General features: G+C 50.2%; 2 protein-coding genes across 8 annotated transcripts; one reads left to right on the forward strand and one right to left on the reverse strand.

The window, feature by feature from the left end:
• The first annotated feature begins 1548 nt into the window (after positions 1 to 1548).
• TFF3 (trefoil factor 3) lies at positions 1549 to 4266 on the forward strand. The gene is made up of 3 exons (XM_036351514.1): positions 1549 to 1630; positions 2834 to 2980; positions 4128 to 4266. Exons 1-3 carry the CDS (start codon positions 1549 to 1551, stop codon positions 4139 to 4141), a joined length of 243 nt encoding a protein of 80 aa, XP_036207407.1. The 3' UTR covers positions 4142 to 4266.
• Positions 4267 to 15988: 11722 nt separating this feature from the next.
• ABCG1 (ATP binding cassette subfamily G member 1) lies at positions 15989 to 82072 on the reverse strand. 7 transcript variants are annotated; one of them, XM_036351426.1, is made up of 17 exons: positions 81965 to 82072; positions 81199 to 81257; positions 55635 to 55878; positions 55378 to 55461; positions 34993 to 35110; positions 34069 to 34201; positions 31435 to 31485; positions 25517 to 25662; positions 25113 to 25236; positions 23495 to 23609; positions 21804 to 21955; positions 21532 to 21633; positions 20464 to 20632; positions 19557 to 19657; positions 19284 to 19442; positions 18400 to 18518; positions 15989 to 17003 (listed from the first exon to the last, which is right to left on the reverse strand). In XM_036351426.1, exons 1-17 carry the CDS (start codon positions 82017 to 82019, stop codon positions 16775 to 16777), a joined length of 2160 nt encoding a protein of 719 aa, XP_036207319.1. In that variant the 5' UTR covers positions 82020 to 82072; the 3' UTR covers positions 15989 to 16774. The 7 variants fall into 7 exon arrangements, with proteins under 7 accessions (XP_036207319.1, XP_036207318.1, XP_036207323.1 ...); XM_036351425.1 differs by having other exon boundaries at positions 21768 to 21955; XM_036351430.1 differs by lacking the exon at positions 55378 to 55461 and having other exon boundaries at positions 81965 to 82070.
• Positions 82073 to 113146: the final 31074 nt, after the last annotated feature.

Genomic DNA, 113146 nt, shown 5'->3' on the forward strand with positions numbered 1-113146 from the left:
GAGTTCACGTGTCACCTCTGACACGTGTGTCATAGGTTCGCCATCACGGGGCTAGGGAGTCACAAGGTGGGACAAGGCCATTGTCGCCCACTCGTGCACAGTCTGTCCCCATTGGCTACGTGGTGAAGGACAACTCCGTGGACAAACCCTCTGGTAGTCAGTTTCCCCCAACACGTCCCCCAAACCCAGGGGCTTCTGGGATGATACGCCAAACCCACCCGAGGTTCCTGGAAGGTCGCTGGGTAACGTTGGTGCTGAACAGATAGGTAAGAATTCTGCGGGCAGAAAAGAGAGAGGGCTCACAGCAATAAGAGGACCCACACTCTCCTGCCTCACCCGGCATCGCCTGCACAGGAGGGGCTGCGACGGACAGCTGAGCCCTCAGAGTCCCACGGAGGTGGTTGAACCTCAGCTCCACGGGGTCCACTAGAGTCACCTTGGACAGCCCCCTTAATTTCTGAGTCTTATTTTCCTCCTCTGGAAAATGGGTAGACATATTCCCAGTTCACTTAGATGTGCTGTTACAGAGCACTTTCCCAGATACAGCCTTCACTGAAAGAAAATGCAAGCTGGGCAAACGCATCTAGTAAGCTCCCGTTTGTGTTAAGTGTGCTTAGATCGAGAGAACATTTCTGGAAAAACACCTAAGAAAGTATTAAACATGAACACTGCTAAACAGGAGGGGGCTTTTGCACTGTCTGATTTTAAAAACCAACTGCATGTATTATATTTTTATGAAAATATATTGAATAGCCCTAGCCAGTTTGGCTCAGTGCGTAGAGCCTTGGCCCGAGGACAGAAGGGTCCTGGGTTCGATTCCGGTCAAAAGCATGTACCTTGGTTGCAGGCTAAATCCCCAGTAAGGGTACAGGGAGGAGGCAACCAATTGGTGTCTGTCTCTCACATGGATATTTCTTTCTCTGTGTCTCCCCCTCCCTTCCACTCTTTCTAAAAATCAATGGGAAAAAAATATCCTCGGGTGAGGATTAACAACAACAAAAATGTATCAAATAACTTTACTTAATACATTTATTTAAATGTAATTAATAATAAATATATTTCTTTGCTGGAAAAATGCCAAAAAGGAAGGAAAGGAATTTGTACCTTGCAGGAGCCGCCAGAGAGAAATGAACTCACAGGCACGAATCACCTGAGTGGGGTTTGCATCTTCTCATGACCCAGGGCCGACCTGGGACTAAGTGGCCCAGGGACTCATCATTGCAGAGGGAACCTTCCGGCCTCTTCCAGGCTGGGCTCTTGATACCAAAGATCAGCCCCATCTTCTCTCCTCCTGGCCAGGCTGCCGTGGGGAGGCACAGCCCTGACCCCTGAGGGAGGAGTGTGAACCCCCACACACCACAGTGGGGTCGCACCACCCTCTCTGCTCAGGGAGCCAGGTCTCCGGGGCTGTACCGTCAGGTGCCGGGAAAAGCGGGCGTGGCCAGCTGCAGGGAAGGGCCATCCCCAAACAGAGACCAGAAGCCTGTGCAAACACAGGGGTATAAATGAGGGCTCTGAGCGGCCGGGTCCCCAGAGCCTGCCGTGACCATGGAGGCCAGAGTGCTCTGGCTGCTGGCGGTGGTCCTGGCCTTGGGGATCTCCAGCTCGTCTGCGCAGTACGTGGGCCTGTGTGAGTACCACAGCAGGAATGGGGGCCTGGGGGCAGGGGGGACCCGGGACGCGGGGACGGGACACAGAAGATCCAGGCTCGGGGGCTTTCTGGGGACCTGAGGAAGGTGACCAGGCCCCCACATGCATTGAATAATTGCTGTTTACCAGCGACACACCTTTTCTCTCAATAGCCCTATAAACCGGCTCTTGCTGTCCCCATTTTAGACAAGGAAACTGAGGCTCAGGACGTTCATAACAGACCTAAGGCAACCCTGCCCATCAGGGTCAGACCCCAGGGCCGGCCGGCCACAGCCAGTGCCTAGCCCCACTGTCCCAAACAAAAAGTGAGACATATGACAAGGGTGACTTCCAGAACGATTCCGCAGTCGTTCCGCCCTTGCCGTGCACCTCCGGGTGGGGGTGTGTGTGTGTGTGGCTTGAAGAAATGAGGGTGCGGCTTTTACCAAGCTGTGTCAAAGTCAGCAGTTCCCAAACTGGGTGTCCATTAGACTCATCGGAGCCCAGGATGCGCCGATTCTGTCTGAATGTCTCTGGGGTGGGGTGGAGCCCCAGGGGTGTTTCAAGACCCCCGGCTGATTCCAATGTTTGGGAACCGGGAGTAAGGAATTACGGACTGGCTGGCAGCCGTAGAGGGGACTGAGGAGGTTCTGTGTGCTTTCCGTCTTCCTAAGCAGACGTAGTTAGGTGCTGAGGCCCAGTGGACTTCTCACCTTGGACATAGGCTTGGAGACCCCAGGACGCACAGGGAAGGTTGACCAGCTGTCCCATCTGGGGAGAGGCAGGTGTAGGAAGGAAGCAAAAAGCTCTGTGTGCACTGTGACTCACTCTACTGAATGTATACACCTGTCATGCTTTTCATTTAAGTGGGGAGGGGTTCTTGTAGGTAAACAAAGGGAATTTGGTTTCCGGGTTCAGGGACCCTGATTCCCTGGGCCGCTGCCAGCCTGCGGGAGCACGGGCCCACGGTGACTTCCGACAAGGCGCAGGAAGCGCGCAGGCAGGAGGCCAGATCACCTACGGAACGTTTCTTTTTAAATATTTACACAGAAAGAGGGTTCACCTCAAGCAAATGTTGGGGAGGGAGTCATACCCTTTGAACTCAGGAGGGGAGAGGGAAGAGGGTGAGACTTGCCAAACGGAGCCAAGAGACCAATGCCAAGCCGGCAGGGCGTTGGCAGCTGACTGGGCTTTGTCTGGGCAGCGGAGAGCCAGTGTGCCATCCCGGCCAAGGACAGGGTGGACTGCGGTTACCCCGAGGTCACCCCCGAGCAGTGCAACAACCGGGGCTGCTGCTTCGACTCCAGCATCCCCGAGGTGCCCTGGTGCTTCAAGCCTCTGCAGGAGACAGGTGAGCCGGCCCCCCGGGCACCAGGTCCTTTCTGGGCACGTGCTGGAGCCTCCAGGTGCCCAGGAAGCCACACACCCCTAGGCCCTAGGCAGGACACCCAGTGCCATGGCTATTCCTTGGCAGAGGCCTCAGTCAGCGGCTTCATGCCAGGGCGGCCAGCCACCAGTTCCCTGCTGTCCTGTTGCCAAGTGGTTTGTGCAAAAATACAAAAGCAATTGTTTCAAAAAGGTGTCAAAGTCAAGGCATTATATAGAGCAGTGGTTCTCAACCTTCTGGCCATCTAAATACAGTTCCTCATGTTGTGACCCAACCATAAAATTATTTTTGTTGCTACTTCATAACTGTAATGTTGCTACTGTTATGAATCGTAATGTAAATATCTGATATGCAGGATGGTCTTAGGCGACCCCTGTGAAAGGGTCGTTCGACCGCTAAAGGGGTCGCGACCCACAGGTTGAGAACCGCTGATATAGAGGAACTAATTTAAACTCTATCCTGGAGGGAAACGGACACTGCGTGGGTTTGGAAAGCTGGGCCGATCAGCAAACAAACCACCAGCATTGGTGACATGCAGGCAGGTGGCAGCACTGGGCGTGGAGCCCTGGTGTCTCCACACCCCATCACAAGTGCATCCCCTCCCTGCCCCCTCCCTCGGTAGTGCAGTGGGGTGCAAGATAACCACCCAGGAACCCCCTGTCAGCAACAGCTGGCATGCACATGGGTGGTTGCTATCCTGGTTCCATTGGCCCCACCTCACACATCCTGGGTGCAGAGGTCACTGTAAGCCATCTGGCAGCCAAGTGCCAGCTTACCTCTAAGGAGGACACCTGCCTGGAGGCAGCACCCAAAGGGCCACTCTTGCCCTTTGTCCCACGATAATTCGGAGGGGGCTGCATCCCTTCCTGGGCACTGGGTGGCCCTGCAGAGCCCCCCCTCATTGATCATCTGCCCTCCCCTAGCCCAGGGCCCAGTGGGGCATGTGGCTGATCTCCCACGAGGTGCGGGACTCAGCACTTCCCCGGTGACTTGGGGGAGAATGCAGCATAAGGCGTTGACCTTGGAGCCTGTCTTGACCTTGAGAAGCTGGGCAGCTGGGGGGTGGGGAGGAGACCTGCTCCCGGTGACGTATGCTGTGCTTTGTTTCCAGAATGTACATTTTGAAGCCACGCCCACTGTCCTGCACACCATGGGAGGTGAATTTCCACACTCCTCCGACGTCCTGCCTGCTCATCTCTGCTTTTCTAGCCCCTGCTCCCTGCCAGGCTCTGGCTGAAAGCTGGCGCCTGGGGCCCCATGTTTTAAAGAATAAAGATCCACGCTCAGCATGAGGACAGGTCTCTATTCCTGAGATTTTGTGTTTTGTGCTTTATTTCTGCGGAGTCGCTCGCATGCTCTTGTCAGCGTGTCACACACAGATGAGGGACGGCGGGGGGTGTCGTAGCATCTCGGAGCAGAGGGTCTGCCCCAGCCCGGGGAGCGGGAACAGAAAAGCACCCCTAAGCTGCTGCACGGCCTGTGGGTTTGTTGCAGACCCCAGACCCAGAGCAGACGAGATAGGGAGGGCGAGCCCCCTTCCAGAGGTCACTGCCTCTGCAGGCTGAGCTAAGACACTTCAAATGTAAGTTTCAAAAAAAAGAAATTAGTAATGTCTTTCCCCGTGGAGAGAAAGCCAATAAAAGCATATTGCAAAGTGGCACATTTTGCATTTATTTGCAAGTCAAGTTTAACATGTGTTTCACCTTGGGTGGCCACCTCTTGCTTGCTTTCTTCTGAAAATAGACCCGGCTATACGAATAAATGAAGTAGGGTCCCCGGGAAGATTCCATTAAGTTCCCAAGAAGTTATAACAACCCCTCAACGGAGAGCTGTTCCCTGGGACACCCAGTTCCACGGAGAGCAGGGGCTCCTGGGCGGGCAGCTCAGCGAGCCCAGACGGGTTTGCACACTCGCTCAGGCTGGGCGTCCCCTGCCGTTCCTGGCGATGGGACTCTCTTAAAGACACGAGGACAATCTACCGCCCCCTCGTCATGCTGCGCCGTGGCCACGCGGCAGTGCTGTCCACGGGCCGCAGGGTGAGGGGTCTTGATCTGGGCCACCCTTCCCGCTGGAAAAGAGGCACCTGCTCCCTCAAAATGGCAGCCTTGTTTCTGAGCTCGCACCTGGGACCAGGCCCCTGGAGACAGTTCTCCGCTTGTCGTGCAGAGAAGGAACCTGTCCAAGAGTCCCTGCCAGGAGGCCCAGGTCTTTAAATCCTAAGCCCTGTGTCCTTTCTAGCACCTTCAGGCCTTGGGGGTGAGTCCTTCCAGGGACAACTCAGACCAAGGAGCACAGACAGAAGCCCACTGTGCAATAATGTCCAACCCACCCAGCGCCCTCTGCTGGCTGACAGGAGTGATGGTGATTTCCTGCCCTCACAGCTGGTTTCTTGCCTCCCCTCCTAGATGGGGTATTAAGATACCCAAGACCCACCTGCCCTCACCTCCTGACGCATCCAATCCTGATTAAGCCCGATTTCCTTGAACCTCCCCCAAATCACATCACACAAGCCCAAATCCTACACTAAGTCCTTCCTAACATCTTCTGTTGAGATGCCCCACATGTGCGGTGCGCCTTGTTGCCACGTGTCCTTCAACCCAGCTTGAAGGGGGTGGGTGGGGGTGGGGCAAAGGCCTGGTGTGAGTGTTGGGGGCCCCGGGGACACATAGTCTCCATGGGGCTGCACTGCCATAGGGGATGGTTGAGAATCTGTGGGCTCCCTGTTGTTCTCCTGAGACCCTCCCAGTGCACCCTGAACCCCTAGGCAGCCCAGCCTGCCGTGTGGCTGACTGATACTCAGAGTGATTGGTAAATAGGACCAAAGGTGGTATTGACAGCACCTGGCATGTGTCAGACGCCAATCAATCACTTGAGATTTGCTAACGCATTGAATGCCCCTAACAAGCCCACCAGGTGCGGGGTGTCCCTGTCATTGCCTCCATCCCATTTCCAGAGGAGGAAGCAGAGAGGGGCCAGGCAGTAACTTGCTCAGGGATTTGCAGCTGGGTGGCCAGCCGAGCTGGATACGCTACGGCAGGAGCCTTTTAGAATATGGTTGAGTTACAGCACCTCCCAGTCATTCCCATCTAATTCATGTTACAAGCAGCAATAGATACTCGGTAAAGGAACTAAGTAGTTAACATGCTTTCAATCTTATTTAAAGGTCCATCATAATTTTTTACGTTTAAAATGAAACGCTGAAATGCTGACAAACTAAACTTGAATAATTAACTTCTAAGGACTGGCTTGCCAGGAGCCAGCACCAAATCCCACCGAGGCCAACGTGGTCCCTGAGTTCTCTGTGACCCACTGAGGTGGCCAAAGGATATGTGCCTGGCCTTCCTTGAGCAATTTAAACAACATTCTTGACTCTGGACAGTTGAGGTTATTTACGTACCCAGTGAGTGCTAATCAATTTTAAAAATGTTGGCTAGGAAATGCTACAGTGTGGACTGGAATACTTGTGTTGTTGTTAATCTTCACCCAAGGATATTTTTTTCCATTGAATTTTAGAGAGAGTGAAAGGGAGGGGGTGGGGGGGGGGAGAGAGAGAGAGAGAGAGAGAGAGAGAGACATCGATGTGAGAGAGGCACATCAATTGGTTGCCTCCAGCATGCACCCTGACTGGAGCTGGGATCCAACCTGCAAACCAGGTATGTGCCCTTGACTGGGAATTGAACCCACGACCCTTCAGTGCATGGGCCAACCCTCTAACCACTGAGAAACACTAACCAGGACAGGAACTTATTTTAAAACTCAAAGTGCAGTGAGTAATCTTGTATTTACTCTTACTTTGCAAATGAGGAAACAGAGAAATTTGTTTTAGAGCACAGCCTTGCTAAGGTTCACACCTGGGACGTGCCGGTAGTCATCATTGGAGGACCTCAGGCACCTGGGCACTTAACTGTCAGTGACTGCCCATGGCCCCAGTGGCCTTTACCCGCCCATCAAACCTCCCTGCCTCCTGCTCAGGTGCCTCTAGACCAGCGGTTCTCAACCTGTGGGTCGTGACCCCTTTGGCGGTCAAATGATCCTTTCAGAGGGGTCGCCTAAGACCATCCTGCATATCAGGTATTTACATTACGATTATAACAGTAGCAACATTACAGTTATGAAGTAGCCACGACAATAATTTTATGGTTGGGCCACAACATGAGGAACTGTATTTAAAGGGCCAGAAGGCTGAGAACCACTGCTCTAGACTTTTCATGTACCGGCAGCTCAGGGTGAAGTCAGATACTGAACCAGGCTCTGCAAGATCCAGGGATCATTTTGGTATCAGATACCTTCCTCGTTGACTTGAACATGTTATACATTTCTAGAGCCTTCCAGGAACGATGAAATGAGAACTTTGACTTGCCCAGGAGAAGCCAGACTCCTTGCTGCTGGTGAAAGGGGAGATAAACAGGAGCCCTCACACACACACACACACACACACACACACACACACACACACACTGTGGCCATTAAAGCTGTTAATTGCTTCCTGTGCCGTGTAGTGCAGTTGGTCACGAAAGGTGTTGCTTCAACACTTACTTGGCAATAGTCCCTTCCGGGCTGGCTGAGTAGCCGGGTATTGTTTCAGAACGTTGGAATTCACTGAAATGCATCATTCTATTCCAGAATTCTTCAACTTGCAATGGCATAGAGAGGCGGGGTTTTGCTGACACCTGGGGACGTTTGTCCATCATCTTACCCGTTAGCCACACGTCTGGGAGGAGTGTCCTCCCGGCCACTTCGGGTGACAAGATGGCCTCTCCTCCTTTGCTCCAGGTCGCTTCCCAGGATGAGGGGTGTGATGAAGGGGTCAGGAGCTACACTATCACCCTCTGAACTCTGCCTCAGGCGAGTTATCTAGTCTCTGAGCCTGAGGTTCCTCATCTGAGAAATGGAGCTGGTGGTGGCTGCCTGGCCCCAAGGATGGTTGTTAAATGAGATAATGTATGAAAAGGCACTTGACCCTTTGCTACCTGCCACCTAGCACCTGGGGGCTGGCGTACCACTGCTGTCACTCTTATTCTTCTCCCCCACTTCGCTGGGACCCATCCTGACACCTGCCGGAGAGACTGCTGCGTTAGAGCGCGGGCAGCGTGAGAAGGAGAAAACCATCCTCGTGCTCGGCCACACCCAGGCTCCCGTCTCCCGCTGTGTGAGGGCTGGTGTCGGTGAAAGCAAGCAAGAGAGAAACGAAATCTGAAAACAACGTTGCTTTATTTGACTTATGTCACATTTTCATAAATGGCATCTAATTTATCAGAAGACAAAGTTCAAGTCTGCAAAAAATGCACGTACAAATCCAAGAAGGTAACTCTACAGAAATACAAAGCAGAGCCGTGGTGTGTAAGGTCTGAGTTAGAGCTCACATCTGGGGTCTGCCCGGGGCTGTGTTCCCATGGAGTGACACGGCCAGGAACAAGTGCCCCAGGGAGCCCAGGTTATTTTAAATATATAGATATAGATATATAGGTACGGATGTATATATGCCGAGTTTACCTACAACAGTGCAAACCTCTCACAGAGCGCAAGCAACTGTATTTCCTAGAGAACATGGCTAAACCAAAGTAAAGTCACCCATACAGTCTTATAAAAAACAGGGCTCCCATAATTCTATATTAGACATACAGATGTGTGCACACGTTTGCACGCTGGTTAAAAAAATGTTACTTGCATTGACTCTTGCTTTGGAAGGAAAAACAAAGGGAAAACATTGAAACAGCTGCTCATCAAAGGCAACGATTCACAACAGATTCAGCCACGGTCGGCCGGGGGCTGCACCCACGCGGCTACACGGGAAGAGCAAACGGGAGGGGCGCCAGGAACACAGGTTAACTTGCTACACATACATGTTCTGTTGGGCAACTCCTCCCGTGCCCCTCCCGCGGGGATCATGACTGTGAAAATGGAGACCTCTTATGTGGGGTTGGTGGTGGATGTGACAAGCAATTTGAATGGCCAGACTTTTCCTACCATTTTTAAATGGCTGAGGACTTGAAAGGGGAGACAGTTAGGATTAAGCCGGGGCAGTCTGTGTCCCCAAGGTCATGGAAAAGGGCCCTGGGGTGCCCCTGACGGAGCTGTAAAGATTGCAAAGGCTGTACAACAAATAGCCCCCACGGTCACTGGATACTCTCAGCGAAACCACGTCCCGGGGTGACCTTCGTTCTGGGCCGGGCTGCAGCCTCCAGGTCCCCGTGGAGACAGGGCTCGGCCTTGAACCTCGAACCTGGGACTTCCTGCCTCCCGTGGGGCCTGATCTGTCCCCCCGCAGGAGAGGTCCCATCGGGGCCCAACAGTGGAGAGGGTTTTGGTAACTCCCCCCGGCAGTGGGTGTGCCTGGCGCTCCAGCAAAGCCCCATGTGGCAAAGGCTGCTTTCTGGAAAGCTCCCCGTGCTGACCCACGGCTGTGCCCGGAGGAAGGGCAGGTGTGGACCAGGCCTCAGGGCAGGCGAAGTGCAAGGACAATAGGTCACTTCAGGTGCTGGCAGCAAGAGCCCCCTGAGATCTCCTTCAAGGGACACTCTTCAGGGAACTTAAGAATGGCCCCAGGCAGGCCAGAAGGGGGGGTCACCCCTCACCGCTCAGATGCTTGTCCCCCTGGCTTCAGCATCTCTCCCAGCTCACCTGGGTCCCCACCACACGTGATGTAATAACAAATCACTCCCATCATAAAAGAACAGCAGGTGGCTTACAAGGTCCCCAGAACCAGATCCCATAACATTGGTGAACATAGGAGATGCCATTTGTATACAGTATCAGGGCCACACTTATTCAGGCGCAAGTATAGGCCGAAGGCACCCACAGGGGATCAGCCGAGTCTCTCTCACGTTTGCTCGGCGCGGACACAGCAAACAGGAAGGTGCCGCTCCACCGAGCCTCCATTGAATGCAATCATTTGGAATCTGGCTGTGTTTTACTCATGTGGGTTGGGCTCAGGCCACTCCCAAGATCTGGGTGAAACCACGAAGCCCAGAGAGAAACACGCGCATGCTGTGGCCACGTCCTCAACTTGGACTACAAGGCGGTGGCCGTGGGGGTCTCCCTGGGACCAGGGAGCAAGCTCAACCCCAGTTGTGGAACCTGCACCCCACAGGCCCTGGGAAGGCCCAGGCCAGTGGGCGCTCCACCCGGGTGGGTGCCATAACAAGGGGGCTTTTGTGCTTCTGTTCCCTTCCCTTCAGCCGTGCAATGGTCGCTGCCTGGTGGGAAAGCGCCACAGTGGGTCCCCGCCCACAACACCCCCCCTCTGGGCAGACCAGGAGGCTGGTGTGTATGGACTGCTTCCTGCTGTTGCCCCAGGGGACTGTTTGATCCAGAGGGAGTGGCACTGGGTCCCTGAGCCCAGCCTGTGCCCACAGAGCAGGTCTCCTCGAGGAGGCCACACGATGTCTGTTGGAGGAAGGTTCCACGTTGGCGTGTTCGGAGAGAACGATAAACATTGAGCAAAGGTTAACCCTCTGCTTCCTCCAAGATGGGAATAGGACGTAGGGGAGGACGCGCCACAGTTCTCAGAAAATCGAGCTACGCCAGCGGGTGGGCATGAGACCCCTCTTCGCACTGCCTTCCTGCCCAGGAGGCATGGGGGTGAGGACAGGCTTGCCGGTGTGGAAATTAGTGGCCAGGGCTGGGGGCGCCCCACTTCTTCCCTGCTTCTGGCCCCAGGGAGGCCCGAGAACTGCCCCAGAGGAATCTCCCAGATGTGAGAAGCCAAGTGCAGTGACCCAGAGGGACTTCAACGTGAGCTGGACCGAGGGAGGGTCTGCAGAGGCAGGGGCCTCGGTCGCAGGCATTGCCCTCACCTGCTTCTCCCTCATCTGCGGTGCTCTCCCCCTGCGCTCACCACCTCTCTTTCCCTGTCACATAGGAGGATGGCAGGGGCCATGGGTTCTGTGACTTCGTATGGCCCTGCTCTCTCTCTGTCCCAGGTGGGAGGGAGTCCAGTGTGACAGCCCAGCCCAGGGCACCGCTGCCTGCAAGCTCCGGCCAAAGAGCAGGACCTGGGAGCTCCCGCAGCTGTGCCTCCAGGCTCCTCTGGGTCCTGCCCAGCTCCACTAGAGCCCATCTCATTGGGGGGTGCTCCCTGGAGCCGCCTCCTACAGAGGCCGCAGCCTGAGATGGGTTCCCCAGACCCCAGAGCAACGAATGAGGCTGCCTCTCTGCCTGGAGCCCATGTCCACAGAGACCATGTCCGCGGAGACCACTGCGAGGCTGAAGGGCTGGAAGGGAAGGCTGGGCAAGCCGCCAGGCTTCTGGGGCGGTGGCACCTTTTGAGGTCATGGCCAACATTAACCAGGTAGACAAGTGGGTGACGGGCCTGGGAGGATGGAGGGAAACCGCAGAACTCTAAGACAGTTCAACATAAAACGTGCACGTTCCCAAGAGAGGAAGGGGATTATCTGCAGTAGGTGTCAGACCGGAACACTAAGTAATAAACCTGGAATCTGTCTAGAAGTGCAGCATGTGCATTCACAATACAACCTCAAGGTCCATCTCACTTGGCCAAATTCAAGCGAATCATTTTGTATTTGAAGCATTTAACAGTGAACAAAAATAAAAAGCTTTATATAAAATATTTTATTAGCAGTCGTCATTTCTCGAAAGTATCTAACTTTATATTCATACACTCTGCATCCCCCCCAAGCTGTTTTACTTTTGTCACATTGTCACTTAGCTGGCAATGGTGACATCCTTCGTGGTTCGGACCCTGCTCTTACCATTGGCGTGGCAGGCGTGAAGTGCGGGAATGTTTTCTCTTCTCCTCGGAGTAAAGGGTGACTGAGGATTCATAGATGAAGGAAACACCACAGAATAACACTGTGACATACAACCTGGCACAAGCCCGCACGTGAGCACGTGTGTGCGCATCTGTGTGTGTATCACACACTGCAGCCCCTCTCTGCCCAAGCTCGCCCCCAGCGAGCTGCGTGAGGAGGCCAAGGCTGTGCCAGGGCAGAGGGAGGCACACTCCACCCAGGCTCGAGTAAGCTCAGCCCCAGCCAGCTTGGGACGCCCCTAGGCAAGGCGACTGGAGGGGAGGGGCACAGGAACCCTCCATCTCAGCTATCCGTTTGGTGACAGGGAGTCCAGAATGAATAGCCCCTACGCTACCATTGAATTTTATGCCTTATAAAGTATTTTCACACACACCTGTACACTTTGAACAGGAGGCAGGGTGGCAAAGAAAGAAAAAAAAATTGAGATTTGGGGGTCAGACTGGGACTCGAATTCTGCTCTTTCCTGGTCCTGGGACCCGGGACCTTCCTGCCCCTCTGACAGCCTTGGTGCCCTGCAGGTCCATGCCTCCCCTCCCACCCCACCCCCCATCCTGCCCCCGCTGCCTGCCTGCCTGCCCTGGAGGCCGCCCATGTTGTCTGCGCGCCCTCCCCTGGCCCAGCGCCTGGGACAGCACCAAGCTCGGGATGGTCTGCCAACACTTGCTGAGTAAACAGATGGGGGGATTCCTAAGCATCAGGGCAGGGCCCGAACACTCGCTAGAGAGAGAGGCTCAATCCACTGGAGCTCGCGTTTTGCTCAGGGAGACAACCGAGGTGATTCCGACCTCACGGACACAGCCCGTCCCTGGCCTCCTGGCTGAGCCTTTTTCAGGGCGGGAGGTGACCTGTCTGTGCACGAGTTTTACCTAAAAGTGCATGTCCCATTTCCTGGGACCTAAGGGTCCTGAAGGCCCCTCCCTCGAGGTGACGTCATCTGATTCCGGCATCTCCCCTGTGAATGTTCATGGAGGGCTTCTTCCCCTTCTGGGGAGAGCTCCCCATATCACCCACGGGGACTTGGGGAGGATGCCGTTCCCTAGCTGATACTCAACAAGCATAAGAGAAAGGGGGGCACAGCATGACCTCAGGGGGGACAGAGGGGAAAGGTACCCAGAATGGGGCGGGTCAGCAGGGACCAGGCCCTGACCAGGTCTCGGAGCCAGAACAGTGGACAGAATCCCAGGTGCCCCCTCCTCTCCTGAGACGTTCCATTTGAAAGTGAAATTCTCCAGCCCGGCTGGTGGCTCGGTGGTTGAGCGTTGACCCATGAACCAAGAGAATGCTGGTTCGATTCCAGGTCAGGGCACAGGCCCCGGTTGCGGGCTCGATCCCCAGTGTGGGGCATGTAGGAGGCAGCCGATCGATGATGTTTCTCTGTCATCTATGTTTCTATCTCTCTATCCCTCTCCCTTCCTCTCTCTTTCTCTCTCTCAAAAAAAAAAAAAAAAAAAATTAACAACATAATAATAAAAAAAGAAAGAAAGAAAGCAAAATTCTCTGAGCTTCTGTTTCTCCTCTGCCAACATTCGGAGAAGCCATGCATCTTTTACCCAAGAATCCATCCTTCTCTACATCAAGAAGCAGTCAGAGTGAAGGGGTGTCGGCGTCACTACATTCAGAAAGCACTTAAAGACTCCGATTTGAGAAGTTGGCCTGGTCTAAATTCCCATGTAGGAAAGTCAGCACATCGCCACCTACCGCTGAACCACAGCTACATAGAAAAATAAATCAGTCCATTGCTTGGATGTTACCTTGGGCCCGTGATCGGCAAACTGCGGCTCACGAGCCACATGCGGCTTTTTGGCCCCTTGAGTGTGGCTCTTCCACAAAATACCACGTGCGGGCGCACGTACAGTGTGATTGAAACTTCGTGGCCCGTACGCAGAAGTCGGTTTTCGGCCTGGGCCAGTCTATTTTGAAGAAGTACTGTTGATATTTGGCTCTGTTGACTAATGAGTTTGCCGGCAGTGGTCGGCAAACTCATTAGTCAACAGAGCCAAATATCAACAGTACAACGATTGAAATTTCTTTTGAGAGCCAAATTTTTTAAACTTAAACTATATAGGTAGGTCCGTTGTTATTACTTAATTAGGGTACTCCTAAGGCTTAGGAAGAGCCACACTCAAGGGGCCAAAGAGCCGCATGTGGCTCGCGAGCCGCAGCTTGCTGACCACGGCCTTAGGCCACTGAAATAAGGTAATTTCTCAAACTCCCCTAAAACAAGAGCAGAAGGCCAGTATCTGGAGATCAGCACAGAACAGCAGCATCTCAGTGAAAGCTGTTAAGGGTTTATAATGGAGGGGGCACTCGCTGAGAGTTGAACTGGGGTGAAGGCAGCAGCATCCTAGGGGTGACCCAAGCTCACTCAATGTGGCTTTAGGTCTTCCAAGGCAAATTATCCTGCTGGCAGTACACCTGTGACACTCCACTTAGCATCCTTTAAAAAATAGCCCTGGTCATTTTGCACGTGGGTTTCCCTTCAGGCACCCAACAGCCCTCAGGTCCCCAAAGATCTGCCTCTGGGTACGGGGGAGACCTTAATCAGTTGCTCATCTGTTAAGAGATAAGCTAACAGTAAAACACTGAAATGCAGGGAGCATGAACGCCTATAGAAATATTCCTTCTGCAGGCTTAGATGTGCTTGGAGATGAGATTGTAAATCTAAAGGAATCTCACAGTTTCCTTCTGAAATGGCTGAGACAGGACACTGCTGGCTCAGTGAATGGGCTCTGTGGATGAGATGGTCGACTCTGAGCGCAGTTCCTGGCATGCATGTCCTTGTAGGGTCACAGAGCTGCAACCCAGGGGCTGACGTGGAGGGGAAGAGGCCTTTAACCACTGACCTCAGCTGATGTAATTCTGGGGTGAGATTGATGACTTTCTCCTCTTCCCAACTCTGTACCGCACTCGGCTGTTCCTATGTGGGTCTTCCTATGTGTGATGCCTTACAGGCAAATCTATCTTGAAATTAAAAGGCTTTTTATAAAAGCTAAGTTTGACCCTGGTTAAATAACATGGCCTGGAAGGCAACGCTGCTCTATTTGTGTGGGACAAGCAGACTTAAAATTACATTTTAATATACCTGGATTGTGGTTATTTACTAAAAAGGATCTAAAGGTGAAAAGGGGGTCTCTAAGCATTTACAAATCCGTGTGCAAGTGAAAACTGAACTCTTTTCATTCTCTGAAGTAGGAAATAAGAGTCGGGGGACAGAACCGAGGAACCTCTGAGCTGAAACGGCCTTGAGGACTAGCTCGGGCCATTATTCACAGAAGAGGACACGGAGGGTCAGAGAGGTTTGTGAGCTTTTTGCCCACAGACATACAACCTTTCGTTAGGGGACCCTGATTCCGGGACAGTGATGGTCTAGAAGGGGAAAGCAATGCCATTTTCCTTCCGACCTTCCTAGGCCAGAGGCACCTCCTACCCTGTAGACACACGCACTGCTCGGGGCTGACAGGCACACAGGAGCTCTGTTAGGAAGTCAGAGGCTGTCGCCCTGCAGATGCCACTGTTCCTGCCCTAGAGAGATTTACTCATGTGATTACGTCCCTGGGAAGATGTCTACACAAACCAATCACTGACAAGGCGGTGCGGCCGAGCTGCCACCAGAACCAGCTCCGGAGATGGACTCACCCCACAGCCTGTTTAAGGAGCTACGAACACCTCGGCCACACTCAGGGTCCGGGGTCCTGCAAGGGCCTTGGATTCTAATGGGGTCTCAGCAGCTTCCATATCAGGCAGTCAGCTCAGCTTTCACGGCTGCACCTGGGATCCCTCAACGCTCACACCTGGATCTCCCTCAGCCCAGCGTTCCCAGGTTCAGTGGAGGTAGTTGATGTGATATATGAGGAAAGGGAAAATGTTTGTAAAAACGCAACAGGGTGGGTCTTCTAGAATATTTTAGGCAAAATTAAGGTGCTCAGCCCCAGCTGGTTTGGCTCAGTGGACAGAGCGTTGGCCCGTGGACTGAAGGGTGCTGGGTTCGATTCTGATCAAGGGCATGTACCTCAGTTGCAGGCTCAATCCCAGGCCCTGGTCGGGACACGTGTGGGAAGCCACCAACCGATGTGTCTCTCTCACATCGATGTTTCTCTCTCTCTGTCTGTCCTCCTCCCTTTCACTCTCTCTAAAAATCAGTGGAAAGATATCCTCGGGTGAGGATTAACAACAACAACTAAAAATTAAAGTGCTCAGAAAGTTAGGAAGAAAGAAACAATATATTTTGCTTAAAATAAGCCTGGGGAAAATAAAAAACTTGGAAAGAGTGGGCCAACTTCGCCTTCCCACTTTCTGTGTAATTTTTTAAAATTTCCGCACGGCTTCGCGCGTACAGTTCCCAAGTCTCTCAACTTGGGCCCCGCACTTGCACCTTTCACAGGTTCTGTCTGTCAGCGAGGCCGGGCCACCCTGAACAACTCTCTCCCACAAGGGCTGCAGAGACACAGCTTCTTCAAATGAATGACATTCACAGGCTTTGGGCTTGGAAAGTGACTTCTCATTGGAAAAAGAGACAAACTGTAGAAATATGAAAACTATGAAAAGCAAGTCATAAAACAGAACCGGTTTCCTCTCCGCCTTTCTCCCCAGGACGCCTAACTGCGCAGTGACCAGGCGAGGGGCTGCTCGCGGCCCCCGCCCGGGACCAGAGCTACCTGGTCACGAGGAAGGGTGCGACCAGGGAAACCTCTTGTCACCAGCTCTGTGGCAGGTTTCAATGCTGCCCCAGTTGTGGGCGGTTTAAATTCTGCACGTGAAAATTACCCCTTCTACATCTTCTTCCTAGTTAAAGCTGGGAAGGGGAATGGGGAGAAGACCCGTCCCTCCGGGGCAGAGCTGTTGAACGCTTGGCACCCACGAGCCAGACGTGGTGGCTAGGGGCTGGGTCCCAGTCGTCCTGTCCTCGGGCACAGGCTGGTGGCCGCGACGCGGCCAGGTGCCCTTGGCGGCAGTGTCTAATGCTCCTGTCTGCCGGCAGTCAGGAGCTCTACCTCTCTGCCCGGATTTTGTACCTCAGGACAAAGTAGGCGATGATGCGCAGCAAGATGAAGAAAATGCCCAGGACGATGAAGTCCAGGTAGAGCTTGGCGTTCTCCACGTCCAGCTCTCTCAGGATGGCCTCCGACTTCTGGAAGTGGCAGGTCTCGTCCACGTCGCAGTGCAGGTCCTCGCGGTCCAGGCCGTAGATGGACAGCATGACCCCCTCAAACCCGTACCTGCGGAGGAAAGCGCCCCGCGTGAGGAGGGCTCTGCCCCGGCGGCCAGACGCCGTCCTCGCCGTCCCTGACTCTGCCTCCGCCTTCTCCGTGGTCCCAGTCGGCTCCTCTCCGCAGGTCTTCCCCCCCCCACCCCCCGAAATACTTCCTAACCTCCCAGCATCCCTGAGACGAACGCACGGGCACCTTCACTACATTTTTCCCGTTTCATTTCCTCCAAATGGAACGAATCGTAGGGATTTATTCAGGGAAATGAACTGAAAACCACTTGGATTACTTCTGGTCGTACCTACTTTCTAAAAGTTTGATATAACAGAATGTCTGATAGCCTTCCAAGCAGCCTGCAGCACCTAACAAAACACAACTTGCCCATCCATTGTTCCCGGCCAGCCCTACACTGTCGGAACAAAAAACGCTAATTCTGGGGAGAAAGACACGGGGTTCGGGTTTCCCCGGCGTTGGCGCGCGCACAGGTTGCTGAAACTCTGGACAAGGGCTTTGTTTCCAGTTTGTTGTCCAGAACAAAACACCTGGGTCTGAACTGGCATCCCAGAAAAGAAAAGCTCGTTCCGACGTGGGATCTGCGTGTCACGAAATCAAAACGCTTCGAAGACAAGCGTGGCCCCCGAGGCCTACGTGCCAGACAGCCCGAGCGCAGAGCATGCCGTTGGACCGAGCGCCCATGTGCCAGAATACTCGGTTCCAAAGATGTTAGGGTCTTTTAATCATGACTCACTTCCCACTGGATTCCTGTTTTTAAAATTTAATATATTTTTATTGATTTCACAGAAGAAGGGAGAGGGAGATAGAAACATCAGTGATGAGAGAAAATCATTGATCAGCTACCTCCCCCCACTGGGGATCGAGCCCGCAATCCGGGCATGTGCCCTGACTGGAAATCAAACTGTGACCTCCTGGTTCATAGGTCAGTGCTCAGCCACGGAGCCACACCGGCTTTTGTTTTTTTAATATTCCACCAGATTTCTTATTAGGGTTTACAATATTCAGGAACATGTCGTAAGCATGTTTACTTCAGAGAGGAATGAAGCGCCTAACAGGTGGAAACGCCCCCCAGAGGCAGGTCTCCAAAGGACCAGACGACGGGCCCATCTGGGCTCCTTCAGGGTACGAGCGGCTAGCACTTGCTTTACCCTTGTTGTGTGTGCGTTGGTGAGGGCGGGACACACTAAACTAGGACAAAAATAAAAGGCACCGATCCTCTGGGACCCTCTGTGATATAGGAACGGTGCCGGCATTTAGCTGACAGCTAAGACGTAGCTTTTGTGAGCATGTGCATGGTAACGGGAGTCCTCTTCCCTCTGTCACTGTAAAGGCCCCAAGTTATACAGGGTCTCCGCAACCATGACCACCACACACACACACACACACACGCTACCTGACGTAGGAGATGTAGGACATCCACTGCAGGTAGGTGGGGATGGTGCCAAGGCTGACGAAAAATCCTGAGAAGAGGAGGATGGGGATCGTCGTCATGGGGCCCACGAAGATTGCCACCTGGGGGGACACAGAGAGAGCTTCCAGTCCCGCCCGACTGCCTCTGCGGGTGGCCCCTGGAGGCCATATTCCTGGACAGTCCCTGGGACCACTGAGAAAGGACCGGTTTTCTGGATGGGTCATCCACGGGCCAGGTTGGCGTGGAGAAGCATCTGGTTTGGGGAGTGAGCAGCCGCCTCTGGGGTGCACGATTTACCCGAGTTCTGGCTTAGCTGTGAAGGAAAGGCCTGGCCTGAGCTCCCTGAAGTCATGGAGGTGCAGAAACGGCAAATGCACGTGGGTTTGTGGGTGGGTGGTACCAGGAGTCTAGAGGGGCGCGTGGAGGGACCCAGATGGGGTGGGAATGTGGGGGTGCAATGGAGGTTGAAGGGATGGGCAAGTGGATCCTCTCAGGCAACAAAACCTAGGCATCCAGAGCTTGAACTCTGAGCCAGCTGTGTGACCCCGACCAAATCGCATTGCCTCTCTGGACCTCAGTGTTCACACCTGTAAGATGGGGCTAGCACAGCACCTAATTCAGGGGTGTGCCGGGGACTAACAGAGCTATTATGTGGAGAGCACTGAGCACAGCACTGGCATACACTACGTGCCGCATCAGGGCACCTGCTGCTGTCGATATGCCAGTAGTGACCAGCCAGGACACTACGCGTCCTGACCCAAAGGCTGACCTGGACAAGCCGATCTAGGAAGTTAGGGCAGAATTAGGAGGAGGCGGGCGGTGCTGAGCCCCCCAGGGCAGCAGGGAGGCGTTTCCTTGGCTGGTACCTGCAGGGATGTGGCAGCAGCTCCAATCAGGAGGCCCAGGGACTGCGCCACCAGCGAGGTCATGGTGCCCAGTGCAGCAAACAGGACAAAGCGCACGGCGTCGGACGGCTGCGACGTCATCCAGTACACGATGCTGCAGTAGGCCACCGGGAACACGATCTGGGAACACAGGGCCCATCAGCCTCCCATGGAAATTGCGATCTCCCACCCCGGTCTACAGGGTGTGAGGACAATGCCTGCTCCTCTTTCAACACACGCCCTTCCCTGACGTACCTGGAAGGGCACGTCGGCCAGGGTCTTGGCCATGTAGTAGGCCTTCAGGCTGTACCAGTAATTCAGGTGTTCCCGGAGAAACACACCCATCTCCAGGGGAACTAGGAGGCAGGACAATGGAGAAGGCATCAAGCAGACATACCTGGCGTGCAAAATACTGGCTCAACAACCTGGCCTGTGCCGAGATGCGGGCCTTTCAACACCCCCGTGCTCAGGGTTTGGATGGAGGAGATAAGGACCGATTCACTAGCTTAGGAGAACCACCACCCATTTTTATAACCTGAGGAGTCATCGAGTGGAGAATATCCGTGCAATAATGAGTGTTATTTTAGCGATTACTATAACATTTATCGCGCAACTTATTCTCATTCAATAACTGTGACAATGTGATTCTTTCCTGCGGACAAGACCTCTTGTGAGGTCTTGGAAATTCCAGGCAATTTAGGGAGGAGCTTTCTGCTGGTGTTCTGCAGAAGCAAGGCTGTCTGCACTGTCAGCCCCACGTGACTCTGCGAACAACCTAGACTTGCGTGGAAATCCACCCAGAATAGCTTCATCCCCTCCCAAACTTGGCCGGACTGGGGCTGTCTTAATAACCAATGGGGTAAGCCATGCCTCTGTGAGGAGCTCCTGACTAGACAACCTTTTAGAAATCTCTCCCATAAGCCTTCATCCCTGTGTGAAAGCCTTCCACCCTTTGGCTTAAACAGGCTCTGTATTTTCTTGTCTAACAGAAAATACAATACCTGCATCTGTCTACAAAGAATATTTTATTTTTTTAAAAAGCCAGACACTGTATGTTCAGAAAACTCCTCTCTTGGCCAAGCCATGACCTCGGTCCCCAGTTCGTGGGTTGGAATGACAGATGAGGAAGGAGAGGAGGGCCTGTGGCCTGTTGGGCACTCACACGTGAGCACAGTGGGCATGAGGGCCGCGAACATGAGGAACAGCATGGAGAAGAAGAGGAAGCCGGAGTTACTCATGACCTTCTTGGCTTCGTTCCCGATCCCCAAGTAGAGCAGGCCGATGAGGAGGCCGATGGCAATGTGCGAGGTGGCCCGCAGGTGCATCAAGACCTGGGGGCAGACCTGGCTGTTACTCACACGCCTGGAAGTGGGGGAGTGAGGCAGTGACGGAACAATAGGTCCAAGGCCTCTGGAGACATGGTCCATGTCACACCTCATGCTTCATGCCGCCCATTTCCTCCAGAAAAACCAACCTCCAACCCTAAACCAACTCACACACATGCACACATGGGCAGCGTTTTATTGCTGTTAAAACAGATTTGCTCAAAACTTGCAAGCAAGGTCTGTCTGCCTTCAGAGGAGAGGACAGTGACAGCGATGGTGGAGAAGGGACCAAGGGTGGGTATATCAGAGGCCACCCTTGAAGAGCTGTGGCATGAGTTGCTACAAGCCCTTCCATCTTTCGAACTAGGTCCCAGAGGCCCACTGAGCACCCGACCCGTCCTGGGCAGGTTGTCCACCTTAAAGGTGGATGCTACTCTGTTCTCAACCATTCAACACCTCCTTCCCAATAAGCCTTCACATAGCCCCAGTGCCCTATGCCTTTGCCATGCTTTCCTGAGGGAGGGGTGCACTCTGTGGTGACATGCTTGGCCATATGACTTTCTTTGGCCAGAGGAATGTGAGCACAAGTGACAAGTTGCCACCAGAAGTTTTACATTTGACTTCTCCCTTGCACTTTCCCTATGTCGCATTCTAGAAAGGAGCTGTCCTTCCATTCTGAGTCCCAGGATGAGAAGAAACAGGGGGCAGAGTCACAATGCTCAGCCACCAACCAATAACACAAATATTTACTGTCAGAGCCTTTGGCATATGAGGGAGTGTTTGTCACAGCAGCATTGCAGAGTGAATGCTGACTGATGCAAATGGAGGAAAAACAGTCAGGACAGATACACCTGAAGATGCCGGCAGCTTCCTTTGCCACAAGAGGCGACTGTAGACACACTTACCGCGTCCCTCACGGTACTCAATAAGGCCCTCCTGAAGAGGATGAAGAACTGGGCGAGGCAGCTGGCGGAGGCGCTGTGGCAGCTTTCCGTGGAAGCGGAGTTCTGAGGACACACCGAGAAGGGAGAGAAGGTGAGACCCCCGACCCCACGACCCAGTTCCTCGAGGCTAAGAAAGGGCACCGTGCCGCAGGGGGCAACATGCAGTGAGGGCTCCCCCAGGCCGGGGGAGGAATTACCTTCTTCCGCCCCTTCCATCCTTTGGACTGCTTTACCTCTTCCGAGGGCTGGTGCTGGAGGAAGGGGTTCACCTCGCCATCGCCCCCAGGAGGCTCTTTCCTGCAGTCAGAGTCACACAGGCCCTCACCGACGGCTCTCACCAGGCGGCCGTTCTGATCGCCGTACTCACCGGACGCCACCTCCATGACTGCATGAGACACAGGTGCGTGCTGTCAGCCAAAATCCGGGCTAAGAGCCTGAGACCGCCAATGTGAACTGTGGGCCTCTTTCATTTTTGCAACTACAGAGCCATGAATCCGGCGGGAATATTTTTAAGTGATTATATACAAGTGCACGGTCACGATCATACGATCAAATCATTTAGCTACCGATGTTCTTTCAGCTCTAAACCCCCAGCGAGGTCATGTCTCGTGTCAGGAGCCTGGGAATGAAAACAATTAGCTCGTTCTCTATTAACTTAGGCATCCATCCAGGGTTACCGACCGCCTGCTGTGGGCATCCAAGCCTCAGAGCAGAGCTGGAAGACAGCCGGATGGAGCAGGACTTCTGTTTGGAGAGTTCGCATTTTGCACGTGGGATTGGGCATGAGTGATGAGAGCTGTGGCAGTTCAGGGGGACCACGGAAAAAGGGGTGACCAGGGCCTGAGATGTGCTTGGCTCTCTGGGGGCATTGAGGTCTGGGACCATCCGCCCCACCTTTCATAAACCGGACGCAGTGGCCCATTTTCATCAAGGAGGCCACACGGGCTCAGCACTGTCCGCTCTGCTGGTCACTCACAGCCACCCCTCCCCAGCGCCAGTCTCTGTGCACTCCAGTCCTCTCTCCGGGTGACGCGGAGGAGATAGAAGCCACACCCTAACTTTTCTAGAACTTTCCGGAGGTTGCATGGACCCTATTTCTCTTTCTGTCCATCTTTCCTTCTAGGTTCTCACCTCTTTGCAGGCCTTGGACCTCACCACCCTCCCCCGCCCAGCACACCTGTCCCCAACCATGCTTTTCTCTTGTGTCTATAAACCAGACCCGGCCCCACTGCCTGTAAACAAAACTGTCTGTTCCCTTCACGTTCCCATTCCCACACTCTGGCTCAAGTGAGAGAAGTGTTTCCCAGGAACAGGGTCTTGTGGAACATAACTTGGGAGATGATGTTGGAAATATGAAATCCTGGGAGTGTGGCCAGATGTTTGAAAGAAAAGCAACTGAATGAGAAGTGCTGATGACCAGGAGGGTTGTAGTGGGTTGAATAGCACCCCCCAAATATTCACATCCACCTGGAACCGCAGACTATGACATTATTTGACAAATGTGTTTTGCGGAGGTAATTGGTTATGGGTCTTGAGGTGAAACTATCCTGGAGTTAGGATGGGCCCTGAATCCAACAACAGAGACACGCAGAGACAGAGCCATGTGAAGACAGAGATTGGAGTGATGGGTGGGGCCACAAGGTTATTTCTTGTTAGAAATAACTTCCTTTAACCTGGGACTAACACCAGAGGTGTTAGAGAATATTGCTCCTAATAACAGCTGCCTTGTTATTTTATCTGGAGGGGAAAACAACCTCTTTTTCTGTCCTTAAAAGTTCCACCATGGATGGCACTTGAGCCAACTGTGGACTATTCACGTAAGCCCTGGCCGAGGGCCTCTGGTAAAAGTGAAAATCCACCAGGAGTGGCAAACAAACAAACAAACAAACACTTCCTTTTCCTTCCTGGTCAAGGTTATACTTACCAAAATCAGCGGGGTTGTGGTAGGTTGGACAGTTCAGACCTAAATCCCTCAAATATGGTACAAGATTGGAGACTTTCCCCCGGTACACACACTGTCCTTGACTAAGAACATAAAGCTAGAAAAAAGCAAGGAGAGGTAAACATCAACTCTGCCTGCCTCCATGCTCGCAATATCCATCCACCCACCCACCCACCACCTATTCAACCACACCTCCACTCTCCCATCCATCCACCACGCACCCACCCACTCACCAATCCATCCATCAATCCACCACCCACCCATCCATCCATCCATCATCCACCACCTCTTTACCTCCACTCCTACATCCACCTACTACCCATCCATCCATACATACATACATACATCCAATCACTCACCCACCCACCCACCAATCCATCCATCAATCCACCACCCATCCATCCATCCATCCATCCATCATCCACCACCTCCTCACCTCCACGCCTACATCTACCTACTACCCACCCATCCATCCATCCATCCATCCATACATACATACATACATCCAATCACTCACCCACCCACCCATCCATCCATCCACCAACCAAGCCTCCACCAACCTACCCATCCATCTACCCTTTCGTCCTTCCATCCCTCTATCCATATATTCATCTACCCATCTACCCATCTATACCACCCACCCATCCATCCATCTACCCATTCACCCTCCATCCATTCATTCAACTAAATCAATCAATCAATCTATCTATCGATCTATCATATCCATCTATTCTCTCTCTCTCTCTCTCTCTCTCTCTCTCTCTCTCTCTCTCTCTCTCTCTCTCTCATCTTAGGCTCTGTTAAAGTTCACAGGGAAATCCATGGTGAGTCAGGGAAAACTGAGGATATCATGAGGCCCTGAATTGTTTTCTTTTATCGTTTTTGCACACTAACTAACCACCTGCCTGGGAAAGATTCGTGAGCCTACACATTTCAACCCTTGGGATTTTTTTTCCTCTATCATAATATTAAAACCTAAGATTTATAACACATGATATAATACAGTAGGTCCTCGGGTTATGTCAGAGATCTGTTCCTATGGCACGACATAATGCAATTTTCACCATTCTACATAAGCACCTACGCCACTCACATGGAGCACATGCACAGCAGTAATGAAGTGAAACAGTAAAAACAATTTAAAAGAAAGATAACAATTCCTGACCTTTACTTGTGGTAAATAAATAATAAAAAACATAAAGCACATATGTACATATGTCGAAATGACAGAACTTTTTTTTTATAAATAAATGGGAGATGGCAACGTAACCACGAAACGACGAACGTCGAGTCTGATGTAACCCTAGGACTGTCTGTACAAATAAAGTAATCTGTCACTTAATTCAGTAAAACGGGTATTTCCCCATTGCAACATGAAGCCTCAGCAGTGTCTATAGTGACTCACCCAAGTCCCCATGGCCACACAACAGCTCCTAAGAAGACACTGGCCAGCTCTTCTGACCCCCTTCCTTAGTTGCTTATGACTCCAACATCTTATGAAACACTAAGGCCATTCAACAATGAAGAGAACCCCATGGACTAAGGGGAAGCTGAGAACCAGAATTCAGGTTCCCACGGGCTGATCACAGCAGGGATGTACCTGGTCGAACATCTCGAAGAGCTTGGCGCTGGGCTGGTGGATGGTGCAGATGATGGACCGCCCTCCCTGAGCCAGCCCTTTCATCAGGGAGACCACCTGGAAGCAGGAGGAGCTGTCCAGGCCGCTACAAGTCAAGGGGCACCATGAGACGTTTGTGGGGACCACCCCCCCAAACCATGCCCACATTCAAAGCATACTGGGTAGGTCCGTGTGCAAGCCTGAGCCCACGGGTGTCTCCTAGTCTCAGACAGGGAGAGTGGGGCAAGTAAGGCCTCTGCCCTGTGACCCCAAAATAGGGGGAGAACAAGATGGGGCGGGCAGGGCACACACCTCCCCCTTCTGACCCCCCATAAAATCTGCTGGCGCAGAGGTCAGGTGCTTTTCCCCCTGCTGCTCCTGAGTACCTGGTTGGCTCATCGAAGAACATGACAGGAGGGTTGTTCACCAGCTCCAGCCCGATGGCCAGGCGCTTCCGCTGCCCGCCTGAGAGACTTCCGGTCCGAGTGGTGGCACAAGACAGCAAGCCCAGAGCCGTCAGGATCTCCTTGACCTGGAGGGAGGAGCAGAGCCAGAGCAGCCATCAGGGACCTTCCACCACCTGTCACCACCTCCAGCACCACGTGGAAACCTGCTGCCTCCCCCACCCACTCCCACCACACACAGACCCACGCAACACCCATCCCAGGCTGCCTTTTTCCAAGTCCAAGGTCCTGATTTCGGCCCGGGAGGCTGAAGCAGTGGTGAAGCAGGGTCCATATCCTGCCCCCTGTCCTGACCTTCACTTGTAAGCCTGGCTCAGGGCCAGGTCAGGGAAGGTGTTCAGTGAGCATCTGTAGGAGGGTGGATTGGCGGACGCATGGATGGACAGATGACCAGGTGGCACAAAGGGCAGGCCACCAAGTTGGTGAAACGAGATAATGAATGAAAGTGGTTGGCAGGCATGAACATTTAGTTGACGGCAGCTCCTGTAGACACACAACTATCCAGGCCAGGCCTCTCAGAAAGAAGGGATAGAGCCCCTTTTGCCCTTGTCAATAGGAAAACAAGGTCTCTGAAGGGGTAGCAAGATGATAAGACTGCTTGAAGCAGCCAGTCCCTCCACAGCGGTGCCGATGTCCCCCTGAGATGCAGGCCCACTGAGATACAAACAGTGCACTGTGGGCTGAGCCCTCCTGTCTGATGGGATTATTGATCCACTATTGGCTCAGGGAACAGAAGGGTCAGCAGACTTCAGGGCAGACAGCAGTGCCAGTTTCAGCCCAGTGTCTTCTCAGAGGTCAGCTGTCGGCCTCCCGGCCTCCACAACAGGCTCACCTCCCCGGGGTCCCACCTGAATTTGCCCAGCCGTCGTCCCAGCCCTGGGTGACTCCTGGGTCCATCTGGGTGGACCCAGTCTAGCAGCTTCTCTGGGAGATGAGGTCATGCAAAGGAGAAAGAACTCCTTGGATTACTTAAGCACAGTCATCACAAAATTAGGCTTAGGTGACAGAAAGAGGCAGGACATGACAGCTCCATGGGCTGGGAGGCAGTTGGTCCAACAGGCCTGGGTTCAAATCCTGCTCATCCTCTCTTTTGTTGACCCTAAACCCCACTCCATTTCCTCCTCTAAAAGTTGTGCCTTTGAGGGACACCAACCCAGAAATAAGGTCAGCAAGGCCACCGCCTAGAAAAGGCTATTGACGTAGGGCAGGTGGGGTGGCTCTTCCGGGTACACTTCCAACCTGGGCAGACAGAGCCACAGGCCAAAGTCACAGCACGAGGAGTCACACTGGTCATTCCAGGCTCACTTTGGGGCATCAGAGACTTGGCACATGCCCTTTGCCCGTCCACCTGTTTCCTTGAGGGCTCACTACTGTGGCCAAGCGTCCCTCAGCCCCTGTGGAGTGGACACTGGAAGTGAAGGGGATGCTGGAGGTGGAGGGGACACTGGAAGTGAAGGGGATGCTGGAGGTGGAGTGGACACTGGAAGTGGAGCGGATGCTGGAGGTGGAGGGGATGCTGGAAGTGGAGGGGATGCTGGAGGTGGGGGGGATGCTGGAGGTGGAGTGGATGCTGGAGGTGGAGGGGATGGTGGAGGTGGAGGGGATGGTAGAGGTGGGGGGATGCTGGAGGTGGAGGGGATGCTGGAGGTGGAGGGGATGCTGGAAGTGGAGGGGATGGTGGAGGTGGAGGGGATGATGGAGGTGGGGAGGATGCTGGAAGTGGAGGGGATGCTGGAGGTGGAGGGGATGGTGGAGGTGGAGAGGATGGTGGAAGTGGAGGGGATGCTGGAGGTGGAGGGGATGCTGGAAGTGGAGGGGATGCTGGAGGTGGAGGGGAGGTGGAGGGGATGCTGGAAGTGGAGGGGATGCTGGAGGTGGAGGGGAGGTGGAGGGGATGCTGGAAGTGGAGGGGATGCTGGAGGTGGAGGGGATGCTGGAGGTGGAGAGGATGCTGGAAGTGGAGGGGATGCTGGAGGCGGAGAGGACGCTGGAAGCGGAGGGGACGCTGGAGGTGGAGGGGTTGCTGGAGGTGGAGGGGATGCTGGAGGTGGGGGGGATGCTGGAGGTGGAGGGGATGCTGGAGGTGGAGGGGATGGTGGAGGTGGGGGGATGCTGGAAGTGGAGGGGATGCTGGAGGTGGAGGGGATGGTGGAGGTGGAGAGGATGGTGGAAGTGGAGGGGATGCTGGAGGTGGAGGGGATGCTGGAAGTGGAGGGGATGCTGGAGGTGGAGGGGAGGTGGAGGGGATGCTGGAAGTGGAGGGGATGCTGGAGGTGGAGGGGATGCTGGAGGTGGAGGGGATGCTGGAAGTGGAGGGGATGCTGGAGGCGGAGAGGACGCTGGAAGCGGAGGGGACGCTGGAGGTGGAGGGGTCGCTGGAGGTGGAGGGGACGTCCCGCTGGAAGTGGAGGTGATGCTGGAGGTGGAGGGGATGCTGGAGGTGGAGGGGATTCTGGAGGTGGAGAGGATGCTGGAGATGGAGAGGATGCTGGAGGTGGAGAGGATGCTGGAAGCGGAGGGGATGCTGGAGGCGGAGAGGACGCTGGAAGTGGAGGGGATGCTGGAGGCGGAGAGGACGCTGGAAGCGGAGGGGACGCTGGAGGTGGAGGGGTCGCTGGAGGTGGAGGGGACGTCCCGCTGGAAGTGGAGGGGATGCTGGAGGTGGAGGGGATGCTGGAGGTGGAGGGGATGCTGGAGGTGGAGAGGATGCTGGAGGTGGAGAGGATGCTGGAGGTGGAGAGGATGCTGGAGGTGGAGGGGATGCTGGAGGTGGAGAGGATGCTGGAAGCGGAGGGGATGCTGGAGGTGGAGGGGACGCTGGAGGTGGAGGGGATGCTGGAGGTGGAGGGGAGGTGGAGGGGATGCCGGAAGTGGAGGGGATGCTGGTGGTGGAGGGGATGCTGGAGTTGGAGGGGATGGTGGAAGTGGAGAGGATGGTGGAAGTGGAGAGGATAGTGGAGGTGGAGGTGGAGGGGATGCTGGAAGTGGAGATGCAAGTGCTGGTGCCTTCCCTTCACCCGCCCATCCAGCGTGTTTTCTCCAGTGGGCTCCTGAGAGTGACGCTCTGCAGGTTAATTCTGTTTCAAAACTAGTCAGAGAGAACAATGTCTGGCCCTGGGACCTCGCTCCTGAGGAAGACCCCCTCCCTGGAGGCTCTTGAGGGCCAAGCCCGCTTTCTGGTAAACAAGGCCTGACAACACATTCCACTCCGGCCAGAACATTCCCGTCTATTGTCTTTCCAGGCAGGGAGTTGGAGGGAAGTGAGTCAGGGCATGTAATGGGCTTCTTATCCTCAGAACAAACCACACATTCCCCCTGAAGGATCGCCGGGGGAGGTGGGCCTGCACGGGGCTGAGACCAGGAGGATGGGTGGGCGGCCTGGAGACTGCCAGTGAGAACCGTGTGCAGGGCCCCAGCACACCTGTGGCCCTGCAGGGGTGGTTCGCTGCCTTGGTCAATCGGCATCAGACGGATCTGAAGAGAAGTGCGAGGCCCTCACTCCCTGGGGATGATGCAGCCACATGGTCCAGGGGGGACCCGGAGCGAACACATGTAAACGCAGCCGAATGTAAACGTGTGCGTGTCCCAAGCACGAGGCCCTGTTCTGGCCCATGTCTTGGGCCTGGGACATGGAGGACATGAGCTCGGGCCGGCCCCCCCGGAGATCCCTCCATTCCCGACCAAGAAAGCCATATGCGCCTGTGCTTTCTGCCCGAGCAGACAGAGGGGGTTCCGTGGCCTTTCCCCCAAGACCCTACCCAGCTCCCTCAGGCCACTGCCCCCGCGCTCTGGGCTTCCGTCAGTAAGAGGGACAGGGCGGGAAGGCCAGGTCCGCCTGCCTTCGGGGCCGTGTGAGGCTGGCTTGGAGGGTGCCAGCTCCCGGGACGAGGCTAGAAGCTGCCTCTGAAGGTCATGACGTAACGGACAAAGCCGGCGCAGGAAGCAAAAGGGAGGCCGGCTGTGCTCCTCAATATAGAAAGTCAGCTGAGCCGCATGCACTGTGCTCCCAGCCGGTCAGCAAAGGCTGCCTACCCTCCTCAGCCCCTCCTCCCGCGTGGGAAGGCGGGTCCGTGCGGGTCAGGCTGTAGGGACGTGCTCTGCGGCCTACTTACTTATGGGCCACGCCTGTCTGCAGCTCAGACACGCTAAAGCAGTGGTTCTCAACCTTCTGGCCCTTTAAATACAGCTCCTCATGTTGTGACCCAACCATAAAACTATTTTCGTTGCTACTTCATAACTGTAATGTTGCTACTGTTATGAATCGTATTGTAAATATCTGATATGCAGGATGGTCTTAGGCGACCCCCATGAAAGGGTCGTTCGACCGCCAAAGGGGTCGCGACCCACAGGTTGAGAACCGCTGCACTAAAGGCATCATCTCACTCAGCCTCACGCTGCCCAGAGGCCGGTGGGGCCAGGCCTTCCACCCCCACCTTTCAGGGGAAGCCCAGGGCGCTGCAGGCAGTGGCGGAGATTACCCCCTGGGTCCTGGGAAGCCAGGGCTGAAGGGACTGCTGTGTCACAATTGAGTTGTTTGCACCGAATCAAGCTTCCTTCTTCACTGCAACCCAAAGTGAAGGTGTCTGCTGGTGTCCAATTGATACCAACGACCTTTGATGGACAAGGGACAGAAACACGCGTGGTTCCCACATTTCCTACATCTCTATTTCTGGTTCCATTAAACCCACTTATTCCTCTCAACCTCAGAATGGAAGAGTTCCACGTGACACATCTTCGGCTGGGGGTCACAGAAAGGGGCTCTTCACCTACACTGTGCAGCTAGCCCTCCCCTGCCCGATTCAAGGGCTGAACCCTAAGAGCCTGAGGGTGCGGGGGGAAGGGAGGGCAAGGAGAGGAGGGCAGGAAAGGTAAGGGGAAGCCTAAAGATGCCAGCACTTCCTTCCATAACAGGGTGGTTACATTTATGTGACAGCAGCTACCAGGTGGGACAGGAGAGGGACAGACGTAAACAGAATTGCTGCTAGTGTTTCCTTAGCCTGTAGAACTATTCCCTTCGCCATCCAGTTCCCTTCAACACAGGAAGAGTCCCGGTGCACCCCTGGGGCTAATCCCGTGGACCCTACTCCTCCCCCTGCTGGGCTGTGAGGACAACATGGTATTTAATAGGCCGAACTTCACCAAATTCTATACTGAAAATCCCACCGGCACTCAGTGTGGAGTGGAGAGGAGGGAAGCTGAGTTTCCCTTCAATGTGTGTAAATATCAATTAGTTCCTCTCCCCCTTTCCCCCCCAAATGGGGCTTCCGGTGCTCCCCACTGGGTCTGCTTACCCAGCACCCTCGCTGTTCCCGGGGAGTGAAGAGAGCCATGAAAGGGATTAGATGGCCTACTCACCCTGGAAACCTGGTCAATTTATTTTTTTAAAAGGCTGGTTAATAACATGTGAGAATCAAATTTCTTCTTGCAAGTGTGTGTGGGTGGAGGCTGGTTATTTTTAAATGAGTGACTAACCACCTTCATTGTTAATATTTTATAACAACAACTGCGCGTGCAGCATGTTAACTAAGAAAAGCACTGCGCTTGGGCGGACCCGAGGCCGGGCCCTCCGGCCACCTGAGCTCTCAGGCTGGTGTCCCGCTGCACCCTTGCTGGTGTGGCAGCGCCAGGACACGAGAGTCAAGGCTGTGGCTCTTGCAGCACGGTGGCCAGTCCTGGCTGCCCAGCGAGCATGCAGCACACTGCGACGACACCGTCGCCCACACACAGAAGGTAAGGCGACAAACCAACAACGCCAGCACCAAAACGTCCCCGCACATGTGCTTGCCAAATGCAGTTCATGCACTTTCTGGCCCACCTGTGGCCCCAAGGCACACACTTACCATCTCCTTTCTGCCTTCGTCTTTCTCCTTGAGCTTCAGATGCGCGGATACCTGCAGGGGACGAGGGATACAGTGTGGAGTCAGAACAGATGGCCCTCGGCAGGGCAAACCTCACAAGCCACACCACGGGCCAAGAGCCCAGGGGCTGCAGGAAAACCCTCTGAGAAGGCCGTGGCTTCCCACCTCCCTTGGCTCAGCAGAGCGGGGTCTAGGACAGCCGTGCATGTCTGGGGGCTTTCCGTTCTCAGCTGAATTTGCAGCTGTGTCCGTGAGAAAAATTAGATGTGGGCAACTGTGAGATAAGGAACCGAAGGCCTCAGGGCTTGAAGACTAGTGGTGTATATTTAGGACTTTCACAAGCCACCTGGGAGACCATTGGTAGCTTAAAACTATCCATTGCTCATCATGGAGTATTTGAGAATATTTATACCACAGGAATCGGCAAGCGCTACATATCCGGACTCTGGTGGTGTTGTCTTGTTTGTGATCCTGGTTGCCAGCACACCCCTGCCCCCCTGGCCCTGCCGGGGAAAACTCTGACTAGTCATCACCATGCCCAGGTCAGCTTTGGTTCTGTTCTGCCGACTTCTGTGGCTTTAGGAAATGAGCCTGTTTCCTCTTGGACACAATGGTGAGGGTAGAACCTGCCCACCAGTGAGCTGGTGAAGTCGCCATGAGGATTGATGACAGACTGAGACGCAGGGCAGAGTGGAGAAGGGGCCACAGTTGTGGAGTCAGACAGGGCCAGGCCTAGGTCAGCTCGGTCGGGCCAGCTGCTTGCCCGGTGACAGCAAGTGTCACTTCCTGGTTAGTCTCGTGGTTGTGAGGGTCAGAAGCAGCCATGAAGATGCATAACCCACAGCCGGTAGTCAATATTAGCCCTACGTGTGTGACAAGACCTCAGGGAGTAAAAGAGATCATGGCTTCAAGTTAGAATCTCATTGAGTTTCATTGTGAAAATAAATGAATTTCACAGCAGAGACCTGGGGAGGCAGTAAGGGGAAGAGGGAGATGACAACAGGAGTCACTAGTCTTGTTTGCAAAAGAAAGCAGCAACTGAGCCAGAAATCAAAGTAAAGATTCTCTCTGGTCACCTGAGACGAAGTAGCAATGGGATGTGTAAAGCTTCCACTAAATGTCCCATTCTGTTTGCAAGCTCCTCCTAAGGGCCCCGTGCTCTCATCACATAAACAATCAGAGCCACCGGGGCACAGGCCTCCTCGGGGGGCCAGCTGGGGGACAGGTGTCCCCTGCCTTACACAACACTGAGATCCAGGGACGACGAGAGAACAACCCCGTAGGGCCCTCCTCTCTGTCTCCCCACAAAGCAGGTTAAGGAGCAGATCACATAGCTGACACCTTACCCTGCTCCCCTTTGCTAAGAGTTGCCCTTGGGACACAAGGCTGGGCAGTGCCTCTCTCTGGTGCCAGAGGGAGGAAGCTCTGCCCCCTTGCGATGAGGAGCTCGGGCTGGAAAACCGAGGCGAACCCAGCCTCTGACCAGGGCGCAAGGCAAACAGGCTGAGGGTGTTGCGTCACATGCCAGGAGCGGCTCAGAGGCCCTGCCTCTTACAGTGGACGAGGAGGAAGCAGAAAACCAGGCACCTTGCCATGAAACGCACCGTGAGGAGCCAAGGATGCTGATGGGCTTCCCATCTCTTCTCTGTGGGAGACACTCCAGGGGTTCCTGGTGCCCACAGTTGGGTCAGTGTGGCCCCTGATGGTGTGGGCGGGGTCTTTTTAAATCCTGGCCCTGGAAGCCCAGGTCAGGGCACTTGCGGGGTCCTGGTCTGTTCAAAGAGCATGATGGCCAGGCCATTCTGGACCCCAGCGTACAGGGTGCCCTGGCCAACAGCGCCCTCTGGAGGCTGCCTCCCTCCGTGCTTCCGCAGGACTACATGTCTGATGGCCGTGGGCTCTGTGAGTGGAGGGCCCGGGACCCAGCAGGTGGGCAGCACCCGGCAGGCAGGCGAGTCAGAGGACGCCGGTGAGTCCAGCACCAGGCTGACTGGAACTTGGCCCTAAAGCCACAAATGACTGAAGAACAGCTGATGGGAAGAGCAGACCCTCAGCCCAAGGGGCTAGGACCGGGGTCACCTTGGAAGGGGCCACCCATATCGGTCGGGTCAATACCTTTCTCAGGAATTTGACCTTGATTTGGCCACCCAGGGTCTACACGAACCCAGGGTCTAGAGCAGCGGTTCTCAACCTGTGGGTCGCGACCCCTTTGGGGGTCAAACGACCCTTTCACAGGGGTCGCCTAAGACCATCGGAAAACACATAGATAATTACATAGTTTTTGTGATTAATCACTATGCTTTGATTATGTTCAATTTGTAACCATGAAAGTACATCCTGCATATCAGATATTTACATGACGATTCATAACAGTAGCAAAATTACAGCTATGAACTAGCAACAAAAATAATTTTATGGTTGGGGGTCACCACAACATGAGGAGCTGTATTAAAGGGTCGTGGCATTAGGAAGGTTGAGAACCACTGGTCTAGAGGTTTGTTTTCAACGAAGCTGTCCAAACAGGGCTGGTGCCGAGCTCCGCTGGGAGGAGGGGCCTGGCAGGGTCCAGCCCCACAGGGAGCGCTGCCCGCTAGTGGAGGAGAGGGGGCAGCTCACCATCATGGCCTCCTGCACTGTGAGGTGCGGCATCAGCATGTGGTCCTGCATGATGTAACAGGACACCTTCCGGAAGCAGCGCAGGTCCCGGGCTTTGCCGTTGGTGAGGATGGTTCCCTTCATGCCCGTCTCCCTGCAAGGCCAGCAGAGGACTGGTCAGCCTGGCTCCTGCTCCTGCCCCCGCCTCCAGGGCTGGGGAGGGCCTGAGAGAGAGGCGGCCCCTCCCAGCACCTTCCAGGCTGGACCGTGTGCCACAGAGATGTGGGGGCAGGAAGGACGGAGACCTGGGACAGCCTAGTATTCGCAGGAAGGAACTGCAGAGAAAATGCCCAGCACAGCAGGGAAAGGCGGAGGGAGGTCTCTCTGGGACGGCATGTTTGTAGCAAATGCCCATCTACAAGCTGCGATGGGCATGGATGCTCCGACAGGCAGCCACAGCTCAGAGGATTTCTAGTGTTGGCTTCTGAACAGTCCTGTGTGTGTAGCCAAGGTTACAGTGGCTGCCCAAAGGCCAAGACTCTGCAGCCTGGGGTGTGGCTGCTACGCCAGAACCAGTTCCCCAGGGCCTGGGGACACAGGAGGGCCCCGGGGCTCACCTGGCCGAAAGAGGAGGGGGCCTACGCCTTGGACCACTCAGCCGAACGTGTAGTCCTCCCCCGGGCAAGGTACTCATGGTGGACAGAGTGGGCATCCATGTGTACTTTGGAAATGGAAGGGGCACAGCCCCGCCAGCCACACTCCCTCCCTCCCGAACCTTGCCCATCCTTACTGCCTGAGGCCTTCTGGGGCGTGGCCCCAGGCTTCACTGGAGCCTGTGCGGAACCTTCAGGAGGGATGGATGGACTGAGGTGGCTTCCCTGTCCATACTGCTGCCACAGGCCACATATGGCGGGGACCTCATCATCCGGGGCACGGTGTGCTCACCTGTATCCGGCCAGAATGTTCATGAGCGTGGACTTCCCAGCCCCGGAAGGACCCATGATGGCCACCAGCTGCCCACTGTTGAATTTCCCAGAAATTCCTTTCAGCAGGGTCTTGTATCCTGCAGAAAAGCAGATCACACTCACTCTCTATCACAGGACTGGTTGGTTTTAGCCCCGGGGCCATGCAGGTAAGCACACAGTACATTTGACCTTGGATCCAAGGCCAAAGTGAGATTTCTCATGCCTCTGTCTGCCGGGAGCCGGTCCATGCTTGCTGTTTCAAGGGACCTGGCATATATGGCATACTGTTCTTAATATGTTTGCTCACCTTCTTGGCACTATGTGTTTTAACCAAGGTCTCTGAGAAAGGGTGTTTCCCCAGGTAGGGATTTTCCCCTGAAGTTAGGGAGGGAATAAAACCTCTTAACTAAGTGCCAGGTGGGTAATTAATCACTTTAACTATGAACAATCATGCTTAAGCTACATAATCTTTACTCCCTGGAATGGAGATAAGAAACGCCCTAACCTTTGTAATAGAGATTGATAGGATTGAATCAACTGGTATAAATACAGATGTAACAAGACAGCAAGAGTCAGAACTTAGAATACAGAGCTTTACACAGAACTAAGAAGACAGAACCTACATAGAACCTACAGACAGAAGAACTTCGCTGGAGAGAACATGGCAAAAGATCCTGGACTGAACCTGACTACAGAAATTGGCAAGAGAACCTGACTAGAACCTGGTGACTGAACCTGGCTGGAGAACCTGGACAGAACCTGGCTGGAGAACCTAGCGAGGGAACATGGCTACAGAACCTGGCTGGAGAACCTGGAGATCTGAAGCAGAACCTCGCTGGAGATCCTAACCAGAACGTGGCTAGAGAACCTTGCTATGATGATCATCTGAACGCCCTCTCCGTGTCATTCCTTCTTCACTAACTCCGTCCACACCTTTGGGGACCCCTGGACCTGCTGGGGTTGGACTCTGGCATCTGTCCACTTCCTCAATCGCATTTCATGGGTTATGTTAATGACAGTTAGCAGTGTGTGATGCTTTAGACCAGCGGTCGCCAACCTTTCGGACCTCATGGACCACCGGTGGACCGCGGACCACCGGTTGGCGACCGCTGCGTTAGACTGCACAAAGCACTCTCACACATACTATCTAGGGCAGTGATGACAAACCTATGACACGCGTGTCAGAGGTGACACACGAACTCATTTTTTTGGTTGATTTTTCTTGTTAAATGGCATTTAAATATATAAAATAAATATCAAAAATATAAGTCTTTGTTTTACTATGGTTGCAAATATCAAAACATTTCAATATGTGACACGGCACCAGAGTTCAGTTAGGGTTTTTCAAAATGCTGACACGCCAAGCTCAAAAGGTTCGCCTTCGCTAATCTAGGGCATGAGGAGTCCACCATTCTCCTTTCGGAATGAGGAAGCGAGTGTCCGGATGCCCCAGGGACTCGTCCAGGCTCCCACACTGCTTCTGCCCAGGGTCACACCACTGGTCACACTGCTTCTGCCCCCATGATGGTTAAATTATTAATTTATTATTTCATTTGTGACTTTTATTTACAAGTTATACAAATATAAATGATTCATATAGGATTTGTTCATAAATTATTATGCTAACCTATTAATTAACTGATCGTTAAAAGCTTATTATTTGTAACCACACCAAATTGCTTTGGAATTTCTGCCAAGTCTCTTTCCAAGAGCTTTGTTAAAAGACAAAAAAAAAAAAAAAAAAAAAATCTACACATCCCAAACAGAGGCACATGCATTCTTTTTGGGTGAACTGTTCATGTGTGTGATAAATAATAGAACAGAAGAGACTGGATTCGTGTTCAAAGGCTCCTAAGTCAGAAACACTTCTCAGTTCCTGAGAAACGCTTGCAGAACAGGACCGTGCAAATGCAATATTTTAGCTCTCACGCGATGTTTAGGGGGCCAAGTGAGAAAGGGGTGTGGGGCATCCCACCAGATCCTACTCTCCCCCAGCCCGAGGCTGGAGGCTCCCTGGACCCCAAACCTGTATGTTTATTTGAGCCCCAGCCACAGTCTGGAGAGTTCCCATCTCCACAGATAAGACACCTGAACCCCAAACTGTCACCAGGCGCCACCTTGGCTCAGATGGGGAGTCCCCAGGGCCTTGTTTAATCGGGCTGAGAAAAGCGGAAACGAAGGCAGGAAGCGTGTGGCCCTGCGACGCAGCTCATTACGGAGAGTGGCAGTGCCCGGGGAGGGCTGAGACAGTTGTCCCTGTGGGGAAGGGACAGAGGGGCAAATGGAAGGCGTCTGGAAGAGTGGCTCAGAGCTGCAAATGAGGCAGGTGCCTACCACTGGGAGGTCCATGACGCCAGGTCAGCAAACACCAGCCGGCGGGAGCTAAAGGAGACCCATGCGTGGGAGGGGATGGGGACCCCAAAGGACTGCGTCTGCCCCTCAATGGACAGACAGACAGAAGGCCTGGAGGACACCAGAGACCCCTCTTCTACAAGGTCAAGCTCGCCGTGCAGCAGGTTCCAAATCAGGATGGAGCTCTGTTGGGCCAGGGGCTCTGGGACCTGGGCCACAGGGGACCTGCCTGACATCACCAAGGGAGCATGAGATGCTCTGCTCATCAGATGCTCCGCCAGCCGTCTGCTCATTACCGGCCTCCTGTCGGCACAGATCCGGAGCAGGGTCACCTCCGAGCAAACCCTCTTAGAAGCTGTTTCTTCTCAAAGTTCAAGGCTGTTCCCCAGCTGGTTCTCTGTAAACCAGGAGCTGCCTGAGGATGCAGACGCATTGCTGAGATGCCACGGCCACTTGAAGGCCAAGGGCAGTCAGTGTGCACATGGGTCAGGACAGCCCCAAGGCAGCCTTGCTCTGGGACTCAGAGGCTCTGCCCGCAGGGACTGCTCTCCCTCTGACGTCACCTGGTGCTGGCCCTTGGGGTTGGGGTCCTCCCTGGGGCTCAGATAATAACAATCGCTGCAGGAAGGTCACAGGCCGGGATGCCCATGGACAGGAAGCCAGGAACACACACGGGTGTGGTAGCTGGGGGGGCATCCGGCCCTTTCAAGGGAACAGGCGGGCAGAGTGGGGGACAGACTGTGGTCTCCTCCCTTACAGCCACCGGACTGGAGCTGTGGGTCTGACCGAGAGCCCTGGTGCTGAGCAGGTACACTGTTGCGTCAAGTGAGTCACTTGGCCTCACAGGCAGACGACCCATGCCTCGGAGAGGGACACCAGGTCCCAGGAGAGACAGGAGTGCGTGTGTGTGACATGCTGCAGGGTCCTCACCTTGGGACCCATGTGGGGTTTGGTGGTGGAGAAGGTATGAGGCCCAACTTGGGGCTCCCTTCTCTACCATTAGAAATGGTTTTTCTTTAAATATGACAAACATGTATTTGGGATTTAAGACTTAAAAGTGACACTGGAGACAGAAGTCAAGGAGGCATCGATCTCCTGGGCCCACAGAGGCGGCGATGGAGGAGGTGGCGCTCACTCAGAAGTGGGCTCCCGGCACAGGCTGAGCGGCCAGAACACCTGTTAGCACGTGCACGGCCCTATTTCTATGCAACGAAACTGCCCTTCACCTCAGAGCCTTGCACAGTCCCCTCTAACACAGTGAAATGCAGATGGACCGTCCCAACACCCCGGCCGCCCTACTTTCCCGCCGACCAGGCCCACTCAGCTCGTTTTCTTGGCATCATGGCAAGATCACCTGACAGGCTGGGCTGTGGGTATTCATCCGCCCCGCAGGGCACAGGCGTTCCATCCTTCTAACAGCCAGGCCAGAAGCCATAACAAAACCCAGACCAGAGAGAAGAAAGGCGCAGAGAGAAATGGAGACAGACAGACAGAGATGACGGTGCCTGCGCCCCTCTATGGCAGGGAAGGGGACTCTGCTCAGACTCGGAGGCCCGGGGAGAGCGTTCCGGCATCCTCTGAGATGGAAGATGGAAGGGGCACCTTCTGCGGGGAGAGGACAGGGGGCCACAGGCGGGAGGGCTGGGCCCACGCTGGCATCAGGAGCGTGGGGCAAACGGGCTGCTGGGCAGGAGAAAGGCCCAGTGGGAGGGGCAGCTGGAGACTCGGGTACTCGTTTGTCTCGCAGACCCTGATGCTTTCCAAGTGGGACTGGGGAGGGGTCTCCCAGGGAAAGAGGACAAATGTAAAATGTGAAGCTTGGTTCTGGCTGAAACTCAAGCCGGGGCAGCTGAGCAGGAAATGCTGTCAGCTCAGGCACCTCGCCTTCCATCTCAGAGCCTCTGGCCCTGCCTACGCCCCGCAGCGGGCACACTCAGTGCACTGGGTGGACGGAGCAGGCATGAATGGATGTTGGAGAACCTGTGGAGAGAGGCGCTTCTGAACAGCTCAGTGAAAGCTGAAGGGCTTCCTTAGCTGCCCGCAGGATTCACCTCAAAACGTGACAGATTCAGAAAAAGCCTGGCCAGGCTCCTGGATCTCAACGACTGGGTTCCTGAATTCAATAATGGGGAGAACAAAGGGGACATCATAGCAAGACTTCTCCTAGAGGCCAGCCAGCCAGCCAGCCCCAAACCGAGTGCTGACAGGAGCCCAGGCATCTGATACCTGCCCCGCGCACACCTCGTCTCGCCTCCCCACTCTATTCATTATTGCTCCTGGGACCCCAGAAGGTCAGTTCCATGATAATGTGACCAGAACTGCCCCCTAATCACCAGGTGCTGTGTGTAAGATGGTGACTGGCATGCAGTGGTCACATAAAAAGTGTTTATGGAATTAGTGAACAGAAGGTGAACGCTGCATAAGCAACTTCAGGGTCACAGCCACCGTCTTGGGCACCACCATTTAGTAAGAGCTTCTCTCCCACTAAATGCCCCAACAGGACCCCTCTGGGCTTCAGATCAGTATGTGCTGGGTCAGCAAGAAACTCTCAGCAGCCCCTGCAGGTCCCGCTCTTCAGACGGTCCCTGAGGTCAACCCATAGGGGTGAGCATTGCTGTGCAATGCCTTTCAGAGGGGCCGCTGGTGTCTCTGTGTGGATGGCACAAAGTCACCAGTAAGCCCTTATATACCCACAATCAAATGTGCGTGATATTTCCTTCAGAGTAATTACTTTTTGATACAAATTTTCCCGAAGTTTTGCATGCACAGAGAGAAGTGCACAACTCGTGAGTGTCTGCAAAGCTTGACACTCTCCAAACTGAACCTCCTGGGAAACCGGCCCTCAGGTCAGGAATGGGATGGACAGGGCCCTGGGAAGCCCCCTCCCACCACTTCAGTGGGTAATTGCTCTTGAATCTTAAGGAGAACTCCAGGGGGGCTGACGTTGAGACGGAGGGATCTATGTTTCCCAAAGGGAAAAAGTTGTTTTCCTCCCTTGGAAAGGAACGTTTTGCCCGCAGAACATTCCTTAGCCGGGAAATTGTGCCCAATAATCCCATGAGCACCTGCTGCTGCCCTACAACCCTGCCCGGGGATGAGCTGGTTCCTGCCCAGAATGGATGTCCAGAAATCACGGAGAAAGCGAATGACTGACCATTCGCACGTATCTGTCAACACCTACCGGGCTCTGGGGACACACAGCCGCTTACGTTCGGTTGGGTAGGGTACACTTTCTCATTCATAAACATGTGCCCTGAAGGACAGTTCTGGAGAGGAGCCCAGTCCCCCAGCAAGCCCAGCTCTGGACCCGTTCATTTGGGGTAGGGCAGGGTGCCAGCTTTGCTCACATTTTCTCCTTAATGCCTCACAGCAAGCTGAACACCAGGTTCTTCTCCATATTTTACAGATAAGAAAGAAGAGCTCAGAGAGGGTTAACGACCTGCCCAAGGCCACAGAGCCAGCCCAAGGCCACGGAGGAGCCAGCATTCCAACCACTTCTGCCCAATTCCAGAGGTGGCCCTTGTACTGGGCCACCAGCCTCTGCCAGCCTGGGCAGCGCAGTTGAGGGGTCTGGGCAGTCAGCGCCCCCCACCCATCCCCCTTCCCATTAATCGCGATGGTCATCTCAACTCAGAAGTATCATTTAGTCTACTGTTGCACCAATTCTTTAACAGAGGATTGGGAAAAACTACAAAATGAAATCCTTTTGGTCACCGGAGGCCAAGGCTGCCCCCTGGGGGTGGGCAGAGCCGCTCCCAGTGTGGGTGTGGCAAAGTGATCTGACAGCTAAGGCCCAGATGCCCTCCATGCATCCAAAGAGCTCGTAACTCATCCAGTTGCCCTCATCCTTCAATTTCCTTTACTTTCCCTGAAACATTCTCAAATCAAAAAACAAAACAAACAAACACACAAAAAAACCAACTCTTAAACTCTTGCCGGGACATGGCCAGGTCTCATTTAGGGAGGACGCACACCCTGCTCGGTCGGTTCAAGCCCCCCTGCACATGGGTGAGGAAGGGTGCATCCTCCCACTCACACGGCGCTCCCCTGGCTCCTTGTTATTAAACTGCTCCTGCTTCCTGCCTCCACCGGCTGCCCAACAACAGGGATCAGAGCAGCCGCGTTTCAGAGCAGCTCCCAGCACGCCGGGCCCCTTGGGGGCCATTAGCCGCGATCCTGGTGACCTGTGGAAAATAATAAGCTCCCTCCCTCACTCAGGTCTCACTTAACGAGCTGCTCTTTGGAAGGGGCAGCAGTTCCTAAAGTTCCAGGGTCAGGCCATCGCTGGGTTCTGCTTGTGAGCTGCACCCAACAAAGGCTGTTGTCTGGCCGCCGTGGGGGCGGGGCGGGGGCAGGTGGAGTGGGTGCCCCCTGAGAAGCAGGCTCTTTCTGTGCTTGTCCGGATGTCAAATGCCAGGCTGATGGCCGGGTGAGCAGGCTGTTAAGGTCACCGTAGACAATCAGGTCATCGTAGACAAAGGGTCACGATCCTGGCTTTGTCCTTTCACCTGAGAGCTCGCCAAGGTGGCTGGGCCACACCAGATACTCCTCCTCTAGGCCTCATGGAAAAGAGGTGAGTCCCGTCACAGATGAGGGGTGCCCAGGGCGCAGAGAGAGGCCTGGTCCTCAGTAGAGAGATGGTCAGGGGGCTGTCCCAAACCCCCCATGTTCCCTTCTTTTCCTCTTGGGGTCCCTGCACCCATCAGTCAGGGGCTGGAGATGGAGTTTCACATCCTGCCGGTCCATGTCCTCATCGGGACCCCTCCTCTCACAGAGGGGACAGTAAAGCCCAGCATAGCACCCCCAACAGCCCCAGTCCTTTCATTCGGTGGCCAGGACGTCCGTTTCCTACAGAGCCCTGCTAACAACTTTGATTCTAGACTCTGTCCTGCAGGATGGCAAGAGGATAACTTTGTGCTGTTTTAAACCACTGAGTTTGTAGTCATTGATCACAGCAGCCTCGGGAATTAACACACTCCCCCTGACCCTGCACACAGCGGCTCACCCCCATGCCAACTCTCGCCGGCCCCACACCTGCTGAGTCAGACCCTTGGGTGGGCCCGTCCTGGTGCTCACTCAGGTTTGAGACCATCAGCTCCTGTCACTTCAGTCTCTGGAGGGTGACTGAACAAAGCATCACCCATCGGCCACTGCTCTCTCCACCCGCCCCGAGAGGACAGGGGTGGGGAGTGTGAAATAGCACAGGAGCTGGGAAGAGTGAGCCAGCCCCTAAGAGGTCAGCGCTCTCCCGGCGGCTAATTCACCTGACTCATCTCTCAGCATTTATCCCGGCCTTACTTTTACCATTTGGTTCTGGACATCAGCCACCCGCACCCTTAACTGCTACAGCGCCCTCCTCCCTTCATAGTACAGTTTTTTAAAACCCAATGTTCCCTACTAGAAACTCAGAAAGCCAAATACACTGATAAGAACGGCACCTGCTTTGGTAATTTTGCTTAAAATAAAATGCACTAGAATCTACCTTAACACTGGCCTCACGTTTCTTAGAAACATCGCTCACTTTTCTGCACTTTCAGTAACAGGCGTGTTTGTAAAACGAGTAACCAAGTCGCACCGGCATTCTTAATACAATGGAACTTCTTTAGAAACAGCATGAAATTATTAATCCCCTCTGGGTTTTCAGACTCCCTACAGGGACACTTCCAGTGCACGGCGAGCTCACTGTTGCCACCATGAAGGAGGACGTCCACCTCGCACTGGTTTTCATGAAAGCTGGTGGCCCATCGTCCTGAGAGGCAGTCACTTTTGAACGTGGGCAGTATCTTATGAGTCTGTGAACATCAGAATTATCATATTCCCAGAGATCGCCATGCTGCTCAGTGGACGGCAGGTGGCTGGAGTGACCATTCCACCTCCCTGTGCCCCGTATTCCTCTGGCGAACTTGCCCACACCCGCCCTGTGCTGGCAACGTGACCAAGCAGCTGAATTTGCCCCTAACTGCCCCCTCTGCCCTCAGTGACCTGGGTGGCCCTAGTTGGCATGCCTGCTGCTTGTGAGCATGTGCACTGTGCACTTGTCACGGCTGCTCACTCTCCCCGAAGCTAGGCAGTGGGTTTACTCTGAACCACAGCCCTCCACACCGCTCAGCCCTCCACGCTCATCTGATTTCTCTCCCATGACACTGCCTCATTCTCACTGACAGCCAAGCTTTAAGGCACACGTCAGGAGGAAGTAAACATTTTCATGTTTCCAGTTCACTAAAAGTGGCCGTGAACCTGGTGGTCACTGGATCTGTGTCACATGACACAGGGCAGAGAGCAGGAGCATGAGGGTCAGTCAGGCTGCACTTGATCCTGGGAGGCAAGGTGAGTTCCTGGCAGAGAGGTGGCTCCTGCAAAGAACCCACAAATACTGGTTGAACAGACCCCTTTCTTAACAGGCAGTCCACCTGGCTAGCCCCTGGGGAACGGCTGCAGAGAAAAGAGGCTGGGAGACAGGCAGGAGAGGGGTGTCCTTGAACGCTTTCCGCCAGACTCAGCACTTTGAAATTTATGTCATCGAGACATATCCCATTCTAAAACCAAGCACAGAACTGCCCTGGCCAGTGTGGCTCAGTAGGTTGACTGCCATCCAATGAACCAAAAGGTCACCAGTTTGATTGCCAGTCAGGGCACATGCCTGCTGGTGGGCTCAACCCCCAGTAGGTGGTGTGCAGGAGGCAGCCGATCCATGGTTTTCTCTCTTTCCCTTTCCCTACCTCTCTCTCTCAAATCAATAAAAACATATTTATTTATTTTTAATAAAAAGGTTTTTATTGATTTCAGAGAGGAAGGGAGAGGGAGAGAAAGGTAGAAACATCAATGATGACCGAAAATCATTGATTGGCTGCTTCCTATACCGCCCCCACTGGGGATCGAGCCCGAAACCTGAGCATGTGCCCTGACCGGGAACCGAACCATGACCTCTTGGTTCATGGGTTGATGCTCAACCACTGAGCAACACCAGCCCAGCAAAACATATATATATATATATACATATATATATATATATATATATATAGAGAGAGAGAGAGAGAGAGAGAGAGAGAGAGAGAGAGGATGAATTTTAGCACAGAACACTTCTGGGAAGAGGGTAACTGACCAAATTAAAATCACGGCCCTCTTCTCTAAGGCAGATAAAAATCAGGATGAGGAAAGAGCATGGTTTGGCCCAAGACACCACCACACACCACATTTCTGCCAAGGGAAGAATGGCAGGACTAGAAGCATGTGGTTGGAGGCGGCCTGCTCACCATTTAGGACCCGACCATTTTCTAGACAAGCTGATGTGCGGGTCTTTAGAAACAGGAAACTCACACGCTTCCTCTATAATTCTTAACAGGGATTCTGATAAGATGTGAACCTCAACGTCAGGGCTCCCACTTCTCAACCAGACTTTGGTATATAGTATGTTCTTATGCTACTAATGTGCATTGTGATTGTTTATATTAATGGGTCACCTAAGTTATCATAAAAGTGCATTGCCTTCCCTTTGCAAATGTCTTCACTTGCCTCACCAGCAAAACCTCAGAAAAACAGAGTTACCCACCATCACTTGTAATTTCCTGTATTCCACCTTTGGCTCAGAGACTAAAGAACTATAATCTCCACATAGGTTTACAAAAATGTCACCTCTGCCGTCAAAAAATCAAATAAGCAAGTAAAACCCAAGACTATGAGAAAAATCATGAGCCACTGACAACTTGCATGTATTCAAGAACCCAAAAGGTCCAGCAAAGCATACCAATGGTGGTGTTTAACTTCTCATAACACGTGGAAATTAAGCCCAAAGAAACCAGAACTGTCAGGAAGGCCCAGGAGAGACAATGCATGGCACCTCCTATTCCACCCGGGTGATACCAGGCCTTCCAGGTGTTAGAATGCAGCCCAAGTGGCAGAGATCATGTTGATCAATCGGTGGGAGTCACCAAAAAGTGTGCACCAGGTGCCACAGAAAGCACACCTCGCTCACACGCCCAGGATGGAAGCGACTGGGCAGGGAGCAGGGGAGCAGCCACCTTGCAGCGTGACGGCTGGATTCCAGCCAGCTGACTGGATCCCTGCTTCAGATTCCTGAGGGCAATTTCAGGATTCCAAAGCCCACCCTGACCATTTTTAAACACCTGGGAGAAGGACCACAGCTGGTTGCTTCCTGCCCAACCTGCTTAGCCCAACCCAAGAGGCCCTGCCTCTCATCACTTCACCCACATGGTGAACCCAAAACAAAACAAGACAAAACAAAACAAGAATATTTAAAAGGATTCAGATATCAGTTGTCCCGCAGAAAGCGTGTTAGGTTCTGTGGTTAGGTTAGGTTCACGTATGGTTCTACCTGCAGCTTTGAATAGAAGTCTGAAAAACTGTGACACCTCCCCACTCTGATGAAAGCTACAAGAACACAAACACCACCCGGAACGCCAGCCAGCCATTTTCGTTAGCATGGTCCTACGAAGTATCTGCGCGCTATTTCCATTCCAGTGAAGTCTCCCAAAGATGCTTTAGAAGACATCAAAATAATAATAATCGGTTTTTAAAATATCTCCATCCATCAGATCTATTTTAGAGACTTTTCTGGAGTAAAATTAGGCTATGGGAACTTTCAGAGACCAAATGTTCCAAGGACCTGCGGGGGAGCATGGGGTTTGCACCCCTGGGGAGGGGGTCCACAGGTCCCCCGGTCCAGGGGAAGCAGAGACCTCTCCACCCCGGAGGCACCCGGACCCCAGAAACTCTGCATCCTCTCGGCTCCCGCTTAGCAACAGCATCGGCGCGCAGCCAACCACAGCCAGGCTGAGGTTCTCCGCGAGCACTGACCGCGAGTAACCTTGGCGCGGAAGGCGGTGGCCGTCACTGCGCGTGCGCAACAGCGCACACCTGCCCCGCCCGCCCTTGCCCGGCAGGCACCTAGCCCCGCGAGGGGCGGGAGAGTTCTCAGCTCCAACCGAGCAGATTTTAGGGTTCCCTGGGAACAGGAAAGTCCTCCAGACAGCCTCCAGCAGACCCGCAGCCGGTGTGTCCGGCTGCCTGGCGGGGAGAGCGCAAAGGTCACCCTGAGCCCCAGGCCTGCAGAGTCAGCGGGGCACCATACTGGGAAAGGTATGGGGTTTTACACCATATTTAAAGCCCATGGAAGAGCCGCCTGAGCCTCCCCTTCGCTACAGCCTGCTGATGTACCAGGGCCGGAATGAGCTCTATCCCTTGAGACAAGCCAGTCTCAACGCAACGCCCTTGCAAGGACCAGCTGGATGCCAGACAGGGGGCCCTTTAACTCCAACCTGATGGGACTGGGCAAGCAGAGGTACCCAGCTCAGCCCCCAGCCCGGTGTCCCCAGCACAGCCCATGTAGGACATCTGGGACCCCCTCCCCAGGCAGGTGGGAAGACCTCTGCTGTCGCCAGGTTTTGGGGTTGTGTATGTCACGGGCAGAGTACACCTAACAGCTCATTTTAGGAGCCTGAGAAATGACAGGGGGAGAGTTGTCAGTGGAGTCCAGTGAGAGGCAGGTGGTTAAGACTAGAGGTTCAGCCAGAATGTAGCTGCAGATTGCCTCCCTCTAACCTCCCTCCCTCCTGGGTAAGATGTCCATACTGGCATGCCCCTATGGCTTTCCCAGGATGACTTAAGGATACAATATGCTACAGCTAACAGCATTTGCTTAGTAAAAAAAAAAAAAAAAATGTATTTAATTCAAAAATATGCATTCTCCCCAAAAAAGTGGGAGGAGAGAAGTAACAACTGAGAAATCCCATAAAACTCCTGCTAAAAGGTTCACTTTCGAGAGAGGCAGTTGAGATGCCAGGCCAGGGACTTTTTTGTCTGAGCACACAGGCTTGAGGCTGGTCTGAATGACAATAAAAGAAACAGAAAGAGTGATTCAGCTGCTCTTCTATGGCGCCCCACCCTTACCAGTTCACAAACAGCGGAGAAGCTCACTGAGCACATTCCAGCAGAGGCTCCTGCTCACCGCCCTGCCACCGCGGATGTGCACCAGCATGCACACCGATGGGCCACATGCCTCTTTCCTCCTTTCCAGATAGCCCCAGCTCTTGACGCACTTGACTACTATTTTGTACCTGGTCAAGCTTTATCCCTTCTAATCTGTGAGCTCATCTCAAGACCAAGACCGCCCAGTTGAGAGTCAACCCATAAACCAGGAGGTCACTGGTTTGATTCCAGATCAGGACACATGCCTGGGTTGCAGGCTCAATCCCCAGTAGGATTCTCTCTCATCATTAATGATTCTATCTCTCTTTCTCCCTCTCCCTTTCTCTCTCTGAAATCAATAAAGACATGTCTAAAAAAATTTTTTTAAAGACCAAAACCGAGATCTAGTCTGCAGAGTTCCAAAAATCAGAACTTGGGTCAACCAATGAACATTACTGGAATTCAGATTTCAGCTCGACAGACAGGAGCCTTTTCTAAGAATTAGATGGTGCAAACATGGACCTGGCTGCCAGGGGAAGTGTAGACCCTGGCTACTGCTCAGACAGAGGCTGGCCACTACAGTTGGGGACTCCTCCTACTTGGGTGAGAGGTCACACCAAGGGAGCTCTGAGGCCCCTCTGGGATCCAAGATTCGGATTCTAAATATAGGCCTCAGTTGGACGTAATCACAGTCTTGAAGTCACTCTGGCATGTTTTAATGTTGACGCCAAGTGCCACTTACCCTACAAAGCAGAAAGGAGACTAATAACACCTCAGCTGACAAAGTGAGAAGTGAAACTAAAGGCTGGGGTCAGACGGGACCTGCAGGCGCACCAGCCTCCATCCCTGACTCTGCAAACTTCTCTTGCTGCCTTTGCTCACATTTTGGGCAAAAAAATACTTGTGTTTGATGTATTTTATTTGACAGTACACTTTCCTCGAAGGTTCTGGAACTTCATCAGCATGGGTTTGATAGAGAATCACCCCTACTTTGTACGACGGTTCCTTCTTTCTAAACATACTATTTTATCTGACCCATGTAGTACCTTTGTTTCTTAAATAAGCAAATCTGTTGATTCTAGAACTGAACTCAAACAGAGCAGGTGTATGGTTACTAAACATGTTTGTGCCAACTTATAAACAAATTAAATGGTTTCCTGCTCAGTAAAATGTCGCCTTGGCTTATTTTGTGGCTGTGGCAGAGTAGGCTCTGGTTTGCAAGGAGGACTTTGGTTCGAGAAGATACAAGCATATTTGAGGTGTTAAAAGAAGGCAGGGGGGCCCCCACCCAGCAGGTGAAAATACATGTGGCAAGAATGTCCGCAGAAAGTGAAACAGTGACACCAAGTCCCCGCTGAGCAGAGCACAGTCCTGCAAAGTCACACTGAAGAGGCCAGATGGCTCATGAACAGGCGCTCTCTGGGAAAGTGACAGAGTGTGAGCCCAAATAAAGAACTGCCAGGTAACAGGGCTGGCCAGACATTGAAGCAAAGTAGGAAAGGAGACCTCCAGGCCCCTGCTGGCAAAGCCCCCTGAGCCATTTCTCCAGGGGTGTGGAGCCTGACAGTGGCGCATATTTGGACCATGGAAGATGGTTTGGTTTCCGTGCAGCGTGCTCAAAGGGAGCGGGTGTGCTGGCTGGAGAAGGGAAGTGACTAGACTCCTTGGATGTAAAGGTCTCCTGGTAAACTAGCAAACCCTTTGTACAGAGTCACTATACAGCCATCTGTCACGAGTCTGCCGTGAGAGCTAGTCCATGCTCAGCAGTTTTTCAAAGCCTCTCTGAGCCTCTAGGCAGAAGGTCAGAACTGTTCCGGAAGACCCGTCATCAAAGGGCCCTGAGGGGTGTCCTGCCTGCCGGCCCCAGGGAGCCTCCAAGAACTGAGAACCTAAGAACTGGCTCCAGAGGGGAGGAGAGGCTCTCTCCACTTGGTTCCGGTTATAAACAGCCCATCCTCAAGCAAGGAGCCCCTGCAAGCAAGGTTTAGGGTCACCATACTGCACCAGATGAAAGACTAGCTACAGCTTCAAATAAAGACAAAGGCAGAGTATTTCGTTTCCCAAAAGAAAACCCACCTCAGCATGATGGTTCCCAAGAAGCACACCACTAACCCATTCATGCCAGGGGAATAGAAACCCCCTCCGAACCTGAGCAGCCCACCCCCTGAACACCCACTGCTGCCTCAGGGGATTTCGGCAGTCCCCCTGTAACTGGCTGCCTTTCCCATCCCTGCCCAAGTGGGTTGGATCAAGTCACCCAGCACTTGGTTAGACTCCAGTCTTCCCTTAATGGAATTCCTGAAAGGCATTTATTAAAGGCACATTCCACTCATTTTCACCAGCCTGTCCTTACAGGCCTTGGGGATAGCTATGGAAATGGGGAGATGGCCAACTTGAATTTGAGAAAGGTGTTGAAACACATTTTTGTAGCTTAAAAGCAAACCAATACAGATAAGCAGGAGCTGCCCGGATTGTTCCGCTCCTTCCTGGCATTTGGCAAGGAGGAGGTGGGAGGATTGGATTTCCGAGTAGGAGATGCTATTTCATCCCAGTGGAGTGTTATCATGTTGGGACAGCAGCCTGGCTGAGCAATAGTAAAGAGAACTTGCTAAAGCCCCAGCTATGATTACTTTTGTTCTCCATCTGAACTTCATCACCAGGTAATCCCGGGAGGGGTATTTAATTTCTCCGAATCACGGCATCTGTCTATGTGGAGGCAAGCCACACACCTCAGCCTCACCTCCGAGGTGAGGAGACAGGACAGCTGGAGACTGTCCAAAGGACCAGGAGATGCCTTAGGAATGGCAGAGGTGAGTGACATCCAAGCCGGTCAGTTAAAAGGAAAGTCGGTCCGAATTGTCAAGGCAACACTAATAGTTTCGTAAAATGGGGAGAGGCCCATCCATGCTATGGTGGTCCAGTGGTGTGCCCACCCCAAAGCCAGGTGCTGACTGGGCTCCTTGTTGGGTATTAGCCTCAAATCCCACAGATCTGCCATCAAGCCCCACCTCGTGTGCACCTGTGCCCTGGGCTCTGAGCCTCATGTATTCCACGGGTACAGAGGGCAGAACTAGCCCCTGTGCCAAGTGGACCTGCTTGAATGTCACAAATGGAAAAGGCTCTGGCCTCCTCTCGGGGCACGGGCACCAGCACAGTCCAGAGGACCTCGAGTACTCACTCCACTTGTAAAGTGTGACCAGTCACATCCTAATAAAAAAGAGACCCCTGTGTGAATGAGCCCTGAAAGCCAGGAAGTGGTACGTTAGTGTCAGATCTTCTCAGCACCACCCACATCTTCCTCTCAGAAGTTCAGGCTGCAGAGTCTCTTCTCAGCACGGGGTTCTAAATGTTCCCAGTGGCGTGCTACCTACAAGACGCAGAAGCTGCTTTCAAAAGTCAGTCACACTGAGGGCTCAGCAAGAACGACCAACCTGGACTGCTCAGGTGGTCCCCTGACATAACAAAGTCCACATCGTTCCAAACCTTCTGCCCCATCAACTTCTGCCATGTGAGTGAATTCCTTGAGGGAAAGTGATTACTGTGTCAGAAGCCGGTGAAATCATCCTTGGGGTACACAGTTTTATCTGGGGAATAGTTCCTTTCGTAATTATGTTCTCTACTAGGAATATATTATATGATGTATTTTTCCTCCAAAGACATCACTAATCATATGTTAAAAATGTAACTACAATGAAAATACAAGATGTTTTGTTAGACACCATATTCAGCGCTTGGCAACTGTCAAGCTCAAGACCCAGTGCCTAACCCCGTCAATACTGCCGCTGATCACTCACACCCTTGTTCTAAGGATGTGAGGTGCCGGGAGCCAGTCCATCCTTGCTGTTTCAAAGGACCTGGCATATATGGCATACTGTTCTTAATATGTTTGCTCACCTTCTTGGCACTGTGTTTTAACCAAGGTCTCCTCTCTTAGAAAAGTTGTTTCCCCAGGTAGGGATTTTCCCCTGAAGTTAGGGAGGGAATAAAACCTCTTAACTAAGTGCCAGGCGGGTAATTAATCACTTTAACTACGAACCCGGGAGCCGGTCCATGCTTGCTGTTTCAAGGGACCTGGCATATATGGCATACTGTTCTTAATATGTTTGCTCACCTTCTTGGCACTATGTGTTTTAACCAAGGTCTCTGAGAAAGGTTGTTTCCCCAGGTAGGGATTTTCCCCTGAAGTTAGGGAGGGAATAAAACCTCTTAACTAGTGCCAGGTGGGTAATTAATCACTTTAACTACAAACAATCATGCTTAAGCTACATAATCTTTACTCCCTGGAATGGAGATAAGAAACGCCCTAACCTTTGTAATAGAGATTGGTAGGATTGAATCAACTGGTATAAATACAGATGTAGTAAGACAGCAAGAGACAGAACTTAGAATATGGAACCAAGAGAGACAGAACCTAGGCACAGAACCTACACAGAACGTTCTCTAGAGACAGAAGAACTTCGCTGGAGAGAACATGGCAAAAGATCCTGGACAGAAACTGGCCTCAGAACCTAGAGACAGAACCTAGGGAGAGAACATGGCAAAAGATCCTGGACTGAACCTGACTACAGAAATTGGCAAGAGAACATGACTAGAACCTGGAGATCCTGAACCTGGCTGGAGAACCTGGAGAACCTAGCAAGAGAACATGGACACAGAACCTAGCTGCAGATCCTAAGCAGAACTTCGCTGGAGATCCAGACCAGAACTTGGCTGGAGATCCTGGCTAGGCTGCTGATCAACTGAACACTGTCTCCGTGTCCTTCCTTCTTCGCCAACTCCATCCACACCTTTGGGGACCCCTGGACCCGCTGGGGCAGGACCCCGGCATTTAACTATGAACAATAATGCTTAAGCTACATAATCTTTACTCCCTGGAATGGAGATAAGAAACGCCCTAACCTTTGGAATAGAGATTGATAGGATTGGAATCAACTGGTATAAATACAGATGTAAGAAGACAGAACTTAGAACTCAGAACTAAGAAGACAGAACCAGGAGGCACAGAACCTACACAGAACGTTCTCTAGAGACAGAAGAACTTCGCTGGAGAGAACATGGCAAAAGATCCTGGACAGAAACTGGCCTCAGAACCTAGAGACAGAACCTAGGGAGAGAACATGGCAAAAGATCCTGGACTGAACCTGACTACAGAAATTGGCAAGAGAACATGACTAGAACCTGGAGATCCTGAACCTGGATGGAGAACCTGGACCCAGAACCTGGCTGGAGAACCTAGCAAGAGAACATGGACACAGACCCTGGCAGGAGATCCTAACCAGAACTTCGCTGGAGATCCTGAACAGAACTTGGCTGGAGATCCTGGCTAGAGATCCTGGCTAGGCTGCTGATCAACTGAACGCTGTCTCCGGATCCTTCCTTCTTCGCCGACTCTGTCTACGCCTTTGGGAACCCCTGGACCCGATGGGGTTGGACCCGGGCAGTGAGGGTCTCTTTGTCTGTCATCTTTTTAAAAAATAATTATGTAGGAGTTTATAAGATTATTCTAATTACAATGCAAGCTTTGCTACAGAATTCTATGTTGAGTCTGTGTTGTAGCACCTTGTTCGGGCAGAGACTGTGTGAGGAAAAATATTTCCTTGGAATTCACTGGACAGTGTCTTTGTGATGGAAAGAAACCTGGACTGGGAGTCAGACAGCCAAAGCCCAGCATTGGCTCTGACCTTGAGCAAATCACTTCTGCTTTGGGGCTCTGTTTCCTTCGCTACACACCCAGCCATGCAGCCCTCACACCTCTCCTATCCAGAGATGCCTGTCCCCTATGCAATGCTCTGGCGCCCAACCCCAGTGTGGTCGTTACAATGAGCTCCACGTATAAAGCTGAATTTAAACATTAACAACAGTCAACAAGATAGAGACAGCAAAACTAATATGGTGAGGGGGTAAGAGAAAGAACTCCTTCCCCAAAGGCTGGTCACACTTGGCGTCACACCGAGGTGATGCCAAATATACAACGGCCACATCGAGAGAAAGGAAATGAGAGAGAGGCTGGGATCTGACTTCTCAGCTTAACCTCATCATTGCAGGGGACGGAGACCATCACCAGCAAGCAGAGGGACAAAGCAAGAAAGGCCACGTTGATGGGAGGAGCCAGACCTGAGAAGGAATGATGGGAAGCCGACAGGAAGTCGGTGAACCTGGTGGGAAAGGTACAGGAGGAATTCACAGGGATCAGCCCAATGCCTGGGTCCAGACTTAATGCTGACTTGTACTGTACATCCTATTAGTTGGGGAAACGTGGTCCCCAAGTTACTAGCTCACTGGAGATGTAGCACCTGAGAGCCTGCTGGTGATGAGGACGCAGTGAGCGCTGAGAGGAGCCTGGGCAGCTAACTCCTCTTATTCAGGAAAACTCTAGGCTTCCATGGCTGCAGCCTCCAGTCTAATGAGACAACCAGTCCAGCAAACAGCAGCAGAGCCAGACCCACGAGCACCAAGCCTGCAGAAGCAGCACGGGGACCCGGGCATCCCTGAGGGCCTGTGCCAGGCGAGGCACAGGCACCCGGTGAGACTGCAGAGTTAGAAATCACCGCCCACAGACCCAGGCCTGCCTGGCTAGCTGGGGCACATGGGCAAGCCTTAAGCACTCGGTTTCCTTTCTGTTCAGTGAGAAGGTGGACCAGTATTTCACACCCTGAATTGATGCTGCAGTGAGCTCATCTAAATCTAAATTGCAGGGTACCAAGAACAAAGGACACGTTGGCGTACACAGTGGGGGATGGGCAGACACAGGCGCTGCTACTGAGGAGGGGGCGTGGGAGAAAGTCAGAAAAGGGGCCTTGCTGGGTCAGCAAACCAGCCACGGGGATACGGAAGCCCCATCATGCCCAGCTTCCTGGGGCCCTAACCATCTCTGACTCACGGGCAGGTCCCGCAGGGCTCACGTCCTCCTCCACCCCTCCTGAGTAATAGGCGTTACTATAGGGCAAGTGTCTATCTGGCAGCCACTGGAGCTGAACTTCCAAGTGGTGGCCCCTCCCTCACTGACTAAGACTCCATCACGCTGGTGAAGTTGGAGAATCAGTGGGACCAGTTCTAACACTCAGAGAATACAGGGTGGACAAGCCACATACCTGCTGTGGCTTCATGTTCTTCGCGCAAACAATGGTTGAGCATCTGCTGTATTGTCCAGGCTCCGCCACGGCTTGCAGATGTTTGCATCTCGGCATTGCAAGCTCTCTTCCCTTAACAGGAAAGCCATCCAGGCATTTCCAGCCATCAGGACAACATTCCCGAGGCCGCCTGTACCAGAGGGACCGAAACTGATCTGTGCTGCCCATGGGCTTGCCACAATTGGTCTACGCAGACAAATCAAGCCAAACATAACCAGGCCCTCTGGTTACTTGGTGCATGCTTTTTGTTTATTTGTTTGGTAAAATCTTATTTCAAGTTCAGGAGAAAAAGGCTGAAACCCTGTGTTGACATTTCAATAGGCTCATACATTTTCAAGATGATTTAAATAATTTGTTAGAAACTAGGGACCATCATTTCTTGATGATATGTAGCGTGTCCTCTTCCACCCTCCAGAAAGTTGGATAATGAATGCAGGGAGTAAAGGACAGGGAGATGACGAGTAAGTGCCACAGGAAGAAATACCAGCCCAGGTGGCACTGACTCCACACGCTCTGAAAACCTAGAGCCGGCAAAGGAACATCCAGGTTGCTAAGAAAACTCAAAATACCGCCCTTTGTCAATTGCCATTGATGTGCAACAAGCTGGTAGCAAACTCGGGAACTGTGTGGCTTTCCAGAGACCTCCCAAGTTCCATCCTCCCTACCTCTTCTGTTTTTATTTCTATGGGTCATTCGTCAACAATGTGTTGTTGTTTTTTTAAATATCCCATCAACACCACTCATGAGAGTCTTTAAAGATCCTTAAACGTAAAGGATTGGTTTTGAGAGAGGTCACGCTAAGTCACCAGCTACCTTTTAACACTTCAAACCTGGGAGGGTGCTCCTGTCTTCCATTTTGCTCTGAAACATTTAAAATAAAACAGTCCCATCTTGAAAGACTAACATAAACAGCCTCCAGGAAAGAGGACCCGCTGAGTGCACTCCAGAATCCAGCCCACCTGGACGCTGGCCCATCTCTGTGAATTCTTTGCACTCATATGAGATGTTAAGAGCCACCACGAATCTTGAATCATCTAATCCACCTGTTCATATTATAGGTGAGAAGGAAAAAAAAAAAAACGGGCATAAAGCAATGCAATAAACTGGCCGCGGCAGAGTGACAGCCTCCCACTGCCAGACCCAGATTTCCCCAAACCACCTGTTACTTCCTTCACAGGTTCCTCCCACCTCCCAACGCAGCAGCCGCCCTCCCTACCTTTTTTCTTCCACCAGGGTCCTTCTGGGACCGAGTAGGAAAGGTCCTTGAATTCAATGTTGATAGCTGCCCTCCGGGGCAAGGAGGACAAGCGCTGGGCCTCTGTGAGGTTGTTGTCCACTTTTTTCAGATGCCCATTCAGCATATCCTTCTCGCACAGCTCTGTGTTGCTGGAGACCACCTCGTCCACCGAGACGCACACCGACTTGAGCTCCGTCATCACTGCAGAGTAACTGCTGGTGTTCTACAAGAGAGAGGTTATAAGTCACATCAGGGCGAGGAGCACAGGGGACCTTGAGCCGGGTGGCCAGTCCCCAGGTCATGGAATACTTATAGCAACACTTCTTAAACTACAAAGAGACTTCGCTGGGAGAAGCAAACTTACCCAGAGAAACCTGTTACCTCTAGCCATCACTTTTTCTTCTATTGAAACAGTACTTAAGATATTCAACTTATCTACCAGTCTTCCTTTGGAATCATAAAAATCTAATCACAAAACCATAATAAATGAATAATAACCAAAGAATGAAACACTGGCCAACATAAAATGTTATCTATGTACAGTCAACTCATTAAAAACCCTAATAAAGGTACACAAGGCTCCTAAAAAATGTGCAATTGAAAGTTTTATTTAAAATGAGCTCTTTTAGTGCCTTTCTCGTGTAACCTCATCGGCATGTCTCAAGAGCAATGACACCACTTGAACCTCTGGGTTTTGTGGGAGGTGGCCTTAATGTTTCCCTTGTAAATTTCCCAAATCACTCTCAACTCTCCTCTCTCATCATATCTTAATAATAGCACTGAAAAAAGGAAGATTAATATTTGTTCGCTATTAAACAGACAGGAAACTGAGGTGCGGACAACTTAAGGAATTTGAACTTGCTCTGAGCCCTATAATCAAGTGAGAGGCAGAAGTGACCCCAGAATCTGAGTCATCAAAAAGAAGACACCTTAGATGCCCCTTTCCACTGCATCACATGAGTACCTAACATAGTGTAGCTACAATGGCTTTCAAGCTTCCATTGGGAGTCACTGACCTGCTACAGATGTGCCAAGAACCAAGGGTATTTATGCAAAGAAAGGAATATCTTTTTCTAACAGTTTGACAACCCTGAATAAATCGATATGCTTCAGGTACTGCCAAAACTCAGAAGAACCCTGAGGTGGGCAAATATTATGCTTTGCTTTCTCTTGACTCAAGAGGGAACATTCCACAGGGGTCCAAAGCACGATGTTCCTTCATGTCGCTGAAGGCAGTTGGCCTGATGGGGAGAGGCCATGGGTAAACTGTCTTGGGTAATTCAGGACCTCGCGACTGCGGCAGGATCGGGGACACATTGGGCGCTGTTGTGTGTGCTGAAGAGGAACGCCGTACTGTTCCATAGGTTTGTTAGGCCCGTTGCTTCAGAGCTGATAGCTTTTTATCATTATTGTTTCTAATAAAAAATCCAAAACAAACCTGAGAGTGGATCACCCATAAATATTCCTACAAACCTAGCAACTCCTGTGGCCAAGACAAGCCCTCCCCCACTGGAATGCGCTATGGAGGACCTGGCTGTGTCCTCAAGTCCTGGCCTTTTTTCCATCAGGTGCTTAAGGGCTCACAGAGCTTGGAGGGCTTGGTTTTGAATGCCTCAAGCACACAGGGTTGAGCAGATGTGGGCATAGGGGTTTCTGGTTCTTGTGATGTTTGAAAATGTTGCTTTGACATTTAAGAAAAGGGCACAGGTACATACACACACACACACACACACACACACACACACCCCTCAGGCATCTCCTGATCTCTGGAAGGCTTAACCTCTGGAAATCTTAACTGACTATAACACTCAGTGGATAAAAATTTAAGTGCAGAATAAAACCAACAAAATTAAGCTTGGTTTGCTACTGGCATGGAGCATATGAAATGTTTCAAATGCAAACATAAGTAGGTTCATACATTCCGGAAGTTAGGGAAGGTCTGTGTTGGCCCAACACCGGGGCTCCTGAGAGCCCTGGCATGACAGGATGCCACCGCTGCCTCCGAGCTTACCCCGGGCCTTCGGTGTCCAGGCCTCTAGAGGAGTAATAGCAGACCCTGCCTCAGCTCACGCTCTTAGCTTTGGCTGATGAGGAGAAAACTTACAACTTCAGCTCTGGCACCCAGAGCGGGCACCAAATGCCAACCCTTTGCCCACTCATCTTGTCCTTGAGGGCATATGCTACTGTCCCGGATTTATAACACACTTTGACTCCATAATTGCCCTCAAAGCACCAAATCCTGGCCTTGGGGGATAGCAAAGGGAGCAATGGGCAAGACAATTAGCTCCAGGCCTGGTCCCCCAACCAAGTGAAAAGGCTAATCTATGGTTCACGCCCACATTCTGCTGACAGACTTGGCTCTTACCTGGGATCCCCCATCATTGGATGTTCAGTTGCGGGCAAGGAGTAATCAGCAACTCCTCTCCAGTGGTGGCCCCCCTGGACTTCCACCCCAGCACTCCAGCTGCCACAGACCACCTCTACCCTCCCCCAGAATCCACCACAAGTGTCAACCCCTGCTGAGGCCCAGGAATAGGTCCCAGCTTTCCTTTGTGATGAATACAGGGATGAACAGCCATTACTCCAACCACCTGCTCACAGGCTGTAGCAGATGCCAGACTTGTATTAGGATGAGGGCCTGGCTTTCCCCCGCTCTAGACCCTAAGCTTATCTGCTCTCTCACTTACTCATTCATTTAACAAATTGAGCACCAAATAAAGCCCCGGGGGTTAGCTGTCAGCCACACAGACATGGCCTATGGCAGTGGTTCTCAACCTTCTGGCCCTTTAAATACAGTTCCTCATGTTGTGACCCAACCATAAAATTATTTTCGTTGCTACTTCATCACTGTAATGTTGCTACTGTTATGAATCGTAATGTAAATATCTGATATGCAGGGTGGTCTTAGGCGACCCTGTGAGAGGGTCGTTCGACCGCCAAAGGGGTCGTGACCCACAGATTGAGAACTGCTGGCCTATGGCCTCAGCAAGCTCATGTTCAAGATTGAGCCCCAGACAAGAATAGGGGCACTTAGTTATAAGACTGTGAGGCCAGAGCTACAAGGAGTCCATGCAGAGACTCAGAAGGGATATGCAGTCCTGGGCAGGACAAAACTGGGTGACGAAATGATTGGTAATGAGAGAGAGAGAGAGAAAGAGAAGCCAGAGACGAGTGCTCACGATTTAAAGTATTAAACAATAACACCTTGTGCATAGTAGGTGTGACTACTGGTATAAACAGTGACTCTTGATGCAGCAAGTACAGTGAGCCCTTTAAACTCCAGGATGCGGAGACTATGCCTCTTACTATCTCCCCAACTCTAGCGGCATTTTATCATCTCCCCCTCATCCATTTCAGAGGAGGGATCTAAGGCACAGAGAGACTGCCCGACCTGCCCAAGACCCCACGGTTAGTGAGTAGCCAGGCCGGGGTCCAGCTCTGTGTGGCTTCCATATCTGCATCCTGTCCTCCCAGCCAGCATCCTTAACAGTGCTTAGCTTTTTACAGGCAAGTTGTAGGTGACCCTGGGTCATCCTAGCCCCTGTCCATTATAGGGAAAGCCACATACAAAAAACTGAGAAGCCATACAACCCCACCCTCAGAAACACTGACACCAAGGCTGTGTACACCACTATCCACCCTCCCTCCATGGGTGTCCAATGGCCTCGCCCAATTAATAAAATCATGGAATCCTGTATGATGGGAGGCAGAGGCTGTCACTCCGAAATAGACCAGCTCTCTGGGAACACATCCTCAGATGAGAGCGACCGCCAATGTAGGTTACAGCTCGCTGTCCTCAGCCTCCTGAGCTCATTAATAATGAAACAAATCCATCTGCCCTCCCCACTGACTCCCTTCCACTGTGTGTTCCCTCCTGACTGAAGCATTGTCTTGACCTCGCCCCCTCCATGCACAATGTGTGCTGCATAATAAATGGTAAATAACAGGAAGCCCATTCACGGGTGTTGGGTGCGAGCAGCCCATGCTTGGCGTGGTCCTGCCTGCTGTTGGTGAGAATACTTCCTAGGTGCTAGTGTCAATTTGAATGCTAACACATACATAGATGCCTATTTAGCTGGGAGGGTCTCTAACAGGCAGCAGCCCCCCAGGCCACTGTGAGACTGGCTCACTCTACTTACCCAGGAAAGCCTAGTTAGAGATAGAAACACACACACACACACACACACACACACACACACACACACACTCAGCATCTTGAGGGAGGAGAGAAGGGAAGAGGAGCTCACAGGCACCAGGTGCTGGCAGGCACCAGGTGTTGGCACACACTCTCTCACTTCTCTGTTCAGTTTCTCATCACTGGCCTTGGTGTCCACCTAGCAGATCTGTCCTTGGTAACCAGGGCACATTAGAGGAAAATGTACCGAGGAGACTTCTCAAGGCCACTGCCTGAGGGAAAATAACCCAAACAAAGCAAAGGGCAGATGCCACCTGCATGGTCACTCAGAATGCCAACCTCCCCAAAGCCAAAACCCGGCTTCCAACAGGCCCAAATGCCACCATCCCTTTGGAGCCCGTGCCTCCCGCTCCCACCAGCTCAGGGACTCCCCTACCCAGGCCAGGCTACTGCCTATTTCCTCTCCTTAAACTCACCTCCAGCCCAGTCTGCCTGGGCTGAACCCCAGAGCCAGGGTGACGGTAAAGCAAACTTCAGGATCCCGGGAGCTCTCCCAGGGCTCACTGTTTACGTCCTGAGTAGAATTTATTATTATTATTTTTAAAAACCCGGCTACTTTTTTCAGGGAGGAAATTGATTTGAAAAGAAAAAATTCTCTGAGAAAAAAAAAAAAAAAAAAGAACCCAGCCACTAGCACCTCCACGTGCAAACAAAACACTGGGGCTGTACCAACCATGACGTAACATAACAATCTTGACATAAAAACCTCTATTCTTCAACACATTCTGACTCATTCTTTTCCCACATGGATAAGCCGCTTTGGCAGCTTTGAAAGGACATCAAGGGTTACCCAGCACCTAAAAGGCCGGAAACTTTCTTTACCTACAACTATCAGTAATAATCTCCTTCATTTTTTCATTATCAGCATGACTGAGGAATCCCAAAGAGGTGGGCAAATGCAAAAAGAAGAATTGCCAAGTGTGATCCAAACACTCATACCGATTAAATCAATTGTCCTGAGGAGGGACTTCTCTTTCCTGGTTTCCCTCCCCTCTCATCTGTAAGAAGCCAAGCAAAGCAAGCCCAGAGATGGGACCGGCCTGTGCATCGCCCGCTCAGACCTACTCTACCAACCTCCTTCGCATGCCCGAGGCCCCATTCTATCGGTTTACACAAAATCATTATATAATGAGCTGGCAGGCGTGGTGTGCTCTACAGTAACCTGTTCGGAATCACAGGATGCAGTTGGCAGAACAGAGCATGCGCAGACACCCGGCTACTTTTTTTTTTTTTCTTTCTTGAGCTTAAGGTAACTGTCGGTTAAATACCGCTGAGCCCTGCTGACTTCAATACAGGATGCTAAAAATGAAATAAGCGGAGGGGCGGGGGTGACAAATCGCTGTGCACTGTGGGCTTACAGCCTATGGGGAGGAACTGGCAGGATAGTAAATACACAGACAGGATAGGAAGAGGGATGGATGGGGAGGGCGATATGGGTTGAAACACATAATATTCTCTATTTGCACTTTCGGTGACCTGAAATCTAGTCCGTAAGTACCTCACTGCAATGCCGGCTTGCTAGGCACAGACATGAAAAGCCCTGGGTGGGTCGATGGTTATTTGTTGTCTGTTTTGTTCTAATGTGACTTTAAGGGGCTATTATAAACCAGCAAGAGGACACTCTGGACCGCCCGTGGGAACAGCACTTGCTGTATGTAGCAATGAATTCCCCGGCACTAGCTGGTCCCCCTACAGAGCTGGTACCCTCCCGAGACGGTAAATGAGCGCCTCTGTCCCCACCCTGTCTCTCCAAAGGGCGCAGAAAGGTGGCCTGCCCGCATCCAGGCTCGCTCTCGTCTGCCTAACCCGGGACTCCGCCGCTCTGTCTCCAGCAGATCTCAGCGAAAAGTCCCCGGGAAGCTCAGGGGCAGGGGCAGTGCAGGCTCCGGCTTCGGAAAGCAACTCCCTCTTTTGTTCCCCAGCTCGTGCGGGCGCTCCGGAGGGCGGTGCGGGAAGTGCCGGCTCCAGGAGCCCGGGCCGCGCGCGCCCGCGGGGGATGGGACCCTCTCCGGCCCAGGCTGCCTCCCTCCCCCGTGCGCTTCAGGTCCGCAGGCCCCGCGCCCCTCAGCCCAAGGCGGACGAGGTCAAGGCCGTCTGTGCGGATGCTGGCCGCCTCCCGCCTACTCCTGGCCCCTCCACCTTCCCGGCGTCCTCAGCCGGTGCCAGGAGCATCCCGAGAGCCAGGTGGCCAGAATGTGGGCGACGGGCGACGGGCCCCTCCGCAGGGACCCCGGGGCAGGTGTCAGGGGGAGGGCGCGGGTCTTTGTGTTTCTTGCTCCCCTGGAAAACAGCACGAAGCCCCCGGGGCGTAAAATGCGCTCACTCACCAAGGCGGTGCCGACCGAGAAAGCGGCCGTCAGACAGGCCATGCCCCGGGGACGGCGGGGACGGCGGGTCGGCGGCGGCTGCGGCGGCGGTGGGGACGGGCGGCGGGCGCGAGGCTGCGCTCGCTCATCGGGGCTCAGCCACTGCGCCCGGCGCCGGCTCGGGCTCCCCGGGCGGCTGGAGCGCCGACCCCGCCCCGCGTTGGCCCCGCCCATGACCAGCCATTGGCCAGTGTGAGGTGTTGGGCGGGGCCGGCAGGTGCGCGTGCTCTTGTTTTGCTCCTGCTGGGGGCTGCTCCCTGGCATCCCACTCCCAGAGCCTTTCAGGCCCCTGAGCCTAGCAGGCGCTGTGGGCCCTCCTCAGCACCGAGGCCCCCCGCCCCGAGTCTGGAAACAGGCAGGGGCTAGGCCAGCGGCCCAGGGCTCCCAAAGACAGCGGGGATGGGAGGCGGAGGGGGCCCCCATCTAGGACCCCCGGACTAGAAGTCCTGGGAGGGAGGGGAAAGGAAAGGGATCTTCTCTTTTCATTTGTGCACCTCTCTGCCAGATAGGACCAAGAAGGCTAATAAAGAGATGGCTGCTCCAACACCCCCTTCCCCGTTATAGCTCATATCTAGGTGACCCCCTACACACACACACACACACACACACACACACACACACACTGAGGCAAGATACACTCATATGCAGCATTGCTTTGTGCCAGTATAAAGTAAAACACTTGCTTTTGCAGAGTGATGTGAGTGATGTTTCCAGTGCCTGGCCCTGTACCTGGTCCACAGCTGTGTACCCGTGACTGGATAAGGAATGACACTCCAGACACCCTCTCATTTGGCCTCAGACTGGAATATCAGATGGCCTGGTGTCTGTTAAAGCCCTTATTATATACTAGAGGCCCAGTGCATGAAATTTGTGCATGGGGGAGGGAGGGCCCTCAGCACTGCCTGCACCCTCTCGCAATCCGGGACCCCTCAGGGGATGGCCCAATCCCTGTGGGATCAGGTCTAAACTGGCAGTTGGACATTCCTCTCACAATCTGGGACCACTGGTTCCTCACTGCTAGCCTGCCTGCCTGCCTCATTGCCCCTCACCACTCGCCTGCCTGTCTGATCACCCCTAACCGCCTCTGCCTCAGCCCCTGCTTTGGTGGCTTCATCCGGAAGGAAATCTGGAATGACATCCAGAAGGTCGTTCAGCTGTCCGGTCTAATAAGCATATTATGTGTTTATTATTATAGATTATTATAGATAAGTGGGACTATTTTTTGGTAACCATGGTGACAAGGCATTCTTTACTCCCAATCTCAGAAGCTCTGTTTTGTTCAGTAGTTTTCATGTTGGGACTGAACACAGGAATGCACTTCTTTTCACCTCCAGCACACCTGGGTCTCCCCTCACCATCCACACCTCAGATGAGTGAGTCCCTCTTCTCACTTAGAGACGAGTCACAGCTATTTATGCTAGGCAGGTGGACTTCACACCCACAGGGGGCTTTTGTCTGAATAGTTTCGCTTGAAAAATCCATGCATTACCTCTGTTCTATCTGCCTGCTGTATTTCCAGGTGCCAGTCTCCATGTGCCAGGCCCAGGAGGTCATGTGGTGCCTTTAATGCACTGAACAGGGAGATAACAACTTCTGAATGTTCTAGAAAGAGGATTAAATCTATAACCTCCTGGGGAAAGTTTAGGCCAAAGGGCATAGTCCAAGGTGCCTAATTTCTGGGGCCCAGGGTTATGGATAACCCTGCAGCCACCACTTGCTCCAGGGGCAAATCCTACATTAAAAAAAAGCCTAATATGCTAAGTGTCCAGTCCTCTGGTCATCCATTCAACCAATCAAAGCATAATATGCTAATGATATGCTAAGGCCACTCAACTGCTGACTATGACGTGCTCTGACCACCAGGGGACAGATGCTCCAACTAGTAGGTTAGCTTGCTGCTGGGATCTGGCAATCGGGACTGAGCGAGATGGGCCAGACATGCCCTGGAGCCCTCCCGCAATCCCTCCCCAGCTGGACAACCTCCTGTCCCTCCCCAGTCCCAATTGTTCACTGGTGGAGTCCCTCAGCCTGGCCTGTGCCCTGTCATAATCCAGGATCCCTTTGGTGATGTCAGAGAGTGTCAGTTTCAGCCCGATCCCGCAGGCATAAAAAAGGTTAATATGCAAATCAACTGAACAGCGGAACGACTGGTCGCTATGACGTGCACTAACCACTAGACGCTCAATGCAGGAACTGCGCCCTGGTGATCAGTGTGCTCCCACAGGGGTAGTGCTGCTCGGCCAGAAGCCAGACTCATTGCTAACGAGTGCAGTGGCAATGGTGGGAGCCTCTCCCTCCTCTGCGGGGGGAGTGGGCCTAAGCCGTCAGTCGGACATCCCCCAAGGGCTCCTGCATTGTGAGAAGGTGCAGGCCAGGCTGAGGGACCACCCAAGTGCACAAATATCACGCACTGGGCCTCTAGTAGGACATAAAGCAGGAGAGGACGACACGGAATGCACTTAGGGAGGGATTCTCTGTGAGAATCTGGCTGAACACTGCCCAGCTGCATGAAAGGACAAGTGGCAGGATAGTGTGGCCTGTTGTGTTAGCATCTATTCTCTGTCCAATATCTAGTCTCACTCTTACGAACATGTTCGAAGATTCCTCTGGGAAATCCCCTTGCCCCTGAGTTCTATGCCAGGTGATTTGTGGCAGTGGCTGATCAGGAACCAGAGGTGTAAGATGATGGATGCTTACTGGGCTCCTGGGAATGGGCAGGGGGACAGTGCAGAGGATGAAGCCAGTGACAAACTGGGTCCTTGTTGGCGTGGCTTGAGCTGCTGGCTTTTCTGTTACAGCCCCTGGGAGAGCCCTCACTTATACACCTACCCAGTGTGATGATAATAATCTTAGCTGCATGGAAAATAATGCATGCCAAGCTTTTCTCACCATGCACGGCACATAGCAAGCACTCCAGTTCTGATCCTCACTGATGCTGCCTTTCTGTGCCATATGAGGGAATAAGCAAATGGTGGAGTAGGTCATATGTGTGACATTTGTGTTGGGACTCCTGGTTGTCAAAGACAGAAACCCAACTCCAACCTGCTTACACTACAGGTAATGCATGGTCTTAGGTAGCAGAGCGGCTCCGGGTGCACTGGCTCCAGGCTGCCAGGGCTGAGCACCTGCTGTATGTCCTTAGCCCCCGGTCTGGAGCTCTCTCCATGGCTCTGCTCCCTCTCTGCTGGCCTCTCCCTCAGCGTGGTTGTCCCTGCACGGCCCTCCCGACAGCTGTATTCTATCAGCTGACAGCCAGCCGCTGTGCCCAGGAGCTGACAAACACCGAGTGGTCTGGCTTGAGTCACATGTGCCGAATGGGCCAAAGGGAAAGTCAGCCCCAGCAGAACCATGCAGAAAGGTTGGGACCTGGGTGCTTCCCCGGGGCTATTTTAGGGTGCTCTGAGAAGAAGTGTGGGTGCCAAGCCGGTAAACACAAGAGGAGCTCATCACAGAACTGTCCAGTCTACACCCCAACCCCAATAAGAATTTCTGCTAAGACAGGTTGGCCAGGCTGGGCTTGAGAATCTCGGCGCTGGAGGCACTTCCTGCCTCAACAAGCAGCTGCTCCAGTATCAAGTAGCTGTTTCTCAGTGGTTAGAGTGTTGGCCCATGCACCAGGACCTTGGGTTCAATTCCCTGTCAAGGGCCTATACCTGGGTTTTGGGTTCGCTTCCTGCCTCTGGCTGGGGTGGGTTCTGGAGGCAACCAGTTGATGTGTCTCTCTCACATTGATGTTTCTCTCTCTCCTCTTCCTCCCTTCTACTCTCTCTAAAAAAAGCAATGAAAAATGAGGATTAACAACAACAACAAAATAGTTGTCATTGTCAGCAAGCAGTTCCTGTGACTAATTGCACTCACTGTCACCCCGGAAGCTGTGTTCCACAGTCACACAGTCCTCCTCCTCCTCCGCACAATAGGCCTTGAGCTCTTCAATTGTGGTGCCATACTTCTCCGGAGGCCTTGACTTCCATGGACCAAACATCCCTGGTCCCTCCAACATTGTGTCATAGAGAGGCTCCCTCTTTCTCTGCATGGGTTCCGTTTTCTCGGTGTCCCTTGTGAAACTTGGGGTCCACAACGGAACACCTATTCAGGGTGCTCCCTCCTCGCTAATGAGTGAGCTCTCCCAGGTTCACTCACACTGTTGCTAAGGACAAGCCTCCCTGCCGCTGAACCAGCTAACTGTGTTAGGCAGTTGGACAGACGAGCAGAGCAAGGATGATGGGCCAGGTACAAAGGGCGGAAAGCCCTGGGTGCCCAGCAAAGGACAGTTGTAGAACGGGACCTCGCTCCCAGGGTGACCTTTCCTCCCCTAGCATATCACTGGTCATGCCATTTGGAACCCCCCACCTTTCCTCCCTAGAGATAACATCCAGGTCTCAGTTGTATTTCAGCTCCAGGCCCAGAAAAGCAGCAAAACCAGATGGGCAATGCCATGGCTGCCTCAGGACCAGCTGCATTGGATAATGACCAATCAATCAGTGGAGACCTAGACCCTGAAAGGACATCCCTGGAAAGCTGATGAATATCCTATTGAGTTCTTCCCCTGGAACCTCCCCTAAAATCTCTACCCTTAAAACCTTTAGGATTTAGGACCCAGGGAGCTCTCCCTCCTGGGAGCACACACTTGATCTTTCCCAATTCCTCTCCCTCTCCCCACCCCCCAGGCTCTTTACCATTGCTCCTCACTCCCAAGTTCCTAGGGCCCTTCCTTTGCCTTTATAACTTGTTTCTTAAGCCCATTTCTTCTATGAATTACTTCTACTTCTGTGATTTTCTCAATAAACTAGAGGCCCGGTGCATGACAATCATACAGTGGGGGCGGGGGGTCCCCTCAGCCTGGCCTGTGCCCTCTCACAGTCCGGGACCCCTTGGGGGATGTCTGCCTGCCAGCCCAGGCCTGATCCCAGGGATTGGGTCTACGGGGGATTGGGCCTAAGCCGGCAGTCAGACACCCTGCTTACAGTCCGGGGCTCTCATAATCCGGGACCCCTCGCTCCTACAGCCTGCCTGCAGTGTAGGTGGGAGAGGCTCCTGCCACTGCTGCTGTGCCCACCCGCTGGGAGCCGACTTCTGGCTGAGCAGTGCACTGACCACCAGGGGGCCGCTCCTGCATTGAGCGTCTGCCCGCGCCCCCCCCTCCCTCCCCCCACCCGTGATCAGTGCGCATCATAGCTACAGGTCATTCTGCTGTTGGGTCAATTTGCATATTAGGGTTTTATTATATAGGATGTTCTCTTATAATTTGAGTCTTGCTCTGAATTCTTTCCTAGCCAGAACCCAAGTGCAGAGGTTGCTGAACCCAGGTCCAGTCTGACCCCATGGTTTTAATGCCTGGTGCCATTCTGCCCCCCACAACACAACGACCTAATGTCCTGGGGGCACGCAGGTCCATGAGCTCAATCGGCAGTGCACCACATTCACTTCCCTTATAATGATGTAGTTCCAGTTGCCTGACTTGCACTTTATCCCCCAAATTCCATTTTTTTATTGATTTCTGAGAGGAAGGGAGAGGGAGAGAGAGATAGAAACATCAACGATGAGAGAAAAGCATTGATCAGCTGCCTCCTGCACGCCCCCTACTGTGGATCCAGCCTGAAACCCAGGTATGTGCCCTAACCTGGAATCAAACTGTGACCTCCTGGTTTACAGGTCAACACTCAACCACTGAGCAATACGGAACGAGCCCAAATTCCATTTTTAAGGAGCGTCTTCTTTTTAAAAAAAAATATTTTTGTTGACTTCAGATAGGAAGGGAGAGGGAGAGTTAGATAGAAACATCAATGATGAGAGAGAATCATTGATTGGCTGCCCCTGCTTGAGGATCGAGTCCACAACCCATGCATGTGCCCTTGACCTGAATCAAACCCTGGACCTTCTGGTCCGCAGGTCGACGCTCTATCCACTTAGCCAAACCAGCGAGGGCAGGGGTGTCCTCTTTACTAGTATCTCTGCCAGATGCCCAGACACTGAGGCTGGGAAATGAGGAGGGTAGGAGAGGGGGTGTGCCCACTGAGGACTTGGCCTCTGTGTGAGGATTCTGCTCTGGGACTGATGCCCATGGTTGTCTGTCTCCAATGTCCAGAAGTCCCTTTATGGTATCCTCTGGGAGCCCCCCCATCCCCAACCTCCCAGGAGGTGAGGGCAGACGAGGGACCAGGAGATACAAGTGGAGGGAGGAGGAGGGGAAGTGCCCAGAGGCTGAGGTGAAAACAAAACAAAACAAAAAATACTAGATTAATGAGAGATGTTTTGAGGGAAAGAAAAATGCAAGTAAACATTTCATAAACTAAATTAGGAAAAGGCTAAGCATTGCAAACAGATTATTTCTGTTTTCTTCCACTAGCCCTGTGGACGAAACGGTGCTACATGCTGACCTGACCAGCTCAGGGAGGCCTGCGTGGCGACCCTGCAAACTCAGAGACCTGAAGTGACCACATAGGATGGCCTGAAATTAAAACTTTAAGTAAAAGCAGTCTATGGTGGGTAGTCATGTCCTAGGCCGATATCTTCTCTGACAAAGGTCAATCTTTACCTTAACTGAGCCTTTTTTATTTCTTTTTTTATCTATAGTAATACATCGTTGGAATGTCAAAGTAATTCTTCTTTTTCCAGGCCCCTCAAAGCACAGGCACTGCTCTGTGGAGATCACAAATCTCCTCTTTGTCACTGAGTTAATTGTTGGCTGTTAACTATGCTGTACCCACCTAAGTAAGAGAAGCATGTGTCTATCATTTTACATTTTATCCAATCCCTGAGGTTTCCCCCCTTTGCTTTCTCCCGCCTCCCTAATCTATCACCCATGGACTTCAAGTAACCCGCTTGCGTCTCCTCTTTTGATTGTAATTTTTTATATAAAACAAGGTGCAAAACCGCCATTCTCCGGCGCACGGTCTCAGTCCCTTGAGGTTCTGCTTCCTGGCAATTGTGGAGAGTTTGGCTCAGATCAACTCACAAAAATTCTTCACGGGTTTGAATGTTTCTTATGTTAACAGCACAGAACAAAGCGTGGCGTGCACGGTCTAGGCAAGTATTTCTATAAATGGAGAAAGAGGAAATACCATCTGCTGCTGCGATGGCCTTCAGAGCGGAGGGTGAGGACAGAGTCTCAGAGGCAGACACAGGGACATGACTGCAGGCTTCCTCACCACTGGTGAATGTTGACGCAAGTAAATGACCAAACCTGTAGAGAATTTTTATGCGTTTATTTGAGCTAAACTGACAACAATGTTAGGGAAGCAAAATCTCAATGGACTGAGAAAGTGCTCTGGAAAATGGCAGCTTTCCCACTTATTTTATGCATCAGGATCAAAGGGGAAGACATGAGCAGTGTGACATAAAACCCATTGGCGGTAGCTCAGGGAGGTGGGAGAAAGCAAAGCTGGGAAACCTCTGAGACTGGAGAGACACATAGTTCCTTCATGTAGGCGGGTACAGGATAGTTAACAGTAAAACTAACACGATAATAACAACAATGAGGGGATTTGTGGTCTCTGCTCTGGGGTGTGGCTGTGCTTTGAGGGGTCCAGAAAGAGGGAAATTACTTTGCTATTCCAAAGGTGTGTTATCAGGTATGTTATTGTAGATGCAAAAAAAAAAAAAAAAAAAAAAAGACAACAGACTCAGGTAAGGTAAAAACAGACCCTTGTTAGGGAGAAATACCACCCTAAGACATGACTACCCGCCAGGAACTGCTCTTAGTAAGGACGTTTTCATTTCAGACCCTCCCATGTGGTTACTTGAGGTCTCTGAGTTTGTGAGGCCAACATGCAGGCCTTCCCTGAGCTTGTCAGGTTTAGTATGTGGCTCCCTTTTCACCCACATAAATGGCATCACCCCATAAAAGGTCCAGCTGAGAAATAACTGCAGCTCACAGGTCTCTGTGCACCCGTTCTTCTGAGGAGCCTCCCTCCCGTAATCCATCCTAGCACACAACCCGGGCCAGACAGAACGGCCCATTTCTCGGGCCACGGCCGTTGTTCTGGAAAGGATTTACAAACCCAGTGGGGCCATCAGCGCTCTCATGGGGACTTGCCTGGGCCCAGAGACATGGAGGGTTTCTTTCCCTGTTAGAGTTGGCAGCCACATGCAGTGGCCATCCTTCTCGCCCTGAGGAGAGTGTCTAGGTGACAATGATGTGACCACTCTGAGGAGCAGAGCTGAGGGATGGAGAAAGTCATAGAGCCCTTTCCAAGAAGCTGGGCAGCATGGTGGGTGGTAGGCACTGGGCTCTGGAGCCAGGTGGCCAGCTCTTTGAATAGGTTCGTATCTCTCTCTTTTTAAAACAATATTTTTAAAAATTGATTTCAGAGAAGAAGGGAGAAGGATAGAGAGAGAAACATCAATGATGAGAGAGAATCATTGATGGGTTGCCTCCTGCACACCCCCTACTGGGGATTGAACCCACAACCCGGGTATATGCCCTAACCGGGAATGGAACCGTGGCCTCCTGGTTCATTGGTCAATATTCAACTACTGAGCCACACCAGCCAGGCAGATTTGTGTCTCTAAGTGCTTCCATGACATCCGCTGTGAAGTGAGTGACAATTGTGCCCATCTCAAAGGAATATTGTGAGGATCATTTGAGTCAATTTTTGAAAATCATGTCCAGTTCATAGTGTGTCTTATAAGTAGATATTGGTCATTGTCATTATTTATTTGCTCTATGGGGCCCTGTACTCTCCCTCTGACTTTGAGCTGGCATGAATTAGCTTTTAAAGCCCTGATTAAGACAGTTTGGCAATGTTGTTAAAAGTCAGGGGCCAGAATCCAGTTTATAGAAAAATCCTTACAAATAGTTCATGACAACCTGTAAGCTCTTATTGCCTTAGGTTCTGTTCACCCCGGCACGTGACTTATCTCTTCAGCATCTCTTACATATTTCTTTGCCTATGACATCATTCTTAGCATGGCATCTAGACAGTAGGTGTTTGATAAAAATCATGAGTTACATTGGAACAGCTGCTAATGGTTTGACAAGTTCTGTAACATGTATTAACCCATGTGACATGCAGAGCACCCTGTGGGGTAGGAGGGCAGCTGCCATCACTGGAACATACGTGACTCTGACTCCCCAGACCCAGGTGCAGGGAGGGCTACGTTCTGTTTTCTCTATCAGCCAGACCATCTGCCTCTGGTCCCTGGAACGCAGTGCCTTCATATCATGCCAACTTAGGCATAGATCGACTTTCCTGGCTCCAAAGACCACAGCTCACGTCCAGGGTGCTCAGTACCCTGGTCACCACTGCAGAAGTTCTCTTGCCTCCCTGAGACACCTGAGCTCTCCTGGGATCCGCAAACCCCACCCCTGCCCTCCCTGGACTGGCAAACAGTCCTGAACCTCTGTCTCACTACTTCAGCTCCCCATCCCTGCCCCTCCAGGAAGACCTGGGTGGTCACCCCGTTGAACCCCGGCTTGTGAAAGCAAAAGTCTGGTCAGGGAGATTATCTTCTGCAGGCCTGGAAACTTCTGGGAAGATCCCTGTAACTCAAAAGTACCCAAGGCAAGAAAGAAATAAGTCAACTAAAAAATAATTGGAAAAAAGTCTTGCCTATTTTTTAAGGGAGGGAAGGGGGAAATGGCTAGAGCAAGGAAATTAATATTGGAAATTACCTCAGTAAATTATTTGGGCACACGGAAATAAGACTCTATGAGGTTTGAAACCTGCCTAGGGCCACAGTGCCCTGGCAAGGACCCAGGCCTCCTGCCTCCTGCCTCCTGCCAACACCACCTTCCCACAGCTGTCACATATGTGTTGAGGAATAGGCCAAACCTATTTCAGACAGGGAGGGAGTTCTACAAGAAGCCCCAAGTTCCATCTGCTACAGGTCACAGGCCAGGCTAGTGAGGACCTGGAGTAGACTTGCTTTTCTCTGCTCCTCCCGGTGAGCACAACTCTGGACAATACATGAAACAAGCGTGAGGGGGCTCTGCAAGTAAGGGAGGTCTGGCCAGGGACCTTGGGACTCAAGGAACCACACGGTGGCGAGGTCCCTGTGTTTTCTTTCTGCCTCATATATCCCAGACTTTCAGGGGAAGAAACCAACAACCTTGAAATGCAAATCGGCACAAACAAAAAAAGACCCAACCAAAGGCTGCTTTCTCTAGTCAGAGAGATGGAAAAGGAGCCACCTAGCAATACAGAACGTGTTTAGACAGTTACTACTCTGCTCCAGCCAACACCACGCAATACACCGCTCTGTCCCCAAGGCAAGAAATAAGCAATTCAACAAAAAAGCAAATTACTGCTCTGTTCCACCCACCCACACTAGCAAAGATGAGGGAGGAGATTATATTTCCACCTACGACAGGTTGTAATGAGGTACCCAAACCTGCTCCTACCCCCACTCAAAATGGAATCCACCCTCCCAGGCAGTGGGTGGTGGGAGAGGAGAACCAGTACAATCAGGACTTTCACCACCACCCAGTGCTAACAAGGACACTACTCATGTGGGAGCAACCATGAGGCCTGCTATCGCTCCCAGCCAGGGAGATATAGGGAGTGACCAAGTGGAGGGCAGAACTCCAACCCTTCTCTGCAGTGATGAGGAGCCTCTCTCTTGAGTGTCTATAAAGGCTGAGTGGGGAACTTGGACTTGTACGCTCCCTGGAAAATAATGAGGAAGTGTCCCTGCTTGAGTAATAATGTCAGAGGAAGCCAAAAGACTTAAATAAGATCTAGAATCTCATAACACCAAAATATCTAGATTTCCATCAAAAACTCCTCCTCTTCCAAGAACCAAGAATGTCACAATCCAAATAGAAAAAAAAGCTATCAGTAGATGTAAACATGAAGAGGACAAAGCTGTCACAATTACCTGACCAAGATTTAAAAGCAGTCATCATTAAAAAATGCCTCCTGACCAATCATGAACACCCTTGAAACAAATGAAAAAAATAGAAAGCCTCGCAAAGAAATAGAAGGTATAAAGAATAAAATAGAAAATTCAGAACAGAAAAACAGAATAGTCAAAATAAAAAACTCAGCAATGGGCTCAACAGCAGAATGGAGGGCAGAAAGCAAAGAGTCAAGGAACTGAAAAGCAGAACAATTACAGAAATTACCCAGGCTTAGCAACAGAGAGAAAATAGGCTGTACACCAAGTGGACAGGGCCTGGAGAACCTGTGGGACTATAACAAAAGATCTAACAGAAGACCTGACAGTTCCAGAAGGGGGTTGGGGATCTTGAAAAACTACTCAAAGGAACAATGGCTAAAAACTTCCCAAATTTTGCAAAAGACAGAAATTTACAGATCCAGAAAGTTGATCAAATTCCAAACAGGATAATAAAAACATCTACAAGACATACCATAGTCAAACTTCTGAAAACTAAATACAAAGAAGAGATCTTGAAAGCAGTGAGAGAAACATGACATCTTACCTAGAGATAAAAAGCAATTCAAATGACAGCAGATTTCCCATTGAAAACAATGGAGGCCAGAAAGAATTGGCACACTTTTCATTTGCTGAAAGAAAAAATTGCCAACCCAGACACCTATATCCAGAAAAAATAACCAAGACTTGTCACCAGTAGACATATCCTAAAAGAGTGACTAAAGAAACTTCTCTAAATTAAAAAAAAAGGTAAAAGAAGGAAATTGTATATCAAGAACGAAAGCACTATTAAGTAAAAATATGAATAAATAGAATAGCCTTCCCTTCTGCTCTTGAGTTATCTAAATATTGTTTGATGGTTAAAGCAAAAATTGTAATGCTGTCAAATGTGTTTCTAAATGTAAGTAGAGTAAATATTTAAGACAATAATATTATAAAGGAAGGAGGATAAAGAGATATAAAGAGAGGTAAGGTTACTATATGGCAAATGAACCTGTAAAACGATGATACCAGTAAACTGATAAATCATGGATATGTAATAAAATGTCTAGAGAAACCACTAAACTAGCTATACAAAGAGATTCACTCAAAACCACCATATATAAATCAAAATGGATTTCTAAAAAATGTTCAGGTAACTCCCAAGAAAAAAAGAAAATAGGAAAATAATAAAAAGAAAACATAGGGAAAAACAAAAAATAAAATGCATACTTAATCACAAAATGTCAATGCTTATATTAAATGTAAATGAACTATACCAATTAAAAGAGAGATTGGCAAAGTGGACTAAAAAATATATGATGATATAGGCAGCATGCAAGTAAAAATACAAAAATGATATATCATGTAAACATTCATCAAAAGAAATTAGAAATGGCTATATTAATACCAGATAAAGTAGACTTTAGGAAAAGAAAGTTATCAGAGTTAGAGAGATTATATTTTGATAAGAGGCCCATGAAGACATAGCAATCCTAAATACAGGGTGGGGCAAAAGTAGATTTACAGTTGTGAGTACTTGCAACACAGGGTTTGTTCTTGCATTATTACTTATTAATTATTATGCTATTTTCCATACGAACAACCATAAACCTACTTTGACCCCACCCTGTATGTATGAAACAAACAACAGAGCTATAAAATATGTGAGGCCAAAAACTGATAGAACTGCAAAGAGAAATAGACAAACCCACAATTCCAGTTGGACACTTCAACACTTCTCTCACAATAATGCTAGAACAACTAGACAGAAAGTCAGCAAGGACATAGAACTCAACAACACTGACCAATGGGATGCAATGAATATTTATAGAACACTCCATCCAACTATTACAGGCAAATACACATCATTTTCAAATGTTAATGGAACATATACCAAGACAGACCACATCCTGGACCATAAAACAAACCTCAACCAACTTAAAAGAATTGAAATTATATAGGGCGTGCTCTCAGATTCAAATGGAATCAAATGAGAAGTTAGTAATAGAAAAATAATAGAAAAATCTGTGAAGACTTAGGATCCAAACAACACACTTCTAAATAATCCACGAGTCAAAGAGGGAGTCTTCAGACGCAATACAAAATACAGTTAACTGAAGTAAAATGAAAGTGCACATATTAATATTTGTGGGACACAGCTACAGCAGAGCAGAGAGGGGAATTTCCAGCACTGAATGCATATAAATTAAAGATTAGGAAAAGTCTCAAGTCAATAATCCAAGCTCCCACCTCAAAAATGCAGAAAAAGAAATAGAAAAAATAATAAAGAGCAGAAGTCAATGAAATGACAAACCTCTAGCATTACCGACGAAGAAAAAAGAGAGCGGACACAAATTGTGAATGTTAAAGGTGGAGCAACGGCTATCACTACAGGTCCCACAGACACCCGAAGGACAAGGAGGGAACACTGTAAACCACTCTACACACATAATTTTGACAACTTAGATGAAATAGGCCAATTACTCAAAAACTTGTATACTATACAACAACTAACTTGACATAAAATAGGTTATATGGAATGAGCTAGAGAGCAACTAAGATGGCGGCATAGGTAAACACCGGGAAATTGTCGCCTCCCACAACAATTGAAAATTACCCCAAAGGACTGAGCAAACATCATCCAGAACAACAGGAAGGCTGGCTGAGTGTAAATTCCACAACTAGAAGGAAAGAAAAGCACGCTGAGAGCCAGAGGCGCTGCGGAGGTGAAGTGCAGAGGTACGGCGGCGCGCGCGCGAGGAAAGGGGGTGGCGCCTGAGGACGCGGCTGTCTTTTTGAATCACAAACTCCCGACGGCTCTGAACTCCGGTTCCGGGAAGTCTCTGGGGACCCAGGTCTCACACGGGGAGAAGCTGGTCTGTCCGGCAGCGAGCGAACTTGAGGGCGGCTTTCCCTCAGAGGTGCTTGCAGCCGTTACCGGAACACTGAGACGCGCGACTACGGGCGGAGAATCGGCCATGGCCGCTTTCTCCGCCCTCTGACTCCCTGAGACCCCGCCCCACCCAGGCTGCGGCAGAGGCTTTTGCATGTGAATGTACCTAACTGCAGCCGAACCAGGCAGACCTGGAACTTCCAAGAGAAGGCCCAAGGCCCCGCAGCGGCTTGCATTGCTTCACAGCTGAGCCTCTTCGTGGCTCCTGCTGTGTGGCCTCAGGCAGAGGCTGAATTAGCACCTCCTTAGATCCAGGAGCCACTGTACCCAGTGGTCAGAGGGGGTCCATCCAGACTGCAACTCCTCAGATCCATAAGGGACGCACTCAGGGAGCAGACTCAGTGAGCACCAAAGCCCCACTGAAGCAAGTCTTGCCCCAGAAGGGTGTCTTCAGCACAGAAGTTCTCCCACTTTAGACACAGCTGATTCTCACAGCCAATTGGCCTGGAGGTCAATTCCTCCCAGTGATTCTACAACAACCAAGGCACCACGAGTGCACCAAGAGTGTCCACCCCAGGTAACTGGGGAGGCTGAGCTACTGGGCCCTACAGGACACCTGGCGCACAGGGCCACTCTATCAACACAGGGAAGCTGCCAAAATGCGGAGACAAAGAAACAGGTCACAAATGGCAGAAATGGAGGAAAGCAAACGATTGGATATAGAGTTTAAGGCCACGGTTATAAGGTTTTTCAAGAATTTTATGGAAACCGCCGATAAATTTAATGAATCCCTCAATAAGTATAGGGAGACCATGGAGGACATGAAAAAGGACCAACTAGAAATTAAGCATACACTGACTGAAATAAAGAATAATTTACAGAGATCCAGCAGCAGAAAAGAGGATCCCAAGAATCAAGTCAAAGATTTGAAATACAAAGAAACAAAAAATACCCAACCGAAAAAGAAAAAAGAAAAGAGATTCCAAAAATATGAAGATAGTGTAAGGAATCTCTGGGACAACTTCAAGCGTACCAACATCAGAATTATAGGGGTACCAGAAGGAGAGAGAGGGCAAGATATTGAAAACCTTTTTGAAGAAATAATGACAGAAAACTTCCCCTACCTGGTGAAAGAAATGGACTTACAAGTCCAGGAAGCGCAGAGAACCCCAAACAAAAGGAATCCAAGGAGGACCACACCAAGACACATCATAATTAAAATGCCAAGAGCAAAAGATAAAGAGAGAATCTTAAAAGCAGCAAGAGAAAGACAGTCAGTTACCTACAAGGGAGTACCCATACGACTGTCAGCTGATTTCTCAACAGAAACCATGCAGGCCAGAAGAGACTGGCAAGAAATATTCAAAGTGATGAATAGCAAGAACCTGCAACCAAGATTACTTTATCCAGCAAAGCTATCATTCAGAATAGAAGGTCAGATAAAGAGCTTCACGGATAAGAAAAAGCTAAAGGAGTTCATCACCACCAAACCAGCATTATATGAAATGCTGAAAGGTATTCTTTAAGAAGAGGAAGAAGAAAAAGGAACTCTTACCATTTGCCACAGCATGGATGGAACTTGAGAGCGGATAAATACCACAGGATCTCACTCATTTGTGGAATATAATGAACAACATAAGCTGATGAACAAGGACTGATCCAGAGACGGAGAGGCATTGATTGGACTGTCGGGACTTGGAGGGAAGGTAGGGGAGGGTGGGGGTAAGGGGGAAAGATCAACCAAAGGACTTATATGCAAGCATATAGGCCTAACCAATGGACATGGACAACGGGGGGGTGAGGGCATGAGCGGGGGTGGGGGGGGTGGGGGGTAGAGGGTAACGTGGGGACAAGGACACATATGTAATATCTTAATCAATAAAAAATATATTAAAAAAATAGGTTATATGAGTAGTACTATAACTTTAAGGAAATTGCGTTCATAATTTTAAAATTCCCAATAAGGAACTTTCCAGGCCCATACAGTTTAGGAATATTTCCCAATCCATTTTATTTGGCTAGTATTACCCTGATACCAGTCAGAGAGAGTATAAAAAAAGGAAACTATAGACCAATATCCCTCATAATGTAGATGCAAAAATCCTTAACAAATTATTAGCAAATAGAATTCCATAATATATTTTAAAACATATGCACTATGTCCAAATGAGGTTTATTCCTGGCATGCAGGACTGATTTAATATTTGAAAGTAGGTTAATGTAACATACCAGATTAACAGAAAAAGCACTTGGCAAAATTCAACATCTATTCATGATTAAAAAAAGAAAAAACCTATCAGAAAAATAGAAATAAAGGGCAACTTCCTCATCCTGATAAGAACATCTACAAGAAACCTACAGCTAACATTGTAATAAATGGTTAAGGATTGAGTGTTTTTCCCTTAGGATCAAGAGTAATACAGGATATTTGATTTTGTCACTCTTCTGGAACACAGTGCTGAAATTCTAGCCAGTGTGGTAAGGCAAAGAGAAATTAAAGGCACACAGACTGGAAAGAAAAAAGTAAAACTATCTCATTTTACAAATGACATCATTGTCGGTCCTCATAGGAAATTCCAAGGAACCAACAAAACCATTCCTAGAACAGTAAGTGAGTTCAGCAAGTTGCAGGATATAAGATAAACATACAAAAAAAATTTTATTTCTATATTCTAGAATGGACACTGAAATTTAAAAAAAACACATCTATATCATTTATAATTGCTCAAACAAAAGTAAATGCTTAGGTGTAAACCTACGAAAAACATGTACAGGACTTGTATTCTAATAGCTTGAAATATTGATGAAAGAAATCAAAGCTCTTTAACAATGGAGAGACATGTTTTGTTCATGGACTGGAAGACTTAACATAGTAAAAATGTCAATTATCCCCCAATTGATACACAGTTTTGATGTAATTCCAATTAAAATCCCAGCAAGATCTTTTGTGGAAATAAATAAGAGTGATCTAAAATTTTTGGGAAGTCAAATGAATTAGAATATTAAAGAAATTTTAGGAAAGAATGAAGTAGGGGAAATTGAATGACCTGATTTTAAGACTAATTATAGTCACAGTAATCAAGACTGTGTGAGACTAGCAAAGAGATAGACACAAAGATCAATGAAACAGAATGAAAAATCTGGAATTATTCCCACACAAATATACCCCAAAATATGATTTTTTACATAGGTACAAAACACTTCAATGAAGAAAAGATAACTTTTTCATTAAATGTTGCTGGAGCAATTGGACATCCATAGACAGAAAAAAAAAAAAAAGCTGGGCCTAAGTCTCATGCCTGATGCAAAAATTAATCAAAATGGGTCATTGATTCAAATGTAAAACAATTTTTTTAGAAAAAAAAAATAGAAGGAAAAGATCTTTGGGATCTAGGGCCAGGCAAAGGGTTCTTAAACACTGAAAGTATGATCCATAAAATAAAAAAATAATAAGTTAGACTGTGTCAAAATGAAAAACTTCGTTAGAAAGATGAAAAGACAAGCTAGTCTGGTAGAAAAGATTGTAAACCTCATACCCAACAAAAAAACCTAGCAGGTATAAAGAGCTGTGAAAACTCAACAGTGAAAAAAAAAATCAAACAATCCAATTAGAAAATGGACAAAAGAGCCCGGCCAGTATAGTTCAGTGGTTGAGCATAGACCTATGAACCAGGAGGCTACGGTTTGATTCCCGGTCAGGGCACATGCCCAGGTTTCAGGCTTGATCCCCAGTGTGGGACGTGCAGGAGGCAGCCGATCAATGATTCTCTCTCATCATTGATGTTTCTCTCTCTCTCTCTCTCTCTCAAATCAATAACAAATGTATTAAAAATTTTAATACATAAAATGGGCAAAAGACATAAGCAGACATTTCCTTAAAGAAGAATGCAAATAAGCACATGAACAGAAGTTCCACATCACTAAACATTAGGGATATGCAAATCAAAATGAAATCAGGTGGCACTCCATGCCTTTCAGAACGGCTGAAATAAAAAAATAGTGCAACACACCGCATTGGAGGGTGTAGGTAAACTGGAGACGAGTTTGCTGCTGGTACAGCCAGCTGGTAAACAGTCTACCAGTTTCCTGAAAAACTGAACCTGCAACTCCCGTTGGCCCCAGCAATGGCCCTCCTGGACATTTATCTCTGAGGACTATACAGTTACATTCACACCAAAATCGGTGCACAAGTGTTTGCAGCTGCTTGACTCAGCTCAAACTTGCCAACAAGCCAGATGACCCTCCGTGGGTGACCAGTTAAACAAATGTGCTCCCTCCGCACCATGGAACCCGACTCAGCCATAAGAAGGAATGAACTACTGATACACGCAGCAACCTGGGTGGGTCTCCAGAAAATTCTGGGAAAAGCCTATTTCAAGAGATTATATATAGTGCAAGCCCATGTATGCAGCATTCTTGAAATGACAAATTTATAGGATGGAGACAGGAGCAGGGGCTGGTAGGGTTCAGGTGGGGTGGGTGGGAAGAGAGGGTGTGGCTCTAAGAGGGCAGCAGGAAGGAACCCTGTGGGGAGGGGATGCTCTGTCCCTGGACCGTGCCAGTGTCCACATCCTGGATGTGATGCTGACCTAGAGTCGTGCAAGACGCCACCCGTGGGGAAAGTGGGGAAAGTGGGGAAAGGGTCCACGGGATCTCACAACTAAACGGGAAACTACAATTTTAATGTTATAGTTTCAAAATTAAAAATAATTCCTTAGCGGTCACAGGACAGCCCTCACTGAGGCCCCTCTGGATGAGGTGACCTCGGATCAAAACTCTGGCAGAGCACAGACATCATGCGGAGTGTGGGGAGTGAGGACGTACTAAGGGGAGGCACTTTGGGGATGACGGGGGGACATAGGACCAGACAGCACCTAGGACTAAAGGAGTGTTTGTGACTGTGCTTTGTCCACCACCCACTTGATAAAGGGAAGACTCTTTCTCTTTACTGGAAGAGAGAGAGGCAGAGACGGAGAGAGACAGAGAACCACAGGCATCTGCAGGCCGACAGCAGTGGTGGGATGCCAGCCCCATCACCAGCCATCTGTGATGCTGGGCCTGTTCCTAGACTCTCAAAGCCTCGGTCTTCACCAGTAAAATGGTAATAAAAGGACCACCACTGTGACAATTGAAGGAGATGGGGTGGTTATGGGGTGTGGGAGCCGAGAAGAAACAAAAGGAGGCTTGTCTGCACCCGACATTTCCACATCCTGAGCCCATGACGCTCCCCTTAATGCCGCCCCCTCACCCCGGCACTGTTTCACTGCTCACCTTCACTCCAGTGGCTTTCTTTATTTTGCTTTCTACGATCGACTGTTGTGTGGGACGCCCTGCAAGGGAAAATGGGCAGATACATGTACAAAGGAACTCCTCGATCACCAGCCTCAGAGCGACAGTATTTCAGTATTAAATAGTAAGACATCAATACGGTGGTTACAAAGTGAAAACTTCTAGTTACAAGATAAATAAATCCAGGGATGTAATGTACATGGCAGTGACTACAGCTACCAATACTGCATTGTGTATTGGACAGTTACCAAGAGGTTCATCTTAAAGCTCTTATCACAAGAAAATAATTGTAACTATGTGAGGCGATGGACGTTAATTAAACGCATTGTGGTGACCATTTCACAATATTTCAGGTCATGCTGTTGTACACCTTGGACTAACAGAATGTTATATATCAATTATATCTCAATAAAATTGGAACAATATTATGGCATCTGACTTTGGCCCATCCGAATTTACAGATGCGCTGGGATTCTCACTGGTGCCTGGGCCCAGAGGCTGGAGACGCCCAGGTGCGTGCTCACCGACCACCGATATCTTGCAGGTGCCTGGTCCTGAGTGCCCTCCCATATAGTTGACTGACTGCTGTCACAGACACTCTACATCAGAGTTCAAATCCAAATAATTGTTTGCTGCCTGAACAAGAGACATGACTTCAGTTCTTTGACCTGCCACTAGTTCTATTAATTCCATATATTCACATCACAAAATATTTTTTTTACTCAAGAGCATTTTGCTGGTGACTTACCCGCAGGCTTGGGTGTAGACAGCCCCCAGGAGTTCTCCTTCTGCAAAGAGGCCATCGCCGGGGAACCTATTTATTTGGGGATTAATAAGGGAAGAAGCCCCCTCTTAAAGCAGAACTCCAGTGTTCACCGCTGCAGACACGTGAAAAAGCCCAAGCCACAAACTGAGATTCGGTTTCTGTTTTATACTAGAGAGAGAATGGTCTAAAATAGGGATGATGCAATCATAGCTGTGATAACATTGCCAATGCAACTGTTACTGCAGACAACAGGAAGCCACTGAGGTTACTAAAGGGCAGTCTGCTCCCTCCCAAGTTACTAGCACAAAGGAGAACCCACCACCTGCCTGGTTGACCAACTATGAAATCTACTGATTTATCACTTTGGGGCCGATGGAAGATTTTGCATTTGTGAACATGGTGGAAATTATCTAATTTTTGTTAATCCTCACCCGAGGATTTTTTCCCATTGATTTTTAGACAGACTGGAAGGGAGGAGGAGAGACAGAGAGAGAAATATCAATGTGAGAGAGACACATCAATTGGTTGCCTCCCGCATGTGTCCAGGGGTCGAGCCTGCAACCAAGGTATGTGCCCTTGACCTGAATGAGCCTGGGACCCTTCAGGTCCATGGGCCGACGCTCCAACCACTGAGCCAAACCGGCAAGGAAAGAATGTATTTATTTTTTTATAAAACATTGACAACTGCCCAAATGGAAGTTCATCAGGGTCTACAGGGTAATAGTGAACAGTAAACAGAGTATTTCCTAGTAGAAGTTCTAGAATAACTTAAAAACATCGTATTGTCACAGCTCTAGCCAATGATTCTTGCTGCAAAATGGGGCAACGTGAGCTGCTGAAGTATCTGAGACCTCACAGCTTGAGGGGAGTTGGCCATCACCTGGTGACAAGGACGAGTACCCATCAGGCCAGAGTAGGTACCCGGCACCAGGCTTTGAACTCTATAGCCACTAACTCACTTAATTTGCATCACAACGTTGTAGACCAGACACTGTTACTATGAGCAAAGGGGAATAAGGCATGGAAAGGTTATCTGACTTCTTGAGGTCACACAGCAAGAAAGCAGCTTATCTCAGCTCCCAAACAGGCAGGTCTGGCTCCAGAGGTGAGGCGTTCTTGTCCTTCCCATAGTAACGGATTCCTTCTTTTTAAAGCACACACATCTTAATGTAAAGCTGGGTGATTTTACCTACCTGTACACCTGTACATTCACCTCTCAGATCAATCACCACGGGGAACATTTCCGTGGTGTGAAATGGTCCTTGTGGTGGATCCCAATCAATTCCTGCCTCTAGAGCAGTGGTTCTCAACCTTCCTAATGCCGCGACCTTTTAATACAGTTCTTCATGTTGTGGTGACCCCCAATTTCATTGTGACAAATTGAACATAATTAAAGCATAGTGATTAATCACAAAAACAATATGTAATTATATATGTGTTTTTCTGATGGTCTTAGACAACCCCTGTGAAAGGGTCGTTCGACCCCCAAAGGGGTTGCGACCCACAAGTTGAGAACCGCTGCCATAGAGGCAGACACTACTCTGGCTTCAATCACCACAGGCTACTTTGGTGTCTTCTTGGTCTGCAACAAACTGCACTACAGTCTGTACTACTTCATGTCCGGTTCCTTTCACTCAACATCACGATTTTAAGACTCATCCATGTTGTCGCATGTATCCATTATGCCACAGTTTCCTTTTGCCACAGTTGATTTTTTTAAAAATATATTTTATTGATGTATATATATATTTTTTTTTACAGAGAGGAAGGGAGAGGGGCAGAGAGCTAGAAACATCAATGAGAGAGAAACATCAATCAGCTGCCTCATGCACACCCCCTACTGGAGATGTGCCCGCAACCAAGGTACACGCCCTTGACCGGAATCAAACCTGGGACCCTTCAGTCCGCAGGCCGACGCTCTATTTTACTGAGCTAAACCCACAGTTGATTTGTTAATTCTCCTACTGATGGACACTTGAGCTGTTCCCAGTTTGGGGCCAGTATAAATAAAGGTCCTGTTAACATTACTGCACATGGGTCTTGGTGGACATGAACATTCATTTCTCTTGAGAATATACCTACGCAACGCAATGGCTGGGTTGTGGGATAAGAATATGTTTCATTGTCGTAGAGTCTGCCTGCCAGTTTTCCAAATGTAAACCAGTTTATATGCCCACCAGCGGCGTAAGCGTTCCAGTTGGTCTGCATCCTTGCCATCACTCTGCCTTCTCAGTTTTTTTTAACGTGCCCATTCTTATAGGTGTATGGTGACTACATCACCAACGTTTTAATTTGCCTGTCTGTACTAATGATTCAATTTTCCCCCATTTAAAGATTGGATTTTTTTAGTATTGATTTGTAGGATTTCTTGATATAGTCTGTGTGTATCTGTCCCGTAGATAGATTGAGAATGTATGTTCTCCCAATCTGCAGCTTCCCAGTCAGTTTCTTAATTTTTTTTAATGATAAAAGTTTTTAGCTTTAGTAAAATCTAATTTTTCAATATTTTTCTTAATAGTTATAGGGGTTTTTTTGTTTGTTTTGTTTTTGTTGGGTTTTGGGGTTTTTTGCACGTGTTTAAGAAACCTACCACAAGAATTATGAAAATACTTTTCTGTTTTCTGCTAGAAGTGTCACTGTTTTCATTTTCACATTAAAGTTTAGGAATTTTGAATTCGTGGCATTTATCCAGTTTGAATTAATTTCTATATGTGCTGACAGGCACAAGTCCAGGCACAATTTTCCGTGCACTTGTTCGATTAATTCAGCGGTTCTCGACCTGTGGGTCGCGACCCCTTTGGGTGTCGAACGACCCTTTCACAGGGGTCACCTAAGACCATCAGAAAACACATATATAATTACATATTGTTTTTGTGATTAATCACTATGCTTTAATTATGTTCAAATTGTAACAATGAAATTGGGGGTCACCACAACATGAGGAACTGTATTAAAGGGTCGCGGCATTAGGAAGGTTGAGAACCACTGGATTAATTGCTCCAGAACCAGTTTACTGAGAATCCCATCCTTTCTCCACAGATTTGCAATGATTACGTATGGGAGGAAGGTCTATTTTGGGACTATCTGTCCCTTTCCATTGGTCCATTTGTCTGTCTTTACACCAATATCACGCCAGCTTTGTTAAAATAAGTCCTAAAGTATGACCGTGTTCTGGATCCTTTGTATTTCCGTGTAAATTTTAGAATCAGCTTGTCAATTGTCACTGAGAAAGGGGAGAGGAGAAAAGCAAACCTATTGGGAATTCCAACTGGGACTGCATTATTTATAGATCACTTTGAGGGGAACTGATATCTTTTTAAAAAATATATATTTTTTATTGATTTCGGAGAGGAAGTGAGAGGGAGAGAGAGAGACAGAAACATCAATGATGAGAGAATCATTGCTTGGCTACAACCCACACAGGGGATTGAGCCTGCAACCCGGCATGTGCCCTGACCAGGAATCGAACTGTGACCTCCTGGTTTATAAGTTGACGCTCAACCACTGAGCCACACCAGCCGGGTGAGAACCAACATCGTAACAGCACCGAATATCCAAACCCACGACTATGGAACATCTCTCCATTTACCTGTCATCTTTAGTTTCTCTCTGCAGTGTTATAAGATCTCCAATGACGAGCTCTTCTCCACTGACTACATCTTTAGTTAGGTTTATGCTTTTTTTATATTTTATATTATTCTAAGTGATACGTTTTCATCTCGCTGTCCACTTGTTTGGTGCTCGAAGGTGGAAATAGCATTGGTTTTCCCATATTGACACGGTAGCTTGCAACCTTGCTGGCACCGCTTATTTCTGCTCTAATCCTTGCTCTGTCCTTCTCCTGCTTTGGGTTGCGTGTGCTCTTTTCCAGGTTCTGAAGGTGGTTGTTGCTCTGAGGTCTTCTTTTCCGTAGTGGGGTTTCTAGCTATAAATTGGCCTTTCAGCGCTGTTCTTGCTGCATCCCATATATTTTGGTCTGTTGTGTCTTATTTTCATTCATCAAGAAGTCTATTCAACTTTCCTTGTGATTTTCTCTTTCAACTACTGGTTATTTAGAAGGGTGTTGTTTAATTCCCACATATTAGTGAATTTCCTAAGGTACTTTATTAATGATAATAGTTTACAGATTCACTTATATAGTCAGAAGTGATGAGCTCAAGTTGGATTTTTAAAAATTATTCATCCTATTTGGATTTATTTTCCTGAATCTGTGGGTTGCTATTTTTTCATAAAATGTAGTAAATATTTGGCTATTATTTCTTCAAATTTTGCCCCTCTCCCCGTCCTCTCGCCTTTTTCCAGAACTCTGACGACACTGTGTTGAGATTGGTCCTGTCCTGTATGTCTTACCCTTTGTTTTGTTTTTAATCATGATTTTTTTCTCTCTGTGATTCATTTTGGTTGAATCTATTGATCTGTCTTTAAATGTATCAATGTTATGGTTCTGTGTATTCCATCTACTGTTACTGTCATCTGAAATGCCCGTATATCAGAATACTTATTTGTCCTTCTAGAATGTCCATTTGATGATATCTGTAGAGCCCAGTCCTCCACGGAAATGCTCCCTCTTTGCATCCACTTTGCCTGCCTTTTACTCTATCTTAACACATCAGCACAGTTATTGTGAAGCCGTTGATGGCTAACGTTACCCTCTGAGGTCTGACTCTAGACATGCAGCCATTTGCACAGGGATGAAGCCTGGCCCTGCCTGCGGCCCCTCCTGCGGGCGCCTCACCTCTCACCTACAGCGCGTGGCCCTTTGGGCCGGTTCGCCTTCCCATTCTGTTACTGTGCCCTGGCAACCGGTCAGAAGACAAATGTTGCACCCCGCCCTTAGCAACAGCACCAGTGCAATAACCCGCACTGTGTTGTCACAGGAAATCAGGAGGTGGCTTTCTCTCCCGCAAACAATTTGGGAAGCTGTCTGGGCGACACCAGGTCTACAGTTAAAAATCATTTTCGCCATTTTCCTTGAATTGGCCCATCCACACCGAAGAACGCTAACTCATCCAATTACAACCCACAACTTGGGTAAAACATGCTTTCTTTTTTTAAAAAAACGAGCTAAAATTGACCTGAATAGCAGTTTAATTAAAATAGCATCTGCATGCGTTACAAACCCTGTTCTCTTAAAAACAAAGGTAACTCCTGGATCCTGTAACGAGTTCACTAAAACGGGTTTCAGCTGCTTCTATTGGAGGAGGGTTTCGAGGGATTCTGTAAAGGTTTGTGGTTAGCGATAGGCAAGCCCGTGTGTGCACTTGAGGTTCTTGGTATAACTGCCACATGGAAAAACTTGAGAGGGTGTTGCTTTTATCTGTCTCAGCTGCTACACAAGTTAAAGTTCGACACAATGACATACTTTCTATTTCAATCATATCAAGTTTTTTAACTCAACTTTTTGAGAGATTAGAAGAGGCACTGGGCTGTCAGGGGACAGTGGCTAAGAAGGAAATAAGTGGCAAAAGTCAGTGCCAGCCAAGGATGTGGATGTGTGTGAGGGCCCTGAGCTGTGTGAGGGCCCTGTGGACCCGGGATGGCCTGGTGGGCTTGGTGACCCTATTGTCCCCAGAGCTTTTCTGGCTCCACCTTACCCAGCCAACCCCGTCCCCCACCATGTTGACCCCCTCCTGGCTGTGCACCAGCACCCCATGGTCCTCACTCTGCCCTTCAGGTCTCCAACTGGAACCTTCATCCGCCTCTCACAGTATATGGTCTCCAGGTACCTTGCTCCAATGCTTGGGTTCCTTGGCCTCCCAATAGGAGCGTGCGTGCACCATGCTCCCCAAGGGCCCAAGAAGAGCAGAACACGTATTGGGGGTGGACACCATTGCTGTTACCTGAGACCAACTGGGTTCCCTTGGTCCCTCGCTTTGCCCACGTTAATTTGCGTTGGGCCCTAGTGAGTTCACAGCTGAGGGGGGTCAAGGGCCAGAACTTAGGACCCCTCTTCGCTCCCTCCGGCGCAGCAGCCAAGGCTGGGCACCTGGCAGCTCGGTCACAGGATCACAGAAACCTGGGGGCTTTGCGGGCTCTGGGAGCAGGAGAGCTGATTACACCAGATTTCCCCCCTCGTCTCAGGAATGGGTGGTGATGCACATATGCCTCTCCAGATCCAGATCAAGCCACCCTCCTTCCTGCCCCGGCAGTGACCTGGCCTCAGGTGGTGTCCCGCTCCCTGACACTCCCCCCTGCCCCTTCCTGATGAACTAACTCCACACCCTCCCTATGCTCTATGTGGGTGCCTGCAACTGGACCCCCTACATAAGGACAGGATAAGGTCTAGGCACCAGGGTGTGCATAGCTCCCAGGAGATTTAAACATGCATCCAGAATTGAGGGCAATGCCATAGGCCTAAGCTTGAATGTGCATAAGAGTTACCCGGGAGCTTGTCAAACACTCCACCCCACATCCCATCCGTGGGCTGAGGCCTGTGCATTTTCACCAGCTTCTCACAGTGCCCGAGTGACCTCTGCACTCCATGAATACGGCGCTGTCCTTAAGCCTTCCCGGGTGTGCCCAGGCCTACTCCTTTCCCGTCACATCATCCATAACCTCGCTCTCCGGCCCCCACCCCAACACATGCCCAGCACGACCAGGCCATTCCCAAACCAGGCTGCCCTGTAACCTCCCAGAAGAGGTGTAGAGAGCACTGGGAAGGCACATGGACATTTCTTTCATTATTGTCAGCTCAATCCGGTGGCTTTGGCAGAGCCACGTCCTGGAAACACGCTTTGCCAAGAGGCAGGAGTGTTGTCAGCTTGACCTTCAGCCCAGGTGCCAGGGGGTGGGTTTCGTTATTTAAATCCAGTCAAGCACCAGGAATGAATAAGACTCAGGCCCACCCAAGAATGCACATAATCTCCTTTGTCTTGACCTTTAGTAAAACTTCCTGGGTTTTGCTGTATAAAATAAACACGCCGTATTGGCTCTGGGTCCCTGCCTCTCCATCAGAGGACAGTGGTCCCACCCGGCCCCAGCTTTTTCCTTCCATCTCTGTGTCTGTCTCTTTCTTTCATTTTCTCAGTCCCCAGCCGCCCTACTCAGGAACCGGATCGCTCTCTAGCCACGCTGGACACGGAGAAGAGAGACATATTTACAGAGAGGGACTGACAAGAAATACTGATGCCTCCACGTCACCCCAGATGGCAGTGTGGCCAGAGGTCACTGCAGGGCGGGACCAGGTGCATGGCTCTGGGACACAGAATACAAGGATGAGCATATTTGGTTTCATTTTGTTTTTCTCTGATGAACCACAGGATAAGAAATGGGAAGTGAAGCGTGAACCCAAGTCAACTCCTATTTGTTCTTCCAAAAAAGTCCCCAAATATTATTGATATGCCAAAGGTTAAGTGTGTTTGAGAACAATCACAGGACACCAAAACAAAAATATGTAGAAAGTGGGGCCAAGCATATTGTTTCCCAACAAAGGAAGAGGGGCTCTAGGAGGTTCCCAGTTACCGTGACAAATTATTCACCGCTTTCGAGTGAAAAATTTCAGAACCACATGAGGCTATCTCACATAGCTGAGATTGATTATAGTGTGTGTGTGTGTGTGTGTGTGTGTGTGTGTGTGTGTGTGTGTGTGTTTGGATATAAATCTCAAGGATGTTGGCCCGACTTCCCATCTGCTCACCAAGCAGCCTTGGTCCTATTCACATGGCTGGGACAGTCCCACTAACTGTGGGAAAGGCCATTTCTGCAACCCTGGAGCCACAAGGAGAGACAGAAGCAAAGCTAGCAAGCACCTCCCCCGGGGCCAGAGGACTTGAAGGCAGGCGTGTCGGGTGGCTGAGGGTCCCTGTGAATGTTCCCCATCTAGAAGCTGCAAATCCCCACACGGTCACCATCCACCGTGGACAGTGTTGGTCAGAGTCAGGTCTCTGGGCGATGACAGAGGGGGCTGGGCACGGAGAGCTGGACCAAGTGGCATGGGTCGTGCGAGGAGGCGAACATGGAGCAGCATGTGGACAGGACCCCAGAAATATAGTCTAACGTCCAGACCCTGTGAGAATCAACCTGGACTGCTGAGCATCTCACAGAGTTCTGCCAGGGCAGCGAGCTGTCCTGTTCCCACTGAGCAGAGCGAGGGCACGTGAGGGAGTCGCCAGTGCGTCAGTGTCACCCTCCCTGGCCCTTTGCCTCGCACTGGACCCAGAACAAAAATATGCCCTTGTTTTTAGGACATCGACTTGCAAAGGCTTTGCCCTCCAGAATCATCAAATTTCCAACGGATATTAGAATCTCTTTACCGAATGAGCTCAGCCAGCTCCCCCTCACAGCCCCGCACCGCTAGGAATGGGGGATCCACGGCTCACGGCCGGCAGCACCATCAGCGCCACCTCGGTGCCGAGTCCCAGTCCCCGGGCACACGCAGCATCCGGAGAGCTGGCAGTCCCCAGGCAGGGCATGCCAGCACTTTCTCTGGCTTATTGTCTAAGATGTAGAATGCATTTTCCCATAGACACAGGGGTTAGGTTCCCAGGCTAGTCCATAAAAGCCCGTTTTTGTTTTCCTTGTAGATAGATTGCATTACTGCCATTCTTCACGGTATTAAATGTGGACCTCAGTATAGAGAGCTCTACAACTCTGCGTTTGTCAGAAAATGCCCCAAATCCAGCCTCCACCCTCCAGGAGGTGGGGCCTGGGCTTGGTCCTTTGCACAAGACCAGTCTTCAGTGAGGCAGGCCCCGGGTGCCCACCTGGGTCCAGGTGGGAGTTGGTGCCTGGACAGTGCGGGGCAATGGTCCAACCCCAGGACCGGGAGGAGACGCAGGGGAGGAAGGGATGGGAAGAGTTGGGTCAAGGCCCAAATAGCCTTTCCTGTGCTAAAGGTATCAGACGGCACAGCGATTTCTAAGGGTGGAGCCTTGAGTGATGTCTGCAAGGGAAGGGGCAGGGACAGTCGCCAGGGGTTACCAGTCCTATCTAAACCCGCACTGGGAAAGGAAGTACCGGCCATGTTTAGGGAATTCCTCCGGGAAAGATGTGATCTTACAGGCAAGCAAGCACTTGGATCTTTTTCCAAAGCCCATAATAGCAGCATCACTTGTCAAAGATACACAATTGAGCACATAAATCGAAAATGTTCTATACCAAATGTCTATATAGTGTGGGGGTTGGGAGGGAAGTGGTCATCATTTTGGGGGGAAAGATACTTTTTTGTACATAAAATTAAGTGCAGCCTGGTTAGCTGAAGTCAGTCCTGCTGAACGTTGAACGTTGTATGTTTCTTACTTCGGTGTCCAGAAAAATGTGACCACTGTGCATTATGCCTGAATTTGTGTTATAATTTTATCTCTCCACACAGTATGTGCTTCCAGTGCTGTATTAGCATATTTGGGGAAGTAACATAATCTTGTATCGATTGGTTTACAACATAATGTAAGGGTTGGCTTTTCTCCAAAATGATAAAACTCTATTATTGTCATTTTCAAGTGTTTTTATCTGCAACTATGCTCCTCAAACTGCAGGTTTCAATGTATCTGAGAATTCCTCCCCAGGTAGTTCCTGGGGTGCAAGCAGGTGCTTCCAGGTCTCCAGGGGAGCACACGTGAACCTTGGGGAGTGGGGCTCCTTGGACAGAAGGGATTTCTATCTTCGTGACACCCCTGAAAGCTCACAGCTCAGATCAGAGATGGGGACTGCTGATGACAGCCTTCCCCCAGCCTGCGCCCAGCTGTCCCTTCCATGGCCTGCACCCAGCTGTCCTGCAGAGCTGTGTGTGCCCTAGAAGCTTTGGTGGGAAGAGCCAGCTACTCCCTGACCCCTGCAGAGCACAGGCCTCCACTGGAATCCACTGCTAATCTTTCAGGCTTTTTAAATAAAAAGATGCCTTTTTGTTAACATCAATGAGCACAGGAAGCAAGCACATTTAAGACATCTTTTTGAATAAATGGATGAGAGGTAGAGAACAGATCCATGGGTAGATGATTTTACCCATGGTCTTTATCTGACTTCCCCTCTTCCTGGTCACAGGTTCGAGAGCCAACTCCCCACCGCAAGGCGGTGACAACAAGGCTGCCCTGCTCCTCCCTGGCCGCCAGGTCGTCACGGCCTCACTGTGAGGTCTGACCATGGAAAATACCCTGACTTTTCCTTTGGCCTTGCTGCTTGCTGTGCCCTGCAGCGCCTCTCTACCTGTAGAGGAGGCGGCTGGTCAGGCCCCTGCACACTCTAAAGGCCGTGGTCTCAGACGGCAATGGCTGGGCAGTTGGGCCTCCTGGGGGGTTGTCCCTCTGTATGTCTCAAGGTTGCTGTCCCCGATGAGGACCTGCAGCCTGGAAAATAGACTCACAGGCACTGCCCGAGGCAGGGTGGGGGAGGGTGCACCCTGGCAACCAGCGCCTGGCCGCCCGTTCAGTTTATCACCAGCTTGCACAGTTAAGTAAAATATAAACATGGACTTCTGATCAGCTGTGTAAGGTGGTTTGTTTATAATCCCGAATCTGTTTTGTACACGAGATTTTAATATTCCACACCTTCGCCCAAACAGATGTCCATAAACAGCTTCCATTATTATAAAAACCAGTATCTATCTGTCTATCTGCCACAGCCTGGCGCCTTGCTCAGCCATATACATGCACTTTACCCCTCAGGACAGCGTAGAGGTTGGGGGTGTTGTTTAGGGCCGTGGTTGGCAAACCGCGGCTCATGATCCACATGCGGCTCTTTGGCCCCTTCAGTGTGGCTCTTCCACAAAATACCACGTGCGGGCGCACACGTGCAGTGTGATTGAAACTTCGTGGCCCATGCGCAGAAGTCGGTATTTTGTGGAAGAGCCACACAAAGAGCCACATGTGGCCTGCAAGCCGCGGTTTGCCGAGCCTCAGTTTGCCGACCACTGGTTTAGGGTGACCAGCTGTACTGGTTTCCCAGGCCTGGGAAGGAGGGGAGAAAAGGTCCTAGGATGTGGGACTGTCAGTACTAAAACCAGGTCACCCTGTATTATCCCCATTTTGCAGATGAGACAACCAAGGCCCAGAGGAGCCCAGGAGGCACACAGAGTGAGGCAGCAGCTCCTGGCCCCATTCACTCTGAGTCCCAGGCCCGTGCTCCTGGCCACCCAACCACAGGCGTCCCTGCAGGTTCCTCCTTATACAGAATTAGCCAGTAACTTCCTTAATGGCCTGGACATGAACCAAGAGTCTGCTGAGAATGTCGCTTCCCATTAGGTTATTCCTGAAGACACAAGAAACAGACAGTGGGGTGGGTTTCAACATATAAATTTCAAGGGAGGGAGGGGCACAATTCAGTCCATAGCATACATACACCAAACTTTTCACACTGGCGTCTTATATGTATAACAGAGGCCCAGCCCGCAATTGAAATCACAGGAGGAGGCGCTCCCCAGGGGTTGGGACCCGCGGCTGACGAGTCAGGCCGGACTGGTGCCGCGGGGGGCTGGGACCCGCACCTGACTTGCAGCGTCCTCTGCCCCCCCCGGCCTGTGTCCGCTCCGGGCCGCCGGAGCCACCGCACCGCTCTGCTCCGAGCCTCACTTGTGCGCAACCTCCTCCTGTCCTGTCGTGACCCATTACGGCATCCCAGCCTAATTTGCATATGACCTCTTTATACTTGAACTGTTAACCTAAAACTAAAGGGCCAAATGGAGAGGCTACAAGCATTTAAATGAAAAATTTTTAAAAAGAATACTATTCAGAAAGCCCATGATGGCCGTGACCCCCAGACATTGCTCAGAGGACACGGAGCGCCCGCCGCCCCACTAGGACGGTGGGGCCAAGCCCAGGCCTGCCCCTGCCTGGTTAGAAGAAGAGCCACAGTCTGAGTTTCTGGGGCAACAGAATCGGGATAGAAAGACCAGCTCACAGGTAACACACGGTGTTCAGACGAGGGCCTCACCGGTTCTGACGGTCAGCGTGGCGGTGACATTGGTCCTGCAGGCCTGGTAGCTGGTCTTCACCCAATACAGCACCCCAGCCTCCAGCCCCGTCACCTCCAGGGTCGTCGCCTGGGTCCTGGCGTTCCTGAGCGGCTCCTCGCCCCTGGAAACCTGCACGTGGAAGGTGCGGTTCTGGGTGGAACTTAAACCCCAGGACACTTGAAAGCTGCTGCTGGTGACACTGAGGATCGTGTAGTCTGTGATGGCACCCATGCCTCACGTCAGCCCCCACCATGGACCCCTCACTCTGGCTTCGACATCCGGTACCACGGCTCCCCTCTGTGTGGACCACCCTCACCCAGCACCTCCCCTGGCCCCTGGCACTGCCCTCCACTCCAGGACAGATTCTGCCCTGCTGGGCCCACCTAACGCCCTTAGGACTGAATTTTTCAAAAAGTGAAAGGAGAGGAGGATCTCTTTTAAAAAATGAGACTAAGTATACACACTTATTCTAACAAAATAAACACATAAAAATGATTATAGCCTCTTTACCTCCATAAAAAAGAGATAACAGATGGAGCCACTTTAAAATGGAGTCGGAGCAGCCGTCCAGAGGGCCTGCCCCGCGCGTCTGATGCCTCACACCCTGGAATGTCAGAACCGGGCAAAGCAAGCCTGCCCTGGGCCTGAGCGAGCTTGTCTCCCAAGACCTGTTTGCGAAGATAACAAGAAAGCAGATGCTGTAACAGAGGACTGAGGACTAACGGACTAAAAGTAAAAATGTTCTTTAGAATTAGCATCACTGTATTGTTATCTGCACCAATAGCAATGCCTTCCTTCTATTCATGTAACCTTCCTTCCCTTTCTCACCGATACCCCTGGCCGTTGCCTCCTAACCAGAACAGGGCTTCTGCCGGAATCACTGCCTCTCCAATAGTATTTGTTTTTGATCTCAATAAATGCGTGTTGCCTCTCACTTTGGCCTTTTAGTTTTAGGTCAGCACCTCCTACATACATACAAGACACCCGTGTTAAGAGTTGGAGGTGTGTCTGCCATGGACTGAATTGTGTCCCAAAATGTATATGTTGAAGCCTTAACCCCAATGTGAAGGCGTTTGGAGGCAGGACTTGGGGAGGTGATTAGGTTATGAGAGGGGCGCCCTGTGGTGGGATTAGTGCCCTTAGAGGAAGTGGCTCCAGAAAGAGTGACTCTGAGGACCATGAGCAGATGCCACCTGTACACCATGCCGGCACCCTGACCTCAGACGTCCCAGCCTCCAGAACTGTGAGAAATAAAAGTCCCAGTTCATAAGCCATCCAGCCTATGGTGTTTTGTTAGAACAACCCAAGCTGGCAAAGACATTGGCACTGAGAGGGCAGAGTGCTGGTGGAAACGGCCTGGCACCAGGGGAGGGTGGAGACTGGGACAGTTTGGAGGTGAGGCGAGGAAAAGCTGAGACTGCCACGAAGGGCTTGCTAGAGGTGATGGAGGTGCGGTTTGATGGGGATGAGGGCCAGGCTGTCAGAGGCTGGAGGAAAGGGCTTGGGTGACCTGCGCCCGGCTCTGGTGTTTGGTGGACGGTAAGACCTGCACGCGCTGGAACTGGGTATTCGGCTGAGGACATTTCTATGCCAAGTGTTGTGGCAGCAGCTTGGTGCCGCCTGGCTGCTCACAGCAAAATGTGCGAAGAGAGAAATGAATCTGAGAAGAAACTGTCAAGCAGAAAAGAAGCCAGAACTTAAAGACTGGAAAATTCTCAGACTCTCCAGATTGCAAAAAAAATGAGGAAGTGTGTTGTCTGGGAAGACTAAGCGTGTGACGTCCAGAACCGAGACAGAGAATTCCTGTTGATTAAGCCACTGAGCCTGTGGTACTTGGTTAGAGCAGCCGGAGCTGACCAAGGCCCCCATATGTATACGTACCCTCCCAGAGCCTTCTCTTTAGTCGTAAACAGGCGTGTGTGTGTGTGTGTGTGTGTGTGTGTGATTCATGTAAGGTGATTTGCTCTTTTTATATATAAGTATAGAATCATCCTAGCCACATCACTTTTTCCCCTAACATGAAACTATTCCATAGCAATATATAAAAATCATACCCATTATTTTATTAGCCACATAATCCCCACTGAATTGTAAATGCCACCATTTATTCAGTCATTCCATGAATGTATGCACATGAAATTTGCAGCTAATTTTCTTTTGTGTTATTGTTAACAGAGGCAAACTTAGTCACTTATTTTTCCTTTGTGTTTTCTCGGTCAATTTAAATGTCACTGACCTGCTACCAGGGTTCTGGGAATGGTCAATAGTATCGTATTCTTTCTCTATGAGCCATGGTTTTTCCTTACCTTCATAGTTTGTTTCTAAGAAATTGACAAACAATTTTTCTTTTACATTGATTTTTCTCATGTTTCCTCTTGTATTTGAAATGGGTGGGTGTTGTGTTGTGTGTGTTTTTTAAGGACTTTGTCCATTCGTTTACCTAAGATCCTGAGATACTTAGCTTTCAACAAGAGAGTATTTGCCAACATTGCTAAGCTACTGCTATCCACCGGAAGTGGCACAGATATGAGGGATGAGTGAGGCCTCACCAACCTGGAAAATGAAAAAACTATAGTGTTAAGCAGCTGTGACCAATGTGTGACAACTGGCCGCTGGGAGAGGAGAGAATATCTGACCTGCAGAACTTGCCAATTTCCAAAGTGTAAATATTGCCGCCATCCACCAATTTCAAGCTGCCGACCTGATCTCTCCGAGCAGGATACCAGCAGAGATGTGCACAGCAGACCACCAGGAAGTGTCCCCACCAGTCAGGCACAGTTCGTATCAATAGTCTCAAGAACACAAATAATAGTAAAATGTCACAATAATTAGGAAGTGATGTGGTTGGCATGTCTATTGCCCTTGGTTTTAAAATTCATTCATTTTGGATAATGGCTGGGTTTACCAGTTGGTCCTTGTTGCCTGGTGGAAGCCAACTCCAGCCCACCCAGGACTGGAGACCCCAGCAGCTGGATCGCCTGCCTCCTTCTCCTCTTCTACCCGCCACCAGCCTGAGTGCATCCCTTATGCATACAGGGGAGGCCTACCGGAACAATGAAACGCCTGCCCACGGAATCCTTCACTTCTGGCACAAGAACCACTTACGGTGTTAAAAACCCATTTCCTCAACTTCTCACCAGTAAGGTTTTAAAAAAATAATCTTAGGCCTGCCTGGCCCGTGTGGCTCAATGGTTGAGCATCAACCTATGAACTAGGAGGTCATGGTTCAATTCCTGGTCAGGGCACATGCCCAAGTTGTGGGCTTAATCCCCAATGGGGGGTGTGAAGGAGGCAGCTGATCAATGATTCTCTCTTATCACTGATGTTTCTATCTCTCTCTCCTTCTCTCCTCCTCTCTGAAATCAATAAAATTATATTTTAAAGAAGAAATAAAAGGCATCCAAATTGGAAAAGAGGAAGTAAAACTGTCCTTATTTGCAGATGACATGATATTATACATACAAAACCCTAGAGACTCCATCAAAAAGCTACTGGACTTAATACATGAATTTGGCAATGTAGCAGGATACAAAATTAACCCCAAGAAATCCGAGGCATTTCTATACACCAATAGTGAACTTTCAGAAAGAGAGATTATAAAAACAATCCCGTTTACCATCGCACCAAAAAAATTAAGCTACCTAGGAATAAACTTAACTAAAGAGGTAAAAGACCTCTACTCAGAAAACTACAGGACGTTGAAAAAAGATATAGAGGAAGACATAAACAGATGGAAGAACATACCGTGTTCATGGATTGGTAGAATCAACATCATTAAAATGTCCATACTACCCAAAGCAATCTATAAATTCAACGCACTTCCCATTAAAATACCAACGGCATACTTCAGAGATCTAGAACGAACTCTCCAAAAATTCATCTGGAATAAAAAAAGACCTCGAATAGCTGCAGCAATCCTGAAAAAGACCAAAGTAGGTGGGATCTCAATACCAGATATCAAGATGTATTACAAAGCCACTGTTCTCAAAACTGCCTGGTACTGGCACAAGAATAGGCATATAGATCAATGGAATAGAATAGAGAGCCCAGAAATCGGCCCGAACCAATATGCTCAATTAATATTTGACAAAGGAGGCAAGAACATACAATGGAGCCAAGATAGTCTCTTCAATAAATGGTGCTGGGAAAATTGGACAGATATATGCAAGAAAATGAAACTAGACCACCAACTTACACCATACACAAAAATAAACTCAAAATGGATAAAGGACTTAAATGTACGACAGGAAACTATAAAAATTCTAGAAGAATCCAAAGGCAACAAAATCTCAGACATATGCCGAAGCAATTTCTTCACTGATACAGCTCCTAGGGCACTTGAAACTAAAGAGAAAATGAACAAATGGGACTACATCAAAATAAAAAGCTTCTGCACAGCAAAAGAAACCATCAACAAAACAACGAGAAAACCCACTGTGTGGGAAAACATATTTGCCAATGTCATATCCGATAAGGGCCTAATCTCCAAAATTTATAGGGAACTCATACTACTTAACAAAAGGAAGATAAACAATCCAATCAAAAAATGGGCAAAGGACCTAAATAGACACCTTTCAAAAGAGGACATTCAGAAAGCCAAGAGACATATGAAAACATGCTCAAAGTCACTAATCATCCGAGAGATGCAAATCAAAACAACAATGAGGTACCATCTCACACCTGTCAGACTGGCTATCATCAACAAATCAACAAACGACAAGTGCTGGAGAGGATGTGGAGAAAAAGGAACACTTGTGCACTGCTGGTGGGAATGCAGACTGGTGCAGCCACTATGGAAGACAGTATGGAGTTTCCTTAAAAAACTGAAAATGGAACTCCCATTTGACCCTGTGATCCCACTTCTAGGAATATATCCCAAGAAACCAGAAACACCAATCAGAAAGGATATATGAACCCCTATGTTCATAGCAGCACAATTCACCATAGCTAAGATCTGGAAACAGCCTAAGTGCCCATCAGTAGATGAATGGATTAGAAAACTGTGGTACATCTACACGATGGAATACTATGCTGCTCTAAAAAGGAAGGAACTCTTACCATTTGCAACGTCATGGATGGAACTGGAGAGCATTATGCTAAGTGAAATAAGCCAGTCAATGAAGGAAAAATACCACATGATCTCACTCATTCATGGATAATAGAGACCATTATAAACTTTTGAACAATAATAGATACAGAGGCAGAGCTGCCTCAAACAGATTGTCAAACTGCAGCAGGAAGGCCGGGGAGGGTTGCGGGGCAGGAGGTAGGGGGGTAAGAGATCAACTAAAGGACTTGTATGCATGCATAGAAGCATAACCAGTGGACATAAGACATTGGGGGATAGGGGAGGCTAGGGGACTGTCTAGGGCGGGGGGATAAATTGGACACATATGTAATACCCTTTGTAATACTTTAAGCAATAAAAAAAAAAAAAAAAAAAAAAAAAATCTTAGGCTCAATTTTCAAGAACATCCCTGATATGTTAACTCGGGGACCCCCTCATTTATTACTTTTCTCCACAAACACACAGGTGGGCATGCACGCGCACACACACACACCACACACACACACCACACACACACACACACCACACACACACCACACACACACCACACACACACACACCACACACACCACACACCACACACACACTCACCGCACACACACCACACACACACACACACACACCACACACACCACACACACACCACACACACACACACCACACACACCACACACACACTCACCACACACACACCACACACACACCACACACACACACACACACACACCACACACACCACACACACACACACCCCACACACACACACACCACACACACACCACACACACACACCACACACACCACACACACACTCACCACACACACACCACACACACACACCACACACCACACACACACACACCACACACACCACACACACACACACACACACACACCACACACACACCACACACACACCACACACACCCTCACCACACACACACCACACACACACACACCACACACACACACACCACACACACGCACACACCATACACACACTCACCACACACACCACACACACCACACACACACCACACACACACACCACACACACACTCACACCACACACACACTCACCACACACACCACACACCACACACACACTCACCACACACACACCACACACACACACCACACACACACACACACACCACACACACGCACACACCACACACACACTCACCACACACACCACACACACCACACACACACACCACACACACACACCACACACACACACACCACACACACACTCACCACACACACACTCACCACACACACCACACACACCACACACACACCACACATACACCACACACACACACACACCACACACACACTCACCACACACACCACACACACACACTCACCACACACACACACACCACACATACACCACACACACACACACACCACACACACACTCACCACACACACCACACACACACTCACCACACACACACACACCACACACACACCACACACACACACCACACACACACACACACACCACACACACACACACACACCACACACACACACTCACCACACACACACACACCACACATACACCACACACACACACACACCACACACACACTCACCACACACACCACACACACACTCACCACACACACACACACCACACACACACCACACACACACACCACACACACACACACACACCACACACACACACACACACCACACACACACACACACCACACACACACCACACACACACACCACACACACCACACACACACACACACCACACACACCACACACACACACACACCACACACACACAGGCTTTTACCTTTTCTAATTAGAAAAACCACAACAACATTGGCTTTGACTCGTCTATCTGCTGAACAGTTTCATAGCACCTCATACACACTTCTGCAGTTGTCCACTTAGGTCACAATGACGTTAAAGCTTGTTTTTCGCTCTGAGGCAGCCCATGGCAGGGGGACCAGAGCTCTGACAGTGGAGATGAGCCTCCTGTCCTTGGCCCTCCGCAAAGGGGCGTGCGATTTCCTGCTGGGGTCCAGCCCCAGCGGGTCCAGGGGTCCCCAAAGGTGTGGATGGAGTCGGCGAAAAAGGAATGACACGGAGACGGAGTTCAGTGATCAGCAGCCTAGCCAGGATCTCTAGCCAGGATCTCCAGCCAAGTTCTGGTCTGGATCTCCAGCGAAGTTCTGTTTAGGATCTCTAGCCAGGTTCTGTGTCCATGTTCCCTCGCTAGGTTCTCCAGCCAGGTTCTGTCCAGGTTCTCCAGCCAGGTTCAGTCACTAGGTTCTAGTCAGGTTCTCTTGCCAGTTTCTGTAGACAGGTTCAGTCCAGGATCTTTTGCCATGTTCTCTCGCTAGGTTCTGTCTCTAGGTTCTGAGGCCAGTTTCTGTCCAGGATCTTTTGCCATGTTCTCTCCAGCGAAGTTCTTCTGTCTCTAGAGAACGTTCTGTGTAGGTTCTGTGCCTAGGTTCCGTCTCTCTTGGTTCCGTATTCTAAGTTCTGTGTTCTAAGTTCTGACTCTTGCTGTCTTATTACATCTGTATTTATACCAGTTGATTCAATCCTATCAATCTCTATTACAAAGGTTAGGGCGTTTCTTATCTCCATTCCAGGGAGTAAAGATTATGTAGCTTAAGCATGATTGTTCGTAGTTAAAGTGATTAATTACCCACCTGGCACTTAGTTAAGAGGTTTTATTCCCTCCCTAACTTCAGGGGAAAATCCCTACCTGGGGAAACAACCTTTTTCAGAGACCTCGGTTAAAACACATAGTGCCAAGAAGGTGAGCAAACATATTAAGAACAGTATGCCATATATGCCAGGTCCCTTGAAACAGCAAGCATGGACCGGCTCCCGTCAAATTCCCCCTTTTTTATTTTTTAAAAGCGGGCATTAAAAAGAAAAACCCGAAATGCTCTCTAGTATCCATTTTAAGAGTAGGATTGGCGCTTTCCGCTATTACCTGAGTCCTGATCTATCACCCCAGGGAGAGCTTGCCAATCCTGCACTTTCCCGGGGTGGAAAGGCTGCAGTGGGGTTAAGGATAAGGCTCCTTGGGCCTACCTTCTCCCATGCCTTTACATTTACCTTTCCGGCACCTTTCCTTCCTCAGAAAAGCATGGACATACTTCTTGTATAAAACATTCCATCTGATTGGGCGTAACCTTAACTCCTCTGCTAGCAAGCATATGTGTTAAAAGATCAATACAGAGTCTTATTTCTTTAGACTCAGTATGGCACATCTTCTTAATCTAAAGATCAATACAGAGTCTTCTTTCTTTGGACTCAGTATGGCACATCTTCTCAATCTAAGTTCTGTACTATCAACCTTCTTACCCTACTTATCCTCTATAGGGGGGGGTCTGCAGTACCCTGGTGGAGTCCTATCCGTCCCGAGTGTGGGGTTCTCAATGGGGGGGGGGCTTACCTAGGGGAATCCTGTTCCAGGGGTTCCCAAAGGTGTGGACGGAGTCGGCGAAGACTATCCACCCTCTTCCTACGGTGGAGTCCTATCCATCCCGAGAGTGGGGCTTACCTAGGGGTCCCTGTTCGGGCGCCATTTGCTGGGGTTCAACCCCAGCAGGTCCAGGGGTCCCCAAAGGTGTGGACAGAGTCGGTGAGTAAGGAATGACACGGAGACAGTGTTCAGTTGATCAGCAGCCTAGCCAGGATCTCCAGCCAAGTTCTGGTCTGGATCTCCAGAGAGGTTCTGCTTCAGATCTCCAGCCAGGTTCTGTGTCCATGTTCTCTTGCTAGGTTCTCCAGCCAGGTTCTGTCCAGGTTCTCCAGCCAGGTTCAGTCACCAGGTTCTAGTCAGGTTCTCTTGCCCATTTCTGTAGTCAGGTTCAGTCCAGGATCTTTTGCCATGTTCTCTCCAGCGAAGTTCTTCTGTCTCTAGTTCTGTGTAGGTTCTGTGTTCTTAGTTCTGTGTTCTAAGCTCTGTATCCTAAGTTCTGTGTCTTGCTGTCTTGTTGCATCTGTATTTATACCAGTTGATTCAATCCTATCAGTCTCTATTACAAAGGTTAGGGCGTTTCTTATCTCCATTCCAGGGAGTAAAGATTATGTAGCTTAAGCATGATTGTTCGTAGTTAAAGTGATTAATTACCCGCCTGGCACTTAGTTAAGAGGTTTTATTCCCTCCCTAACTTCAGGGGAAAATCCCTACCTGGGGAAACACCCTTTCTCAGAGACCTTGGTTAAAACACATAGTGCCAAGAGGGTGAGCAAACATATTAAGAACAATATGCCATATATGCCAGGTCCCTTGAAACAGCAAGGATGGACCGGCTCCCGGCAATTTCCAGCAAGCGCTTCACTTCTCTGAACCCCTTCTTCCGCTGAAAGGGAGAGGGGATCTCCGGGCGATGTGGTACAAGGTGGTGCAGGAAGCTTGTGCTGCCCCAAACCTACAGCCTGACAGGAGACAGCACAGCCCAGGCAGGTCTGAGAGCCCTGAGGCTTGGGAATAACACAGAAATGCGGAGGCACAGCCCTGAGGGGATCGGGGCTGGAAGCAGGTGCCAGAGGTCAGGAGTCAAGCTGGGACTCGGCCAGGTCCCTGCCTGAAGGCAGAGAGCGGACAGAGCAGCGAGAGGCAGTGTCTGCTGACCGCTCTGTGGGTGAGGCTGCTCGGACAAGGACACGAAGGGCGTAGCAGGCACACATGGCCGCCCTGCGGGACCCGCTGGACAGGAGCCCCAGCCGTGGGAAGGACAGGAGGCTGGCCTGGCGTGGGCGTGGGATGCCAGTCAGCCATGGAACCGCTGCTCAGAATCAAAACTTCTCACCCAAAATGAGCCTGCACATGTAACACACATGAAGAAACCTAAGGCCCAACCATGATTAGCCAACAAAACCAACATTCAAAACACGAATGCACTCCAGTTAAACAGAATGCGTGAACGGACAACAGAAACAGACTCGGATGCAGAGAAGAGATGGTTGCCAGATGGAAGGGGGGTTGGGGGAATGGATGAAAAAGGTGAAGGGATTAAGATGTGCAAATTGGTACTTACAGAATAGTCACGGGGATGTAAGGACAGTGCAGGGGGTGTAGTCAATAATATTGTAGTAACTATGGATGGTGCCAGGTGGGCACTAGACTTACCATGGGGGGGGGGGGTGTTACTTCATAAGGTCTATAAATGTCTAACCACTCTGCTGTATACCTGAAATGTCCACTAAAAAATAAAAAAGTTAATAAAATAAAATGTTTAAAATGGCAAAAAATAATGTTATAGGTGATCCTGGCAGAAATAAATGAAGAAAACACAATTTATAAAAAGAAAAAGTAATTATTATACAACAACAAATAATATAAAAGAGCCACTTAGAAATTTTTTGTGTAAAAAGATATAACTATTGAAATATTGTGTAAAAGGATAGAACTATTGAAATATAAAACCAAAATATATCTGGGACAGAGTAAAAACAACAAAATTACCATCAACAAAAATAGAAATTACTGAGTTAGAAATCAGACTCTTAGTAGAATGAATAAATGGGTTGCTCCTTTGAAAAATTCTCCTAATGGAAAATCCAAGGGACAACCTAATTATTTGAAAAGAGCAGAAGATAAAAACAGGCTTGTGACGGTTCGTAAAAGCTGGGTGCGAGGTACGCAGTAGTTTGTGACACTATTCTCTCTACTTTTATTCTTAGACATTTTTATGTTGGAAAGGAAGGGAAACATTAGCTCAGGTTCCACTCCCAGGACAAAAGGACTCACGGTCTGGGAGTGGAGGGTCCCTCCCAGCGCCCACGCCCACTGTTGACTAACCCTAGCGCCCATTCCCGGGCACTGCCGCCCTGCCCGCCTTCTCTAACTGCAGAAAAGCCTCAGACACAGAGATGCAGATACCGGCCATTGGGAGTTGGACAGAACATCTCAAAATGACAGTTCCCGAGGGAGATAGATGGTCACGGACAACATGGTGACGTAGAGAGAGCAGGTATTTTTCAGGCATACCTAGAACATTTACAAAACTTTACTTCCATGTGGGGCACAGAGGTGCCAGCAGTGGCCTCAGAAACAGGCAGGTTCCCTCCCAGCTGACGGCTGTCACCCCACACCTGCCCAGCTCCCCTCTCTCAGGTCCTGCCTCCTGGTTCTCTGATGCACTGGAAGTAGGGTGCCAACAGGATCCCACTCAGCACTCAACCCTGGGCAGCCCAGAAGTACAGGAGGCTAACACCTCACGGGTAACTCCACTGGCGGGGGCAGGAGCCCCAGCCTTCAATCCTCGGACAGACAAGTCTGGGAGAATTCTACACCCTCCCCAACAGGTCCCAGCCTGGTGGAGCCCCAGCTGCTCACAGCAGTTAGCACCCCCCCAAAAACACATGCATTATTTCAAGTGCTCCTGAAACGAGGTTGGTTAATCATAAGCAAAGGGTTTGTTTGTTTTGTTCTGTTTTGTCATCAGGTCTTTAAAATTGCCATCATCCAGAACACATTCTCAGACCTCAATGCAATTAAATTACAAATCAATAATGCGAAACTCAAAAGCACGTTCAGACCATTTAAATGCTCTCTTAAACGACTCTTGAGTGAGGAAATGACCATGGAAGTTGTGAGACGCGGGTTCCACCTGAGTGGATGGCCAGCAAGAACTCCAGATTTCATAACAGCTAACCACCATCCCTAGAAACAGCTACAGCAAATCAGACAACGGAAAAGTGAGCTCACTGCCAGCCAGAGGATATAGAGGAGAGGCAAGTGTGGGAGGGAGTGGGAGGAGGGAGAAGGGGAAGGAGAACAAATTATGACTAAGAACAATGAAAGATGGGATTTAATTGCAGCGAAAATTAAAAATGCACTTACGAGATACTATAAGTAACTTTATCCAATGAATCTGAAGCCAGCAATGAAATGGATAACCTTTACAAAAGTAAAAATCACCAAAAGCGGACCAAGAATAGCCTGAATAAGCCTATAAACCCTTATATAAATTCAAGGAGTAGTCAAAATTTTCCCACCCACCCACCCACCCCCCAGGCATCCCAGACAGATTTTTACATAAATTTTCCCAAATCTTCAAGAAATCGATCATCTTCATCTTACACAAATTATTTCAAAGAATAGAAAAAGAGTCTGTGCTATAATCCATTTTAAGATGCTAATATAAGTTTGATAATAAAATTGGATGAGTAAGATATATATGTACAACTCAAACACAGACTTAATACACAGAGTGAGGTAAAAGTAGGTTTACAGTTGTTTGTAAGAAAAATAATACAACAATTAATAAATAATAACACAAGAATAAACTGTTTTGCACACTCACAACTGTAAACCTACCTTTGCCTTACCCTGTAGAGACTATATAATGAAAAATTACCAATGAACTGCAAAAACCAAACAACCGAACATTTAAAAGGGACAAAGTAACAGGAAATTCGCAGAAGAAACTCAAGCCAACAATAAATGCAGAAAAAGATGCTCAAATTTTTCAGTCCATGTGGAACTGGAAATTGAAACAATAACAAACCATTTATACCCATTGCACCGGCCAACATGAAGTCTGTCTATAACAAGGGTCCCACACACCTAGAGAAACAGGACTTCCAGACACTCTCAGGGGGGCGGACAATCCACAACCACTTGGGAGGGCAATTTGGCAGCATTTGGTGAATTTAAAGCTTCCCATCCTCTGCAGCCTGATCATTTTATTTATTTACTAGAGGCCTGGTGCACAAAATTCGTGCACAGGTAGGGTCCTCAGCCTGGTTGGCAATCGAGGCCTATCAGGGGGCCAACCAGCTGCGGGGAGGAGCCACGGGAGGTTGGCCAGCTGGTCCCCCCCATCGGGACCAATCAGGGGGCCAGCTGGGGGGAGGGGCCACGGGAGGTTGGCTGTTGGAGCACTGACCACGAGGGGTGGCTCCTGCATTGAGCATCTTCCCCCTGGTGGTCAGTGTACATCATAGCGACTAGTTGACCATTCATTTCAGTCATTCCGGTCATTCAATTGTAACAGTTGCTTAGGCTTTTACATATATAGAGAGATTTCTGTTGTTAATTCTCCTCCGACGATATTTTTCCATTGATTTTTAAAGAGAGTGGAAGGAGGGGGAAGGAGGGAAGAGAGAGAGAAAAAAACACTGATGTGAGAGAGACACATTGATTGGTTGCCTTCCTCATGAGCCCAGACCAGGTTTGGGGATCAAGCCTGCAACCCAGGTACATGCCCTTGGCCAGAATTGAACCTGGGACCCTCAGTCTCAGGGCTGACATTCTATCCACTGAGCCAAACTGGCCAGGGCGTGCAACCTGATCCTTTCAACGGTAAAGGAAGAGAGGCACGTGGTTTGGGCACGAGATCACACAGTCAGCGGCCGGCAGTGCCCCGCTCGGTCCGTCAGGCCGCCCGCCTCCCACATACAGAGAGTCTCCGCGTGCAGTGGTCATCTCGAATGGCACTTGGACATTGTAATAAGTCAAGATGGTTTTCACTCTAAGAATTGCCTTGTAACAAAAACAACAACAGCAACTTCCAAAGTGTTTCATCCAAATAGAAGGTCTCACCATGAAGTGTCAGCTCCTTGCGCGTCTTGGTATGAGATGTCAGAATTGCAAGTAGAGAACAAACCCGTGGGTGCATTTTTAGTTTTCGTGCCACACGAAGCATCAGTGCCCTCATGTGAGATGTTTCCAAAGATGTTTAACCATTTTATGTAAAAATGGCCTGCTTTCTGAAAGGAAACCAAGGGCATTTTGCTGGAGGAAATTCTTGTTTCCAAAAGCCGAATTGGATTGTAGGCGTCTCAGAGGGATATGGGTAGGTGCCCCCGAGAGTCCGGCTTTTCAGCTGGAAGGAAGGTGGGAGCCTCATGCCTGGCTTGTCGTTTTACAGATGAGGAACATCACCTGGCATTCCTCCTGGTTCACTGTGATTGTTACGGAGACTTTGGTGTGTCCCCCCAGCTACCTGGTGACCTTTCTCAACTTTGGAGGAGCACAGTGTCCCTGGGAGGGGAGGTGCCAGTAACTGAGCTCTTCTGGAGATACTCCAGCGTTGGGCTTTGTTCATCAGATGTTGGGCCTTAAAGTAGGTTCAGAAAACAGTTCCATCGTCCGTCCCCCCGCCCCCGCCTTCCTGTGACTGAGCGGCAGTGGGCAAACTCCTAAAGGGTATAGGGGCTGAGGGGTGTCCCAGCAGACTGATGGGCGGGGAACTGTGAGGATGTGTTAGGGCGACTGCAGAGCTGGCGGGTAGAACCAGAAAGGAGAAAACACATGTGTAAATGTTGCCATCAGTCTTGAGTTCGTTGAGAAGCACTTATTGAGCACCTGCTCTGATGGAAGTCATGGTGCGAGGCCGGCGCTGTGAGAATATCCATGTAGCTTCCCCTTCCTGGCAGGTTGAAGGTCGGTGGCTGGGGAATTTGATAGCAAGGACAGCAGGGAAAGAGGCACAGCTGGAAGGCCTTCTGCGCCAAAAGCTTCCTGTTAGAGATGCCGGCACATCTCCGAGTTCTGGACATCCAGGGGGACGGCACTGCCGGGAGAAGTGGGCTCTACTAGCAGATGAAGAGAGGCAGCTGGACTGGAAGTTGAATGCAATGAAAGCACCAGCAGCAAAGGCAGCAGGCAACAAGGTTTCGAAACGAAACACCGTGTATATTGATACACAGTCTGTATTGCCACACAGCCTTGTTCCAGGGAGGACTGGGTGGTAGGATCTGTGCTGTTGTGGGCCAATCAGCATTGAGGGGTCTGAAAAGCAGGCCCAAGCTCTGGTGGCTGTTGTGTGTCCGCACCTACCCTGCCTTTCCGCAGTTACCCACCCCCTGGGCCCCACAGGAGTCCTTTCCACCTGGCCCAGGAAGGGCTGGCTTCTTGCCAACCATGTGGTCCAGCTCTGACCAGAGCCCTGCATTTCCCAGCCACAGGGACTGGATGGCACTTGCTCATGTGACTCGGGCTGGGCCTCTGCCCTTGGAGCCAGTGGGAAAGCAGCCTGTGTCCACTGCCAGCCTTGTCCCCCGCCTGGCCTTGAGTGCCTTGGAGAGACGACATCATTCCAGCCCTGCCGGTGGCCCCTGTGTGCACCAGGACTGCGCATTTATGTGAGCCAGTGAACGCCCTGTTTTGCTTAAACTAGTTTAAAGTGGTTGCAGGTCAGAGAGAGTCCTGACAGAGACAGCCATTTTTTTTATAATGGTTTTTTAAATGACATTTTAAGAAAATTATAGCTTTATAGCTAATAATTGCCAAAAATAGAACTGGGTATTAATTCAGACCATCAAGAGAGGAATGATACATTTTGGAGGCACAGATAAACCTTTGCCTTTATACATTATTTTCCAATATATTCTCTCTCTCTCTCTCTCTCTCTCTCTCTCTCTCTCTCTCTCTCTCTCTCACACACACACACACACACACACACACACACACACACACTTTAGAGAGTGTTGTGAGAGGAAACCACTCTTCCCAGGTGACGGGATGTCATTAACTACTAGAGAGCAGTCCTTTACTAAGTGGTGCCTTGTCATTTTGGAAGAGTTAACGGAACTTGTAAAACAACCCCCGCTGGCTTTCCCGGAGCGGCATTTGAATCGGTTGAATCAGGCTGAACGGCCCCAGAACCCTACGCTCCAGCCGCAGACTGCCGTTTTGAATGCAAAGGAGACACTGGCACCGTCTCATTTGGTGAAGTCACTGGGGGTCCTAGAAGGCGATATGGAAAGTTCTGGAACAGACCTGCTGCCTCTCTTCCCCAGTGAGCATAGGGAATGTTTCCTGAGGGAAACGCCCGACCCCGATCCCCCTTGGCGGGTCTCCTGGATTCACTGACCTCTGCATGCAATCTCGCGGTGACCTGGCAGCTCTGCACACTGGCTGGGCCCCACGTGGACCCCAAACGGGCTTCTTTCGCAGGCTCCTGTCCTAGCCTTCAGGCTTAGAGAGGCCCCCACTCCCTAGGGCCCTGGGCACTGGGAGTCCTGGCCACTGACTCCGCCGGTCCCCACTGCGCAGCTCGCCAGGCCATTTCCACTTCCGAAGGCAGCCCCTCTCCTCCCCACCCACCCCCTGGCCCTCACAGGGGGACGAGCTCCGAGAATCAGGCAACCCTCACCCAGGGGTCACATGACCCCACGGACCCCACGTGAAGCCCTTGCTTTCCTCTTCCTGCCTGTCAAGTATTCAGACTGTCCACTGGCCAAGGCTGGGCCAGGTGGTGGCCTGGAGGGTGGAGGAGGAAAGAGCAGCAAGTCTCCAACCTGCAACCGGGCAGCCCCTCTTCCCTCTGAGTCACCAGACACCGGCCTGAAAAAATAGGGTTTGAAAAGCAGCATCATACATTATCCTCTACTGCTTTTCTGGTTCTGTGATGCAGTGAATGGGGAGACAAATGGCGAATCCACGGTACATTTCACACACACACACACACACACACACACTCACATATAAATCTAGAGAGAATTGGTGATCACTTGGGGGATGTCCCGCACCTGCCTTGGGTGTGACTCCAACTGCCTTATTCCACTGTGGTGGGGGCACATTACCCCCCTCACCCTAACCACGCCTGCTTCATATGTAAGTGTTACGTCAGTAAAATAGGGTAAGGAAGATGGCTGAACCTAAGTTTAATTTTTTAGCTTTCCAGAACTTTCTCTATTTGCACTAAAGATGCCTCTTGGAAACACGTGCTCTCCTAGGAGGTCGACATTGGCTGGAAGGGAGACACACTGCTTTGTTATTAGTCTGATTTATGTAGAATTTTTGTAAAGCACATTGTGAACATTTTTATAATCCTCTCAACATTTCAAGGATTGGGAAGCGAGAGAGAGGTCAGCAAAGCAGGGTAAAATCCATAATGCTCTGATTGTTCGGCATTCAAAATGCTAGAGGAGAAGTATTTCCACAGCCTCGTTTCCAGAAGAGCCCACTGTGAGCCAGCTTTAACTATTCCCAAGCCAGCCAACCTCGCGGGAGAGCATCCGGCATACAACTTCAAAGGCCGAAGCATGGAAATCCACACCCCAGGTCATTAGTACCGTCGGCGTTGTTAGTCAGCCAGGGCTGCGGAACATTTTCTGCATCTGAGAAAGCTGCTTAGCTGCCTCAGTTTCCCCGCCGAGGTCGGGAGCAACCAGGCGCACAAAGACTCAGGCAGCAAGCACGGGGCTCTGGGCCACTTCCCAGGCCAGCGAGGACACAATCCTGAAGTGACCCACTCTCCATTCCCAGACCTCAGCCAAGGTCACATTTGTTCCCAACACAAACACATCTGAAGCCGCAAGACAAATGGCCACACCCAGCAGCTCTTGGAACGCCGCCACGGTCAGATTCCACCCTGAGTCCTGATCTGTGACTTTTTAAGTGTCCTTGAAGCACGCTCGACGTCCTTGTTTTCCTCTTCCTGCCTGTCAAGCTTTGAATGGGAGGTGGATGGTGAGAGTGGGGACAGAAGGAAGAAGGCATGCATAAAGGCGATGAGGTACTGTGCATCTGTCTGCCTGCTAGAGTGTTTCCATCTGGGCTTGTAGTATTCAGGCTTCCACCCTCTGGTCATTCCTTCATTCAGTAAGTCAGGCAGTTGGGCAGTCGGCAAATTAATGAGTCGTACAACATTTGTTGACCTCCTCCCAGCTCCATGCACTATGCTAAGATTACAAGATGAATAGGTGTTGTTTTGGCTCTCAAGGACTTTATTGTCTAATGCAAGTGAAAGACAAATAAATAACGGCAGCATGGAAAATACTGCGATCACAGTACAAACAGTACATTCTAGAAGCAATGCACTTGCGGTGTCATTTTGGCATTTTATGTTAATGATATTTTTAATTAAAAATTACTTTTAAAAAAATATTTTTGATTTCTGAGAGGAAGAGACAGGGAGAGATAGAAACATCAATGATGAGAAAGAATCATCGATTGGCTGCCTCCTGCACTCTCCCTACTGGGGATCGAGCCTGCAACTCGGGCATATGCCCTTGACTGGAATCAAACCATGGCCTCCTGGTTCATAGGTCGATGCTCAACCACTGAGCCATGCCATCTGGGATAAAAATTACTATTTTATTAGTGATTTTAATAGACCTGCTTTATAATATGAACACGTGTTGTGAGATTCCTAACGTGTAAAAGTGAAATGTATGAAAACAATATTACAAAAGAAGGGATGGGGGAAAGGAAGGTACAGTTACCGTTGCAAGGTTCTCACACTGTGCAGGTGAACTGGTGTGATGTTAGATGAAGGCAGACTGACGAGTTAAAGGTGCAATGAACATAACACTAGAAACAACAGGGCTTCCACTAAGTGACAAAAGAATGAAGTAGCGCTGATAAACCAAAGTGAAGAGAAAATGAAATACCGAAAAGTACTCAGTTTAAAATGCTATGTTTATTTTACTTCACACACAAAAAGATGCTTAATGCTCATTTGATCAAAATAAGGGAGGAAAACAAGGAAAAAGGAACAAGATGATAGATTTAAACCCAACCATAGCCCAAATGATCTCAACTATTAAAGGGCTAACATTTCAATTAAAAGGCAGAGACTGTCAAAGTAGACCAAAAAATAGAACCTAAGTATTTTTTTTAAAAAAAAAACCTTTAAATATTACAACACAGACTAAAGGTAAAGGAATGGAAAAAGATATATTGTACTAGGTGTGAAATTGGCTGGAAAAGTCATATTAGTACCAGACAAAGCCAACTGCGGAGCAAGGAGTATCGCCAGGATGAAGATGACTTCAGAATGAAAAAGGACTAAGTTCACCACGAGGATGTACTAAACAATCCTAAATGTGTATGCACCTAATTACAGAGCTTCAAAAACACACAAGGGAAAAGATGACAGGCCTAAAAAAAGAAAGAGACAAATCTGCAATTTTAGCTGGCAATTTAAATGTTCCTCCCTCAACAATTGATAGACAGAAAATTAGTAACAGTATTGCCTTTACTCAGGAACCAATTTGCCTGATTTATGGCTGTAGACACTTCACCGAACAATAGCAAAATACATTCTTTTCAAGTACCCATGGAACATTCAGCAAGAAACAAGTCATAATGATTCACGCAAAGTGATTCAAATGACATAATGTCTGTTCTTTAACCATAAAAATAATTAAACTAGAACTCAATAACAAAAAGTATGTGAAAAAAAATCCTAATTTGGAAATTAAATAACACACTTCTAAAAAAAACCCATGGGCCAAAGAAGAAATCACAAAAGAA

The sequence above is a fragment of the Myotis myotis genome, unplaced genomic scaffold, assembly GCF_014108235.1.
Source record: "Myotis myotis isolate mMyoMyo1 unplaced genomic scaffold, mMyoMyo1.p scaffold_m19_p_2, whole genome shotgun sequence".
In the NCBI taxonomy this organism is placed as follows: domain Eukaryota; kingdom Metazoa; phylum Chordata; class Mammalia; order Chiroptera; family Vespertilionidae; genus Myotis; species Myotis myotis.

What these genes read in the sequence shown, in the direction of transcription:
- ABCG1 (XM_036351425.1), bottom strand. Translation starts at nt 82,019, where the DNA reads ATGGCCTCTTTGCAGAAGGAGAACTCCTGGGGGCTGTCTACACCCAAG. An exon ending in TGGCCGACGTGCCCTTCCAG is followed by an intron (nt 19,443 to 19,556) that starts GTACGTCAGGGA and finishes CTGTGTTCCCAG; the next exon opens with ATCGTGTTCCCGGTGGCCTA. An exon ending in TCCTACATCTCCTACGTCAG is followed by an intron (nt 17,004 to 18,399) that starts GTAGCGTGTGTG and finishes TTTCCTCCGCAG; the next exon opens with GTACGGGTTTGAGGGGGTCA.
- TFF3 (XM_036351514.1), top strand. Translation starts at nt 1,549, where the DNA reads ATGGAGGCCAGAGTGCTCTGGCTGCTGGCGGTGGTCCTGGCCTTGGGG. An exon ending in TGCGCAGTACGTGGGCCTGT is followed by an intron (nt 1,631 to 2,833) that starts GTGAGTACCACA and finishes TTGTCTGGGCAG; the next exon opens with CGGAGAGCCAGTGTGCCATC.